General features: G+C 40.7%; 3 protein-coding genes across 5 annotated transcripts; 1 reads left to right on the forward strand and 2 right to left on the reverse strand.

Moving 5' to 3' along the window:
• Nucleotides 1–13,795: 13,795 nt before the first annotated feature.
• Reck (reversion inducing cysteine rich protein with kazal motifs) lies at nt 13,796–94,019 on the reverse strand. Of its 3 annotated transcripts, XM_023565519.2 has the most exons (21): nt 93,855–94,019; nt 78,647–78,705; nt 70,414–70,488; nt 69,522–69,558; nt 64,875–64,960; nt 63,111–63,158; nt 48,532–48,565; nt 46,082–46,279; nt 40,874–41,141; nt 38,241–38,420; nt 36,204–36,416; nt 31,153–31,289; nt 28,886–29,026; nt 27,772–27,960; nt 25,531–25,653; nt 22,932–23,103; nt 20,490–20,682; nt 19,182–19,392; nt 17,443–17,516; nt 16,465–16,620; nt 13,796–15,390 (listed from the first exon to the last, which is right to left on the reverse strand). In XM_023565519.2, the coding sequence occupies exons 1-21, from the start codon at nt 93,949–93,951 to the stop codon at nt 15,175–15,177; spliced, it is 2,907 nt and encodes a 968-aa protein (XP_023421287.2). In that variant the 5' UTR covers nt 93,952–94,019; the 3' UTR covers nt 13,796–15,174. The 3 variants fall into 3 exon arrangements, with proteins under 3 accessions (XP_023421287.2, XP_063081558.1, XP_023421288.1); XM_063225488.1 differs by lacking the exons at nt 64,875–64,960; nt 78,647–78,705; nt 93,855–94,019; XM_023565520.2 differs by lacking the exons at nt 63,111–63,158; nt 64,875–64,960; nt 69,522–69,558; ... (1 more) ...; nt 78,647–78,705; nt 93,855–94,019 and adding an exon at nt 61,743–61,845.
• Nucleotides 94,020–114,137: 20,118 nt separating this feature from the next.
• LOC100733700 (olfactory receptor 13C7-like) lies at nt 114,138–115,097 on the reverse strand. Its single transcript, XM_003470868.1, has one exon. It carries the CDS (start codon nt 115,095–115,097, stop codon nt 114,138–114,140), a length of 960 nt encoding a protein of 319 aa, XP_003470916.1.
• A 9,749-nt stretch (nt 115,098–124,846) lies between these two features.
• Nucleotides 124,847–125,803, forward strand: LOC100733419 (olfactory receptor 13C7-like). Its single transcript, XM_023565398.2, has one exon. It carries the CDS (start codon nt 124,847–124,849, stop codon nt 125,801–125,803), a length of 957 nt encoding a protein of 318 aa, XP_023421166.1.
• The last annotated feature ends 18,376 nt before the right edge of the window (nt 125,804–144,179 follow it).

Consider the following 144,179-nt stretch of genomic DNA (forward strand, 5'->3'; position numbering starts at 1 on the left):
TAGCACATATTTTCCACCTATAACGAATACATTCATCGTGGAAGTTATACACCTCGCATCTTAGTCTTTTTTATTTTTCCTTCTTCTTCCTTCCCCTCCCTCCCTCCCCTGCTTTTCCTCCCTGGATTCCCTTCACATCTATAAAAAGTCCACCTCCTTGCTTCCTATCATCTTTTATTTGCTCTTTACTTATACTTTGGGGTTGTAATATAAAAGAAACCGTGTGATATTTAACCTTCTGCGTTCATTCTTCCTCACTCCCCGCGTGTTCCTGCTTCCCCCTGCTCTGGCCATGTCCTCGGTCAGGAGTGCCGCTGGCCTTTGTCTTCCCGTGCCCGTGCTGCTCATCCCTCGGCAGCCTGTGAACCCTCCAGATTCCACAGGCCCGGGCTTTTCCCGGGTTTGGTGGCAGTATACACCTGGTGTGTTAGTGTTCTCTGGCTGGGACGCAACAATGGAAAACTCACACCTCAAAGGAGATTTAACTCATTGCAAAGTTGCAGGAATTCAGTTCATGGCTCCAGCAGGAACATGGTGGCCGCACAAGGCTGTGGAGTGAAGATTCCTCCATGTCCCACCCAGACACAACTGGGAGTGTGTTCCACTGACCCCCTGGGTAGCTCTCAAGCCAGGCAAGCGGACACAGTCAAGTTTGACCCCACACTTGGCACTGGGAGAGCCCTGTGTGAGACACCCTGATAAAGGCACAGCGGCAGTCAGCTGTGCCAGAAGCCCCAGGTATTCTTCACTAGGGAAGGGACTCCAAAGGCTTCTTGAAGACTTTCCAGTTGATGGGCCCTGAATTGAGTACATCCACTGATGATGAAGGCAGAAATTGTAATAGCAATGGCCCACAGAACCATGCTGGACTGGGTCCTGTCTTCTCTATTTCTCCTCCTGTCACTGCTTCAGAACTTCTAAGCAGTATGAGCGTGGGGCAAACTGGTACTCACTCTGACTTGCTTGTGATGGTGGGTTGGAAATCTAAACCCACTCGGTTCAACTCTCTTCCATTGTACGGACAAGTCAATGTTGAAATGAGCAAATGAACATGGGAGCATGCCACACTGACCTTTTGAATCTGCAGAAAGCCAAAACTGTATAACCAAAACTAGGCTTCACGGGGAGACAGCTGAGCCTGAAAGAACTCCATCTGGGACCCACCTTCCGGTGGGAAGGGTCAGGTTCCTAACCCTGTGACACCTGTGGAGGCCATGCAAGGTGGGTGCTATATGGGCTGTCCCAGATGACCGGAGCAGTAGGCAGTGTGGACAGTGCGCCAGGTGGAGCCAAAGCCGGCCCCTCGAGAGGACCATGGGCTGCTGGGAGAGGGGGACAGAGCCCAGGCCGTCAAACACGGTAACAAAGGCGGACACAAAGAACAGTGATTGTTCCAGTTTGTCACTTGGGAGTTAGAGTTCAGTCTTCTCTCAGTACTCTCGGGTTGGAGCTGGGCTCGGGGATAGAACACCTGGCTGAGATGGAGAAAGCTGAGTTCAGTTTCCAGTGCTTCAGGGGGGAAAAAAAGCATGAAAACTTTGTCTTTTTTCCTGGATATTTGAGTTTTAGCTTGTCACATCTAATTTTATCTCTTTCGTGCTTTTTGAGTATTGTGTAGGGTGTGAACTAAGGACTGTGTTTCTTTTCTTCTTATTTGGAATATAAATACCGAGTTGTCTTAGCCCCTGTCCTGGGAAGTTGTTTCCAGTTTCTTGGTATCCCAGGCAGACAAGCAGGATGCTTAGAAAAAGTACCAAGAGAGGAGGTGGTCCCTGCCTGGAAACCAGCGCCACATGCAGGCAGCTGCCGGAGTGGGGACAGCCAGTGGCATAAGCGCCTGCCTTGCAAGCAGGCAGTCGTGAGTTCGATCCCTGGTACCGATAAAAACAAAAAAGACAAAAAACAAAACAAAACAAAACAGACCCAAGTCTCTGAGCCAGCACCAATTGAGGACTGGGGGGGGGGGGGACACAAAGCTCACCAGGAAGGGATCCCCACCTGGAAACAGTTTCATTGTTTTCTTGGGTTGGGTTTTATTCTCTTTTATGTTAAATCTGATGGCAGGAGCAGCTATTTAGAAGATAGCAAGACATGTTATGGTCTTGTTTTGAAGTCCTTTATTGCAGTCATTCTTCTGTTTTTATTGTTTCCATTCTATTCTGTTCTATTTGATTTTTGCTATGTCTGAAGGTATCTGCAACAAAAGGCATTATGGTAACTTGTTGATTTCGTAAGGGCTTGAAATCTTGTATCTCTTCTGTTGGTTTATTTTGATTGGTTTTATTCTCCTTAGTTTTATCCTCTTTAAAATAAAAGAAAGAAAAAGTACCAAGCATAAGATTTATTAAAAGCAAAAGGCACGAGCTGGTGCTCCTCAGGGTGGTGCAGCCCAGGAGAAGAGCTCCAGTCCCTGTAGCGCAGGCCCTGGGTCTCTAAGATCCTGGATTAGAGGTCCCCAGGCTGCAAGTGATAGGAATCCTGGCCCAGCCGCAACCTGACTCAATCCCAAATTGGGAGGGAGAGTTTCTGACTGTTTGAGGTTTTCAGAGGAAGCGTCTGATGCCCAAAGCCCCTACGGGGTCAAATGAGGCAAATGTGGCTGGAGAGAGGCCAGGGTGGTGTGCTTCTGGTTCTGTGCACCGGAACCTTGGAGACGGAGTAAGCTTCATGTTGGCTCTCTCGTGTTCTGACAAAGGCCTCCTCGCTGTCTGCCTTCTCCACCCTTGCCTCACACTTTCCTGCTGTTTACTTGGCCTTTGTCAGCCACTTCAGTTCCAGTACCATTCCTTAAAGAAATTATTCCTTTCCATATATATGTGCTGCCCACTCTGTTCCACTTGTCTATATATGCATTATTATTATTATTTTTTGTTTGTTTGTTTTTTGAGACAGGGTCTCAGCGTGTAGTTCCGTCTAGTTTTAAACTCACTGTGTAGACTAGGCTGGCCTTGAACTTGTGGCAATCCTCCTGCTTCAGCCTCCCAAGTGCTGGGATTATAGATATGTGCCACCATGCTTGGCTATATATGCATTGTTACACTAATACCACACTGTCTAGATTACTGTAGCATGTGTATGTATGTGCATGTGTGTGTGTGTGTGTGTGTGTGGTGCTGGATATTGTTGAATCCACGGCCATCACACCGAACTACATACCCAGATCTTTAAAAAAAAAAAAAAAAACCTAATTTTGCAACAGGGTCTTCATGAAGCTGCTAAATTCTACAGGTTAGGGTAGCTTCAGTCTTCCTGCCTCAGCTTCTCAGAGTGCATCACCAGGCCTGGCACTGTAGCTTCAGGTAACATAAATCTTGTATTTTTTTCTTTCCAAAATTGTTCTATTCAAGTTAGATCCTCTGCATTTCCATATAAATTTTAGAATCAGCTTGTCAATTACTGGGAAACAAAACAAAACAAAACAAAAGGCTGTTAGAATCTTTATTAGGGTTGCATCAAATTCATGTTTAAATTTGTGGAGAATTGATCTCAACAATATTGAATTTGCCAATCTAGTAAGATAGTATATGATTATGTTTATATGTTCTTTAATTTCTCTAAACTTTGTAGTAAATATTGCTCAGTGCCTCACTTTTTATTCTTGTAATTTTTTTTTTAGATTTAGGACTTGGAGTAATGCTCCAGTTACTAAGTTACTAAGTACTAAGACAGTTACTAAGTAAATTGTTTTATGGCCCATGATAAGGCACATGTTGGTAAATATTCTCTGTACTCTTGAAAAAGGTGTGTATTTTGTTTTTACTGGGTACAATGTTCTTAAATGTCAATTAGATAAAGTTGATTGATAAAGCTGTTCAAGTCTTTTATATTCTTTATTTTCTGTCTGTTCTTTCAAATATTGATGGGGAGGTTGAGCCCCTCAGTAATTGTGGGTTTGTCTTTTTCTCCTTTAAGTTCTACCAGTTTTGCTTCATGTACTTTGAACATTTGTATTCACAGCATAAATATTTATGATTCTTAAATCATCTTGAAACTGAGTCTTTTTTCTTTCTTTTCTTTTTTTGTAGTAGGTGAAATCGAGCGCCTCAGAAATGTTAAACTAGTACTCTGCCCTCCTGGTAAATTGTTTCTTTTATCCTTATGGAAGGAGTCAGTCTCTGATAATAGTCCTCCCTGTGAAATCTATTTGATGATACGACTATGGTCATTCTGTCTTTCTTTCAATTATTAAGTTCTTCTATTTTTTTCTTTTTTCTTTTTTTGGTGCCAGAGATTGAACTCACGACCTCGTGCTTGCCTGGCAGGCACTTGTGCTGCTGAGCTAAATCCCCAGCCCTTTTCCAATTTTTTTTTTTTTTTTTGTCTTTTTCCTTTTTATCAGTACCGGGGATCGAACTCATGACCACCTGCTTGCCCGGCAGGCACTTATGCCGCTGAGCTAAATCCCCAGCCCCAATTTTTTTTTTTTTTAGGTAATTCTTTGTTTTGTTTTTTGAGGAAGGGTCTCACCATGTAGTACAGGCTGGCCTCCAATTTGAAAGAATCCTCCTGCCTCAGCCTCCTGCACGCTGGGATTGCAGGCACTGAGGCATGCATCACTGTGCCCAACTGATTTCTATCCTTTAACTTTTTTTTTTTTTTTGCAAACTCAGGAAACTATTGTTTTACATACAATTTTGTTTTTATATTTTGTAGAATTCTAACTTCCCTCACATAAAAGTTGATTCTTCTTTTCTTTTTTTTTTCTTTTTCTCTTTTTATCGGTACTGGGGATCGAATTCACGACCACCTGCTTGCATGGCAGGTGCTTATGCCGCTGAGCTAAATCCCCAGCCCCCATAAAAGTTGATTCTGATGTATTTTGAAGGCTAAGTGCAGTGAATAGTATTTATGAAGTATATAAGAAAATTTGCATAATAAGGCAAAAATGTATGCTTTTTGCTTTATTGTTCTGTTGTTTACCCAAGATCCCCTGAATGCAGTGCTTTGCAAAAACTAAAAAGACAAACTCCATGTGACCAACATGTGAATTTAGACAAATTACTTGACTCAGTTTCTTCCTCTGTAAAAAGGGCGTAGTGGCCCAGCCCTCTTACAAGGTAGTTGTAAGCATGTAACTGAGCTGCTGAAGACCTTGTGGAGGACCATCAGGACAGCTCTCCTTGAGGAAGAGCACTTGACTCCATGTTGGCTAAACCTGGCCCTGTGTCTGTGTATCCATCTGTACAGAGCTGGCTGGGACTTGAAGCAGTGCAAAAGGGTCCAGCTGAGGTGCCCATGTGTAGCCTTTAAAGCAATGCGACAGGTCAGTGATGCCCCACCTACAGCTCCCAAGTAGTCTGCGTAAACAAGGCTGAGAGACACGGCTCGCTGGCCAAGGCTGAGGCTGGAGAAAGAATCTATGATGGGGGCTGGGGAATTAGTTCAGCGGCATAAGCGCCTGTCTTGAAAGCAGGCAGTTGTGAGTTCGATCCCTGGTACCGATAAAAACGAAAAAGCCAAAAAAAAGAAAGAAAGAATGTATGATGCTTCAGGGCGTGAAGGTGACACACAAAGCAAAAGCACCTACCTCCAAACATAAGAGTTTCCCTCAAACTGCGTTATGCAGATTATTGCAGAGGCACTGTCTGGTCTCCGATCCCTAGCCCAGCAAACAGCTCTGATCCCCAAGCCACTCCCCTCTTCACCAGTTAATAAAACCTGGGTTCAGCCCTGGGTTGAGTCTTTGTTCTGGTTGTCATTCTAACTAGATTGAGGACCCTCTTGGCTCCCTACAACTATAAATAACCCTTAGTGACTTTATTCCTGTGGATTGCACTCAAAGTGGTAGAATGGAATTAATTTATTGGAATTCCAATAACTTTCCCATGGGATTACACATAGAAACTCCACCTGATAGGGATGAGGGCTGGAAAAGGCTATAGTACTTAGCACAGTTTTATTGTTGTTTTTCTTTTGGTGGTGCAGGAGATTAAACCCAGGATCATTGCATTTAGCTATACCCCAGCCCCCTCCCCCACTTTTTTTTTGTACTAGGAATTGAACTCAAGACCTCATGCTTGCCAGGCAGGTGCTTGTGCCACTGAGCTATATTCCTGGCCCTCATCTTTCAAAATTTTTTGAGACAAGGTCTCCCTAAACTGCTAAATTACTCAGGTTAGGCTCAAACTTGTGTTCCTCCTACCTCAACACCCTGAGGAGCTGGAATTTTTCAGCATGAGCATCTAATCCCATCTGCTAACTTTTAAGGATACTTCATTACTTATTTTTTGTGTGATACTGGGGATCAAACCCAGGGCCTCAGAGAGCTCCTCATCACAGTCCAAGAAGGGAATTACTGGAATTCTATGAGTCACTGGAACCTACCACTTCCAGTGTGACCTGCAGTGAGAACAAAGACACTAAGACATATTTATAGTTACAGGAAACTGAGGGGTCCTAAATCCAGCAAAGGCCTCCACATGGTCCCGACCTGGATTTTGATAACTCTTGAAGAAGGCAGTGTCTTGGGGATGAGTGACTGTGGGAAAGGCAGGAGGGAGGTAAACCAGATGAGCTGGGCTGGATAGGTGGCCTGAGGTCACCTCTGCAATGCGCAGAGGATGCCCAGAAAGAGTAATCTGCATAATACAATGGAGGTAGCTTCCAGTGTTTCTGGATGATGCTTCAGCTCTGATAGGGAAACTTTTCTGCCCTAGGAAATCATGGTCTCTTATCTAGAGACTCATCCCAATTGACCTTGTCACAGGTCAGGTAAACAGCAACTGTGGCCTAGTTTCAAAGATTACATATCAGCACCTCAGCCAGCCCTATTTACATTGCTCACAGCCAATTGAAGAGATAAAGAAATGGCCCAGCCAGCTCTGTATACATCAGTGCATGGAGATAGGGCCAGCTTTAGCCACAACGGAGCTAACTGCTCTCTTTTCGAGGAGTGCCATCCGGGTGTTCTCCACACAGGTCCTGTACAATGAGCCACATCTCCACCACTTACATTTTGAGACATCTCACTCATTTGTAGCATTTCCCAGGCTGGGTTTAACTTTATGATCCTCTGCCTCAGCCTCCCATGGTGCTGAGATTATGGGTGTGTACAGACCTACTTACCTGGCTCAGACTATTTTGTCTTGATAACACTATTATAAAAGTTATATGGGACAAATGCAGAAATGGAGCAAAACGAACAGGAGGCCTCAATGTAAACTACAATGAATTTTTAAAGTAAAATAAATTTAGTCTGTTTTTCTGAACACAATGTGATAAACTGAAATTTGTAATAGAAGGTTACTTGTAATTTTGTTTTGTTTTTTTGGGTTGTTTGTTTGTTTCTATTCTAAGTTGTTTCCCCAGAATATGTCGCAGTGCTATGTGTCATTATGAATTCTTTCCCACACTATGGTTTACGATCTAAACTATGCTTTTGGCCCACCAGGCTTTGGCTTTGGGGAGAAGAAAATCACTGTAATATAGAGGGAATTAAAGGTGGTGCTGACCAAAAAAGTAGGGAAAGAAATACCAAAATATATGGTATGACACATGTGTGGCCATAGGGTTTTTGTTAGATTTGGGTTCAAAGCTTTGCTGTTAGCTACCCATGTGATCCTGGTGAACCTCTGTACCTATAAGAAATTCAGGATCAGAGTCAAGTGAGCCTCTGGTTCCATCTTTTCACCAACCAGTCAGTACAGCTAAGGTCAAGTTCGAGTTTTTGTTATGGCTTGTATCTAGATGTCCTCCCCAAAGCCCGTATGGTCACAGGTGCACCCTTTTAGAGGCGGCTGGATTAAGTGTGTGATGCTGAGATCAAGGGTGTGGGTACTAAATTAGACCTCTGATGGGTTTGGCAGAATTCTGGGTGGGATTAAGGGTGTCCCATCCTGGGCATGAGTGCCACTTGCCCTAGTGGGCCATCTGAGTCACATGTAAGGGATAGAGAGAGGGCTGGTGCAGAGGCTTGTCACCTGGTGCACTGCTACTTTGCTGCTTTGCTGCCTTCTGCCTGCCCTGAGCTCTCTCTCCTCCAACTATGAACTGAAACCTCTACAGACTGTGAGCTAAATAAACTTTCCTTCTTGAACTTTGAGTTTCAGGTGTTTTGTCTTCGCGATGAGAGAAGTAACTAAGCCAGCTGCATCAGCGATAAATGCTGCTGATAATACATTTGATTTATAGAAAGGTTATTGTCTTAGTTACTTTATGCTTGTTGCTGAGACAAAATACTTGAAGCCCAAAGTTGGGAAAGGAAAGGTTTATTTCTTACAGTTTTTGGAGGTTTCAGTCCCCTCTTAGTTGGCTCCAACACAGGCGGGCATGGCTGGGCCGCAGTTCAGGGAGGCTGCCAACAACAATTGGGAACCAGCAAAAAGCAAGACACACCTTCTTCCTGTCATTACATCACATCCTGGCTCCACCCCTGTGTGGGTGGAGCGCTGACACCATCAATCCAAACACTAGACAATGAAGCATCACAAATGCACAATGCAAACTTGTGAGGCCTGGGGGACACAGACATAAACCATGACATTCCACCCCTGACCCCCAGGACTCATGTATCTCTTTTATACAAAAGACATTTAGCTTACCTCCAAGAGTTGCCAAAGTCCTAAGTTTCAGCATTGCTGAACAGTCCAAGTCCCAAGTCTCCTCCAAGATCTATGGTAAACTCTTAACTGTAGCCCCCTGTACAAATGAAACAACATTAAACATTTCTGAAATGCAAAGGAACAAGATAAACATTACCATTCCAAAAGTTACAAAATATAAAGCATTGGAAACAAAGCAAGTCCAACATCCAGCAGGGCAAACATTAAGTCCCAGAGTTCCATGCTCAGCATCTGAAGCAATCTGGTTGCAAGCTCCAAAAGGCTTGGTGATTCCACCCCATGGCACTTCCAGGGATTTCAGCTCCTGCAGCTTTTCTCTTAAATCTTCTCTGCTCGCTTTTTGTGGCTTCCCTTGGATCATCCACATTCCTGGCTTCTCTAAACTTCTGGGGTCTCCACTGCACCTTTGGCTTCACCTTTACATCTTCACAAATTGCTCTTTCAGGGACACACTGCTTGGCCAGCCAGGCCCTTTGCAATCGAGGTGGAAGCCGTCTTTCCCTCAGAATTTCCTTGCACCTAAAATCAGCACCTTGTGGATGCTGCCAAGGTCTGCTGCCAGCTGAAGCAGTAGCCAAGCTTTTCTCTCTCTTGGCTGTAGGGGTCAGTTCCTGGATCGCAGGGCTCTGTTCACCTGATTGTGAGGAAAAGCTTCTCTACGTTGCCACCATTCTGGAACCTCATGTGCCCTCTGTTGCCATTCTGGAACCTCATGTGGCCTCTGTCTCTGGAACATGGCACTCTGCAGCTTTTCCCTCTGAGCAAATTTTCCCCATCCTTTGCAGTGAGGCTGCACAAGGTGGGGACTCAATTCATGGGATGCTCTGGGGCCATCTTTCTTATCTCTCTGTTTCTCCTCAGGAATCAAAATCTCAACTCTGTCTTTACAATTCACAGTCTTCCTGGCATTTTTCTTCTGGTCAAACTCACAGCATTGTAAATTATCCTGCCGGGCTCTTTGCTCTTGATTTGAAACATAAAGCTGGCTGAAAGCCCCCAACAATAGTCATGCCACAGCCTCAATGTTCGATTGCTTTTTAATTTCTTTTTCAAGATTAATCAGTCCATTGCCCTTTGTCTCAGTCTCAGGCAAAGTCTCTGGGCAGGAGCAAAATGCCAACAAACTTTCTGCCAAGCCATAACACATATCATGTGGAGTTCAACAACCAGTGCAGTCCTTTTTCCCAGGAGAAGCCTTCCAAGCCTGGTCTTTACCATGAGGCTATCAGCCTTCTGGTCTCTGGAGCTCTGACCAGAATCTCCTCTACAGAACAGCCTAAGCTGCTCCAGCTCTATGCATCCAGGAGACATGTCCGAACCTTTCCAAACTCTGCCCACAAGCCATTTTCAAAGCCTCTTGAAAAACACGGCCAGATATAGTCACAGCAAACGACCCCACTCCCCGGTACCAAATTCTGTCTTAGTTACTTGGGTTGAGACAAAATACCTGAAGCCCAAAGTTGGGAAAGGAAAGGTTTATTTCTTACAGTTTTTGGAGGTTTCAGTCCACACTTGGTTGGCTCCAATACAGGCGGGCATGGCTGGGCCGCAGTTCATGGCGGCTGCCAACAGCAAGGGGGAACCAGCAAAAAGCAAGACACACCTTCTTCCTGTCATTACATCACATCCTGGCTCCACCCCTGTGTGGGTGGAGCACTGACACCATCAATCCAAGCACTAGACAATGAAGCATCACAAATGCACAATGAAAACTTATGAGGCCTGGGGGACACAGACATAAACCCGTGACAGTTATGATGGTGAGGATTTCAGGATAGAATTTAGTTAAAGCACTGGTGCCATGCATATAGGACAGGAATCCTTGGACAACGTTGAGGAAGTAACCAGGAAGCTTTCCTGGTTGTTCTGTCATATGTCCCCTAACGATCTTCAATCTTCCCATAATGACAGCGGAAACTGTTAACAGGAGCATAATACAAAAGGCTCAAGCTGTTCCAGTTCCAGGAGGTCATAGGTGTCAGAAGTAAAAAAAGCAAAGAGAGAAAGAAAGCATGAGTGTTTGCATGATTTTACATTTTGCTGATGTGTAGCATTACTTGTAGTAATATTCTTGTTGGTGTACAGAGCAAATTCACCTTCAGTGCTCCAAATGAGAAAGAGAAACCAGAGTTAAAAGACATCTCTGGCAATCTTAGATATATGAGTGGAAAGGAGGAAGGTGGAAAGGGAGAAGGGTGACCAGGTTGTGTCTATGGAGCTAAACCGGCTGTGACCTCTTTCTGCGACTCTCAGCCTGTGCAGAGTGTTGAAACCATAAGATTCACCATCAAAAGGCTGAGGAAAAAGTACAATGACTTCTTTCTTTTTTTTTGGTCTTTTTCGTTTTTATTGGTACCAGGGATCAAACTCACGACTGCCTGCTTGCAAGGCAGGCGCTTATGCCGCTGAGCTAAATCCCCAGCCCCAGTGACTTCTTTCTTTCTTTCCTATGAGACAAGGTCTCACTACGTAGTTCAGGCTGGTCTTGAATCCACTATGTAGGCCAAACTGGCCTCGAACTTGCAGTGATCTTTCTGCCTCAGCCTCCCAAATGCTGGCATTACAGGCATGTAACATCATGCTTGGCAAAACAAACAAACCAAAACAGTTTTTTTACATAACATCACTAGCCAGCTGGAGTAGGTCATGTGAAAACACTGACAATAACAACACCTTCAAAAATCACCCAACCTAGACTTCATCAGACTCATAACCAAATTCATTTTGTTCTGACTTTTCCAGGCTCACAGACTGCACTGCTGTGGGGGATGAACACTCACTGTGAACATGGTATCCTCTCCTGGGCAGCTCTTGCTGATGGAAAATGGCCACCTTCTCTCCCTCTTGCACACACCCAGTCCTCTGCGTCAAAGCCAGCCCGCCTGGGTGGAAGAAAGTTTCTGCAGCCGTCCAGTGAGTGAAGACTGTACTTCTGGTCTCACCTTGAGTGTGTGGGCTCAGTGCCAGTGTTTGTGTGCCTGGGAGGGCAGAGGACTCCTTTGCTAGGCTGCAGAGGGAAGAGGGCTCCCCAAGGAGCCCCTGGGACATGTGAAGAAGGGTAGGGGAAGAAGATGGGGGACTTAGGAGACAGCAAGGTCAGGAAAGAAGAGGCATTCAGGGGCCTCTCCTCGACACCTCAGTGCAGTGGAATGAATGAATTTACACCACCTGGCCTTCTGCTTGGCCTCGTCCTAGACTCTTGTGACGCATACCTTCCTCTTCTTCCTGTCTCCATTTCCTTTCATGAACTGACTGTCCTGCTCTCTACCTGAAAGCTGAGCTGTACAGCGACCTCAAAAGTCTCCCTCATCCCCCCTGGGTTTCCCATTGGGTTCCCAATGGGGCTGCAGGAGGGCCAGGGAGGGAGGAACAGGCTTCTCCAGGGAGAGCTGTGTGCGCGTCTCCTTGGGCTCCAGAAACTCCCAGCTTGACTGTGATAGCCCATTGTTCCTTGTAGGCTCCCTATACCTGCCCACCTGTGCAGACAGTCTTTTATGAATCCTTCCTTGAGTTGATTAGAATTAGTGTGGGTCATCTATTTTCCTTCAGGAACCCTGACCAACAGAAATGCTCCCCTGACTCTTCAGTAAGGGGACTGCGGGGGTCTGCAGCAGACTCACGGAGCCAGTTCTGGGAAGACAGGGGTGGTGGCCTCAGGATAAGGGGTGAACATCACCTGACTACCTGCTGGGCCCTGCCTGAGGGGGGCTTCTAGGAACTCTTAAGGCAGCAAAGGACCCACAGTAAGTGACATCCCAAATGCAAAGCTAGGCGGTGAGGTAACCCCTGGCACAGTGGAGAAGGAGGACCCTGTCCCAGTTACACTCGAGACACATGTAGGGACAGATGCTGTTTGTTTGATAGAGCTGAAAGAAGAAGGTGTGAGGCTTTTTCCTTTGTTTCTCAGTGCATCTGGGGGGGGTGTATATAATTTTTATAGAAAACCAGCACAACAGCCTTCATGTTGGACAACTGGAAGGGTGGGTGAGCTGGGGCAGGCTGTTAACCTGTCCCCTCGCCTGATCAGCATAGCTCCCAGGCACAGATCCAGAAGTGACTCAGACTTGAAGTTGACATTTGCTGTCTGTGTACATCAAGCACTGTGTAAACCGGAAAGTTTGCTGGCCAGCTGTGCCTGTTACTTTGACAGCGCCTGTCTCCTTGGGCCTGTCTGCTGAGATTCGCCCCGGTCAGTGTGGCTTCAGTGACCCTGTCTCACTGTGCCCTGCCAGGTACTCACCATGGCGGCACTCTCCTTTGTGACAGACTCCCTCCTGAGAAGCCTCCCTGTGCCGGGGAAAGCCCAGAGCTGCTGAGGCCTTGCCCTGACTCAGGGTGTGACTCTCCACACACAGTGGAGTCCCTCCTCCAGCCCCAAAATGCTGGATTGGGAAAGGAATTCCCCAGAAACAAGACCTCTGTCTTCCCTTCCCCTCAGCTGGCAAAGCTCCTAACTCAGGCTTCGTGCAGCCAGCATGAAGGGAAGGAGAGGAGGGAAGCGACTAGGAGCAGCGTCTCCTGTCCCCTTGAAAAACAGCACCCTTGTGGGATGTTTGGGTTTCATTCCCCTTAGCCCAGTGCTGGAGGAGAAGCATTAAGTCAAACAAAGGGTTCTGTGGGTTTTGAGTCCTGGAGGGTTAACTACCCCTCGGTGGAGCTGACACCTAGAGCTCACTTCTGCCTTCTCAGTAGAGCTCAGGAGGTGAGGGAGGAAGCTCTCCCCAATGGCAGCCCCAGGGGTGAGGCCCAACTCATAGGCTCCTGTGCACACCAGGGCCATCCAGCTGCTCCGTGTGGCTGGAACAGCAAGGCCAGAGGCTGTGGCCGTTCCTCTAGCCCAGCATCTAAGTTCAGCACATCCAGTGACTGGTACCCTCTGCTCACAACTCACTGGCTGGGTTATTCAACAGCAGTAATCAAGACTTCAATGTAGGAATTCGGGGTGGACACAGACACCCTCACCAGAGCAGAGCTGTAGCTGTGTCTGCAGAAAGCCAGCACAATCCTCCCCACGTTGTCTGCTCCTCATTAGCAGGAGTGATTAACTCCTGTTGTTGTCATTTTCCCTCTGGGTGTAAGAATTATTATAAACCAGGTGGCGGTGCACACCTGGATCCCAGCATTCAGGAGGCTAAGGCCGGAGGATCACACACTCTTGCTCCCCCAGCCTGTGTTAACAACACTCCATGACTTCAGAGGTTTATCAGAAAGCAAAGGACACAGCTCAAACCAAGGATGATCAACTGTTTCATTTTAAACGTTCACATTGCTTGGAAATACACTTGACCATACACAAATTATATCTATTAAAATAGGAAAGCTTTCTAGTATATTGCATTGAAGACATTTATACAGAAATAAGTAATTGCAACAGACAAGCTACATCAGAAATACTAAAATACTCTGAAAGCTTTAAGTGCCCACTTTTCAAAACATTTTGGTATAAAAGCATATCCCTATATATTTTAGAGGGTACATGTAATACTGAAAAAATACTTCATGTAAAAACTAAGTTTAGGTGCATACAAACAAAAAGAATCACACTGAATAGCTTATTCCAAACTGTAAAACACATTCAAAGTATCCAACTTCTTAGACAACATGCAAACCTTTTAATACTCAGCTTGATATTTTTAAATATATAAACCGTAATTCTTTATACTTCTATATCAAAATAGAAAGACAGAACATTTATCTACATTGTGCACATCACAAAAAGCAAATGTGTCTTCATAAACGGAAAGTACTGAGTTAACACATGATTGTCACTTTACAAATATGGCTGTTCACCTTCTTCATAATAAAATAGAAAAATCATGTATTATTTACATGAACTACTAATTATTTAACTTTTTGGCTATTATATAAAGTAGCAGCAATTGGTTTAAATATTGATGTTTAAAAACTCTAATTTATCTCCATGAATACCAAAGAATATATATCTGGTTTTAATATAAAACTGCATGATGTAAAATGCTTTCCCTTCCACAGAAAACATAGGCACAGACCAGTGACCGCTGAGACTGTCACTTGCAACGTCACACAGCGTCAGCTTATTCTTGCTTAGCACAGTCGAGGGGTCCAAAGTTAAGTTTCTGTAAATTAGCTTAAGTCGGCCTGATGATTTACGTGGCAATTTCAGAGAAGCTTTATTTTTACTTCACACTATCTAACCGTAGTGGCTGTTCTCCAGACCTCTGTCTCTATACACAGAAGGCAACTGTATACAAAAATAGACGTAAGGGCAAATTTAATATTTAAGGGAGCTGGGTGTGGTAGTGTATGCCTGTAATCCCAGCACTTGGGAGGCTGAGGCAGGAGGATCACTGTCATTAGTTGGGATATTAAGTTTCTTTTAGAGTGGGGACCTATCCACTGGGTAAAATGTAAATCATGAGGCAGTGATCACCACACTTGAGAAACACTGACATCTGTAAAAATGAGACAAAAACCTCACTACCAATATTGGCAATTTAAAAAATACTGTGTGGTGGAAGAGGCAACAGGTGCTTTTTCCTGACCAGGAGTCGACTGCCGAGCAGGAGTCCTGAGCGTCATCACGAGGCAGAAGAGCCGGGCCGAGGAACACTGTGCACTCCGTGCGGGCACAGGGTCACACCCAGAGCAAGTGTAAGGTGAGGCCCAGGCTGAGGAAGAGGAGCAGCGCGCAACATTGAGGCCTGAGCCTGCCGCCCGAGGAAGGCAGGCTGCTGGAGACCTGCACCTGGGAGATGACCAGGGCAGAGAGCGGGACGTGGGCCGCCAGTGTGGGGCTGTCTGAGTTGATAAGGGATTCGATCTTCTCTGCCTCCTTATTGCAGGCCTCAACCTGGGAGGAAGAAATAAGAGCCTTCAACACAGAGCCTAAACCTATGAACAAGTCAGGTCCGACAAATTCTCCCAACATCCACAAGCAATGTAGCCCCAGAGAAGCTTGCTTTCTCTTTTTCTTATGCAGAGTAACATTTTACTATGGCCTTAATTTACTGCATGCATATAACAGCACTAACGAAAATCAAGTCAGAAAGAAATGACTCACAATGCCACCACCACTGTCGGTCAACCGATTTCATTTTCCTACAGCACATCCAGCCTGGAGGCCAAACCCAGAGCCTTACACCTGTCAGACATGAACTCCACCACTGGATTATATGCTGAGACCAAACACATCTTCGTTTTTGTTATGTGTTAGGTCTATGGGGTCTCACACCTGAAGGCTTCCTGCCTCAGCTTCCCAGGTAGATGGGATTACAGGCACGAGCTGCTCACCCACATGAGACACTGGGAACGTACCGTTGATGTCTCTGTAAACACGCCTGTGAGTCACAGGCTGCCCACATTCATTCATCCCCTTCCCTTGCTCTCAGTACTTTGATGCTGAAACTTAGGCCCACTTGAATGAGGTATGAGGTTCCCCACGCCTCTATGCTGTGCGGAAAAGAAGCTCGAGCCCACAAGACCAATCTTTTTTTTCCACTTTTTTTTTTTTTTTTTTTGCGGTACTGGGGATTGAACTCATGACCTCGCGCTTGCCAGGCAGGCGCTTATGCCGCTGAGCTAAATCCCCAGCCCCACAAGACCAATCTGATGGGCTCCTCCATGGTGGAGCATGGCCTAAGGACATCGGGGTCCACTGGCTCTGCACGAGCTGTTCCAGTCCCTCCCTCCCTAGGCCTCGGCTGCCTTGTCTACACAGTGGGTGGACGGGACCCAGTGATTTCCTAGGGCTCTTTCACTTCTCCGAGTCACTAGAACTTAACCTCTCCCTTCCTCTTGGTCTGCATTCTGCCACCTCCTGTACCTTTCCAATCCTCCCAAATGCCTCACTTCTCACCCAGCCCCTGAAACTTCCCCAGGCCACGTCCATCAAACTTGATAATTTCCAATGTATGCTGAGTCCCACCTGCAAAGCTTTTGGGTAATGATCGACAGGAATTATCAGGATCACAATTTCAGACTCAATGCTGAAGTATCCAAACACGTCACACTGTGGGACAGACACGTGCATGCGGATTTTCTCAAGTATTTCTAGAACTGTTATTGGCTTTTTGTTTGTTACCTAGAGAGAGACAGAGAGAGAACAGTTCTGTTATCTGAAAAGGAGAATTCCCTTCGCTACCTTGCTGCACTGGCCCAAGTAGGGTCTGCTGAGCCAGGTCCTAAGTCTGCAGGCTCTGTACTGCAGGCCTATGGGGCTTTGCAGCCACGATAAACACTCACCAGAAGAGCTTTTATCAGTCACTGTCCTGAGTTAGAGGTCGCAGGGACATAAAGTCCTTCTAGAAAGGTGTTTTAATCAAAGTGGGAGGGATTGTCTAGGCAGTGCCAAGCGTTGGAGCTCTGTCCACAAACAGGAACAGCACACAGTGATGGGGCAGAAGGAAAAGGGCAAAACCACCCAGGGAAGACGGCAGCCTCCAGAAGGCCCCTGAGGAGACACTGGGGCCAGTGTGAGAGGCGGGGCCCTTGTGAACACCTGGGCATCTGCTGCTCTCAGCCGCCAGGCTCAGGCTGGCTGACTGCACAGCCAGGGTGTGGCAGGAAGGACCACAGACTGGGACATGTGTGTGCACCCGAGTTCTACTAACTGGAGCTATGGGGCCTCAGGCAAGTGCTCCTCCACTGGGGATTGCATCCAAGGAGCATTGTGCTCAACATTTTCTCACTTTATTTTGAGGTAAGATCTTGCTAGGTTGCCCAGGCTGACTTCAACTTGTGACCCTCCTGCCTCAGCCTCCAAAACAGCTAGACTTACAGGCATGTGTCATCACACTTGGCTAGCAAGTTGCTTTTCTGAGGATTAACTTCATCTGTAAATGGGACACTATACTCTGCTCTCCGGGATTCCTGATTTGGTAGTGAGGGATAGTAGGCCATTTACCTTAGCAATGGTGTCCAGCTTCTCCCTGTCAAAGAGAACTCTTAGCATCCCAGCACATAATGGACAACAAGCACCTGTAACAGAAACCATTTTTGGTGTGTTCAGACCGAAATAAGAAACTCAAATGGCTGACCATCAACTCTTCATTCTGGGCCACAGCTGTTCTCCTGCTGTCTGCACCCCAGGGCTGTTCCCTGAGAAACCTGGGATCTTACGATCTGTGCTTGTACAAAGCCCTTCCTTCAGCCTTGCCAGCATCTTTCAACACCGCACGGCCTGAGGGGCTGTGGAGCACACAGAGGCAGTGGCCGCCAGGGCCTGACCTTGCCGGCCTCCAGACTCCCTGTGGGATCCTGGCCAAATGTTCTTGCAGGGCCTTTGTTTTTCTGTCTGCAGTATAAGGGAACTGGTACTTCAAGGGTTCCATGAGTGTTTGCTTCACCTTTAATTTTCAAAATTATCTTACACTGTTTAAAAAAATCATAACAAGACACGGCATGATCAAATGTAATATTTTGTTATAAAATATAATCAAATACCATTAGTTTTTGAGGGGGGTTATTTTGGGACCAGGTCTTACTATGTAGTCCAGGCTGGCCTCAAACTCATGGTGATTCTCCTGCCTCAGCCTCTGATAAATGCTGATAAATGCTCCTTGCCTAGCTACTGTAGCATATTTTAACACCACAGAGATCACTCACCAGTCGATTATCAGTGACCTCTCCGCCATGGCCCTCACTATCTGCTGTGATTCTGCTTTGTCTTGTCTGTTGCCACCATACAGTATGGGTTTGCACAGGAGCTTGTGTTACCTGTCTCGGCCCTGGGGAAGAAAAAGGCTCACTCCTATGGCTCCAGGGCCTGGAAGAGTGTCTGGCCCTCAGGGGAAGCTCGTAACCACCTGCTGAACTGACGGATGGATGAAGGAATGAGCCCAGTGGACTCCAGATTGGCCTGGTCTGTGCTGACCTGGAATAAAGTCCTTTGTGTCATCTCTGTTTAACTGAGGAGTGTGAGATTGTATGGTAAGTTGTTTTGCAAAACTTAGTGCCTTCAACCATGTGTATGAAATAAGACTTTCCTGATTCTATATAACTAAACCAATCAAATTAAATGCCAAGGCCACTCTAAGGCGGTAACTTTCTTCTATGTTTTTTCCAATTTCAAATGTGTTAATCAAAACTTTTGATTATTCATTAGTATTACTGTTACTTTAAAAGTAGACATAATGAAAAAGTGAATATATGCATTTAAACTAATAATCCTAATTAATTTATTAATACTAATAAATTTAGTATTAAATACTACTTTATCTGTTAATATATTGGCGTTTGGTATATGATTTTGCTTGAGAGAAGGTAGCCACATTGTTTAAAAAAACCAGACCAAAGCTGGGCATGGTGGCACATGCCTGTAATCCCAACACTCAGGAGGCTGAGGCAGGAGGATTGCTACAAGTTCAGTGGCAGCCTGGCCTACATAGTGAGCTGAAGACCAGCCAGAGCTACATGGAAATACTCTGTCTCAAAGCAGAGCAAACCCAAACCATAGCCCAGAGACTCCACAGCTGTTTGAGGTCAGCCCAGTTGTGGTGTGTCTAATCAGCATAAGGGTCTCTTCAAGTTTCTGAAAAATTTAAATAAACTAGTCAACTCTCTTCTTACAGATTCAGTTTCTGGTGGTAGATAAGCAAATTTTTACAACTGCACCCCTGCCCACCCCAAATATGCGCAGCTTACCAGGTGGGATGATGGGTTTGCACCCAGCAGCCAACCGCGACGGGCACTTCACAGCAGCACATTCGGCAACAGGGCTGTGTTCTGAGGGGACCCCGACAGCCTGGCAGGGCCCGTGGTAGTCAACTGCCACCCGGTCCGAGTAGGCGGCACACACACTACTGTAGGTCTGGCCGTCGTGCCCACAGACAGGCTCTGAGGCTGCGCAGAAAGGCTGGGAAACAAACCACATTCAGGCTGGAAGTCCCAGTAAGCCTTTCTCACCAAGAATAAAGAACATATTCCCTCCTTTCCAAGAGGAAAAGACTCAGGAATAAGGTGTGGGGACCTTTATAAGCTCCTGTGGTGGGCCCAGGGGACAGCAGACGGCAAGAGGGTGCTTTCTAGTCTCTCTGGGCCATGGTGCTCATTCAACACAAACCACTACAAAGTAAATATTCCCTCTTATCATCTCCTCCCCCTGCCCAGATTCCTTAATGTTCTGGAACATCTGCCTGAGGAAGACAAGACTGATCTTCCTTCAGATGCACAGGCTTTATTCTTCCAGGCTGCACACGCAAGAGGGAAGAGGGGGAGATCGGCGGGCAGACAGTCCTGGCCCATCCAGTGGGCTAGGAATGCAGCAGAGAGCACCAAGCCATCCTCGGAAAGAGGTTGTGAACAAGCAGGAAGGCAGGACTGAAGATTCGGAGCAGACGGTTTCAGTGCAAAGGGAACACAATTTGAAGACCGGGCTTAGCAGAGGAGCTCATGGGACCTTTCTAACCGTAAAGACCTGGGGATCAGACCATGTTAGGTGTAGCAGTCATGTTAAGTGTCAGGGGTTGGGGGCAGGGTGTGCGAGGCCCGAAGGCAGGAATCCCCTCGGTAGAAGGCCAGCGTGAAATCAGCGTGAAATGGGCAGAGCCCGCAGTGCCTCTAAGTGGTTTCTTGGGCGTATTCATTTAACAGGGATACAGACTAAACAAGACTGAGAAGTTGACTTAAAATATAAAAGGCAAAAATCTCAATTGTGTTCAGTTCTACAGGAGGCCAGACAGTGGTGGGAAGGGTGGGAACCTTTCTATTTTAATTCATCCACCCCTAGTGTGCCTTATTTGTTTCTGACCCACAGAATGGTGGAAATGGTGTTAGTTCTTTTCCTCAGAGTGGGCTGCCTGAACTCTAGCCAGACAGCCTTCTAGAGTTGAGCTGCTCCTCTTTTCTTGAAGGACTGGCTTCTTTAGATTTGAAAGGATTCATAGCAGGCCTTCAGGGGTCTACCACTGACTCACTTGTCAGATCACCAATTCTGTGCCTCACACAACATACCTGGCAGGGGCCTCTGTAAGAGAGGCTTTTTCCTCTCTGGTATAAGGTGCAGAGGTTGTTGTGCTCCATGTGCTCTGTGTCACACACAGGGTCTTGGACCTGATCACAGGAGAGCTGTCTTGGCACACACTCATACTGGCTACAACCAAATTTATCAAAACTCGTCAGGCAGACTTGGGGTTTGGATACACACCTGAAAAACAAGAATGCCAGATGCAGGGAGAGACTGCAGCAGGGCTGGCAAAGCCCTAGATGAGGCTGGGACTGAGGACAAGCAGGAGATACACCAACACCAACAAGTCCTGTCCCCAAAGAGCTTATGCTGAGCATGGAGTTGGGCAGGCCTGAGGGTATGTGACAGGCAGGAAATGCTGGGGCCTGCAAACAGGGAAGCACCAGGCGTAGGAGTTCTAACTGGAGCCTGCAGCAATGCGGGCTGCCCGGCAGGCCAGGCTGAAAGGGCAGCTGGGAACTCAGGGTGTGCGGGTTTGGGGAAATAGCAATGACCCCAAGGGCAGGAGCCAAAGATGTATGGGGTAGGACAGCAGTCCTGTGCTGAGGCCAATGTGTGGGGTTGGGGCCTAACCTGGGGTCTCACAGTGACGAATGCAGTACTTTAGGTGCCAAGCTTCCGTCTGGCTAATGGGAGCATTTTAGGAAAAGGCTCCCTTCTGCCATGTGACTTGAAGTTGGAATGCATTTCGGGTTTCATGGAAATTTAAGGTGTCTGAAAAGGAATGATGGAAAAGAGGATTTGGAACTTCATTACCCATCAACAGGGAAGGTGTGAAAACATGAGTAGAAATCTGGCAATGTGGGGAGAAAAACCGTCAACCTGAGTACACGGAAACAGGAGGATCCCAGGAAAGTGCTGAGGTATTGGGTTTGTATGAAATACCTAGTTACTAACCCTAATGGATAAAAGCATTTTCTTCAAGTGTTAAGAACCAAGACCATCTTTCAGTATTTGCTTCCAAGCCCATTTTTCTGTTAGGATACTGATCTTTGCCCCTTTTTACTTAGGTTTATGTTTCCACATTGATTTCTAAGGGCTCTTTATGAGGACAACAGTCCTTGTGATGTTCTGCCCGGTTTATTTGTTACCATACAGAAAAGTTTGATTTTCATTTAGCTGAATTTTCCAGTCCATTCTTTTAAGTTGCCTTTGTATTGCAGCTAGAAAAGTCTTTCTACTTTGAAATTTCTTTCCATCGTTTTATTATACAAGCAATAAACTACTTGGAAAGTTTAGCCAGTAGAGAAGAATAAGCAGTCCTGCCACCACCACGCTGCATGTTATCTTCACGGCTTGCCCCTTCTGTAGGACGCCCTGCCTTCTTTCCACAGCAACCTTTTCAGCTTAGTTTTCATCATTGACCTTGGCAGATGAGCAACTAAGTCTTTGGAGTCACCCCTCCATTTACACGTAAGAAAAATCCTCTCCTTCCTCCACATTGCACCAGGGTTTTTGTTTTACGTGTTTGTTTTGTTTTGTTTTTGATTTAGTTTAGTCTTTTTAGAAACAGGATCTCACTATGCAAGTCAGGCTGGCCTCAATTCACTTTGTAGCCCAGGTTGGCCTTAAACTCACAGAAATCCTCCTGCCTCAGCCTCCTGGATGCTGAGATTACAGGCGTGCGCCACCACTCCTGGTCTGCCCCAGGGTTTTGAAATTTAAGAAGCAACTACCTGTTTGTTGTTCATAAAATCCCTCACAAGGAAAGGACTGTGGCACTCAGTTGTAGCATGCTCTGGTCTCTCAGGCAGCCAGTGGGAACTCTTAGCTCCAGAAGGCTGAAGTGTCAAGGAGCCACACTCTTGCCCTTGGTTACCACATACAGAAATCCACTAAGGCCAGTGCAACCATCCTCTGGGCTCAGTGAGGAAACTGCAGAGAACGGAGCCCCAAACCAGGTAGTGACAAATAATACAGAAGCTGTATTTCCTGAGCTTTCGCAGGTCCTGTTTATAAAATGGGGCATAAGTAGAAGAAAATCTCCCTTGATTGTACCCATCTCTCTCCTCTTACCTGCTACCTTTCCTAACACTATTCTTTCTCTCTTAGTCTCACACAACTGTGGAGCTCCCACCAGTCCCACACCACCTCCTCACTTCTAGCACGTGTGACTCCAGCTGTTGCCGTACGCCTTCCCCTCGACCCGCTTTCGTCCTGTACCCTGCCTGCAGTGCCCTCATCTTCCTAGGGGCAGCCGAGTGTCACCCCTCCAGAGGTCCTCCCTTCCAAGGCTGCCTTCGCTGCCCAATCTGGGCTCCCCACGGTACGGTCGAGCAGCCTCCCATGGCTCTCTTCTCTAGATTCCGCAGGCCTTGGGACCAGAACACTTCTGAAGCACCTTCGTGTGTTCACTGTTTGGTACATGCATGGTATATGCCTCGTAAGTGCTGGTTTTGGTTGAAAAAAACCGTAACCATTTGACTTACCTTTGATTTTTCTGGCAGGGGTTAGGATTACAAGGATCCTTCGAAATGCACGGCCCAAACTCAAACTGCCGGTCCTGGAGCCCCACACAGCGAGCAATGCAGACACTGGGGTAAGTGCGCCCGTTCTGCGCACACACTGGGACAAACTCGTCTGCACAGTTACAAGGCAGACCTGACGGGAAGGAGGCGTTCAGAAGTAAGTATGGAGGTGCTCCTCCTCCCTCACCAGGACTTACAGAGGCAGCCATTAACAAGCACATATGAGGTATCTTTCCCCAGTGGGCCCACGCTGTTTTCTCTGAATGTACACCTTTCCAATTTTGTCTAATAAAACTTTTGAGAAAAAGTAGTGACCTCACTAGAGTTGTAAATTAATGGGCGGGGGGGGGGGGGGAGACGTCCTTGCATTCTTGGACAAGGGTTTTAAAAGCAGCAAGGCTCTGAGAAGTCATTGCTAAGATGGCTGTAACTTGGGCTATTTATCGCCAGCCAACAGAGGGCCTCAGGACTGCGATCCCAGGCACAGACTACTATAGCAAGGTAGGAAGAGTAAACTGTGTTTCACCTGACCTATAAAATCTAGAATTTAGATGTCTGAAGTCTGGCTTGGGGAAGTTCTTTTTCTTTTTTCTTTTTCCCTTGAGGCAGGGTCTTGCTGTGTTCCCAGGCTGACCTCAAGATCCTTGATCCTTGCCTGAACCTCCCAAGTGGCTGGGACTGCGGGCACGCAGCAAAATGCCTGGCTTTGGCGTCAGGGATTTCTTGAATGTTAAATACCAAAATAAGACATTGCAAGGGTTTTAAGTTCCCCATGTAAGTTCCTTCCACTCTCGTTTTCTTGGTAAGGGGGAAGAATAAGAAGGTAACTTGAGAAATTACTGTACTTTTTCCTTTATGTTGCAGGTCTGAGAAATTGAACCCAGTGCCTTATTTCATTTTGCTACATCTCCAGCCCAAATTATTATAACCCTAAGATTTGCAAAGTCTTATGGCCAAATAGGCACAGTGGTACTACAAGAGGAGGCAGGAGGGTGGAAAGTTTGAGCCCAGTCTGGATAACTTGGTGATTCATTGAGACCTTGTCAAAAAACAAAACAAAACAAAAGAAAAATGGGCTAGGGATGTTGCTCAGTGTGAAGGTCACAGGTTTAATCTCTAGTATCACCATCATCAAGTATCACCTAGTATCACCATTGTCTTTTTGAGATAGGGTTTCTATGCAGTTCAATTGGCCTTGAGCTCACTTTGTAGCCCAGGCTGGTCTCGAACTAGCAACAATCCACCTGCCTCAGCCTCCCGAGTGCTGGGATTATAGGAGTGTGCCACCATGTCCAGCCCAAAAAAACAAAAACAAAAACAAAAAGCTTTTTATGACTGTCTCTTTCAGAGGCATTTTTGGAGTGGGACACTGAGTCAGACAAAGTTGGAAAAGTTTGGGACCAGCAGAATTCCCTTAGTGCCTCCCTGTGAAACAGTCACTGCTTAATTTATCCCAAGACAGTAAAGGCCACATACTAGGGAATGAGGTCTTACTAGCTGAGAAGTTCACTTTCCAAAAACATCTAGATATTAAAAACAAATAAACATTTTCTCTGTAAATATTAGGTCACTCTTCACCCCTCCCCCATCTCTTTACGTTTTTGATAAGCAGAACACTTCGTCTGCATCCGAGCAGAGAACAAGGGTGGTGAAAGGTGGTGGCGGTGGTGATGATACAGCAGCGAAGGCTGCCCACGGCTGGGGGGACCAGGGAGAGGCGGTCCTGCGCTTACTCCACAGCAGTCTGCTGCTGACTTCTCATTTTTGCATTCCCTTTACTTCCAACAGGATGGAGGCAGAGGCTGGTAAATCCTTTTTCTGTCCTCCTCACCCAACTCCTCTCCATGTATACTACCAACTTCAAGGAAAGAAGAATTAAATTGCCAGTGCAGAAACAAGAAATGAGGGACGAGGCAGCTCCCTACTGCCTCTTTACCTGGCAAAACAAAGGTATTTCCAGGTCTGGAAGAAAGCAACTAGCAAGAGACACAGTCAATGCTGTTAGCACCTGCAGGAGGGAATATCCCATCTCACCAGGTTTACATTCGGTGGGATGGAATGAGCTTAACGCCAGTGCAGAGCATGGTAAAGCCAAGAAGGAAATATTCCGGACATTAGCATTTATGGGAGCCTAAGTGAACCAGGAAACTAAGGCAGACTGGGAAAGACGGTGTGAGAACGAACTCAGAGAACGCACAGACACCGCAGACTGCCATAACAGGGAAAAGTGGTATTTCCCGGCTGGGACAGTCTCCTTTATCTGAAACCCTGCCACTCACTGGCTCTGTTATTTGGTTTCTTTGACATGGGGAATCCCATGCTACTAGTGCTAGAAGGGCCCCAAGAAACTTTTTAGCTTATAGTCTGCCATTTGTACGGTATGAAACTGAAATCCAAAGAGGAAAAACTCCTGTGCTCTGATGCTACAATGATCCTACTGTGCGAATCTGCAGGTGAAGCAAGACCAAAGGAGCTGCCTGGAAAGGAAACTGATGTGCAGGGTTGTGCTGCTCCCCCCAACGACAGCCCCCCACGACAGCCTCTGGGTACCCACAGTCACCTGTGAAAGTGTGACGGTCACCTTCTGAACTGTGTTCACTGAGGCAGAGGCGGGTAGAACACACCAAATTGCCAGCAAAACAAGAACAGACATTGCAGTCGATATTAAAGAATGTTCCATGACCTCAGGGAAAGAGAGAGAAAACGGCAATCTATATTATGTGTTAAAAACTAAAACATAACTAAAAATTTGATAGTTCAAAAGTTTTATTTATTTACTTGGTTTTTGAGACAGGATTTCACTATGTAGTCCAGGCTGGCCTTGAATTTGGCAATGCTACTACCTCAGTCTGCTAGGTGCTGGAATTACAGGCATATGACATCACACCGAGCCCCGAATTTTAAAATGGCATATCTGTATATTGGGGGGGCAATACTGGGGACTAAACCCAGGACCTCTGCACTGAGTTACAGCCCTATCATTATGATGATGATAATAACAGTAATAATATTACTGTTAGCTTATAGTCTAATATTACTGTTATTATCATAATTATTATTATTATTTTCAGGCAGAATCTTGCTAAGTCATTAAATTGGGCTCAGACATAGGCAATCCTCAAACTCAGGCAATGCTCCTGTCTTAGTCTTCTAGAGTGCTAGGATTACAGGCCCATGTCACTACACACAGTTTAAAATGAAAAAAAATTTTTTTTTGGTTTTTTTGAGGCATGGTTTCACTATATGGCCCAGGCTGGCCTTGAACTCACTTTGTAGCCTAGGCTAGCCTCCAACTCACAGTGGTCCTCCTGCCTCAGCCTCCTGGCTTAAAATGAAAAATTTTTTAAAAATGACTTCTGAATATACAAACTAGGGAGTTAAATCTGAGATCCTTCTACCATATTCTTTTAGGCCCATAATATGCTCATCCTAGCACACTGCTGTGTATTCTCCAAGACTATTTCTGATTGCTCCACTGCCTTAAATGTTCCTTTCCTCCTCTGAACCTCTGTTCATCTTTCCAGGGCCAGGCCCAGTGGCATCTTTGGTTTAAAACTCTCCTGATGCCCTGGCAGAGACGACTAGCTCCCACAGTGCACTGTAACTTTCTATGGCTCAAATTCTCTCCCATCTACCATATAAAATAAAGCATGATCTTGCCCCTCAGCTTCAGCTCAACAAGGCACTAGTATATTCTTTCGTACAGAATAGACATTTAATCAATAAATGTACACACAAGGAATAAACTTGTCTGTCCTCAGATACTTCCTATAATACAAGGAATAAAATTTCCTTTATTTTACTTTATTTGGAGACAGGGTCTTGCTATGTAGTTCAGGCTGTCCTTGAACTCACTGGGTGGCCCAGGCTGGCCTCAAACTTGCGGTGATTCTCCTTCCTTAGCCTCCCGAGTATTGGGGCTACAGTTGTGTGCCACCAAGCCTGGCTCTTATACAAAGACTATGGACTAAAAAAACACCCTAGAACAGAAAAATTTCAAGCTCTTTTTAGCTAAGAGCACACTTCCTTTCAAAAAGAATAAACCTAAAAGCATAAAAAACTGAACTACTATGAAGAATGGGAGTAAAGATGGGGAAACAAAATGCATGGGTGGGATGATAATGAATCTTCCACAGTGGTATTTTTGCCAGGTTTAGTGGTGAACATCCAAATCCCAGTACCCAGGAGGCTAAGGCAGGAGAAGCCAGAGTTCTGTCTAGCCTAGACTATACAGAGACCCTATCTCAAAAACAAAACAAAACAAAACGAAACAGCTGAGCATGGTGGAGCATGTCTGTGATCCCAGTACTCAGGAGGCTGAGGCAGGAGAATTGCTTTGGGAGGCCAGCCTGGGCTACAGAGTGAGTTCAAGGACAGCCTGAACTACATAGTGAAACACTGTCTCAAAAAAAAGCAAACAAAATACACACCAAAAAAACCCAAAGTGGTAATTTTTTCCACAATTTTTGAAATCAGCTGTTGACATAAACAGCTGTTTGGCTATCAGCAGCAGATGGTAAGAAAACTGAGAAAGCAGGACCCTAAGCTTCTCAGGGAAGGCGAACAAAGGCAGCTTTTTCCTTGGAGCCCAGAGCTTTGTCCTTGCTAGGCAAGTACCCCGCCACTGTCCGACATCCCAGCTACTTTTTGATTTTTGTAAGACAGGACTTGCCCAGGCTGGCTCTGGACTTGCCACCTTCCTGCCTGCGCCTTTCCAATAGCTGGGGTTCCAGATGTGTGCCACATTTAACAGAGTGAGATAAATAATCTTACAATGAAACAAATACACCTCGAGACTCACTTTTTCTTTTTCCTCCAACAATACAAGACTTTTGGAGGTCTACACAATGCATCTCCATACAGTTTTCTAAGAGCCCACTTTGTCCACATGAGCAGATTTTATAACAACCAACTCCTCCTGCAGATGATGGCACTTGGATGAGTGTCCCCTGACGGACAATGAAATCAGAAGCTTCTCCCAATTTGCAACCTGTACCAAAACAAAACAAAAAACGCTGAGGTTATTGTTCTATGACATTAGATATCCTTGACACAAAGTCCATAGGTCCTGTGCAGCTATTAAAGATTATGTAGGTAAGCTTAAATATACAAGAACACCAGAATATAAACAAAGAGCAAAATAAAAGATAGACAATAGAAAGTGGGGAGACCTTTTACAAATGGGAAAGAGATTAAGAGAGAGAAGGGAGCAATGAGGAGGGAGGAGATGAAAAAGGATTGATAGGTGCTATGTACCCATTCCAATTTCCCACAAGGAATGTAATCATTATGTAATACAAATATATACTAATAAAAACTAAAACAAAACAAAACAAAAAATTAGGTAGGGTTGGAGATACAGCTCTATGGGACAGCACTTGTCTACCATGCATGAGACCCTGGGGGTTCAATCCCTGGCACTGAAAAAACACAAAAGAAAACAAATTCCCTCGTAACGGGATGCCAAAGATAACTTCTATAAACACCAGCACCACCTCTCCCTGTTCATCCCACACCCTGTTGTTACAGGGCATATCTAGATGCCACCCCAAAGCCTCATGCACTCACAGCTGGGGTTTTCTGGGACGGGCCAGATCACAGGGTGTGGTACTTATCAGTAGGTCAGTGCCCTGATGAGTCTGCAGCTGACTTGTTAGAAGGCAGGATCCAGTCAGAACGGGCTAGAAGTGCTCACTCCATCCTGTTTTCTTTTTTCTCTCTGCCTTCCACTGCCCTGCATGGACAATTCTCCTCTGCCATGTCCCTCTGTTGTGCTCCCCTGCCTTGAAACCAGCTGACTATGGACTGAGATGTCTACAACTATGAGCAAAAATGAATCATTCTTCATTTAAATTGTGGATGTCAAGTATGGTATCTCAGGAACAAGAAAATGACTAAGACATACCCACACCAACCTTGAACACAGGAGTATGGAAGGCATGGCTCCCCAGATGGACACCCTTTTCGGTTCACTTCACAGAGTTCACTGGCCGGACAAGGATTTGGGTTACAGGGATGAGTCACTTCTTCCACAATGTTACCTAAGGTACTGGGCCCTGGGAAAAACCAAAATAGATCAGTATGACCAACTCAACAGAATAATAAGTGTCTGTAAATTATCTGAATTAATTATAGCAGCAATAAACGAAGAGCTCATGGGCATAAAGCAAAGATTGATTCTAATAAGTTTAAAACAATTAGATTATCTCACAATTTGTGAATTTAGTATAAAAATATATGCATTCATTTATTGATTGGGTACCTACCACATGCTAGGCAAGATTCTAGGCACTAGAAATACGCTGATGAATAAAACAGACAAGTCTCTAATATAAGAGTTTACATCTGGCAAAGAAATAAACAATAAAAACTCTGTGTGTAAATAAAAAAATGAAGTTAACTCTAAGTAGTGTTACAGGATGGAAAGAGGTATATTTTGGGTATTGTGATAAATAGCTGTTTATGTATAAGAAGGATAATGTAGCATGCTTTATTCTAAATGATAATTTATTACGGTAATACCATGTCATAATTATATTTAACTTCTGAAACTATGACTAAGGAAGAATCTCACTTTAGATAAAGTAAGTGTGATATTTAAACAGCACTGAAATTCAATAAAATTCTTTATTTTTCCTTTTGTTGAAAGTTCCTTTTTCCTAAACAATAAAAATAAATAAACCAAGAATGGTGAATTAATTTAAAATAAAGAAAGTTTACTTCTACATATATATTTGACTGCTCTAATAGAGTATGGGATTGTGAATATATTGATGTTGCAGAAGTACAAAGGCTCTTGGAGTTATCTCATCCAGCCAATTCAACCCACATGTAGAAAATCTAAGGCTCAAAGAAATGACCTGCTCAAATCACAGAGCTCTAAATTCTAGTCTAATGCTCTCCTTTTTGCTACACTGCTCACAAGGTTAAGGGACACAGTTTTGGGTTTTAAGAAAAAGGCAGATACCATCAACTACAAACTTGGCATCTATCTGCCTCTTCCTATTGACTAACAGATCCTCAATTTTACTTAGGATGGCAATGGCTAAAGACAATCTTTCCCAGGTTTCCACATAAGCAGGAGTGGATTAAGGAGAAGTAGTTCACTTTGTGCCTTTCCTTTTGCTTCTGCAACTATAATATGGCAGAGAGAACTCCAGTAGCCATGTTGTGTTAATCTTGATGAAGTAGAGTGGGGAAAGAAAACAGGAGGCTGGATTCCTCATGATGGAGCCACTGTAACAGCCCTAGACTATTTGTTTCTGGATTTCTTTTAATTTTATCTGCTATTCTGTAATTTGCAGTTGAATTTAATCCTATCTGACACAGGAAGAGAAAACAAACATCACAGTAGATGACTTCACCAGCCCCATTCCAGCGAGCTCATCACCCTAATGCTCCCCGTTGGCGGCCTAACTCTTAACTCTTGAGTACACAGTTTTAGTTCTACATGTTACACCCTGGCCTCCACTACATCACCGTACTGCTGCCAAGAAGTTTGGCTCCCAAATCCCTCAATGAGATACCAACTAACTCTGTAGCTCTTGGCAGGTGTTGGTGGTACAGAAGTTGAAATAGCACAAATTCCATCTCCTTGTACCAACCCAGAGGATCACTTTTACTGCCTTTTGGCAGGTAAGTGCAAACCAAACCTAGCTCAACTAGATTTATATTTTCATGACAAAAAGCTGAATACTCCCCAGAGGAAATTCCAGTTTCTGGTCATCATGGCAAGGAGCCAGCATGACATATGAGAATTCTGGCCCCTGATTTACTGTGTGGAATTCCTGAGTGCTAACAGTTTGTACCTCCTCAGACTAATCATTTCTGCTTATAAATTTTAGGATGCAACATTTTCTTGTGCCAAAAAAGCCAAACAAGTAAAAGTTTGTGCCTGATTCTGGGTGTGGTGGTACATGGCTATAATCCCAGCAGTCTGGGAGGTGAGGCACGGAGTCCAGCATGGGCGCTTTAGTGAGTTAGCAAGACCCTATTTCAAGATAAAACACTAAAAAAAGAAGGGCTGGGTGTAGATCAGTGCAAAGGCTTTGGGTTCAATCTCCAGTGCTGTGAGTTAGATGGTTCCACTGAACCACATGTTCTTAACAGGTAGAGAGCAAGGATAGAGATTGCGAGAGAAATATTTGGAATCTAAAATCAAACAAACAAAAGCAGTACTTACTGAGGTATGTATCTAAGGGTATACAATTTTCCAGGTCATCTGTAGGTGACAGAAGCTCACAAATACTTTCAGCTGTGTGGTCTTCAGGAAATTTGTTATGGTCTCCACATTTTTCAAGAATCTCCACACAATCTGATCTTAAAAATAAAAATGTACACAGGTTTAGGGTTCAAGGAACTGCCTCATGTTGTCTAGTTAAAATCACTTCTGTTTTCAAAGCTTTCCAAAATGTGGGTTTCTTCCTTGACCCGGCCTTTGTTTTTTAAGGCAGAGTTGTGCTATGCAGCCCATGCTGGCCTTGAATTTGTGGTAATCCTGCTTCAGCCTCCTCAGTACTGGGATTTATAGACATGCACTACTGTGGTTGGTAAGAAAATGTTCTCCTAAGTTAGTTATGTTTTCCTATTGATTAGGTCTAAGTATGGTGAAAGAGAAAAGGACTCACAACAAACCTCAGCTAACAGAAAATTCAAAGAAGCCCATGCTTTTTCTTACCTGAGATCAAAGGCCTTGATCGAATTTTACACTTACTGTTCCTACCTCAGTGTGGCTTTTTACCATCTTTGAAAGGAAATTAGGCTGAACTGACCGTTATAAAATCACACATCCTTACTTTCCAAATCTTATGCTCGTTTAACTGTTTTCTTTCCCTCTCTTTTCTCCTTTTCTCTTTCTAAGTTATCTTTTTAGTTATTAACACTAAGGTGTGGGCTTCCACCACTGCAGAGTCCGATACTTTAGAGTTTTCTATTCTTGAATGGGGCTTTCTTCGGTGCTGAGTCTATTGCTTACTTGTTTTTTTTTTTTTTTTTTTTTAATTTAAGGAGAAAAAGGAAAAAAAATAGAAAAAGGGTACAAGTAATATAAAATTTAAAAAATAAACAGTAAGAAATCACTAGTTAATAGATTACATATTCTCATTTTAGAAATAGTTGTTCAAGTTACAAAATTGAAGCACATAAAGTGGACTTTCAAACAGTGAGAGTGCAAACAGTTTTGTTCAATGATCCAAAAAACACTCAGTAATATGGTTATCTATCCTATACACTTAAACATATATGCAGTTATAACCTTTAGAGCACTTTCTTTTCTTTTTTTTTGTAGAATGACAATTACACATTTTGGGTTTTATTACTCCCACAGTTCTTATTACTTTTTTGGAAGAGAGTAAAACCAAATGCGACATATCAGAACAGAGTCAGTCAAATCAAAAGGATGGACATAATAGATAATGTAAAAATAAAATATAAGGTGATCAACAATGGTTACCATAGTGCCTCTTGCTATTTTAAGAAGAATTGGCAATTATAATAAAATTGAACAAAACAGGAAAGAATAAAACCATAGCATTGGAGACATTACAGGATTTTAAAAGAAAATTATCAATCGGAATGGGTGTCATAATGATTCTTATTGTCTTCACAGTTATGCCTATACTTTTGATCTTGGTATTATCAAGCAAAGCAGAATAGAGGAAAATCAGTCAAAACAAGATGGTGAGGGCAATACAGGCTTTCAAATCAAGTTAATAGGAAATCAAAGTGGGTTAATATAATGTATCCTGCTATTTACTTATTTTTCCCTTAATTAAAAAAAATAAAAAGAAAAAATAAATAATTAAAAAAGGGGGGGAGGGATTGAGATAAAAGAAGGCATAACAACAGAACAGTGCAGGTCAAATCATAACCATTTAGGCAAACCAGTGTTTCACCACAAGATATCCTGACATAAAAATAGTTACCATAGTGTCTCTTTCCTTGAAATCTTTGAGTATAACTTCTTATACTGTAGCACCAAACATATCACGACACTCTAAAATCATTCAGGAGAATGACATTATTACAGGGTATTTAGAACCAATTGACAGAAAATGAACAATGGTTTCTATATAAACTCCTTGTCTATAAAAGTTTTTGCTTATATTATCATATATAATAAAATCCAATAAGATACAACCTTTTAAGACCAATGGAGACTGAAGAATACACGTTTGATGGGACTTCAAAACAAGATGATACTAAATCAGCACTAGCTATTATGATGTCTTGTTTTCTCCAAAATTGCTGTTCCAACCTTCTGATCTTCTCTGCCTCATTTCTTTTGAGCTCTTTTTCTGTCGTTTGTTGTCAGTTTGTCATTCTTCATTTCATTTTCTGCTTCATTTATTGTGGCCTCTCTGCCACTAATTTCTGGAATCTTAGTATTTTCTTTTTTTAGACTATCCTGCAGTATTCTCTGTAGAGTTGAATTAGTGGTTGCAAATTCCCCTAGTTCCTCTTTACCCTGGAAGCACCTTGTTTTTCCATCAATTTCTAGGGACAGTTGTGCAGGATATATCAATCTTGGCTGGAGGTTATTATCTTTCAAAGCTTGAATTATTTCCCCCCACGCTCTTCGTGATTTGATGGTTCGTGCTGAGAAGTCTGCTGTAATTCTGATGGGTGTTCCCTTGTAAGTGATCTGTTTTTCGTCTCTGACGGCTTTTAATATTCTGTTTTTATATTGGATTTCTGGAATTTTGATTATTATATGCCTGTGTGTAGCTCTGTTTGGGTTGTAGGTTGCTGGGGTCCTATATGCCTCATACATCTGAGTATCTTTACCATTTGCCAAATTAGGGAAATTCTCCTGGATTATTTCTGTGAATAGCTTTTGTAGTCCATTTTTTTTGTGTCCCCACTTCTTCTCTTATGTTCTTAATTCTTAAGTTATAGATCCTCTTATCATCTTCTAGTTTTTGTATTGTTGTTGTTTGTTTTTTTGTTATTTTTATGAAGTTTTTCATTTCATGCTCCCATATTATAAATCTGCCCTCCAGTTCAGATAATCTGTCCTTAAGTTTCTTTCAAGCTGTTATGCCAGTTTTTGATAGAGTTTTTAGTTTCTTGGTAATCTCTTTGAACCTGCTTCATGTATTCTATGTTTTTTCTATCTTCTCCATCAAACAATTCTCCCCTCTTTTTCTGTTTTTCCATTACACCATCTGTTTTTTCTTGGGCGGTGCTTAGCATTTCTCTAACTATTCTGCTTATGTCTTGCTTCAGGTCATTAATAACTTCATTCCTGAACTTGTCTATGAGGCTCTGGAGATAGCGCTTTATATCTATTGGTGCCGTGTCTGCTACTGCGTGTTTCTCAGGATTGGGGGCTGAGGACCTTTTCTTGTTGCTCTCTCTTCCCATATTCTTTGTTCCTTATATTTAAGCGTGTATAGGAGGCCCAGCTTCCTTCCCTGTCAGCCACAGTCTGTTTGAATTGCGCCAGCTAGGTGTTCCCGCCCAGTGCAGTGTACTAGGGAGACACAGATCTGGGCAGCCTATGCTGGGCCTGCCGATCCAGGTCAACCTACCCCAAGGCTTCACCTCTAGGGTGCACCTTTGCTGGGACCTGAGTTGGGCTAGCCTATTGGGTCTCAGCCAGTAGCGTCTCACAGGCCAGGCACTCCCCACCAATCCCGCTCGAGAGGGGAATATGTGACTGAAGTCACTGCAGCTTCTTGTTCTGGGAAGTCTGCCTGGTCCAAGTATGTCCTCCGCTGAAGCCTCCTTTTCTATGTAAGGGTCCGATTTGCTTACTCACCGCAGGTCAATGCAGGGCATCCGGCCAGTCCTGCTCCCAACTCCTTTCAATGCTTTCCACTCTCTGAGCTTTCGCGCCTCTTTCCCTGCTGTGCGGACCAGGACACAATGGCGGCTGCAGGTAATTCAAATCGGCTGCAGGTAATTCAAATCGCAGTTTCCAGTGGTGCAGGTCCAGCTTCCATGCTGAGACCTTATCTGTGCCTGCTGTCTCACCAGGATTGCATTTCCAGATGGTTTATCTTAATTTAGTTCATTCCTGGGTCAGCAAAGAATATCCCCCCTTGCCTGGGACTTCCTGTCCGGCACTATTCCTAGATTTTAAGTGCGGTTTCTCTGAGAGCCTCAGAGGCTGCTGCTATCTATCTGCCATGTTCTTCCGGAATCCTATTGCTTACTTGTTGCCTCCTGCTTGTCAACCAATAGTTATGTCTCAGTATCTCCCTACTAAAGCATGTCAGAAAAAAGGCCTACACATGTTTAGGGTTGAAATATCTAAAATGAGTCATCAAGTACCCAGCAGTATTTAAACCAGACACCAGCAATTTAGGAGATAAATATTAACTTGGTTTTAGAAAAGCTTTTGGGAAAAAAAGAAAAAAAAAGATGCTTGAGTAAACAGCTGACAATAGATTATTCTGTAGTTAAATACTTTTGGCTTCACCCACCAGAGGGCTCCACTCTTTCCTTTATCCTAGATTTCCTAAGCAAACCATTCTTTCTAGAAACAGGCCCTAAAGATGCATGCATGAGCTCACTCAGCAAATATTTATTGGGTATCTACTGTGTGAAAGGATTATGCTAATATTTGAAGAGGAGAAAAAGAGAAGAGATGATGATAAAAGTAAAAGGACACAAAGAAAAATAAACTCCATAAAGAAAGCATACTCTAACAGAATATAAAACAAGTATACACATTCAGATACAAAAATAAATGGGATGTGGCCTGGAATCCCAGCACCTTGGGATACTGAGCAGAAGGACTGCAAATGTACTCAGTCTGGGCAATTTCGTGACTTAGCAAGACCCTGTCTCAAAATAAAAATTAAAAACAGCTGGAGATGTAGCTCACTGTGAAGACTATGGGTTCAGTCCTGTGAACCACAAAACAAAAACAGAAAAGTCAAAACAAAAACTGCATAGAGTTGCACACTGAAGACACTTAATGTTTCTTGAACTAAATTCCAAAAGAAAGTACATTTCAAAGGTCTATAGGAATTTGTATTAAGGGTAAATTACTATGCACTGGGGAAACCTGAGAAGACTGCATAGGAATGTCTGGTATTTGAGAGCAGCTAAAAGGAGCAGGCAGTGAGCAAGTGGATGTGGAGGAAACAGTCAAGCAGTGGAGGAAAAAACGGGAAAGCACTTGACAAGTAGGTGATGATAGGAAAAGGGAAGTGGGCAGGACAAATTGTTAAAGACAGGCTTTGAGCTGAGAACTCACTTGCGAAATATATGAAAGAAACTTACTTGCAAATAATACTTCCCCGAGATTTACTGTGACAAGGTTTAATTTGCAGGGAACAAGCGATGGCTTTCCACATTTCCGGCTGGCACTTTTTAATATCGAGAACAGGTATGTTGATAAATGGCATCTTTATACTTCCCTTCTCCCACAGCTTCATGTCATTCATGGCTCCTTGATCTGACTGAGCGTTGCAACTCCTGAAAAGTTCTGTTGGCCTTAAAAAAAGAAAGAAACCAAGAAGCAATCGGCAGTCATTTCCAGAGAAAAGTAATGCATGTTTCCTTTTTAACAGAGATTTTCATGAAGCAATTTAAAACTTCACAAAGTGCTGGGCATGGTGGCACACATCTATACTCCCAACAGTAGGATGGCTGGGAGTTTGAGGCCACCCTGGGCTACCCAGTAAGTTCAAGATCAGCCTGCATTACAGAGTAGGATCCTGTCTCAAAAACCAGATAAAATAGGGGCTGGGGATTTAGCTCAATGGCATAAGCGCCTGCCTTGCAAGCAGGCAGTTGTGAGTTCAATCCCTGGTACCGATTAAAAAAAAAAAAAAAACTAGGTAAAATAAATACATGGCAATTTGTTTATTTTAGGGGATCTCAAGACTTATTTACCTTCTTAGAATTAATGGGCTCTTGCTGGTGTGTTGATACCCATTCTTTTGTTGTTGTTGTTGTTGTTGGTGGTGGTGCCCATTCTTAATCCCAGGCCAAGGTAAGACTACTACAGAGTTCAAGCCTAGCCTGGACAAGCTGATGAAGGAAGACCCTGCCTCAAGTAAGAAATAAAAAACGGCTGGAGATGGAGCTTGGGGCAAGGGCCGTGGGTTCAATCTTCAATACAGCAAGAAAAAAAAAAAAAACCAAAAGACCCCTATTCTCTTTTGTATCAATATACATAGGTAAGCCCGTAATTTCCCCTCTAACGGTTTAGTCACACCTTATAATTTTTGATATATTGTGTTTTATTATTATGCAGCTGAAGTATTTACCAGTTTATTTCTTCAATTCACAGACTTTTTAGAAGTATTTAATTACTGAATCCTCTGAAGTATTTCTATACATTTTATTTTCATTGATTTCTCATTTTTTTAAAATCAAACTAATAATCTGAATACTTTTACAAGGCTACTGTATTAACTTGAAGTAAACACCACACAACAAAAGTACTGAAAACTTCCTCCTGGCCCAGCTCAATGATTCTCCTTCCTTGGCCCTCTGGGTGGCAGGCCGGTCATTAAACCAGCACCTGTTCAGAAACCAGCCCTCTCTGGCTCCTCTCATTCAGCTTGTGTTCTGAATACCTTTTTTCTGTTTTCTTCATATTTTCCTTAGCCATCGGCTCAAGACATGCTCAAGATTTAGTTCTTGCCTCTTTACTTTTCGTACTAGTTACTTTAGGAAAACACCCATTTGAATTGCTTCTGTACAGAAACACTTTTATATGAGCTGGGAGTTGCTGAGCAGGAACCTCAGCCAGTGGGAAGGCCTTTCAAAGCTTCCATCCGCATGACCTCACAGTGCAATTATTTACTCCGCAGTGAATTGGTTCCCCTAGTAGTGGAGCAGAAGGAAGAAGGAAAAAAGGACTGAAGGTAGAGACAATTCTCAGAATTCCAGGAGCTCAACGCATCTCTAGATAAGAAGAAACTCTGTAATAGTGCTTCCTTTCCCAGAGATGGTTTATCAGATGGAAGATAGCATTTAGGACAAAATCACAAAAAAGGGGGGGGGGTTGGGGGCAGAACCGGCGATTCGATTTAGGGCCTTCAGACTGAACTATGTCCCCAGACTCTCTTTCTTTCTTATTTTGGGGCAGGGTCTCACTAAGTTGCTAAATTGTCCAAGATGGGCTTGGACTCTCTCAGTCCTGCCTCAGCCTCCCAGAGTTCGGGGATTACAGGCATGTGCCACCATGCCCAGCTAGTTTTAACCCAGTGGGAACAAAATCAGAGTAAAAGGGTATTTTCATTTGCTTAATAACCACACAATTAATGATAAACTGTTTCTATTTCATATACAATAATTTGTTACTACCTGTTATTAAAATTAGTACAATAAGTAAGATTTCTGCAGCCCAACTGGCAAGGTTCCCGGACATCTGCTAGACAGGTCAACATGGATACTTCCACTGGATTGTATTCACAAAAGCGGTCAAACTCTTGCCAGCTCTGTGTATTGCCCCAGCTCATGCTGTAAAGTTTAGTGCACAGTTCCCTGAAACAAAAGCAGAAACATGCAGAGCCAAATAAATAAAACTCACATTCTATTAAATATATACTTTGGAATATAAAGTAAAAAACAAAAAATCACCTCCTAGAATTTGGGACCAGAAAATGTGATCTTTTCCATGAAAAAATGACCTTCATTGTCATTCATCTTTTTCCCTTTGGCTGAGGCTACTAAAATGTTCACTGCTAAATTTAATGTTCAGTTACAGTATTTGTACACCCTTAGTTCTTGGCAGAATTATCTCCCCATGCCCTTCTGATCTCTTCTTCATCTTTAAAGGGCATGGCTTTGTCTCCGCAGAGGTATATTCCCCTACAGTTATGTTCAGTCACAGAAGGCAAAGCCTTCAGGTATTTTTACTGGAGGGACATGGGTGGGCTCATGGCAGTGCGCTTAGGGTGTGCATGGCCTGGGGTTCAGTCTCCAGCAAAGGTGGAGAAGGAGGTGGGGGGAAGGAAGGGAGGGTGACAGGGATGGAGCAGGCGGGAAGGTGAGGAAGACAGATGAAGAACTGTAGACTTCAAAGTTACTAGTTTTCCCCTATAACACTATCCCCATGTCACTTATGTTCCTTGAGAAATTTCAAAGCCTCCATATACTACTGTAGTTGGGATGATATTTTTATTTTCATTAATGATTACAAAGCAACTTAAGTATGTGTATATAGCTAAAACAATACACCATTTCCAAAATGTTTTCATACTTAATATTCATTAATTTATTTTCCTTTACAAAATAGATGTTCACTATACAGACAATTTTACTATTATTGAAATATATAAAGTCACAAGTAAGCACTGTCCATTCTGCTCACATTTTATTTGACTCTCATGACTGCCCTTACAAAGAGGGTATCTTTATTTTTATGTTTATCATTCACTCTACCAGCGTTTTCCAAGTGTCTGTTTTACGAGTGCTTGTTGAGGGCACACAAACACAGTGGTGAATAAAACCGCTAAGGGTCCTGCTCTCAGCGAAGTTCAGAATGTGTGAGAGTGAGGAGGCTTTACATCAGGCTACATCAGGAAGCTTGATCTGAAAACCAGTGCTTTCTCTGGTCCTTAACTTTCTATATTTATCTTCAACAGATAATATCTCTGAGTTAATTTCTTACATGTAAAACAAAAATGACAAAAATTTTCCAAATTACCACCTAAGTTCCATGACAATTACATATGATTAAAGTGAAAGCACTGGCCAAACCAGGGGACCTCATTTCAAGGGGAGGGCAAGAAAAGCTTTCTAGCTGAAGCACCTCTGGGGCAGCACAGCCATTTCAGTCTCTAGCAGCTCTTAAGCTGGCATAAATTCTACAATAGGCAAAGAACTACTCTGCAGCCCTCTCATTAATCTATTTATTAACTTCTATAAGCAATTTAATTTCCATAATTACAAGGCCAACTTAAATTCTCTTTATGTCCAACTACTAATTTTCTTTGGATTTTTCCTATGTTCTTGACAGTCTAATGAGTCATTCTGGGCATGATTTGCGTTTTGCTACAGGTTCATCCAATTTAGAAATATAGGAAAGGCTGTCCACCTCTAGTATCTTATATTTATTTCAGGACATCCTAGTAAAATGTGGACTCTTTTCAAGCCAAATATCTCTAACAAAGCAAACTTCTATTTCTTCCACTTTCTAGCATGACCTCAGTTATCTTTACTTATTCTTATTTCTAGACTGTGTTTTCTCTACCAGGTGTGTGTGTATGTATCATATATTTTGTTTTGTGTTGCTTTTTGAAACAGGGTCTCATTTTGTAGTTCAGGCTGGTCTTGAACTCATTATGTAGCCCAGGTTGGCCTCGAACTCATGGAGATCCTCCTGCGGCAACCTCCTGAGTACCAGGACTATAGGTGGATGCCACAATGCCTGGATCCTCTACCCTATATATTATTTATTTTTTAGCCTTTCAGTGTAACAGATAAATGAATGACAATATGCCAACATCTAATTTTAGATACAAGTGCCAAATCAAGTTATCTGCCATATAACAAAATGTTGGTTAAGTTTGAAGTTTTGTAACTTAATAAACAGAATACCCTTGAGGTATCAGATTAAAACGTCTTCCAAATTATAAACTTACTTAATAATCTCTTTGAAGGTAGAATATTATCATTAAATATTTGTTGTCCTGCCAATGTTAGTTCTTCACGTCCCAAAACAGTGTTTTTAGCATTCAATGTACAAAACAATGTTTTGTATTTACTGGATAAAATAATTAAATATTTTAACAATACCTTCTTAAACATGGTTCTGGGGATTGAACCAAAGATTTGTGCACACTAGGTAAGCGCATCTCATCCCCAGAAAGATGCTGTGTCTTCTAAATACTAAACCTACACAATGCAAGAATATACCATATATTTGCTAAGGTAAAGGGATTAATTAAAATGCTGCTTTCCTACTGACTAGTAAAGGAAAATGAGATACTGACCTACACGTCGAAGTGTTTGCTTTAGAACAGCAATGCAATTTTGCCCCATCAAGGCCCGTGGAGGGAGGAGGGTGCACAGTGACGCCAGGGTGAACAGACTGTGAGCTTTCAAGAAAGCACTGCCAAAGAGGGTCCTGAGGCAAGGGCTGGGTCTTACAGCCCTCGATGAGACCGTCCACAATCTCCATTTCAGTTTTCTTAGACATCAGAATTCTCTTGCAAGCATTCTGGCATGCATGGTCTTCAGCTCTGTCGCAGCAATATAAACCTACATTTTCAGAATATAAGGGGCAGTTTTATATCATGCATTGACCACGAGAGAGCATGACAGGGCACTGGAAATCACTGCTATTCTGCACCCCCAGCTGCAGGACATGGGTCTATTAAATACTCTCAGCAAACAGGTGAGGAAACAAAGCAACTTTATCATCAGAGCTCACCCTGCCCAAGCACAGGCCTCACGACACCGTCCTTACAATGTGCAACACCATCCCATATGGAAGAAGTTCTCCTGTAAAAGGGATCTCACCTTCTCCAAAAAAGTGCTACTGTACAGATCAAAGTGAACTTACCTTCTTCTAATGACAAATGTCTAAAAGGGATTATGTTCTTGATATAGGAAAAACGATTAATTTTTAAAATTTTTTTATTTTAAAGAGAAAAAAGATAAAACAAAATTTCAAAATAAGATAAAAAGAAGAATAACAATAGTTAAAACATTGCATATTATCTTTAATCAGAAAATATTTAATTATCCAATATTAGCAATAATAGCACAAACTTTTCAATGAACTAAGAGAAATTAGTATAATTATCTTAACTATCATATATATATATGTATGTGTGTGTGTATATATATATAATATATATATATATATAATATATATATATCTTTTTCCCTTCCTTTTTGCCATTCCCCCATCCCAGTTTCACTTTCCTTTTGAAGTTTCTTCCCATTTTACAGTATCTATTTCACATTTTGGATCTTATTTACTCTTTCAGCTTCTCACACTACGGAGACAAAACAATGTTTACATGTGTCAAGTTGCATCCATTTATCTATAAAAGTTTCAAGTTTATCCTTCTTTATGGCTGAGTAGTACTCCATTGTATATAAATATCACATCTTTTTTATCCATTTCTCATTTGATGGGCATTTGGGTGGTTCCAAGATCTAGCTATTTCAAGCTGTGCTGCTATAAACATGGGTGCACACATATCACTGTGGTACAATGTTTTTAATTCTTCTGGGAAGATACCCAGAAGGGGGATAGTTACATCAGATGGGACCATCAATCTTAGTTCTGTGAGGAATGTCCACACTGATTTCCATAGTGGTTGCACCAGTCTTCAATTGCACCAATGATGGAGAAGGGTTTCTTTCCCCCACATCCACTCCAGCATTTGTTATTGGTTGATTTCTTGATACTAGCCATTCTTTCTAGGGTGAGATAGAATCTCAGTGTTGTTTTAATTTGCATCTCTCGAATGAACAGTGATGTTGAATATTTTTTCATATATTTATTTGCTGGTTTTGATTCTTCATCTGAGAAATGTTTACTCATCTCTGATGCTCATTTTGGATTGGGTCTTTAAATTTGGGAGGACTGGTTTTTTTGAGTTGTTTGTATGTTCTCAATAGTACTCCTTTATCTGAGGAACAGCTGGCAAACATTTTCTCCTACATTGTAGAATCTCTCTTCTCTCTGTTGGCAGCTTCTCTTGTTGTGCAAAAGCTTTTTAAAAGGACAAGATCCCAGTTGTTCTTTGTGATAGTTCCTGTGTAATTGTGGTTTTATTCATAAAGTGCCAATGTCTTCAAGAGTTTTACCTACTCTATCTTCCAATAGATTTAATGCTTCTGTTTTAATGTTTGACCCATTTTGAATTTAGTTTAGTGCATGGTGAAAGATATGGGTCCAATTTTAATCTTTGGCATGTGTGGAGCCAGGTTCTCCAGCACCATTTATTAAGGAGGCTGTTTTTCTTCCAGTGAATGTGTTTGTGACCTTTGTCAAAGATAGGGTGACTGAGTATGTTTGGAGTTGTTTCTGTATCTTATCTGTTCCATTGATCTTTGGGTCTGTTTTTTTCTGCCAGTACCACATTGCTTTGTGTGTGTGTGTGTGTGTGTGTGTGTGTGTGTGTGTTTAATCACAGTAGCTTTACAGTATAATTTCAAGTCAGGGATTGTGATGCCTCCTGTCTTGTTTTTGTTGCCCAGAACTGTCTTTGCTATTCCTGGTCTCTTCTGGTTCCCAAAGGCTTTTAGAATTGTCTTCTCCAATTCTGTGAGATATGGCATTAGAATTTTTATCAGAATTGCATTAAAACTGTGTAACTGTTTTGGAAGTATGGCCATTTTCAATATATTAGTTCTTCCAACCCAAGAACAAGGGATATCTTTCCGTTTTCTGATACCTTCTCCAATCTCCTTTTCAGGGTACTGTAGTTTTCAATGTAGAGGTCTTTTACATCCTTCACTAGTCTGATTCCTAGGTATTTCATTTTTTTAGATGCTACTGTCAAAGGTGTTGTCTCTCTGATTTCTCTCTCGTGAGTCTGTTACTTGTGTATAGGAAGGCTATTGAGTTTTGGGTGCTGACTTTGTATCCAGCTGTGCTACTTAATTTACTTATTAAATCTAGCAGTTTTATTTGTGGGGTTTTTAGGGTCTTTATATACAATATGTCATCTGCAAATAATGATAAATTTAACTTTTTCCTTTTCTATCTTTATTTCTTTTATTCTTTTGTCTAATTGTTCTGGCTAGTTGCCAGGACTATTTGAGTAACAGCCAGAGTGAAGTGAAGAGTGAAGACAGTGGACATCCTTGTCTTGTTCTTGATTTTAGAAAGTTTTCAGCTTTTGCCCATTTAGTATGAAGTTGATTGTTGTTCTGTCATAAATAGCTTTTATTAGGTTGAGATAAAGACTATCTATTCCAATATTCTGTAGGGGTTTTTATCATCAATGGGTGCTGGACTTAGTCAAAAGCTTTTTCTGCAACTATTGAGATGATTGTTATGATTTTATCCTTGGCTGTGTCAACATGGTATATTATATTAATCATTACATATGTTGAGCCATCCTTGAATCCCTGGGATGAATTCCACTTGGTTATGGTGTAGAATCTTCTTGATGACTTGCTGCATTGTTTGCCAGTATATTACTGAGGAATTTTGCATCTATGCTCATTAGGGAGATTGGCCTGTAATTCTCTTTCTTAGTTGGGACCTTCTCTGGTTTTGGGATCAGGGTAATGCTTGCTCCCAGGAATTAATTTGGGAATATTGCTTCCTGTTCAGTTTCATTAAAGAGCTGAGAAGTGGTGTTAAGTTTTCTCTAAATTTCTTATAGAATTCAGCAGCGAATCCATAAAGGCCTGAGCTTTTCTTTGTTGGTAGTTTTTTTTTCCAGGTTCATAATTTATTGTACAAATTGATTGTTCAGGAGTGTATTATTTAATTTCCATGTGTTTATGGAGTTTTTGTAGTTTCTTTTGTCATTCATTTCTAGTTTCATTGCGCTATAGTCAGATAATATGCATGGGATAATTTCAATTCTTTTGCATTTACTTAAGTATGTTCTATGGACTAGTATGTGGTCTATTTGGAGAATGTCCTGTGTGCAGCTGAGAGGAATGTGTACTCTGATTTTGTTGGGTGGAACACTCTGTAGATATCTACTAAGTCCATTTGTTCAAAAGGTTGGTGTAGTTCTAGTATTTCATTATCGATTTTTTTTCTAGTTGATCTGTCTTTTTGTGACAGTGGGGTACTGAGATCCCTCAATACAACTGTATTAGGGCTTATTTGATTTTTCATGCCTATTAATATTTGTTTTATATAGTTGGGTACACTGGTATCTGTTGCATATATGTTTATGATCACTATCTCTTCCTCTTGAATTGTTTCCTTTAGAAGGATGTAGTGACCTTCTTTGTCCCACTTAATCAGCTTTGGCTTGAATTGACTTTGTCTGCAAACAGAGTATCTACCCCTGCTTTTTCCTGAGTTCCTGTTGCACAGAGGACATGTCTTTTACCTGCTGACTTTCGGTGTATGAATTTCTTTTTGAATTAAATGTGTTTCTTGTATGCAGCATATTGTTAGATATTCCTTTCTGATCCAAGTCTGCTAATCTGTGTCATCTGATTGATGAGTTAACACTGATGATTAACAGATATGTATTGATTTATCCTTGTCATGTTATTTTCCTGTTGGCTCCCCCTCTTTTTTTCCCATCTCTCTTTTTTAATTGTTTGCTTTGCCTGGTGGATTTCTTCTGTTGGGGTTCATGGAGTTGTAGTCCTTGATATCTCTTTCTAGAATGTCCTTCAGAACATTTTGGAGTGCTGGTTTGGTAGTCATAATACATCAGTCTTTTGTCAGTTTGGTTAATCACTCAGTTCCTTAAAATCTGACTACCTCTAGGATAGATGAAGCAAACAGATGTACAAAGCTGAAGCTACAAAGATTCCTGTAAGGTTCATGTTCACGTTGAGGCTGTGATTTTTTTTTTAAATGACGGTTTCTCTTCATTTTTTAAATTATGAAATCATAACTGCTCTTGGTAAAAATTCAAGCATTAAAGAAATATTACATAGAATAATTAGGCATATGACTAAAAATGTATTACACCACAACTTTGGTTCTGTAACTTTTTTTGCTTAATATATCTTGGGCTTCTTTTATGTAAATATACTTTTTGTTGTTTCTGAAGTGTCATTATTATATAGATATGTCATAATTTAATCAATTTTAATCAATATCCTACTGACGAATGTTTAGGTTATTTCTAATTTGTCTCTATTACATGAATGTAGTACATCTTCATATGAATATATACAACATATTTCTGCAACTTTGAGTAAGTTTTCTTCATTAATAAATTCTGACAAATGCAGTTGCTAGGTCAAAAGACATGATACCTTGGAATTCTAATGGTCATTATTCAACTTCTCCCCAAAATATCTATACCAAAGAACCCTTATACCCTTTAACTAGAGAATACCAATTTCCTCACATTCTCAACATTCCCATCTTTCTTGGCACTTGTTGTGACAAAATGTTTAATCTGTCAAATCTAAACATGAAAGGAAGTATGGTGTTTCCCATGTGACTCAGACTACAAGTATCTATAAATTTTTCTTATAAACTCTTTTATAAAAGATTGAAATGAGATGAATATGTCTCCTTTACTTACTATCTGTTGGGTTCCTCATTGGATAAGACTGGGTATAATTGTTCACACAGTGTATTAACTGTGGACTAACAGAGGCACAATAATTTTCCACTGCTTTAATCTGAGATGGGCCAGGAGAAGAGTCCGTTCGGAAAATGGCTTGACAGTATTCACGGCAATTTGTGTGATGACCTGCATAACTGCAGCACACCGAACCCACTAAGGAGGGAAAAGAGACAACATTCAAGTGACAACAGTCTTTTGTTAACAGTAAGTCTTCACCATAAAGATGGAACGGTACGTCTTTCTGAATTTGAGCAATCAAATCATGCTATAGAAGTCAAACACTAGGGGCTGGGGGTTTAGCTCAGTGGCATAAGCGCCTGCCTTGAAAGCAGGCAGTCATGAGTTCGATCCCTGGTACCAATAAAAAGGAAAAAGACAAAAAAAAAAAAAAAAAAAAGTCAAACACTAACATCAGCACTACTGTAGACAGCCGTGGGATAGTCAAGGGGTCACTGACAAGAAAACCATTATCCACCAACTTTAGAGTTCAGTGATTCTCCACAGGCACAGCATTAGAAGCATATGAAAGCATTCTGGTTGTTCTGATGATTTGGAGAATACGTTTATCATGTAAAGCGTGGATGTCAGGGCTACTAAATATCTTTCCTGTCCTATCCAGGATAGTCGTGTGCAACCAAACTGTCTTCTAAAATGCTAAGAGTGCCTCACTGAAAACCACTGAAACAGCTTCCTTCCATATTAGATTTGTGGAGGTTTATAAACTATGAAAACAATACCAAAATGAAATAAAACTCCAAATGCTTCGTATTTATAAATGAGGACAAGTAAAAACTAACGTACATCAGACACATAAGTTTGACAACTAAGTATATATCTTGAAACAAAATCCTAAAATTTCTATGTGTTGGGCTCCACACTGGATGAGACTGGGTATAACTGTTCACAGAGTGTACTAGACATCTGTAAGAATAGCCTAAACTGGGATACTACATCTTTAACCATAGATATGATTTATTCCCATACTGAAAAGTAAAACTCACTTAAAATAAATATGAATGGATTTATGTCTTAAAATAAGCACCAGTGGGCCGCCATGTAAAGTATATGGGGAAAGGGTGCTGAGTAGTTGGGAAGACAACGTGGTAGCTATAGTGAAGCAGACCAAGAGATTCTCACAGGAGACTCCTGGGGTTTGTGGGAGGCTGAAGGCAGACATGACAGACGTTCAACAGAAGAGGTTTAGAGAAAAAGCAGGTAAGAATCCCTCAATAACTATTAGAGATGGATACCAGGGAACTAGAATTAGGTTTCTGGTGACTTCCAGAAATAATCATGTAAATTAATGGATGTAGGATAAGCCTGAGCTTCTAGGACCAGGAGAGTGTTCCGTCCTTATTGTGCCACTTGTTTTTAACTTACAAGAACTGCCAAACTTACTGTGCCCACTTCCAAAGAGTTTAATCACAAAACAGTTATTTATTTTTTGGCGTGGTGCCAGGGAACAAACCCTTGCACATGCCAAGCAAGCAACCTACCTCTAAGCTATATCTCGTGTCTCAGGAGGAACAATTATTTGTGACTTCACTCACTACTACAAACCTCAGTGAGGATACACCAGTAGCAGGAGTGGGGCACGGTGAAGACAGAAGACACAGCGGAAAAGGAGAGGCTGCCCATCTTCTTACTACCTCGTTAGGCTGCTTCCTCACCAGTGTGGCAGGACATAAGAGAATTCCAAACTATGCCCCAGTTTGAAGGATAACAGATAAAAGCATAGACAGCTAATGCTTATTGTCCTCCCACGTAAGTCTCCTGACAAACTAATTTAAACAACTATTTGTCCCTCCACTGTATTTTTTCATCTCTAAATGCTCACATATCCCTTCCACTTGCAGTGCCTCTGCTTCAATCTCCACTGTTCACATATATTTTACCCTTCAAGGCCCACTTGAGTCACCAACTCCAGGAAGTCACCCCTCTGTACGCTTGCAGGAAGCAATTCCTGTGTGTTATCTCATAATTTACCATGTCTTAGAGTTCTTAAGAGAACATGTCATGTTCTCCACAGCTGTGTGTCTGCCCCACGTCAAGCAAATAATAAATGTCCTTTAAATGAACTGAGAGGTAGCCCCAAGCAATTGCACATTATATGATGTGCTTAATCTCTGAAAGTGATCCTATTATTACGTGTTAGTATCTTCCGCTAGCACACTGAGCTCTGTGTCTGCTCTGTAAATCTGCAATTAGAAACAAGAACTGTAATACTACATGAATGACTTGAACGCCCTGGAGGAAAGAGCTTAGCTGAGTCCTGCTGTGCACATTCTTTCAGAAGGCTTATTACCAGCCTAACCTACAGTGCCAGATCTTGGCTGAATCTGTAACAGCTAATCAGGTTCTGTAGACTGTGTTACTCTTTGTATAGCCACCAACAATATACTTACTTTCATTTCGGCTAATGCAACTGAAAAGAGCATTCTGCAAATTAAAGAAAAAACAAATAAACAGAAATTAACAACCAGACAGAGTTTCAAATTTTATTCCACTTTATGGCTACATGAAAATCAGGATATAATTTTTCTCTAAATTGAAGGCTAAAAACACAGAAGCTATAAAATGACTACCTGACAAAAAAAGGAAAACATCTTCTAACACATATCAAGGGTCATGATGATTATCACAAGCTTTATACTGATCGTCTTACAGCAAACTGAGTTTATGTTCGCTCTTTCAATGTGTGTCACAATGTATTACTCTCCATCATTTCTTGTAAGATACAAAACATTTTCCAGAAAACACACTAATCAAGAACATTTAAGGAAATACGTATACAACCATGGTATTTTAGAGCTGGAAGGACCTCAGAGGTCATCTCTAGTGGTTCTAAAACATGGCTGTGCACTGGGGACACCGGACTTTCCCAGCCTTCCTAGATTAAAAAGTGTCAGAATCTGGGGTTAGGACACAAAGCTAAAGTTCAAACAAGGTTGCAAACGTGGTTCTTTCTCAGGCTTCCTGAGACTAGAGTTTGGGAATCTACCTACCATTTTACAAATGAAGAAGCCATTTCCTCAACAGGGCAAAGAGACCTACCTCTGATCACAGAACAAGCCAAAGGCACAGCCTGAGACTAAAACTAGTTTCTGGAATCAGATTACTACGTTACTCTGTATTAAAGTCACTGGAAGGCAAATGAGAACACAACCTAGAAGTAAAGAAAAACCTTTGTCCAAAGCCACTTAGATAATTCAGGGTTTTTCAGTTATTAATAGTTAATACCATTAACAACTGAAAGATGGGTTTTTAAAAACAGATAATACAGGCAAAAAAAGATTTATGAAAGTCAAAAACACCTTTATTTTAGTTGAATCAAGATGAATCTGGCTTTTAAAATTGTGGTTCAACCTCAAGGCAGCTAAATGGTCTGTACTTTAAGGACCAACTTTACTAACTTAACTGAAAATCTAACTTTGAAGATCCATCTATGTAGCTGGAAGAGCTATAGAATGAATTCATTTTCTCCACTAAAGAATATTCTCTGAAAAAATAAGCCGTGCTTGATTCATTCACTTAAAGCAAAACAAAAATTTAAAAAACCCATAAACCTCTGAGCCTCATAAAGACTAATGAACTCACCTAGACTGAACTCCTTTCTGCTAGAAGTCTCAACAATAAACATAAAAAAGTGTTATTTAATATTGATATTACTATTCACTCACATTTCCTTGTTTTAGTTGACTTTTCAGCAGGTCATTTATCGACAGCTTCTACTGGGATTCACTGGATCCAGAAACATTTATAATTCATCTGAATTAAGATTAAATAACAACCTTCTACCAAGACTCTAGCTCCCTTTGAATGGATGAATGTGACTTTAGCTAGTTTCCTTCTCTTTGTGATAACCTAGCTATTGCTCTTGGTTTCTGATTTCTCTGACTTCGTGCCTGAAGGAGTGTGTTTATTATTTTATTGGCTTCCCTGGTGTGCACAGTCTGAGTTGCACTTTCATGATTCTTGTAGACATTCTCAAAGTCCCTAGAGCAGTGGCTCTCTACCGAGGGTGATTCTGCTTTCCAGGGGACATTTGGCAATGCCTAGAGACAATGTTGGTTAGTCAAACTGTAGTATGTTGGTGATTAGCATCCTATAATATACTCAACAGCTTTCCCTAGCCCCCAAAGCAAAGGAGTATCCAGACTAAAATGTCAACAGCACCAAGTCTAAGAACCTCTGCTCTATAGACTTATAAATTTATGCAAGCTGGATTTTTAAAAATTGAACTTACAAATTATTTATATATATAGTCACTCTCTGCCAGACAACTTAGCGTGGGAGAGATATTAAAGGAAACAGAACCTGAGATATACAGCAGATTATCCAACCCAATTTTTAACAAGTCAGAGACTAAGGTCTAGAAAAGGAAGTATCTAAGGCCTCTAGCATCTACTTGTAATCAGGCCAAATCTTGCCTCACATCTGTTCTTGTAAATAAACTTTATTGAAATACTGCCACAGCCATTTGTTCATGTGCATCTACTTCACCTTACACAGCTATAACACAGTCCATAGATAGAGATTCTATAATCTGCAAGCCTGAAAACATTTGCTATCTGTCCCTTTACAGAAAATCTGTCAGTTACCAAAGAGAATGGAAACAGCTGCTTCCTTTGATGTCACAGCCAGATGTGCCCCAGCACCTCTCCTTTGTTTTAATATTTACTGATAAATCTTTCTTGCACAAGTATATCTCAATTTGTTGAAAAAAAAAGCTTTCACATTTACGACTTTACCCATTTTGAGGTTTAAAAGAATGTTCACACTAGTATACTGATCATTGATGAATTAATCATTTCTCTGATATATCCATCATGACTTGACCTGTCTTGATTTTACAGACTAATCATATCCCCTGCTTTGATGAAAAATTCCTAAATTTACTATAAGAAACTCTATGTTTTCATTGTTTAAACCACTGTTGATTAGTTGACAGGGTTTAGTATATATTTATATACAGTTATATTTTAATGAGTTTATATCTGTAAAGAGATATATAATGAGTCACAGCATTAACTTTGGTTGTTTTGTTTTGTTTTGTTTTGAGACAGGGTCTTGCACTGTGATTTAGGCTGGATTTGAGTTCACCATGTAGCCTAGGCTGGCTTTAAACTCGCAGGGATCCTCCTGCCTCTGCTTCCTGGGATTACAGGTGTGCACCACCATTCCTGCCTGCGTTAACCATATTTCTTTGCTAAATCACCAACCCTGCAGTTTAGTTGTTTTAAGTCTTTCAAATGTCTGAGTGCCATCTGGTGGTAAAAGCAGGAAGTAACTGAGGGTATATAATCATTTGAGCCTCTTTCAGGATCTCCTTTTACTAACATCACACCCAGCCACCTTACTTGAAACAGGTTAAAACTACAGTGGCATCAAGGTGTGAATGCACCAACTTTAGAGACCCAACAACACGTCAGCAAGCTAGAGGACAACAGGATCCCGAAGTGTTTACTGACCAAAGGGAGAGCCAGATCTAAAAGCAAGCAAGGGCAGTGCCGGAGTCACACCCCACACTGCTCCTCCATGACACTCTCCTGTATTATTTTTCTGACTGCAGTGCTTGTTATGAATCAGTTCCACAGAGTAACAAATCTGAGCAGTCTCCTATTCTTTCCACCAGCACCTTAGACAGTGGGGAAAAAGTTCTTGAGACCATTATTTTCCCTAAAATATTTTTTGAACCTGAAGTCTTTCCTCAGTCACTTTCTTTTTTTTTTTTTTTCTTTTTTTCTTTTTTTTTTAATTTATTTAAAGAAAAGGAAACAAAAGAATACATGGAGATTTTAAAAAAGGGTAGAAATGATACAAACTTACAGAAAGACAAACGGTAAGAAATTGCTGGTTGATAAGTTACACATTGTCATCTTAGAAGTAGCTGTTCATGTTATGGAATTAAAGCATTTAGAATGACATTCATAAAGTGACACTACAAACCCTTCTGCTTTATGATCGACCTCAGTCACTTTCAATACCCAGTTCCCTTTCCTATTCCTACTGGTTTTGGAGAAAAGGCAGAAGCCCTTCTGTCTAGAGGGGGAAGCAGGAAGCCATGGGCAAACTTGGCGGAGACAGAGAGGGAGATGGAGGGGAATCAAGGTGGGGGAACTCACCACCGTGACCGTTTGAACCAAAACAGAAAAGAGCCCCCACCCCTTTTCTAGCACTGGGGATTGCATCCAGTATCTTTGTACTGACCTACAGCCTCAGCACCTTTTTTGGTCTGAGCCAGGATCTTGCTGAGTCACTTTGTCCTCCAGGCTGTGCTCAAGCTTGCAGCCCTCTTGCAGCAGCTGCTATCTCTCAGAGCCACCATGCCCAACTTACACAGTTATTTAATGCTTTCCACTCCTAGTGCTGTCCACTTAATTAAGTTACTAATTACAAGTGAAGGCACTGCTCTGTGCCTAGGCATCAGTATAAGGATCTGTTGGCTTTTCACAAATGAAATTAAAATTTTTTTTACTTTGATGTTTTGCATTTCATAAAAGGAATCTAGTCTATCAAATGCTAAACCAGAGAGGTTAAATAATAGGCCTTTAAAAACATATTTTTAAACTTCTACAAGGTGTTTTTTCCTTGTGGACAATATAATCACCAAAAAGCATAAGTGGGCCAGGCATGGTGACACATGCCTGTAATCCCAGCACACAAGAGGCTGAGGCAGGAAGACTGCCATGAGTTTGAGGCTAGGCTGGGCTATAGTCAGTTCAAGGCCATCGTGGACTACATAGCAACCCTCTGACTCAAAAGCAAACTAAAACAAAACAAACCCCAATAGAGGATAGGTGGCTACTATATCTAAAGGAGCTTAACATCATGTCCTCGATTTCAATAAACAAGTGATTCTTTAATTCCTTCAGCCTCCCAACAATGATGTCATTTCAATAGTTACATAAAAACGAATACCCAAAACTGAAATGAGGTTCACAACTCTAAACTGCTCAGAAGTTTCTTCATTACCACCATACAGCATGGGCTGTAAGCTGCAGAGTAACACAGGTGCTAGAGGGTGTGTTCCTGGGGTGGTGAAGTGATTGCACATATCTCTGTGCCTATTTCTAACACACTGACTCTGGATTAGCCACATGATTTGCTTTAGTGTAGGGGACATCAGCAAGCGTGAAGCAAGCAGAAGCTTTAATACTCATTTGCATGTTTCTACTTCCTGGCTTGGACCAGGCTCCTAGAGGGATGGGAGAGACACATCAACTCCAGAATTGAGACAACTTAGCCAGTAGCACCCTAAAACCAGGGTGCCCAGTCAACAGATTACAGACGTATGTGTGAATCCAGCTGAAACCGATAAAACTTGGACAAACCAGAACTGCCTAGCTCACCCTTAGATTTCTAAAGAAATCATAAACTGTTTTTAAGTTTTTTTAAGATATAGAGTTTAGGATAGTTTAACATACAACACTATTGTGATACCAAATACAATACTCAGGATGAGTATTCTAAACTTATTCAAATGAGTTCTAATTTAGAGATACTAACACAGGGTTTTCACATAAAACTAGTGTTTTATAATTCAGTTGTCCACAGGAGAAAGCTCTGTTTAAAAAAAAAATCCTCTTTGTAAAAGTACTAACTATCTACCTACTTACAACTTTCTGCTCAGCCTTTAAGTCTTACCTGCTGCTCTGTGAAGATTTCCCCACTACCCTAGGCACAGGTTCTCTCCCAGGTCTGAATGTGTCTCTACAGACTTAAGAGCAATGTACTTAATTCACTGTATGATAATGGTCTATTTTAATCTTTCTCTTCCTATGGACTAGGCTAGTAGTGGTGAATCTATGGCATGCAGCAGACTGTTTGTATCATTCAGAGATTTAAAAGATTCACCATCATGGAACTGGGTTGTTTCTTATAGAAAAAGGCTAACCCCTTTCATCTCTGTACCTTGAGAGCAGTGTCTGATGCACATTATCAGCTGAGTGTGTATCAGTTCCACGAATGCTGAGTGAAGGTAGATATAGGGACTCTCCTCTAGGAACTCAGATTTTACTATTAAAAAGAGACATGTAAACAGTTACACTACAGTAGTGATGGCAAATCTTTTAGAGCTTTCAATATCAATAGTCTGCTGCTACACACTACCATGCACCAGAGGGCAGTATAGGCTATGATAAAGCAAACCAAAGGTTTAGAGACAGCAATCAATCTTAGGTGAGTAAACAGATGAGGGATGGGCAGGGGACGTTTCAAAGGGGTGTCATCTAAGCTAAAATTTGAGGCAAAGATTGCCTAGAGAACAGGGGTAGTGGTGTGTTGCGACTGGCTGTCTTGGAGGAAATGGAGTGGGTCAGAGGAGGCAGACAGTTCTGACTCGTAGCACTTGGGATGTGCATGATATAAATACTCCCACCCATGGCTGACTTCAAGTTATACATTGGCCTGAAGAATTCTAAGTATTTAGCAAGCGGTTTTCCCTAGCTGGCTGGAGCCAGCTCCAGTATATTACTGAATGAGTGTATATGAGGATGGATTTGGGAAGAAGGAATGTCCGGTAGGACAAACAGGTTGCACAGCTACAACTAACAGAATTCTGGATCATTCTAAACAATCTGGAAAATGACAGGCTACATGTTGCTGAAGTGTAAGGGAAGGAAAAGTCAGGAAAAGCTTGGTTTTCCGGGGTGAGAAGCATGAATTATACACTATAGGGGAGCTATTCAAAGATTTTAAGGAGGGAAGTGACAGAATTAAATTAGTCGTTAAGGAAGGCACTCTAGAAAAAAGTGTTAAGAACAGTTAAGAGGAGAAATTGGACTTAGAAAAGCTGGATTGATAGCCACTGTAGCAGTCAAGTGGTGTAAAGGCCAAACTAAGACAATAACTGAGTCTGGAAAGGAGACTGGTTTAAGATTAGGTAGGAGGCAAATCTCTGGGGCTTAATAGCCTGTAATATCTGGGAAATAACAAAGAAGAAGGAGCAGATAGTGTCTGTTAGGTTCTTAGTTATTTCTAGAAGGAATGCACTGGTATAACCAAAAGAAAAGTATAAAAAATGGTTTCTGTTGTGGCGTGTGAATGTGTATGTGTGCTCATGTGTGTGCATGGTGTTATACAAGGGAAAGGCAGAGCTCAGAGGAGACAGAGTATGTAGGGAAATCATTAATTTGGTTGATCTGAAATCAATCAATTTTGATTTGATACAGGAGTTGGCCAGGGGATGCAGCTCCATGGCACAGTGTTCGCCCGGTATAGATTTGATCCTTAGCACCAGACAGTCCTCCCTCACAATGGGAGTAGATGAGACCACCTACTGAGAAAACCTTGGCATTTAAGATTAGAGCAGGCCTCAATCTACACTGATTTAACCAGATTTCCCTTTGGGGAAGATCTCATTCAGGTAACGTCAGAGAATGAACTGAAAAGGAAACACATTAGCAGCAAGTATACTAAATAGGAGTTACTCCCATTCCAGACTACAATGCAAGTATGATAAAATGACATCCAAGTGGAATGTAATCAAAGCGTTACATTATCTTAAGCCAGTACTGCAGGACCTAGTAGGTTTCGCTCTTTTTGGAGCTCATCAGCTGCAGGTAACGGCCCAAATCTGCTTTGATAACTATTTGTATAGCACTTTACCATTTACAAAGCCATCCATTCACTCTCCTAGTTACTATATCCTGACAGCCTGTATGGGCCGGTGTACATAAATATACACCGAGTACCGCCAACCAAAAGCACAATAGAGTCTATGGTGATTTGCCACTTTGTAAACAGAGGCAGAAAAGTTCTATTTCTGGTAACTTCAGGAACTTGGTGACTTTGGTATGGGAGGAGGGGAAAGACATATATACTATTTTAAATTTCAAACCATATGACATACAAAAATTAAATACAGCTCACACTGCACAACCATACCTGGTGGCAATGACAAACTGTGCCAGGAACCCATCCGGGTGAGTGGTTTGCTTTTATGGTTCTGAGAGCCTCTTACAAATATCTTCAGTCTTTTTGGCCTTTTTAAATTTCTCTCTCTCTCTCTCTCTCTCTCTCTCTCTCTCTCTCTCTCTCTCTTTTCTTTCTTTCTTTTTTGGAGACAGGATCTTGTCATGTAGTTGAGGCTGGGCTTGAACTCACTATAAAGCCCAGGCTGGCCTCAAACCTGTGATCCTCCTTTCTCCTGCCTTAGCCTCCTATGTGCTGAAATTATAGGTGTCTGTCATCACACTTAGCTCAATTTTATCTTAGCATTCTCAACAAACCAGAGACAGAACAATATTTTATCTGTATTAACAGTTACTTAGTTTAAAATTTAACTGCTTCAAGATTTTTTTAAAAGTTCTCACAGAAATATCTCCTACTGGCTTTCTTTCATAGCTTCTCACCTTCTTTTAAAGAGATAATGGCAAATAGTTAGACTGAAGGAAGCCAGGAAATAAAGAAGCGAAATAAATTTCTGAAAAGAATGTAATTAAAAACCCAGAGAAGTCTGATGGCAAATTTGTACCACTGTATTTCAATGGATCTTGTACCAACTAGAAGGTTATTTATAATTATAGTCATGTTAAAGAGAGTGACAAGTAATGTCTGACATAAAAGGAATTTATGAATCTTAAATGTGAAGTTTATATCACTTTACAGCCACTGTCAGGACTGAAAATTCACTAGCCCCATGCAACCTTAATGATGTTGATTCTCATATCCCTGGAAAATAGCTATCAATAATCAAAAAACAACAACAAACAAAAACACCATTTTGTTGGTCAGAAAAAAGGGTCATAGCTAAGATGTAGGCAAAAGCTATACAAAAAGAATTTATACTTTATGTCTCACACCACATAGAAAACGTGAGTCCATGTTTACTTTAGTCCTAATCAACCAATGTGCACTAATATGGTTGTACCTGTGGTTTACAGCCAGCATTTGTTTTGATTGTTGGTGTCTTTCTTTCCAGCTGTTCAATACTTTGAATATGATCTCAGGTCCTAGCAAAGCATGTTCATCAATTTCATGTTGCCTAACCAATAATACTCTTTCATAAGCCAAGGTCCATGCTTATAAAAATGAGCATGTCCATGATAGTTGAACATATTTACACAGGAATTATTAGGCTAATGATTGATTTTGGTAGCTTCTACAGACCCAAGCTGGTGAGTCCCAATCAAATAGGTATACTTCTTATAGAAATGATCTTAATTACTGAAGGAAGTATTCTTTCTCAGTTACTAGTCAAAAGAAGAGAACTGTAGAGTTGGGAGAGAGATCATTAATCAAATCAAATTAGCTGTTGCTTGAATATTCCTATTGATAGGATGATCTAGTTTTTGGAAACACCTCATTCTGGGCACTGATATGAAATGCCCATATCAGTGTTACTCTTTCAATTCCTTAAAGAAGCAATCTTGTCTAGGTGTGGTGGTGCACTCCTATAATCCCAACATTTTGGGAGACTGAAGCAGGAAGATAGCAAGTTTGAGTCCCAAAGGTTTGAGGAAATAACTCCATACAAAGGCCTTGAGTTCAGTCCCCCTCCAACGGGGAGGGGGGCGGGGGAGTGATCTTGATAACCCAGTAAAAACCAATTCTTTGTATCACATGGAGTTTTCGTTTACTTTCAAGGTTCAAGGGTTACTTCAATTTGACTGTAGGCATAACATCTCTCATCTTTAACCTTATATTCTTAACCACCCCTGAGATATGGTCATTATATTAAAAAGATCTAAAATTCAGTATGTTTCTTACTTAGCCCCTTCCCAGTGCATAGTTGCTTTAATTTTTAAAAAATTCAATAGTTCATTACTATTGTTTTCTATATTTTTTGTTTTAATTTATACACTTTCCTTTTTTACTTTCCCTTTTGCACTTCAAATAATTTTCCAGTTGAAGTGGATCTTTCAGAGCTTCTCTTAGAGGAAAACTTCTAGGAAGAGGCCAGCAATGGCAATCCTGTTTCTGTTGTCTAGAAATACCTTACTGCTGTTTTCCTGACAAATATTTTTGGTAGATACAGAATTCTAGACAGTTATTTTCTTTCAGAACTATGTAGGTATCATTCTGCTGCCTTCTGGCTTTCTTTTTTGCTACTGGGAAATCAGCTACTGGTCTCTTGACAGGAATGCCTTTTATTCTGACTGCTTTCAGTATTTTTGGCTACTGCAACCATCACTCATGGTATATCTGTCAACTTGAGTGGATTAAGGAGTGTCTAGCAGATTGGTAAGCACAGTTTTTCAAGTGTCTGTGGGTGACTGACAGGTAGGCCAGCAAACTGAGGGAAGAAGACTCACCCGAGATGTAGGCGGCACCAGGCATTGGACTTGTAACCTAGACTGGACAAAAGGGAAAAGAAGGAAGGGTCCCTGTTTTGGAAGAGCTCTAGTCTGCTATCGCTTCTGGACATCAGTCTCCAGTTTCTTCAGTCTTCCAGGGCAGACTTGCACTGGCAAGTGAGCTGCTAGGCCCCTGGCCTTGCACCGCTGTGGCATGCTTGATCTCCCTTGTTCTGCAGCTTCCATCTTCTTGGTGAGGGGCCACCGAATTCTCTGGGCTCTTCAGTGTGTTCACAGTCACAGTGGATTCTTCCACCTCTGATCCCTTAAGTCTATCCAATAAATCTCTTTGCATAAATTATATTTTCCATTCCGCTAGACTCCAAATTAATATAGTCATGATATGAGTTTATACTTTGTAGGATTTTTTTTAAACTTGGGGATTTACTGGATTTTGTTAAACGATGCCTCTGACCATACTTTTCTTCTTGTACTCCAATTAGAATACTTTCTCACTCTCCTTTCTCTTACTCTTTAGCCTCCTGACCCTTTGTGCTGTTTTTCTATGTAATTTTCTGTTTGAGCTTCCAGTTCACTGATCTAATGAAGTACATACAACACTTACCCACTGTGTTTTTATTTCAATCCTATTTTTTTTGGAAATCTGTTTTTAATAATGTTTGCTCTTTGTATTTCCAAGACTAAAACTATATGTGTTAAACATTTCCTGGTCTGCATATGATACCTTCTGTACCTACAGTGTCTTCAGGGTTGATTCTGTTCAACACTGTTTCTGACTGCTCTTGTTTGATGAGTCTTGTGTTTCCTGCTGATCCATTTTGTGAGTATTTATTATAACTTTATTTTCCTTAGAACATTGTCTGGAGAAATCCCAAGGAGTATGAATAATGATTAGTTCTTCCATAAAGAATCTGTGTTAGCTTGTCACAGGCATTGAAGAGACACTACCGTTTTAGAAGTGCTTTAAATTTAAACAAATTCTCAGCATGAGATTTTTAAAAACCCAGTATGATTTGGGCTGCAAAATCAAGTGAAAGCCAGCTTATATATAGTTATCACTTTTCAAAGAAAACAACATTAAGGTTAAGGTTCGTGAGAAACAATTTTCCTTGTAGGGAACAGATGAGCATACTTTAGGAATACAAACTTGCTGGTGGGAAAGGAAGGGGACTTCATTACATTTTCCACTATCAATCAGAACCAGAGATTTATCTCTTGACTTCTGACCTCCATAAAGCTACAAAGCTGTGAAAACTGATTCAGCAAAAGTCCTTAAGGCTAACATCTTCTCTAATGTCTTTACTTTTCTGGATTCCTGTCTTCACTTAAGTGCCCTCCTACAAATGCCTCACTCCATACTGGTGGTTGAACCGAAGGGCTGTTGATTCTTCTCAACTGTTTTATTTTTCTATTTTCAGACAGGGTTCTGCAGAGTTGCCTAAGTTGGGCTTGAACTTGCAGTTCTCCTACCTCAGCCTCCTGATTAGCTGGAGTTACAGGTTTGCGCCACTGTTCCAGCTTCACATAAGTTTTTGGCCTGCGTATTGCATATTTCCTTTCCAGGAAAGTAAGCTGCCATTTAAAATTATTTTTACTTGGAAAATTGATGTAGATATCAAGTAAGCCTCTATTTCCAGAAAGGAATCTCTCTATATAACATAGTGCCTTCAAGTACAGGAGAAGAGTAAATGTATGCCAGGAAACTAGGCTTCAAAGAATTGTTTTATCTCCTTGAGAATCATCCATTATAATCAATCCATCGTAACAAATCCTATTAATGGATTCTGCCTTCAAATCTCTGATTTATTTTTGAATACAGAACTCTATTGCTGTCGCTCAAGTTCTGGGTCTTACCTTTTTTTAGCTAAGTTTCTAAGAAGGGTTTGGAATGTCTAAAACAGCATGCACACAGCTAAGACTTTAAGCTTTCTAAAATGCTGGCTTTGTTGTATTAGTCTTCTTTTACAAAATCTTTATTATCATTTAATAATAGGTTGAACTCCAAAATGGCAACATTCCAGATCTAGTTCTACTTTACCTAGTCAAGCACAGATTCTCAGACCAAAATAGGATATCTTGGTTTTGTCCTCTGCATAAGCCGTCAGTATTTCTGCTAATGTGCCTCTGATCCACAGCTTTCTTAACTAAATCATACTAATCTTTTCAGGCCTCTCATTTTGCAAAGTTTTTCTTGATAACTCCCAACATACTTGCTCTGCTTTTAATGCCACTTAGCCCTCGTGTGTTGATATATATATTTTAATTAATTTTATTCAATTAGAAGTAATTCTTTAATATTTGAAGTAAAGGGATTTTAAGTGGCTTAACCAGAATTCTAACCCAAGACTTACTCTAAAGTTTGTGCTACAATATATATAAAACTGTCTCTCAGTATTCAATAAAGATCATTGATTCACATAAGAACATTAGATGCCATAAAATCAGAACAATGCTTTACATTTAATTGATTTATCTTATGTTAGAAAACAGAATCTTAAAATGGCATTACATTTTTAAAACTTTCCTCATTTAAACAAATTTCTTTAAAAATCCTCTCAAAAGGAACTCACAGCCATTTTCCAATAAGGATAATTATTAGTTGCTTTCAATGTAATTACCTAGTCTCTGCATCTCTAATCAAACTACACAAAGTCATCCTTCAGGGTAAATGCTATTCCTAAAATTGTAAGCCTAGTGCAATGGCTTTATTACTGTAGACCTAGAAGTTCATCCCAAGGACCATTCCAGGAAAAAGACATTAAGAGCCCAGGTTTACACACTATTCTGCTATTGCTCTGCATTAAAATAGGCTGTGTCACATCAAATTTACACAATTTTTAAAAAGAATACACTATCTCTGGACTAGACCTCAACAATCATGACAGCCAGAGGACTTGGGGTTTATAATACAGAATTCCCTTCTTGCATCAAAGTGCTCTTGCCTCTCTTATTTCTAAGTAATATATACTGCAAGAAATGAAATTAAGCAATGAATTTTACTGAGTAATTTGCAGGGAAAAATTTTGCTTGTTTTTTTCTTTTTTTTTTTTTTTTCAGTACTGGGGGTTGAACCCAAGGCCTCTATACTGGACTATGTCACCAGCCCTTTTTTTTATTATTTATTTTGAGACAGGTCCCCCCAAGCCACTAAGTTGCCCAGATTGGTCTGGGTTTAAACTCGTAATCCTCTGCCTCAGCCTCCCAGAGGGGTCAGCTTTGAATATAAAAATAAAGAATGCTCCTGGTATGTAAACACTTTAATGGTTGTTTAATTCTAGGTGAATAAGAGAGGATAGGCTGGGAAAATCAAACTGTTCCTAGAATCTCTATCATAGGACAGTGTTTATCTCTCTTACCTTTCCTGTCCCGTCCTTCATCAACACAAACTGGCAGACTTCCTAGGGCAAATGCAGAAATCCAGACAAGAGAAGGAAGCACACTAAAATAACGGAGGACAGGCTACAGGACATAGACAATGTCAGACAGCATGTGGGAGAAAAGAAGGAATTATCAGTTAGCCACTTTGTTCAAAAGAAACCAAAACAGCTCATTTCAAAGGTAGAAAGATAGGGTGAAAGGAAGGAAGGAAACAAAGAGAAAGGAAGCAATCAAGCAAGAAAGAAAGAGAAGAAAAGAAATGGAAAAAGAGGACAGAGGGAGGGAAGAAGGCAGGAAGGAGGAAAGAATGTATCTTTTACTTCTTTGTAACAAGGTTCCTTTCTAAACACAGAGGAGACCTGCAGTTAATTTGGAAATTTGCTTCAGAGGGACAAATACAACTTAGCAAATACTACAAAGGGACAAAAGATATATAAGACTCTCTAGTTGAAAAATGTTAATCAAGAGACATAATTATAGGCCTTGAGAGAAGAAAAAAAACAAGAACTATAATTTAGAAGCAGTTTTGAGAGTTATTCTTTCTTCTAGCAAATACAGACTATTAAAAGCAATAGAAATCCCAATGTTTAGTTACACAAATGATGAATGAGGCATGTGCACTCCGGTCTCCTTAATTACACAGCACTGGCCTTCCACTAGGAAAAACAATAAAACTGCCTCATTTAAAAGTTCTGGAAAACAAATGAAGGAGCCCCCCCAAAGCAGTGCTTTCAGGTCAAGGACAATCATCTGCACATAAATGCATGGTGCATTCCTCCTCTACCCCTTCTCTTCCTCTACTCTCGCACTAATAGCTCCCAAATCTAGATACCACAATGCTTGAAATCCTACTTTAGATACAAGAGTTTCAGATTTAATGCAGCCTTTCTAACTCAGTATTTTTTCCCCAAATACAAGACATTTGTGAAGTTTGAAGCCACTCAGACTGGCAGTGTGATTTGTTTCTTGGTTTGCATTCTTCATCATAGAAATAATTTTTTAAAAATGGACACCTACGTGGGTTAAGAGATAGGAAAAAGGGCAAAAGAGGACACTATCTGAGAAGAACTACCACACAATCCAGAGTACCAGCTTTTTTTTAAATGAAAACATTGTAAGCCCTTTGTCTATGAGATTTAGGCACTTAAAAAATGAATACATAGTTCAACAAAAATAAATTAAAGTTATAATATTTTTAAACAAGGTAAATGACATTTTTTCAAGGCTAAATTGTGAGATAAAATGGATTTGGGTAAAAAATGAATCCATTTAAAAAATTTAACTGATTTTGTTAATTCTGATAACATCTAAATAGTCTATCCAAATTTGTTAAATAAAATCCATACCTCATACTCCTTTCTGCAAACTTTGGCGATATCACTCTTTGAAGATGCCTAAAAGCCAACAAATTTCTCCATTAATTTATTATACATGCTATTTGGCACAGGACAAAAAAGAATAGAAATTAGTATATGTTAACTGCTGATGTAATATTCTTTATTTCATCAAGGAACTCAAATACTTAAATACTCAAATACTTAAAAGTTCTTAAAATAAAACAAATTTCATGCAGTATCTTTAAAACAGGCAACAGGAACTACTCGACACGCCAGAGCATCACTCTAACTTTTATGGTTTTAGTCTTACATAATAATGACATGGTTTTGTTATTTAGGAAACTAGAGGACTTTGAAGGCAATGTAAATCAGAGGACTTTCTAAAAACTGAATTCTGCGCTAGCAAATTTTCTTGTGAAGCTTTGCCACAGCAAATTTTCCTGTGAAGCTCTGCCAGGGCACTTGTATTTTGCTTTTTCTTTAACCCTTCATATTCAAAGCTTTTATAAGTGAACACACTGGCCAATTCCCTCAGAAGTGCCATTTATAACAGAGAAGATAACTAAAGAAGGGATGAGCACTATGTCAGGCATTTAACAAAGGTTACTTTTATGTAATTTTCTCAACAAGTTTATAAAGAAGATATTATTCCCCTATAGATTAGGAATTATGCTCAGAGAGACAGCAAGTTAGTTACTACACTTAAAGTACATACTTCTGAATAACACAAGCTGAAACAAAGCTGATGATGGGGTTATTCTTTCACACGACATCAGCCTTCACCCAAACATAAGTTAGTTCCAGAGACAAGGGCTCTGGGTCCCTTGTTTTCTTTCTTTCTGTTCTATTACCTAGGCCCATGCCAGCTGCTGAGGATGGGGAAGGCAAGAAACAGGATGGGCTCACAGATGCTTTATGTCTCATTAGACCTATTACAGTACAAACTTCTACAATTCAGTTTCACTTCAATTTATAGTGACAGCAGCAGTTAGCTAGGCCATGTACTGCCCGAAGAGCGCTGTTCAAACTAATACACTGGTTTGTGTAATACCATGTCTTTAATACTCCTGTCCAAAGCCCAGTCTGTAGAAAAAAAGTTTAAGAGAAGGCTTTCAGTTGTTGTGGTCTCACACTCATTTAAACCATCATCTAAGCAACCAGGGTCCCAGGTAAGTGGACTTCTGCACGTGGGGTAGAAAGCTAGGAGGCCAAGTTTCCCTTTCTGCGACACTATTAATACATGCAGTGAGGGAGAACTCAGGGCCTACTAGAACTGGACGAGAGGAGAGAAGCCAGAGCTCACTGCACGAGTCACACTCCCTTTAGAAGCAGACAGGAGATGTAAGAACATGCCCACTAGAAAGCTACAGAGGGAAGGGACGATGAAAATGAAACAAACTCAATTGTGCCAGCTGCTCTCATCCAAGCACACTCAATGTTTACATGAACGCTTGGAGTTGGTCAGCAATGACTTGGCATGACTATGGAATAAAGTATGGAAGGTCCTGGTTCTTGTAAGATTCTTTCTTTGCATGCCAAGAACAGGGAAACGTAAGAAAGTATATAAGAGATAGCTGAGGGTCTTATATCCAGTGGCCATTACTGAACAGGCAACAATCTAAAAGGAAATGGTCTGTGCCAGAAATGCTAAATTTGCAGCTTCTGTGAGTCATCTTTCCAAAGCTATGAGGTATGCAAGGCCTAAAAGATACGCACATCTAAAATCCAAGCTGTATTCCATGATGCTTAAAAAGCCCGATTGCTCGCTGTTACCTGCTTGCACGCCTGTCGACACTCCAAGGCAATTGCCAGCTCACAGCAGCCTAAGCCAACCCATCCGTCAGACTTCTTAAATACACCTTAAAAATGTTCAAAATTTTGGTGATAAGTAGTGATAGCAGGGCCTCAAAATTATTAACACTCTCTCTTCATTCCAACTCTCAATGCTATCACCTCTAGTCCTTAGGGTCCCCTTCAGCATATGTACCAAGTCCTATGTTCTTTTTTCTCTTCTTTCTTTTTGCTCCCCGTTAACTCTCTTCAAGTAGGTTTAACTTTTATGTAGGTTAGTATCTCTATTAAAGGACATTCATAGTAAAAATAATCATGAGAAAAACTGTGCACTTATTTTCAGATTATGAATCAGAGGCAAAGTTTTTAATTCTGCTTAACAAGCAAATAAAAAAGGAGCACAAGTACTATTCTGCTCAAAGTATTACATAGGAAGAGCATAAAAACCATGATTCTGTTTTAAAACACACTTAGGAACTGCAGGCATAGCTCAGTGGTAGAGTGCTTGCCCAGCATGTGCAAGGCCCTATTTGATCTCCCCGAACAAACAACCCCAGAAAAGCAATCTCAGTGCTTAAAAAACATGCAGGAACAATTTTTTTGAGCCGATCCTTGCTTTAATGCACACACTTAATCACAGAGCAAAATTCCTACGTACTACTTTGGTTCAACTTATGCAGAGCAGTGATTTAACCAAATTACTGTGAAATCAAAAGATAATACAGAAAAAAATCTTTTAATATGTTTTTAGATCCCTTCTGCAAGTATCAACGTCAACAAATGATTCCAAGTATAAAATCAGGAGATAAGAGACACAATTATAAAAAGACGAAATAATCATGCAAAGAGAAAAAACAAGATTGAAAGGATGTGCAAATTCCTTGCTTCCTTTAAAAAACACTCTATGCCACTTCCATGTAATACACAGATATGCAAATCCACATCTGCACTAGGTTATTTATATTTGGAAAGAAGGGCAAAGATTCAAGGTAATAGGTAACATAGTTCTCTAAATGGAGCTAGGATTCAGTATGACAAACAGAAGCAAAATGAATGAAGCAAAAAATGGTTTACAGAGATAGAAGTTTCTCCAAATTGACCTCAGTTGATTAAACACAAACAATTTCAGCTATAAGAATTAACTAAAAAGACTGCATATAAGCTTCTTTACCACTCCATGTTTTAAGAGTACAAAGATCAATGAACTCCCCATCTAGCTCCACTGCTTAGTAGAGTCTCCTCTGAATCTTTGTTGTTTTCCATTCAGAATCTCTTACATGTTGGACAGAATTATAAATACAATTCACATAGGTCACAAAATCTGAGCTATAATATATAATGCTGTATATTGCTATTTCCATGTATCCAGTGGCCTTAGGAAATATTACATTATCCAGCAAGCTTTTACATTTACTGAGTCCCTACTAACAGCATACTCTATTTCGTGCTGTGTGTACTACAAAATTATGAAACAGATAAAACATATGACTCACATCATTATGGAAATTACAGTTAGGTAGGAACTCTGTGTGTGTGTGTGTGTGTGTCTGTGTATGTGTGAATTCCATAAAACTGGGCAGAATAATTATAAGAAGAGGCAAGGAAGTAGGTAATTCCAGGAAGGCAAACAGCTTAATTTGTTTGAAATGCAAACTTTGAACAGTGTGACGTTATAGAATTCAGAGATACATGAGGTATATTCCTTTATCTACAGCCCCTGGCTTTAAGCATAACCACAAAATAAGTTTTAATTCTAGAAGACCAAGAATGCCAGGCTAAGGAGTTTGGGTTTTATTCTAATAGATATCCTCAGGGATTCTTTCTGAAGAGGCCAGGGAAGATGGACATAACATGTTGATACAGCAATCCTAAATTTCTTACAATATTGTATTCTACAAAGACTAGAATTAAGAATAAAGATAGATGCAAAGTTTTGTAAGAGGACAGCTAATGGCACTAGAAGGAAAAGGAATCAAAAATAACTTGCGAGTTTCCAATCTAGCATCATTTTCAGCAAGGGCTATTATGCGTTTGATTTTGGATTTGCACTTCGGATGCCACCTGGATGCAGAAATCCAGGGAGAAATATCCATAAATCACAAAAAACAACTAAGATTTGAGAGTTCCCTTTCTAGAGTCAATTAGATAACCATTCCAAAAGAAATGAGATCATGAGGGTGAGGGTAAAGCAAGAAGAAATGAGATCATGAGGGTGAGGGTAAAGCAAGAATACCACACAAAGGAATAACTACATTCCTAAGGCAGGTTAAGAGGAGAAAAGTAGGAAAGAGTAAGATCTAAGATCAAGGTGAAGTCATAAAGAAGGTTGATAAAAGTCAATAAAATAAAAGGTTAAATATTAAGAAAAAAAATCCTGAGGGTGGTCGACAGTCAGTTCACACTCCAGGCCTCCTCTGTTACCCACTCCCTCAACCCTCTGGAAGAGTGCAGGACTGATGGGAACCCCAAGACCCAGGACAACAGCCAGGTACACATACTCACACACCTCTGGAGGGTAAAATAATCAGCAAGGCCAGTAACGGGGAAGTGTCTGAAGCAGCAGCGAAGAGACAGCAATTGCACTCTGGAGAACTCCACTGATAGAAGACCAGTCCCAGCCTCCACATCCGGAGGCCAGGATCAGCTCCATACTCAGCACAGCTCTGGGATGTGACATCGACATTATCACAGAACTGTAAACACCAGAAGAAGGTAGGTTCTTGGGATAGCTACAAAGAAACAACTACCTCTGAAGAACATCTCCTTTCTGCCTTGACAGAAGCCTGAATGCTAGTGATAGAGCTATAAATCACAAGAGGTTGGTGGGCATCAACACAAAAGACAAAATAAAAGAAAAAAGGGAGAGAATGGCAAGACAGAGGCAGGAATGGAATTCAACAAGATGGATGAAGTTGAAAGTCAAACATTGGAACTTTCTGAAATGATAACAGAAGTGAAAAACAAGTGGAAAAGGTTATAGAGAAAATCATCTCTCAAGTACAAAAAGAAATGATGCTTAAAATTAAAGATATTAGAGAAGACACAAATACTAGATGATCTTAGAAAACCATGGGAACAAAAAATGCCTAACATAGGAGAGAAATGGACTCCACGAAACAAATCCAAACAAGAAATCCAGGAGACTTAAACCTCCATTGAAAGTATATGCAAAAGATTGAACAAAGGAAAGGATAGAATTTCAGATCTTGAAGACAGAATTGCAGCTAATGATCATAAAAAGAAAGATATCTTAAAAATATCAAGAGACCATAAAAAATCAACCCAACAGCTACAAGACAAAGCAAAGAAGAGTAACATAAGATTTACTGGGGTCAATAAGAAAGCAGGAGACAATCCAAATGCCATAACAATCATAAAGATATATGCACCCAATTATATAAGACAGTTATTGGAAGACATGAAAATCAAATGAGCAATAACACAATTTTAATGGGAGATCTCAATACCCCATTGTCACAGAGAGACAGATCAACTAGACAGAAAATCAGCAAAGAAATACCAGAGTTGAACCAAATTTGGGAACAGATGGACTTAACAGGAAGAAGCTACACCCCAAGGTTATGTGCTAGCAGCATGGAGAGATTCAGCAGCTCCTGCACAGCCCTGGAGAAGAAGTCATGCTTGAGGCCCCCTGCCAGCAGCCCAGAGAGATCTGCTGAACCCAGCACCAGCCAGGAGAAGAAGCCATACCCCGAGGCCCTAACACCATCAGAGGAGCAACAGTGTACCATGCCTCTCCAACACTCTAGGAACCCTGAATCAGAGGAACTCAGGTACCTAATCCAATCCACTACTCCCAGGGACTGGAAGCCAATGCAGGAAGCATCAGGGATACAGCAATGGGCTGATTTAGAGGAATACAGGAGAATGTCAAGACGAGCAAAATACAATATCAGACCTCCAAACCACACAGAGCAAGTTCAGAAGATACAGACATAGTAGAAATTAGAAATCAGACACCTGAAATTTCTGAGAAGATAACAACTGAAGTAAAGAAGCAACTTAGTTCTTGTACTGTTTGGTTAATTTTATATGTCTATATCTGATGGTCTGAACAGCTATTTCGAAGACAAGAGGCATTATGGTAACCATTACTAACTTGCTATTACTTTATTTTGAGGTCCTATATCGTTTTCATCGTTTTGTTTGTTTTTATTCTGTTTTGTTTTGATTTTATTATGGCTGATGGTAGCAGCTATTTTGAAGATAACAACATACACTATGGTAGCCATTGTGGATTTCCTATTATGTTTTACAGTCCTGTATCACTTCCGTTGTTTTGTTTTGATTGGCTTTATTCTGTTTTATTTTGTTCAGTTTTATTCTCTTTAAATACATACATACATACATACTAAGAAAAAGTCATAATATGTAGGAATCAGATGCCAATGGTTTTTCAAGGACTAGATTCAGGAGAATGAGTAAAATGGATACAAGAGTGCAAAGTTAAGGAATGAACTTAGAATAAATTATATAGTTAAAAATTTGAGTGTTGGAAGAGGAGAGAATAAAAATTCCAGAGTATACATTAGCTTTCAGGAGTATGACACAATTTTACATTCATAAAATAAGTTTTTCAAGTTAAAATGTTACATTGCTATTGCTTACCTGGTAAAGATGAATTCATACAACTCCAAATTTCAACCTGAAATTGTAATCACCAAAAAGTCTTAGGTAGATAACCAGTTTCTACAGATAATAATTTATCTCTATAGTACCATTACGGTAATTTAGTTATGGCTAGGTCCATACAGTCAAGTGTTATAGGCTAAGTGCACATCATTCAGGAAAAATAAAAATTAAAAAACTGAGATACAAAAATAGTGCTTATTCTTTTCCTATTTTTTCATCTAAAAGTACTACAGACCAATCTGGTCACCCAGCTTACTGGTTCCAAGCAGAGACAAAAGTATCCTGCAGAAAGACTTAAGAAACATGTCAGTCAGACCTGTTTAGCCATCAACTTTTTTCCCTTCCACAGCTTTCAGACAGGCTCAGGCTTTCTTGGTCTGACCCACAACTACCCAAACACTAACGTCAGCACAGCCCTGGAAAGATGTTAAATCATTTGATTCTGACAGGCAAGCAATATATATATATATATGGTATGCCAGAAAAATGGAGATAGGAATAATATGCTATCTTTTCCTTATCCCAAATTCAACTCTTCAAAATAAAAATACATACAGATTCAGTTATTATAGTTTTCAAAACTTAGTCAAAACACAACAATAAAATTTCAAATTTCAGATAAAATATTAGAGTAAAATCTAAACACTGGACTACATTTATATTTAAGATTATTTTTGGATCTACATCCTAAAATAGATAAAAGATGACAATATTTTATCTAGTAGTTTGTGTGAAGATTGTTTAAAAATACTGTATGCTGTTAAATCTGATATTTAAATCTCAAACACATTAAAAAATTGGTTAAATCTAAAAAGAACTCATTTTAGATGGTTTCATTTAGACAAATCTTCCCTAGTTAAGAACTTACCATTGTTTCTGGGCAATAATCTGGGGCTCGTTGTAATAGATGTTTCAATCGGGATTCACTTTTTGAGGAGAAAATCTATTTCACACACATACATACAAACAACAAAAAAAGATTTTGTGATTTTTTTTCTATTAAGAAATTAAGAAGTAAAATTTATTATCTTTGAAATTTATCAGTTATACAGAGTATATTACAACTTGTTTTACAACTAAACTCTTCAGAAGGATCTAAATTAAGGGAACATTTCTTAAAAGGTTAATTAGTTTGGCAAATAATCAAGAAAGTCCAAATACAGCAATCACATCTTCTTCTTTCAACCAAAGGTAGAAAAATAAGACTGCTAATCTACTGAAACTGGGGCTGGACAAAGAGAGAAAGAAAAATAAAGAAAAAATCTTAATTTTACCTAAACTGTTCTATACATTGCTTTTAATTAAATGATAACAATTTAGGGCTGGACATTTAGCTCAGCGGTTCAAGCACTTGCTTGCTAAGTGCAAGGTCGTGAGTTCAACTCCTGGACCAAAAAAAAAGTAAACTATGTCACACTCTTGATATTGGTAAAGATGAAACTGGTCAGTAGCATTAGAGAACATAAGCTCTCCATAAAATGCCATAAAATAGAAACAAAGCTATCTTTTAATACAAGTTCTGAAAAACTGACAAAGTTCTTGTTTGGCTAAATAAATCACTGCTGTAAAAGAATTTAATTAATGCAATTACAATCTGATGACTCAGTAAATTACAAATCAGTACATATATCAGACAGAACTTCATGGTTACCTGTAAGCAGTTGAGATTAAAATCCATGAATGCTAAGGACCACAACAAAAGACATCTCCAATTAGCTTATTTAGTAGCTAGTTTTTTAATCAAAACTACCAATTATAATCAGGAAGTAAAAAGTTAGAATATCACCATGTTTCAAGCTTCAGTGAGCTAACGCACTTCGGCAATTATCAACAATAACTGTTGATATCACGAAAACAGACAATTAGACACAGACCCTTTATGGGAAAGACTTGCCTAGCACACTAAACGGAAATGAAACTACTTCCCTCTGATGAAGCCTCTAGTTCTGTCTTATAAGATAGATGCTACCAGGTTATGCGTAATGTTTAAATTTAAACATTAATTAAATAAAGTGAAAACTTCGCTCTTTAGTCACATTTCAAGTGTTACATGTCATACTTGTCACAGTGGGTAGAGGCTAACCCACACATATAGAATATTTTCACAACTGTAGAAAGTACTATTGGACAACTTTGCTCTAAATCTAACTACCAATTATTAAGAAATATAGAGGAAAGAGGGACACATTAAATGACACCATAGAGCTGCGCACAGTGGTGTATGATTAAAATCCCAACTGCATAGGAGGCTAAGGCAAGAAGAGGACTACAAACTCAAGGTCAGGATGGGCAACTGTTTGAGTCAGCTGTTCTGTTGCTGAGACAAAATACCTGACACCTGCAACTTACAGGAGTTTATTTTGGCTTATGGCTTCTGAAGGCTCAGTCCATTATCAGCTGGTTGAAGGCCAAAATAATATGGCAAAACAAATCTGGTGGAGGAACATTGTTCAATCCATTTCAGTCAGGAAGCAGAGCACAGAGGAAGAGCCAGAAAGAAAGATATACCTCCAAAGGCATAAGCCCAGTGACCCACCTCCCATTGGGCTCTACCTTATGTATATTCCCCTATGTTCCAATCACCTCTCCAAGTCTTTTAATCTGGACAATTTGACAATTAAGATTAACTGGCACAGAAATTTAGTTAGACTCTCTCAAAATAAAAATGGGCTAGGGATGTAGGATGTGGTATAGCTTGCTTAGCAAGTGCAAGGTCCTGGAGTCAACAAACCAAACCAAACCAAACCAAACCAAACCACAAATGAGACCTGAATAGCAAAATTTGGACAAGAAAACTCTACAGTATAAATGATCAAAACGAAATATATGACAATGGCGGTAGAATGAGAACAAGCATAGGGAAAGCTCAATTCTATCTCTCCTCAAAATCAGCCAAACAGCAAAACCTTTTAAGCACCTGAAGCAGGTCAGAACAGCAGAAAACACATGGCACTGAGATCACCAGTAATACACGCTGAGTAACTGGACAAGCACCTTGGCCTTACAGGAGGAGGTTATGTCTTGCGGCTGAACGTGGCGTGTGTAATCAGTTAGGCTGTGTCTTTGCATCTTAAATCACGGGCCGCATCTTTGCATCTTAAATCACGGGCCTGCAGACCTTGACAAGTTATGTAACTTTTCTCTAGGTCAACTTCCTTCACTGTATAATGCAGATGTCATTACCTTCAAGGGATTGGCGTGAAAACTAAATGAAATAAAGTATATAAAAAAGTACAGCACAGGGTTGGCACACAGAGAAAAAACAGAATTTAGCTCCTAGGTTCCTGTTTTCTGAAGAGCTAATGAGAAAAATTAAGAATTCAGACAGTCTACCAGATCCTTTCTGTCTCTGAATTATGGTTCCATAAAGTAGGATGAATTAAACTGAGAAACATACTTAACAAGAAGACATGCAGCTTAAAAAATCAGCATGCATATTTTCAGATAATAATGTAGACTTGGATGTAAATGATTCCTTTTCATACTGAACAACTGGTAATATCTTTTAAAAAGGATAATATATGGTATCATTGTATCAATCATTTAAGAACAAAAAATCCTTAACTCAGCTCGCTTCTATTCATGCAAGCCAAAAATAATCAGATCTCAGAGCTCAAAATCCTAAATTTTTCTTTTTACTCATGTATTTTCTTTCTTTTATAATTTATTTCCCCTATTGTCACAGAAGCAAATCACTCATTTTGAGTAAATCACTTCATTTTCTTCACTAACAATGTTTTCCTTTTTTTACATTCATTTCTTTACTAGTCACCTTGTAAATATTCACTGATCAACTTCTATGAGTGAGGGCTGAATAACACATTATGTTCCTATATTCAAAAACTTTGTAACAGTCAGGAACATAACATGTACATTAAAAACAATATATTTTTATAAGTTTGAAAAAATTTTTATTAAAAAAAATGCTAACTTGTACCCTTACACCGCTTTATTTTGTTTTGTTTTTTCTTTTTCCTTTTAAATAAAATTAAAGAAAAAAAAAAAAGAATGCTAAGTACTGTGTGCAGGCCTGTAATCCCAACTACTAAACAGGCTAAGGCAGGAGGGTTCTAAAATCAAGGGCTGCCTGAGCAAATTATCAAGACCCTGTCTCAAAATGAGAAACAAAAAGGGCTGGGAATTGGGGAAGAGATTCAACATGGTTGACTAGAGGAGTCATGTCAGAGATACAGAAAAGACTCACTGAAAATATAGGTACTCTAAAGTGGAGGAGGTACTTACACCCCCAAACGGAAAATGACTCTAAAAGATGCAGATCAAACCATACACCTGGATCACAAGCAGAGGAAGCAGGGCTCCACCTCTACCTCTGTGGGCAAGAGCTACTTTGAAAGTGAACAAATCACACAAGGGAACTAAGGAGCGCCGCAAAGGCTGGACTCCTGGGACAGACTCACCCCAACACTGGGGGAAGCTTCGGTCCTGTGGCATTCTCTCCAGTGCTCACCTTAGACAAGGAAAGCCTGCCCACCCCAGTCGGAGAGGATAAATATAGCAAACAGCATTTGCTGAGTCCACAGCTTTGGCAGGGCTTTACCGTGGGCCACATCTCTGGAGGTAGGGGAGGGAATAAGCTAATGACTTGGTTCAGAAGGATCTCTTGCCTGCTGCTTCCACCCAAACTAGAAAAGCCTGAGTCAACAGGAAATCCCGAACTGTTCTTATCATTATGCTGGTTGGAAAGGTGAATTTTCGTGAGACAGGGTCAGTTTGAGATCTAAGTGAAAAGGAAAAGATGGGACAGGCTGGGGCAGGGAACTGCAGGCAACAAAATAGTGGGAAAATATCTTAAGTAAGAACACAGAGGTTTGCCTAGCACAAATGCAACTGAGAGGCAAGGCACACTGGCAGAAGGTGAAGGAGAACTGCATCAGGAAAATTATTTTACATCCTTCTCTTTTCAGATTAACCGAGTGCTCGGGTAGTGGGACAGAGACAAAAGACTGTAGATAACTGACACACACACTGACCACAGCTAGGCAAGAAGAGAATCATGTTAACACTCAAGCTTGGTGGCATAGTGGACATGTGAAAATTCCATGAACATTCTCTTGCAGAGTGTTTGATCTGGGTGCCTACCAGATATGCCTGCTGTTGTTACATCTTTCTTTTCCTTTTCTTTTGCTTTGACATAGCTCTTAGTTTCTTTTCTACTTCCTACCTCCTTTTTTTTCAATTCTAGTTTCTCTATCAATAGTATTTTTTAAATTTCTTTGCTTGTTTCTCCCACTTTTTAATGTCAAGTTTCTGTTTTTTCTGTCTTCTATTAACCACCTGTCCACTATATTCCATTCCTTCTGCTCTTCCTTAATTTACTTATCCCCTTGTTTTCGCCTGCTTCGTCTCTTCCTCACAGGTGCACAAATGCATCGACAGAATCTGACAACCTTGCAGCTTTCCTCAGTCCATATTTATACCCCCTCCTCCAACATCCTGCCCCATCCCTACAAACACCTTTTTAAAACCCTCAGCACTAACCATGAAAGATTTCCAACAGAAACTGATCCCTCTCTATTTTAAACCTATTATTATTTCTCCTATCTCTCCTCTACTAACTTATACCCATTTCACCCATCCCTCCATTTCTTCTCGTCCCTTTTCCCTTCTATATTACAAACTACAACTAACAGTATAGCATAGAAACAGAATAGCATAAATGATACATGATCAAGTCCATTGATGCTGTTATAACCAGTAGTAATTTTCTCCTTACAACAAAGTTACAGCATCCAAACTATTTAAATTAAATAGCTGAAGGATAAGCACTACCTTTGGACAAATGAAGCCACAAACAAACCTTGGGAAGGCCAAATATAGCTAAAAAGATTTTCACATCAACTACAATCTTTCTTTACTCTACTTGATCTCAATCCTCACTACCCAAACACACACACATACACACACACACACACACACACACACACACACACACACCACAAATATAGGAAAACAAGGCAACAGAGGCCTGCAGGGTTCCCTCACTCTCCCAAGGCAGATGCAGGGAGCACCAATGAAGAGGAGAGCAGTACTAGGCAGAAGAGCTTTATGAATTGATAAGGGAGAAGTAGTGAGTTCAAAGAGGACATAACCGAAACATTTATAGAGTATCATATAAACTTTTATGGATATGGGAGAAACAAAAAAATGGAAGCACTGAGTTAAACAGTTCAAAACATGAATGACATATTTAACAAAATATAGATTTAATAAAAAAGAAATTCAGAAAATAAAAAATTACAGAATTCATAAAATGCAGAAATGATCATTGTGAATACAAGGTTTCTAAAATAAAGGCAAAACAGTAAATTACAGCAAATTTTCCAATACTAAAACAAACAAACAAACCACCTCAAAGCCCAAATTATTCAGAGAAGCTTCAAAAATAGTAAAAGAACAAGAAAGTTACCCAACAAATACTAGACAATGCTAAAATTACCAATCTAAGGCTAATTTGAGTTAGAAAAACTCGAAGACAGCACACACATAATAAAAAAAATCTGTTTATAGAAATCATAATAAAAAAGCATTCCAAGTATTAGGAACTATTTTCAACATACAAGTAAGTGAGGCTTACAGAATACTAACTAATTGTATGAAAAAAGAAGCTCCCCACAACACATCTTAGTCAAAATCCCAGATGTCCAACTAAAAGACAGAATCTTAAAAGCTGTCAGAGAAAAGCAAAAAGTCATGTATAATAAATATGGAAACTCACGAGAATTATAGCAGATATCTCAACACAAACTTTAAAGGCCTGGAGAGTCTGGAGTAGTTTTCAAGCCCTAAAAGCAAACAATTTCTAACATGCGCTAATATTATCTAGAATATTTTCTTTCAAAATAGATGGAAAATTAAGGATATTCCACAAAAAACAAAAATTAAAGAGATACACCAAACTAACACTCAAAAAAAAAAAAAAAAACCTTAAGAATATCCTAGACAGAGACAACAAAGCCAAAAATTCAATGGAATGAACACAACAAACAAGGCAAATAGATAAACAACAACCACACCAAAAGCGAGAGGGAGAGAGGAAAGGAGGGAGACAGAGAGGGAGGAGTCATCAAAAGAAAAAGAATGTGGCCGATTCCCTTTTCAAATACTCCCTATTTGTCTAGAGCAGTGCTTTCCCCACCTTCCTCTCTTCTGTCCCCACCTTCAAGTAAATCATGTTTTTAATTGAAAAGAAAAGAACAGAAAAACAATGCAATGACAGGAATAAATTGATACCTTCCAACAATACCTGTCAATGTCAATCATGTCAACTGCCCAATTAAAAAATACAGATTCACAGACTGGATCAAAAAAAAAAAAAAATCCAACACTATGTTACATTTAAGAACCTAATCCAAAAAGACATTCACAGATTAAAAATCAAATAATAGAAAGAAAAACAATATTTCATGTGCCAAGGCCTCAGAAGTAAGGACAGGGAGCAATTTTACCCTCAGACAAAAGTAAACTTCAAGCTAAAACTGATCAGAAGAGGTAAAGAAGGTCAATACATATTGGTCAAGGGAACACTTTAACAGAAAAATATAACACTTGTAAATATGTATGTACCAAATACTGGAGCATCTAACTTCATAAAGCAAATGCTGTAGGAAATAAAAGAGCAAATAGACACCAACATAATCACCAAGTTCTTTACTAGCTATTTAGATGAGGTAACAAACTGTCATGTCTCATAATCTGAGAGTATCATGCAAAGTCTTCTAAGTCCACAGTATTGTTTGATAAAAGTTATAGTCCCAGTTAAGTGTCAATTTTAGAAAGTGACAAGATCCAGAAATTACTGTACTAGTGTCTTAGCCAGAATTCCTGTCACTGAGACATGATACTTGGTACACACAACTTAAAGAAGGAAAGGTTTATTTGGCTCATGATTTTAGTTCAGGGCTGACTGCTCCAATGCAGAAATGGGATAGCAGAGAGGTCTGGGTGAAAAAAGGTGCTCACTTCATGGCTGCCAGGAAGCAGAGAACACAGGGAAGAGCCAGAGAAAGAGACAGAGACCTTTTCGGGGCATGCTCCTAGTGACATATCTCCAACCAGCCTCCACAGTAGAAAACTTTAAGAAATGACTGAGAATATTATTTTTCAAATGCTAAGGCTAGATAGTACAACTACTATGACAAAAGAAAAGCAAGACTTTACAAGCAGTGGAACATGCATATAAACACTTAACTAGAAAAGTCTATCTAAAAAGTTTTAACACTAATACAATTAACTTCTACACAGTATTCACTGAGACTCACCCATTATTAACATCTCACAAAATTTGTTTTATCTCTGTCTCTACACAGATATTATGCAGTGATTAGCCATTATAGAATTAATTATAGGTATTATGCCCATTCACTCCTAAATCTTAGCACGTATGTATCTCTGGGATACTGTCACATATAACCACAAAAATGACCAAGTTCAGGATCATAAAACCAATAAAATATTATTAATTAAAATCCAGTCCATATTCAAATTTTACCAATTTATCTCAATAAAGTCCCTTATGACCGTTTTTTTCTTTTCATTCCAGGATCCAACCAGAATAATGGATTGCATTTAGTTGCCGTATCTCTTTGGTTTCCTCCTTTCCCCTCTCTTTCCCACTTTCCCCTCTCCCTCTTCTCTTTTCTTTATGTAGGACAGGCTGGCCTCAAACTCACCATCCTCCTGCCTCAGCTCCCCAAGTGCTGTGACAACAAGGGTGTATCACCACACTTGGTTTTTAGTTTCCTTTAATCTAGAACAGTTTCTTAGACTTTCTTTAGTTTTCATAATAACTGACATGAGTATTTTAATATAACTGATATTTTTAAGGCTTTAGGCCTTAAAATAATACTCCTCAGTCTAGGTTTGCCTGTTTTTTTCTCATGATTTGAGTTATGCACTTTTGGCAGGAATCCTTTGAAAGATACTGTGTTCTTTCTAGTGCATCATATCGGCAGACATAGGTCAATTGTTCCATTAAAGGGATATGAACTCTGTTCACATGGTTATGGTGCTGTTCAACGGTTATCTCAATAACTAATTTAAAATAACTACATAACAGCATCTACAACTATCATCAAGCTTACCTGCTCACAAACATCACGACACATTTGGTTATCCTTTGAATGATTACAACATAATGCACCTAGAGAGAAAAAATAAGTATCTGATGTTATCCCACTGTAAAAAAATGATAATAAGCTTTTAAGCTAGTACGTGGATTACACAAACCGTATGCTCAATTGATTATTACTCATTTTAACTCAACCTTTAAAGAATATTCATTACAAATTAAAGACAGTGGTAGATTTGAGGACTTGGTCCTTGCCCTCAAGTAGCTTGTAGTATAACAGGAGAAACTATCATGTAATAATAGTAGGTACTTACTTACTATGTGCTTTCTATCTGCCAAAACTCAAAGCATGTTTTCTGCATTATCTTAATGCTTACAATTACTCTAGGGACTAAATTCCATTATTATACCTATAATACAAAGTCAAATGGTTTTTTTAAAAATAGTGAATTTTGTTTTAGACATGCTGAATTTGAGGTTCTTATGGAATATTCAGATGGAAATTTTAGTAGTCAGATACTGAATCCTAAAGTGCAAAAACCGAACAAACAAAAAAGGCCAAGCCTAAAGACCCAAATTTAGAAGTCATCACTACAAAGGAAGTATATGGAAGTGACACTGCCCAAGGAGAGTTTCTACTGGGAAACTAGATTCTAGTGCTAGCACTAGGTTCTAAAGAAAAGCAACGTTCGAGACATGGGAAGAAACAGAAGGAGACCAAGATAGAACAGTCAGAGACAAGTCAGTTGTAGAGTAGCATTAGCAAAGAGGTAGTGTTATGTGCCAGGAGAATCAAGGTGGATTGAAAAATAAAAAAAGAAATAAACTTACTGATTAGAAGGTTATCTGCTAAACATCATAAGTAATTTCTGTGAAGCCAGCAGAAGTGAATGATAGTAGGCATAAATGAGAGATGAAGAAATATAGACATCAAATACAGACTTCAAAAACCTGGCAACGTTGAGGGGGAAAATGAATGGTCATTATAGGAAGATGCAGCGGCACTGAGAGATTCCTTCCCCTCATTTTTTTAGAGTAGAAAAGTCTTACAGACAGAAGGAAGCATTAGAGAACTAATATTCCTTATAGAAAATATCTTAAAACAAGTCTAAAAAGGATGAAATCAAGTTTCTAAAGAAGATTCTACCCTTGGAAAGGAACAGAGGATCCCTTTTTCTCTAAGCTAAGTTTTTTCATGAGCAGCTTTTAAAGACCAGCAACAGAATAATTTGCTCAGCAATCTTGAGTCTCTGTTCTCATGGAGATTATGTTGTAAGAAAAGAGACACAAATAAACTGTGTGTGTGTGTGCATATTTGTGTGTGTGTGTGTGTGTGTGTGTGTGTGTATGTAGAGAGAGAGAAGAGGAGATAGATGAGAGAGATAATAAAAGAATGTAAAGTAGGTTAAAAAAGTAAGGAGGGTATGTGTGAGAATGGGTGGGTATTTCACAGGGCAGGCTAGGAAGGGTCCACTGCAGCAACGCGAGGACAGACCTTAAAGGAATGCAGCAAAAACAGGCCATACTGAGCTTTCTAAAGAGCAAGTGCAAAGTTCTGGTACATTAAAAAAACAAATGTGGCTAGAAAACAATGAAAGGGAGAGTAGCAAATGATGTGATTAGAGAAGTACCAGCAGCAGGGGCTAGATCACACAAGCTCCTACAAGCTGTTGTAAGGACTTTCCCTTTCACTCTGAGAAGGATGGAAAAATACTGTAGCGTTTTGAGCATGCCATAATCTGAATAACCTTTGAAAAGAATAATTCTGGTTCCCATGTTAGAAAATATATTGCAGAGGAATAAGGGAAGAAACAATGACAGGCTGCTGCAGTGGTACTGACAAGACATTATAGCGTCTTGGACTAAGCCGGTAGACAGACAGAAGGGTTCAGTAGAAGAAATAAAGATAGGTACAAAAGAGGCAAAGTAAAATCATAATTTATAATTTGCTTTTAAAATATTGCTGCTCCAGTATACAAAGCTATCCAAGATTCTATTTCTTCCCCTTCTAGGCCACTTATTCCTAAATTCTCCAGTACTAAAAAATACAACAGATTGAGCCCATGCCTTTCTCCTGTAAAACAGACCTTGCACATGTAAGGTGAGCACTCATTTTCTACAGATTGACATTCCAGATTTTCAACTCTCCAAAACAAAAATACACCCTGCCCCAGGTCATAAAATGTGCCCACTGGAATACACGGGAAATAAATGTAATTTCCACCTTGCTAGATATCAGATATACCAAGTTCATGTTCCCCAAAATCAAAGAATGAATTCCCAGGAACAACAGAGGCTAAGAGTAGGGAACATTTATTGACAAAGATAGCTCCTGAAAGACAGGAGGAGACCCAAAAGTGGTTCCGAATGAGCCCACTTTTTAAAAGAAGCTTTATAATGCAAATATATAAGGTGGGTACAATGTGGGTCAAAAGTATGATCAACCAATAGACTGTAAGTACAGTTGCTTAGGTAATATCTATCCAATGGGGAAGCAGGTCATGTTGCAAGTGTATATAGAAAGAAAAAAGACCTTCTTTAGGAAGGGATAGATCGAGGTCTCGGTCACCCAATAGGGTGACTGACTTCTAGCTAGACTTTATTGGACCAGTGACATCAATTATCTTATCCCCTAGGGAGGTATGTAGGCCTGGTCATTCTGTCTTGAGGCCTGATCTTCAACAGATGCATCTCCAGCCACAGTTGTGATGTGTTCTCATCCTCTGCACTGACTCCCCTGAGGGCCAAGCCTTGTCTGGCTGCCTATAGTATTTTACCTAACTTAGCATCCCAGCTCCAAACTGATTTTAAGTAGAATGCTTTTCTAGTTCTATGAGTTATTCTAGGAATTATCGAACCTGAAATGGTCATAGGAACCCCAGATTTAAACCCAGGTCAAAAGTGTCGGTGGCTTGGGAGCCCATGAAGTGAGGCTGGTGTCTATACAAAGGGCAGCTTTGGTAGGGACCACGCTCCTTAACTTGTGCAGTCTGTGCTAACCCTGGATAGTCAGTGGCAGAACTGAACTGCAACACATCAAACTGAAGGTCAAACAGAATGTAGAGAAATTACGATTCCAGAAAGGGGATGTGGGTTCAAGAAGAGATGTTCCATTTGGGAACAAAAGCTATGTTCTTCCACTTCATCCAGGTTACAGCCTAGTAGGAGCACAAAATGTAGACAAGAGGCAAAGATTTGAGGACACACGTGAAGAGCAAAATTGACAGCATTCACTTTCTCAGGTCTAAAAACAATAGAGCTGGGTGTAGTAGCACATGGCAATCCCAGTTACTGGGGAGGCTGAAGTAGGACTGTGAGTCTGAACACAGTCTAACAATACAGCAAGACCTTATTCAAAAATAAAATGGATCATATTTCAGGCCATAAAGCACATCTCCATAAACACAAAAGAACTGAAATAACATCTTGTATCCTATTAGACCACAACGGAATCAAAGTAGAAATCAACAGCAAAAGAAATCTCAGAAACTACACAAACATACATATTGAATAACACATTCTTGAACAATCAATGGGTCACTGGAAAAAATTAGAGAGGAAATTTTAAAATCCCTAAAGTCAAATGACAATGATATTGCAACATATCAGAATCTCTGAGACACAGTGAAAGCACTAAGAGGGACATTTACAGCTGTGAGTCCCTACTCTAGAAAAACAGAGTTGAGATAGGGTTAAGGGCTTGAACTGAAAATGTCAAGGTCTGAAGCAGGCAAGGTCTGGAGGCCTGAAAAAGAAGGCAAATGCTATAGAGACGTGTTTTTCAAACTTGTGCTTAAAGGAGCATGACATTGCATAAGTTAATATCTACATCTCAAGAAAAAAATGTTTCATGCTCAAATAAATTGGGAGGATTAAACAAAATTTAACAGATTTCTTTATGTAGGACCTCATGAGGCCACTCATACAGTAAGGTACATTACTAATCAGCTAAAGAAGGGAACTGGTATCCAAGCATGGTACCACATGACTGTAATCCCAGCACTTGGGAGGCTGAGGCAGGAGGACTGCCACAAGTTCAAGGCCAGCCTGAGCTACTCAGTGAGTTTAAAACTAGACAGAACTAGATACTGAGACCCTGTCTCAAAAAAAAAAAAAAAAAAAAAGAAAAGAAAAGAAAAAAGAAAAAGAAATTAGTACATAGATTTCCCAAATCATGCAACACTTTTTTCATGTCACTTGATAACATCTTAGAATGCCAATCTGTCTGAGAAATATCAAATAGAAAAACGGTTGCCAAGTGGCATTACAGTGTCTAAGGAATTCATAAATTACCTACAGAGATGACTACGGTACAGTTAGAAACAAAGGAGCTGAGTCAGTCCCTTCCTTTTGTTCAACTGTAACTGCTACCCCGCCCTAATGGTTATCCATGTTCCCATTCCCTAAAACAGGGAAGCTGTGTGAGCCATTCCCTCCTCTCCCTTCAGTCAAACCCAAACACCACTCTGATGAGTATCCAGGCTCAAACTCAGGTGCTCTCACAGTCTGCCGACCTAGGGTGAGAGAACTGGGAGGCTCCTTGGGTCAGTGGTATCCAATTCTATAAATACTGGAAGCTGCAGCTCTCAAGACCCCTTTTTTTCTTTTATCCTTGAGTCTCTTCTTCCTTTCATCCTTTTTCCCTTTCCCTTTCTCCCTGTTCTTCCTACCATCCCATGATCTTCAGTGAATGTAGTTACCTACTACATACGAGGTGTATGCTCGGCAGTTCTTTCCTTGTTTTACACAACAACTTGAGCTATTTTTGGTCCCCTCAATTGTAACAAATGGAAAGGGTACACACTTATTCTACAATATAAAAGACAGGAAAAAGGGTATACATGATTGTAAAAAAGGGGGCTTCCTGAGACTGGCAAGAATACAGTGAGAACATTATATTTCAGGCAAGTAGATCAGATCAGGTACAACGGCTTAAATTATACATATACACACATACATACATACATATATACACTTATATATGGCTTTAATATATAGATGAACCTATACACATATGCATAAAAATAATAAATGTAGTATGATCTATTCAGTAAATTCTAAATAATTTCAGTATACAAATAAAACAAAAACAAGGTTTTCACTGAAAGTAGCATTAGTATAAAAAGGAATAAATAAACAAATGAATAAAAAATACTCTTTAAAATCTTACAAAACAAGGATTCTAAACTTGAAACTGGAAATTGTTTCTCCATAAAACAATGACAGAGTTTATGATATTATTGGCATATTACTACAGTTTGGTGTCATAAAAAGATTACTGTGGAATTGGCTCAATATTAATTTTGTGAGGAAAAGATTCTTGAAATTCTAAACTTTTGACATACAGAACTCTGAAGAACATTTAATAATTTCACCTGGGAGACTGAGGTAGGAGGATCACAAGTTCAAGCCCAGCCTGGTCAATTTAGCAACTTAGTGAGACCTTGTCTTAAAAAAGTTTTTAAAAGGGGTGGACAAGTAAGTAGCTCAGTGTAGAATTCCTGGATTTAATCCCTAGTACAAAAAAAAAAAAAAAAACAAAAAAAACCCTATATTTCAAAAGAACACAAAGTGCCTCAACTATAAGTACTGGAAGGACCTTGTTTGCTCTTATTTTAAGAAGCTCTAGTCTGAAGAAGACCAGGACTCATGGACTTCCCTCCCAACAGCCCTGCATCTTCTGCAAGGCCTCACCAAATGATCCTTGCCTCCTAAGACTGCTAGTCCCTAGCCTCATTAGCTAAAGTGGGAGGGCAGGCACAGTACTGACGTGCTCTTTTGAAGTACTGCAGAAATTGGCACTTTCTACTGTCCTCTAACACAAAAGTCATATGAGGGCAGAAAATCCAGCTGATCTTAAGCAAAGATAACTCAGAATAACACATGGTCCCAATAAACACAGGCTTGTAAAAAGTAAACAATCAGGCAGACAGGAGTCTGATTTGGGCCCAGGGAATTTTGAAAAAGTTTCCTGGAGCAGACATTTATCTAAAACAGAAAACACAAATGTGTCATAATTAAAACTCTAATAACAACCAATGGTTTTATTTTACAATATGAATATAAAAACTCTTTTCCCTACTTAATGATGAAGGTTATATTACAGCGTGACCTCCAACAATAATTTTTTTAATCATTAAAAAATTACAAAATTTGGAAAATTTCTGCTGACATTCTGGCACATTTCCTTCTGGTCTTTCCAAAAAGCCTTTTCTGGGGTTTCTGACAGAGTAAAATGAAAGAAGGCAACAGCCCAAATTCTCCTGTGACAATGCCTTTCCCACTCCCAACCAAACATTCCTCTGTAATAGTACACTTCCTCCCCTGAGAGACTGCCATCCTCTGCGACCAAACTCAGGAGCCTCTGCTCCATCACAATTTCCACACTGATTTCTTCACCTCAGCCATCGTGGTGTCAGCAGCTTTTCTTCCGTTGAAACAATAAAAACATATTAGGAGCTATAATCACTGCACATTTTTTCAAGACACAAGTACTTAAAAAAATATGAACTCATAGGCTTTCTCTAAGAATGAAAGGAGGAATCAAACACAATTACGGCAGCAATTAGAGATCTTCATCTTTTTTTAGAGCAATTAAAATGGTGAATTGAGTCAGCGCATTCAACTCTTATGGGGGGCTGCTCTCTAAGGCCTACTGCTTTCTACAAGTCACTGAATTCCTGGAATGATTTGTTTTTATAATTTGATTCTAAGTTGTTCCTTAATAATTTAAAACTGCTTATTCTCATACAATGGAATTGAATAAAGGTAAAGTAGCTCAAACCCAGTACTGAGATGATATAAAGCAGATATTATTTTCACTAAAGACACAGAAGCCAGGTATAATGGTGCACACCTATAACCCCAGCAACTATGGAGGCTAAGGCAGGAGGATGGGAAGTTTGAGGCCAGCGTGGCAAATTTATCAGGACTATGCCTAAAAAAATTTGCGAAGTATGAGGGAGGTGTGCCTAAAAACATTTTTGCTCTGTGACTGTAGCTCAGAGGTAGAGTAGCCTTGAATTCAATCTCCAGTACCAAAAAAATAAGTAAATAAATAGATGTTGTATCTTGCATCTTATTCCAAGTCTGTGATGATAAAAATTAATACAAATAAAAACCTGATTACTAATGGTCACATGTGCTGACGTTAAGAAGGATTAGTGTAGCCTAGAAATACATGAGCAGAACTATCCAGTAATTGGAAACATCAAAGTTTGGCTGCTGGCTTAGGCCACGTGTATACAAAAGATAGGCAAGTAAACAAGAAGCACATGCTCCAGACAGGCAGAAAAATACAAATTCTAAGACCAACTAGTATTGGGGTTTTCCTTTGGTACTAGGAATAGAATTTATGACCTTGTGCTTGCCAGGCAGGCACATAAGCCGCTAAGCTAAATCCCCAGCCCTCAAGACCAACTAGTATTTAAAAAAGCAAACACTTAGCTCAGCGGCATAAGTGCCTTCCTTGCAAGCAGGCAGTCGTGAGTTCGATCCCCAGTTCCGATTAAAAATAATAATAATAAAAAAATAAAAATAAAAAAGCAAACACAGGAGCTGGGGATTTAGCTCAATGGAGTAAGCACCTGTCTGGCAAGCAAGAGGTTTTAAGTTTGATCCCTAGTGCCAAAAAAATAAAAAAGCAAATATATGTTCTAATTTAAAATGAAGAAATATTCACAGAATTATACGACTTTTGAAATTAAAAGGGATTTTGCCATAGAAGCTTCCCAAAAGGTATACTTCAATTTAGGTAATATGAAACCCTCCTAGTTTTCTTGTCTAAAGGAAATAAAAATTCCCTCTAATTAAAATCTTCCTATACAATTACTGAAACTGTATACACACATGCATATATACATACACATACAGATAGCCATACATATGCACAAACACTCACACATAGATAAGATACATATGTCATTCCCACACTATTAAAGGGCAAAAAACTAAATGGGTGCATAATGTGGCAAAAAATTCTTCTAAATAAAACGGATATACAGATATTTTTAAAAATGCGATCTTTTCAGGGGAAGGGGTAAAGGTTGAGACAAGGTCTCACTGTGTAGTCTAGGCTAGCCTTGAATTCACCAAGTAACCCACAATGCTCAGGAACTTGAGATTCTCCTGCCTCAGCCTGCATTTATTTGCTTTTTGAGACAAGGATCTTGCTACATAGCTCAGGCCAGTCTTGAACTCACTACGTAGCCCAGGCTAGTCTTACACTCATGGTGATCCTCCTGTCTCAGTCTCCTGAGTGTGGGGATTACAGGTATACAACACCACAACTAACATAATCTGGTGTTATTAGTATTTATGTGAATAAATAGCACATGTCTTAATAGCACATGAAGTCAGCACATGTGACCATTAGTAATCAGGTTTTTATTTGTATTAATTTTTATCATCACAGACTTGGAATAAGATGCAAGATACAACATCTATTTATTTACTTATTTTTTTGGTACTGGAGATTGAATTCAAGGCTACTATTTTTGATCATAATTTTTATTTTCAAAACAACTTGCAAAATGACAATCACTCCAAAAATATTCATTATTATTTTTTGATGTTTTGAAAGTCTTACTATGTAGCCCAGACTAGCTTCAAATTTACAATTCTCTTGCTTCAGCCTCCTGAGTGTTAGGATTACAGATGTGCACCATCAAGCTAAATGAAAAACGTTTAAATGACAACTGCAATGTTACACATTCATGCAACTGTCACATTTTATTCTGTAAAAATATATGTATGTGTGAGCAGCTGTATAACGTATACTGTCAGCCAAGGAGTAGACAAATGGTAAAACGATCACCCGTATTGCTAACATTCTATCACACAACCTAGCTGTCTATGTGTATGTATAAATGGATTACGTGTAGATATACATTTTGATTTTTTTCTGAATCATTTGCAAGTTACAGAAATCCCCCAAGGCTTGCCTCACATTGCACTAACTACAGCTTTACCAACTCTATTCCTTCAGTTTAGTATCAAAACGACCGCCAGGTTCATTTTTTAAATAGAATTTTCCATGATGTCACTCTTAATCGAGAATCTATCATGTCTTCTTGCCATCTAACTCTAAATTTTCCAAGTCTTTTCTTAGCCTTTCCTTGCCTAAACTTCAGATCTCTTTGAACAAGGAAAATCTACATTTACCTCTACCTAAAATACTCAGTGTCCTTTTCTTGCTGATCTAAATTCCATATATAATACCTTTCAAAGCTTAAATCCCACCTCGACTCTTAGTAATGAGTTTCTTCTCCAATAATTTCAGACCATTTGGTTAACTAAGACCCTACTATTCTAGTTTGAGCACCGAACCCTAATCATGTCACGTGGGTGCTTTTGGTATTCCCAGATCGAAAGCTTCTTGGCATACTGAACATAGTGCTCAGTTAAAAAAAAAAGTGTACATTGGTTAAAAAATAGTAACATCTTTATTATATGATACTTTTTAACAGAAAAAAGTACAAGAAGTTTTCTCTCACTGTATCATCTCAATATCATATTTCATTTGGTAACTCATTCATACTTGAGCAATTATTGTATTTTTTTTTTTTTTTTTTTTTTTTTTTTTTGGTCCAGGTCAAAACACAAATTGGAGCCAATAAAGTATTGATACAAGAGACAAGCAGCCAGTTGACTATAAGTTCAAAAAGAATTGGAACTGGGAAGTTTTATGGGAGCACAGAAGCTGAGTGTAAAGGAAACTGGCTGGTAGAGAAAGGAAATGCAAGAGGCACACAGAAGTGAAGAGAGACACAGAGAAGCTGCCTCTGGAAACAGTCTTGTTTCTGACAACTTTGTTTCCCCAGCACTCCCCTGAGACACAGGTGAGCTGAATTTCCCACTCTGGTTTTCCATGTGATTTTCTGTTAGAGGCTACATAACCAGCTCAGTAATCTGAGCCATCTCGGTTCTGTTCTTGGAGTCAAAAGTACTGTAACCAAGTTGTTCACAATTAGGAAATGACTAAAGCCAATAACGCTTCTGAAATCTTCCTGTATACATGCTAATAGCCTGTATTCTTGGATAACTCCCTTCCTCACTCTGCTACAGGGTTCCTATTTATAAACAAGGGACCAAAATGTATGAAATCTGGCTCCCAATAGTGTATCCCTTGGTCAGAAATGTGCCCCCTATTACATTTTTTTGTAGTCTTCATGTTACATGTGTTTGTTTTATATGTGCTATTTGATAAAATTCTTTGATGTTTTTTCACCCAATATATTCCATTTTAGAATATGCTAAATAGCTATGTGCAAATATAATCACATATTAGGAATATAGGCATTATACATTTTTGGGTGATATTTAATGTCTGAATTTCCCTTAAAATGTAAGTCCCATGAAAGTAGAGATCATGTGTGTTTTTGCTTACCATTTTATACCTTGTGGCTCTCATGGGGTCAAGCAGTATTAAGAGCTTAACAAATATTTGCAGAATGAATTAGTGACAGGTATGAAATTCAGTCTAATAAGCAATGCACAAGAGACAATTATACTTATCACCCATTAAAACATAAACGAAAACCAATTTTTCTTTTTTAGTGCTCGGGACTGAATCCAACACTGTGTGTGCTAGACAGTTACTCTACCACTGTATTACATCTCTGCTATGGTTTGTGTCAAGATGTTCCCCTCATGTGGTCATAGGGCTTTTTCAAAGGTGGCTGAATCTACAGTGTGTGATTGATTGGTGGTGCAATCCTGGGATTAAGGCTGCTGAGGTTAAGGATGGGTGATTGCTGGGTCAGTCCACTGACTGGACTGGCTCTACTCTAATCCCACTAGACTGAATACAATATAAGGAACAGAAAGAGGATTGATTGCCTTCTACTATTCATTGCTTTTGCTGTCTTCTGCCACCTTGAACTGTTTGTTGCCCCTCTGTCATTGCTACTCTATCTTGGAGCCAGCCACTTAGAGACTGAAACCTCTATAAACTGTGAGCTAAGTAAGCTTTTTCCCCTTTAACTTAGGGGGTCAGGTATTTTATCCCAGCAATAAAAGAAAAGTAACTAAAACCATCGCCAAACCCAAAAACGGAATTGTTTATTCTCTTCCTACCCCATCATTCTTAAACTTGATCTTTCCTGTCTTTACCACCTCAATATATGACATCAAGTTTAAGTTGCTAAAATGAAAAACAAAACAAACCCCCACCACGTGTAACCCTAAATTTTTCCTTCTCTCACTTCCTACAACCTTGAATCTTTCCTCTTCTCTTAAATCTTCCCTCTTCTATCTCCATCACCACTTTTCTCTGAGCCACTATTAAATTCTGCATTGAGTACTCAATGGCCTTGTAGTTAGTTTTTCTCTTACCATTACAATTTTTTCATTTAGCAGCAAACTGATCTAAAATATAAATCAGACCATCTCTCCCTTATTTAGAACTCTATTAGTTTCTATCTGCACACAGAATAAAATCCTCAGTCCTCATGTGGCTTCTTGCAAAGCACAGCATCATCTAGCCCCTAGCTTACCTTTTTCTCACTACCTTCTTTCCCTGAAAATAAGACCTAACCAGAAAAGAATCACCCTTAAAAACCGGAGATCAAAAACGCCAGCCCCATTCAGCCTACACTTGCCTTACCTGCCATCACCATTCTCTTGTCTGGTGGCTACTCTGTAAAGGATGTAATGTAAAGATAAGTTGATTGGGGCTGGCATTGTCGATCTCCAGCTTTTGAAGTTTATTATTATTTTCCAGCCATGCTTTATTTTGGAGGAAATGTGGTACGTTTCAACTACATATACTTTCTAGCCCCTAAGCTTTAAGGCCTTTGCTCTTCCTGGACTCCACCCCTGTCTATCATAAGGACAGCACCTTCTTTGCCTTCAGATCTACCCTCATCTCCTCCATCCCCAACTAGGAATTGAAGACAAGTAGCAGTGAACTATATCTTATATTTTTATTTTATTTTTTTAGATTACACGCAACTGCAATTATAGACCTGAACTATTCTGCCTGATTCTCAGCTTTCAGATCTTAACTCTATAAACTTCACCATCTCAAAGAGGTTGCTTTTGTCAACTCTGTCAAGAAACTGTTCCCCTACCCCGCTCCCCCAAAAACCAAACAAACAAGAAACCATTTCCCCTCTACTCACGAGGCACAAATTAGGGTGTGGTAGACTGGCTAAGGAAACAGGCATGACCTATTAATTGCAAAGTACCAGGACACATGCACAGAACAATCCTCAAACCCCGGTACATGACCTTCTCACAAGAGCTTGAGTGGCTCTGGATAGGGCAACCTACACCGGAGGTCAGCCTGAGGCGTGGGAGATACAACACTGACAGTCGCCCATGAACACTCCAGCACTGTGTTCTCACAGTAGTCTACTCTCAGGCAGTAGGGTGTATTTCTTTTGCTACTTTCACTTGGCCCAAACTTGGTCTTTTCCTACCTTTAATAGCATAAAACCTCTCTACTTTTTGTGCTTATTTTGTCCAACTCTTTTTTAAGACTAGAAGACCCTTGAAATCACCTCTGGAAGGAGACTTCATTACCCCCAAACCTGGTAACACTCATACAGCTGTCCCCACCTGATATAGTTGCTTCATAGCACACTTATTACAACTGGAAACAATTTTATTCATCTATTTATTTTCTATTTTTCTTCCCCAGAATGTAAAGCTCAAGACTAGCAGCTGGGCACCAAGAACACTGTTCAATCAGTACACTGAATAATCAGTATTTTTGGATAAACAAAGCTGTTATCTGCTTTACTCTTCTAAAACCAAATCAACATTTACAATACATAAAAAGTACCTTTTTAACATATTTCCACTTTCTTCGAGGTATGGTTTATCACTAAGCAGAGATCTTTCTACAGTGTGAACAGAGGTAGTTCACTGTGAAGAGAATCTGCTTCTTATTATTTTCCTCCAGATTTGCGTTTTCTTTTTCTAACTTAAAATTCATTGCATTCTTTTTCAGGATTCTAGACTATTATATAAATTCCTTACATATCAACTTGATGAAATTTGGTCTTGAATGTTATATCTTTCTAGCTCCTTTGTACTATTACAAAACATCTTAAATAGAAACAGACCCACTGTCAGGTGCCATAAGACAGTTTTTGAGACTGAGGCATAGGTTCCATTCTATCCTCCAAAGAAGTAATTACTGAGTAGGTCTTATTACTTCCTTACCTCCATTCCCAACTATAAGAATACTCAGCAGGAGTCAGTGATCTGTAAAGCTTTACACCAAAGACAGACCAACCTTAGAGGGAGGAATAGAAGGAGAAAGAAGACCATCTGGGCAGCAATACAAGCAAGGCCTTCATTGAAATACAACTTAATAATTGTGTTCTCAAATTCTGTTTAGTCCACAGTGGAGCCCTTTGTCCATTATATTACTCAATGTCTTTTATGTAAATAACAAGGCAATATATACTTCCTAGAATTAAAAGTACAAGGAACAAGACTCAATTTAAGATCAAACTTGGAATTTTTTTTAATCAAACAATGCAAACCATATGAGGTCATGTAGTTTTACAGTAGGAAGAGTGATTAGAAATCAACTAGCCCAGCTTTTTCCAAAGTGCATTTTGGTTATAACAAAGAAAAAGACTTTGATAAGCAAGTAAGTTTTTTTTTCTGTAACTATTTTATTGAGATATAATTCACATATCATGGAATTCATTGAAGTGTATAACTTATAGTATATTGTTTTTCAATTGTCACCATTATAAATTTTAGCACATTTTCATATTCTAAAGAAACTCTATACTCCTTAACAACCATTCTCTTTTTCCACCAGCCAACAAGTATCTTTCTTTACCACAGGAATCCTTTGGCCCTTTATTGTGAATCTAATATGCTTTGTGAATTTACAAAATGGGATACAATGTACGTTTTCCAAAGACATTTAATAGCTAACAATTCGGTGCTAATTGTACTATTCTAAATGCTGTATGTACCTTATCTCAATTAATTCTCATAATAAAATCTAGGTGGTACAATAAATATGGATATTAAAGCACAAAAAAATTAAGGCTAAATAATTTGCTCAAGTGCTCTTCACCATACCAAGCTACTGCAGTGTATCTCCTACAGAACAGATTAGTTGTGATGAGAATGCACAACTAGTAGTTTATAGGCCACATCTTTGTAAGTGCTCTACTTTAATCTCTTTTACTTTAGAAAAATGGGGCCCAGAAAGGTAAGCTGAGTTACCCAGTAACACACAGCGGAAATTCCCTTTCTTTCTTTTGTAGTACTGGGGATTGAACCTAGGGCCTTGCACATACTCAGCAAGAGCTCTACCACTACACTACATCCCCAGCTCTTATTTCTCTGGGTTAGTAACATTGTAGGCTACCTCTAAACTTTCCTAGGATCGATCCTTTCTCTAGATGTACTTCCTTGCAAGTGCACTTCACCACTTTCCTAGCACTAAATCCCAGCCACCCTTTGACGGCTAGCTGAGTTAGGGGGCATCACTCAATGTTGTCCCATCCTGGGTCGATGCCATCTCTCCCTCTGCGAACCCACAGCTCTGGACACTTCTGCCTTGAGCTGGAGTTCGGTCCTATCTGAACTTCTCGCCTGAGCTCTCCTGGAGGGCAGGAGTTGGCCTCGAGTCCGAAAGCCCAGCAAATAGGAGCCAGTCATAAGCACGAACAGTTTCCTATGCATTCTTGGCTCTATTCCTAATACTGGGGCGAGAGCGCAACTCTGGAGCCCGCCAGCTCCAGAGAGCAGGGCTTGCTGATCTGTCCCCTCTCGCGCCCTGGCTTGTCTGTCACACAGGACCCCCGCCAGGCGGCGTGCGGGACCCTCCAACGCTCCGAGGCTGGAACCCGCCGTGGGTCAAGCAACAAGTAGCAGCGACTGGCCGGAGCGGTGGTGACCCGCGCGACGATACCTGGCGAAGGCTTTCGGACTGCAGGCAAGGGGATGAGTGCCGAGCAGGGGGTCCGCGCCCGGTAGGTGACAGAGCAAGGCCTCCGTCCGTCCTGGGTCGCTGCCACCAGGGGCTCAGCACCTCCCCGCGGGAGAGGGCTACCGTAGGGAGGGGCCCTCGCCGGCCCCGCCTCGTCACCTCCTCGCCGGCGGCCCGACCTCTGCACCCGGGGTCACCGGGCGCCGGCCGGGTCTGGGGTCGCGCGCACCCCCGCCCCCTGCCCCGCGCCATCTTGGAGCGCTGAGGCGGCCACTCCGGACCGCCCGGAACCGGCGCTCCAGCGGTTACTCACCCGCACTCCCCGGAGCGAGGCCCCCGGCTACCTCCGAGACCCCCGCCACGGCTAGAAGCAGCAGCGCGCCTCTCACCGAGGCCCGGACGGTCGCCATGTCCGGGCCGGGCGGGTCCCGAGCTGCGGGATGCTCGGACCCAGCTTGGCCGCCGCAGCGCTCGCGCCCGGCCCCGCCCCTGGCGCCCCAGGCCTGTGGTGATTGGCTGCGGCTCTCTCACGCCCCGCCCCCAGCCGCACAAAGTTTCCGAAACCTCCTGGGGGGCGGCAGTGCGCCCGGGACCCCGGCTCTTTGTTTTGGCCCAGCTGTGTGTTGGCTTCAGGCTGCCTTGTCCAGCACGCGAGATGGCCTCTGGGCTGTCAGAGCTGGAGGGGCTCTAAAAACGTCTCTGTCACGCCCGTAGTTTACATGTGGGGCCACTGAAAATCACAGAGAGGACTGACCTGCAAGACCACGCTGAAGTTCAGCAGAGACCCCATGGCTAAGTCAGGGCCGAACCGCAGGGACTCCACCATCACATCACTCAGTGATAGTTCAGATAGTTCAGGGAGTGCAGTCTTAAACCCAGAGGGTAGGATTGCCTGGCCTCCCCAAAAAGCTGACCTTCAGACCAGGACCAGAGGTGCAGCTTCCCAGGTGCAGTAGGTGTCTACTCCTGACATCTGTTCTCAGGACAAGGGTTGGGGGTTCTGGGGTGACTAGACACTGACAGCCCAGAACATCAGACTGAGTTCAGACTTCGTTCAAAAGACAGTTTGGGCCAAGGAGAGTCTTCATCTAGCATGGCCCTGGCTTTGACTAGCTTGGCCCAGCACGGGCAGTGGGGAGGGACACAATTTGAAAGTGCCCCTTCCCACTACCACAGAAGCTACTGTGGAAACAAGAGGGTCCACCAGCGATCACAACTAATTCACTATGTGGGTGTGTCTTTTTCCTCTCGATTTGCAATTCCCTACCTCCACCCCAACAAATGGCACATCCATTGCTGTTCAGTGATAAAGCCCATAGCTTATTTCTGTTTTCTTCAGTTTATTTAGACCACTAGAAGCAATTAACTTCCCCGTGGGACAGAGAGCAGCTATATTGTAATAGAAAGTGAAGGGGTTTAACATATTCAAATCTAAATTGCCTCTCACCCTAACTAGCTCTGTGACTGTGGGCAAAGGCATTTAAATCTCTATTCTTTCCTTACTTTTATGTTAGTTGTCTTGAGATTAAACAACGCAACTGTACTTGAAATGTCTAACACAGCATTTTACAACCTGAGTAATATTACCACTCTCAAGAGATCTTCCTTCCACTTGAGCCACAGGACTCACTGGCTGGACTGTCTTCCCGCCTTGCTCCCCTTCCTTCTCAAGAAAGAAAGTCAAGAAGTCTGGACTGTGTATTATGACAACAGTATGCATGGCTGTTACCCGGAAGATGGCTGGTCCACTCTGAAATGTGCTGCATCCCTTCCAGTTTCTTTACATTACCAGTATAAGCTTTATTTTTTGCTGGAATTTGGACAAACTGCTTATATCAAAGGATGGTCCTCAGTTTAAGCCATGGTTCTCACCACAGCAGAACAAATGGAAACCATGGAAATAGAACCGAATTCTAGACCATAAAATACCATATGTGAATTGAATATTCACCATATTGGAAATGTCAAAAGAAAAGATAATTGAATTTGAAGCTAAACCAATAGAAATTATTTGATCTGAAGAACAAGGGGAGGAAGATTAGGAAACAACTAAGCATGTCTTTAGTAACTTTTGCACAAGTATTAAGTTTTTTAAATATATAATTACAGTCCTAGAGGAACAACAAATTTAATCGGGTAGGAAAAAATCAAGACTAATAGTCAGTGGATGACGTCAACTTTCACACCCAAAAAAGTTAACGTAGGACAAATTTTAAAAAAACTCAATCTAGACACACTGTAATTGGACAGAGACAAAAAGTCTTGAAATTAATCACAGAAAACTGACTAACTGCATACAAGAAAGCAATTTTACAGGTAAGAGCTAATATTTCATAGAAATAATGAAGATAACTTTTTAGCTGCCTGGCTCCAAACACCATCATACCTTGCTCAGAATATCTCAATAGCTTCCTGACTGATTGCTTTTGTTTTGCTGTGTATCCCTTTTTAAATCCATTTTTCAGTAAAGCAATTACAGTGATCCCTTTAAGTAACTCAATTATTCTATTATTATTTTCTTTAGAACTCTCAAAGTCTTCCCATCTCATTGAGAGAAAAAGTCAAACTTGTTAAAATCACTTTCGAGGTCTTAACACTCTTGCCTTTTTCTGTTTCCGCCCTGACTTCATTTCTTACTATTCTTGCCTCTCTCATCCACAGCTTCTAGTTGATCGTGCTCCGTATCTTTGTTCAATTGCTCCTTGTATCTCCCACTCAGGATCCTTGTACTTGTGTCCAGATAATTCCACAATTCCCCCTCTTCTTTTTAGGTCCTAACTCAAATGGACTTCTCTCACTGCCTCCTTAAAACTGTAATTGAACCCCAACCCTGTGGTTCTTTTCCTCGTTCAAAAGCTACTTTTTTAAAAAGCTACTTTACCTTCTAACACGATAGATCTGTTATTATAGATGTGTGTATTATGATACTAGATATTTAAAATATACTGTTTATTTTCCTAAAATGTTGATTGTTTATTATCTATCTCACTGTTTCATGGGGCAAAAACACTTGTTTCTTTAGGGATTATCATTAGAGTTGAAAAATAGACAAAGAGGAAAATTTCTAGCTTTAGGGATGAAAAATTAGACCTTTGAAATTTTAGGAACAGTAGTTTTAAGAAAAAAATGTTTAAAAATCAGAACCTGCCCTGAGAAGCTGAGGGCATAAATATGTGCATGAACAGCAGACAGGGAAGAAAATTATGATCAGTCACATGAAGCTTCTCCACCCTCATTAGTCCCCAACAATTTGATTCACTCTGATGAAAAAGAAGGAGAACCACTAGAGAGTAAGGAGGGGTCACTTCTAGGGAATAGAGTAGGATGGGAGATTAAACCCCCAGGAATGCTTGAACCTGTGAGTTAAGAGAGGACCCGACCCTCACTTCTCATGAGGAACTCGGGGAAATGACAAACCTTAAAACTGCACATGCATTTAGCCTGGTGCAGGAATAGACTAGAAATGGTAAAAACAATGTTCTGCTCCTCGTTCCCCAAGGAAGAAGTAGCTTCGTGCTTTTTAAACCCCTCAAGAGAGACAAGAGAAAAGCTGAGAGAACAGATCCTGAAGAAGCCTCCGACTGATCAGAATGAGGTGCCTCTACCACCCAGACAACTGGACACCAGATGAGACGGCAGGTCTCAACAGGGACTGATGATGACAGCTGAGGACTACGTGTCCTGCCATTTTTCTCCTACTCCTGTTTACTGGTTTTGCCTCTATATACCTTTAAGCTAGGGAGGGAGTTTAAGAGTGACCTTAACTGGACTAAAATGCCACTGAACTGAAATTAAGTTTTAGACAATCAGCAGAAAAGGAAGGGGATGTGCAGAATCAAACATCAATTAAAGATCTGAGCACACCTTCTAAAAGTTGTTGCTTGGAACTCGCTGCCCACCAAGAGACAGTATGTTCCAGTTGTGTGTCATATTTACTGTTAACTTAGTAACTGGAAATATGGCCTTGGAGATCAAAGCATCTTTGTATCTTGGAGCAGATGAGGAAGAAAAGCCCTACCCCAAAGCACTCCACATTGTGATCCTCCGCCTGAAAGCTGCAATGCACTATCCTGCAAGTCTCCAGTGAGCCTTCTGAGGTTATGAACCTGTATGAAACTTCCCTGATTGGCTACTCTGTTTGCTTATATCATTAATTTTCAAACTTATAAAAATATTTTTTAGCAATGAAATCCTTTTCCAACAAAATCTACTACATAAAGAATGGGAAAGCTGTGTTTTATTGCTGCTGTATTTATTTTACAAATTCAAAGTTATAACAGTTACTTGGTTTAAAGACAACAAAGAATTCAAAGACAACAAGTGAGATTTTGATAAACAGAGAACTTGAAATCTGTAATAATTGATGCTAACTGCAGTCACACAAATATTATCTGCTAATTTATTTCTGTATTTTTGTTTTGGTTGCATGCTATAGAGAAAATCCTGATTTATACTTGCAAAGGGTCACAAGTTTTATAACAGTTTACTTTGCAATCTGAAAAAAATGTTTTATTTAAATTAAGATTACAGTATTGTGAAAAAATACTGAAAAACTTTTGTTTCAAGATTGATCAATGAAAACTATGTCCACACAATAGGTAGCACACACACAGAAGTTTATGACAAATGTATCCTAATTGCCAAAACTTGGAGCCAATCAAGATGTCTTCCAGTAGATGAGTGGATAAACTGCTCCACACCCAAACTATGGAATATTATTTAGCACTAAAAGGAAAGAAGCTACCAACCATGAAAAAACATGAAAGAAACTTAAATGCATATTATTAAGTATAAAACTTGTCTTGGTTACTTTCTCATTGCTGACAGCCACAAGTTAAAGGAGAACAGGTTTATGTGACCTCACAGTTTGTAGAGGTTTCAGTTTATAGTCAGGTGGTACCAAGGCAGAGCACATGGCAAAGGGGCACTTCAGAGAAGAAACGTTCATGGCATGGCAAGCAAGAAGCAGCAAGCCTTCCTTCTTTCCCTTTTTATTCCTTCCAGGTACAAAATTATTAGTGCTATCCATGCCCATGATGGGCCTTCCCTCTTCATGAAGTCCATCATCTGCACCCAGAGCTGTGCTAAACTAATCAGTGGACTGATCCAGCATCTCACACCCATGATCCAGTTACCTTCCAAAAGTCCCACCTATGAGTGCATGAGGCTTAGGGGGATATCTAGATAGAAGCCATAACAGAAGTCAATCATAGTGCTTGCTGGCCGAGGCATGAGCGAGCAGTGGGCGAGCCAGGAAGAGAACCAGTCAGCGTCTCCCCTGAGCCTAATGGCGTGCAGGCTGAGAATCAAACATTCCATCCCCCGCTCCCCCCTACCCCCACCGCCCCGCATTGGCAACTGAGGGCCAGAGGTCTGAGCATCTCTTGAGAGGATGACTGTATGCAATATAGCAAAAATGGGGAGTTTCCTTCTATCTTTTCTTTGAAGACCAATATTGTTTTCACTGTTTTGCTTTGTTCTGATTGACTGTTTTGCTTTATTCAATATTCTGTTTTGATAGGCTTTATAATGTTCTAGTTTTGGTTTGATTTGGCTATACATGAGTGAATGGACAACTGTTGTGAAGATAACAAGGTATACTGTGGTACCTGTTACTGTTATCCCGGTATCCTGCTTTGAAGTTCTGTACAAATTCAATTCATTGTCTCAATTAGCTTGGTTCTGTCTTATTCTGTTGTATTTTACTACTTTCAAAATAAATTTTAAATAAAAATAAATAAAAGATTAGTGCTTTCCAAGGTCTTGTGGGAGGAAGGGATAAACAGAGTACAGATGGTTATTAGGGTATTGGAACTATTCTGTAGGATGTTATAATAGTAACACATGTCCTTATATATGCATGACAATTGATGGATACATATTGCTACACATTTGTCAAAGACCTCAAAATACACAACCCCAGGACTGAAGCCTACGGTAAGCTATTGGTACTGGGTGTTAATGATGTGTTAGCACAAAAACCATGCTAGTGTGAGATGCTAATAGGGAGACGTATATATCTGGGGAGTGGAGATGTATCTGTACTTTCTGCTCAGATTTGCTGTGAACCTAAAACTACTCTTAAAGAATAAATTGTATTAATTTTAAAAATCAACTAAATATTACTAATAAGAAAAACTAATGAGATTTGATAAGTGCTTACATTCCTAATAAATGTAGATTCAGAGAAGTAGTGATCAAAACTTACAGTTCATGCTGATACTATACACAATGACATTACTTCTGCATGATGTGTTCACTTGTTATGGCTGGGACACCATAGTGAGAATCTGCTCCAAGCAGTTGGTTTAGAGCTTTACCCAACACTTAATTGAGAACAGTGCACAAGTTCCCTTGCATAACTCAATGTGACTGATATACATGGGCTTGGATTTCCTAGTGAGGACACACTCAAGATAAAATAAATGCCCAGAAGTGACAGGAAAAGACTTATTCCACAGTCCCCAGAAAGTGAGTGAATTTGACAGTGTGCATCCACTCACATGATGGTGACCTCCAGGATGTAAAAACTTGAAATACAGCCAGCTTGCATGTGCCCATTGTCTTACCACGTACTAAATGCCCAGATGTAGTGGCAAAGGCCTGTGATCCTGTCACTCTGGGATGCCAAGACAGGAGGATCTCAAGTTCAAGCTCAGCGTGGGCCATTACTAACTGGGCAAGACCCTGTCTCAAAAAAAAAGAGAAGGAAGGAAGAAGGAAGGAAGGAAAAAAGGAAAGAAACTAAGAAAAAGAAAAGAGAATGTAGCTCAGTGCAAAGGCATTGGGATCAATCCTTAGACCGGAAAAAATTGTTTTACATTACATAATTAAATCTCTATTTATAAAAATAGTTAAATGTTAAGGGAAACCAACAAATACTCATTTGGGAGAAGTTTGATTCTTGCTATTTAAATCAGACTATGTTATTGAAGAGTTTTATATAATATATGCTTAATATATCTATTTTAAATCTGATATCCTCTGTCTCCTTCAGAATGATGACTCTCACTATCTTCACAGCTGGCATAAACATGACATTCTGTTCTTTTTTAGCTTTGTGTAATCATGATGGTATTTTATGCTCAGCTCCAGCTGAGATTTATGACAGCACATGGTATGATATATAGATCAAAGGAAAATTTTCTTTCAGTTGAATGTTGTGGCTGTTCCACTATTTATTTAAAAAGCGATTCCCCTTTATGCTATTAATTTGATCTGCCCTATGTGTATTAAATTCTTATAGTTTGAATTCATTTTCTGGTATTGCTGATACTACTGATTTTGCACTGAGCCGCATCCCCATGTCTTTTTATGTTTTAAGACAAGGTTTTGCTAAGCTGCCCAGAGTTGAATTTGCCATCTTCCTCTCTTAGCCTCCCCCAGTGCTGGGTTTACAGGCTTGAGTCCCTACACATTTAATTTTGTAAGACTTTCAAACACCAATGGTTCAGTAATTGCTACTTTGTAAATGTATCAAACCCTATAGGCATAGGTAGGAATAACATTATTACCATCGAAAGATCCTTGTATGTTCAGTTACAGTTCACTGGTCAATTATGTAGTTCAGAGGAGTCCTTTGGGGAATTTAAAATGCCAAATAACTGTATTTTCCGGGTATGGTGGTGCACACCGGAGGCTGAGACAGGAGGATTGCTGCCAGTTCAAGGCCAGCAATAGTAGGTTAAATTCCAGCCTGAACTACATAGCAAAAAACACAATTACAGTATTTCTTAAAATTAGCTAGAAAACCAGTAGCATTAATATGAGTTTAGAAAAGTTATCAGATAAAAAATACCTTTCCCTAAATCAGTTGCATTCCTTTACACCTACGGAGATATGACAAGTCTAAAGTTTTTAAAAACTGAACCAAAGGGCTGGGGATTTAACTCAGTGGCATAAGCGCCTGCTTGGCAAGTGTGAGGTCATGAGTTCAATCCCCAGCACCACAAAAATAAATAAATAAATAGCCAAGTGGAAACTTTGAACTTAAAAAAAAAAAAAAAAAAAAAAAAAAACACTGAACCAAACCACGTCAAACCAAATAACTATGTTTATAAGGCCAGATTTTCTATCAGCCCTACCTCAGACATAATTGAATTTGAATCTTTGGGGGTAAAACCAAAAAACCTGTATGATTAAGAGTTTGTTTTGCTTTGTTTGTTTTTTATAGTTTGAGAGCTCTAACTTAGGAATTAGGGAAATTACAGTAATTCTTTCTCCCAAACCTCTGGCCAATAATACTCTCTTCCTGTACACTCCCATAGTGATCTTAGAACTTTTTTTGTTGCTGTTTGTTTTGCTTTTTGAGGCAAGGGCTTGCTATGTAGTTCAGGCTGGACTTGAACTCACTATGTATACCAGGCTGGCTGTGAATTCAAGGTGGTTCTCCTGCCTCAGCCTGACTGCTAGGATTACAGATGTGCACTCTCACACCTGGCCTTAGAACTTTTATTTGATTAGACCTGTCATGTCTGTGTAGGTATAGAGGAATGCAATTGATTTAGGGGAAGGTATTTTCTATTTCCTAACTTTTTAAAACTCACATTAGTGCTACTGGTTTTCTGGCTAATTTTAAGAAATACTATAATTGTGTTCTTTGCAAAACTTGACATGTATTTCTTTTTTTTTGAATATGTATGTCTCTTTTTTGCTTTGATTATATGTTTATGTCTATTTGTACTTGGCTGAATTTAGAAATATTTGAGATGTGAATTAGGGCTCGAGTAGGGTAAAAGGTAGTTTTTAAAGGAAATTAACTAGTTCAATCAGATAAAAAGTGTATATAATGATTCAGTTAAGAAATGAGAACTAAGAAAGATGTCACTTGTGCTTTATTTTTAAAATCATTTTATTTAGCTATAATTTAGATATAATAAAATTACTCATTCTAAACTTTAATTCTATGGATTTTAAGAAATGCACACTCTTGTACACTTAACATCACAAAATTAAGATAGAAAGCATTCTTGCCAGAACTGGTGGCACACACCTGTAATCCCAACTCACGGGAGACCGAGGCAGAAGGATTATAAATTTGAGCCTGGCCCAGCCTAGGAAGTTAGTGATTTAGCCAGACCATGACTCAGTAATAAAAAATGGCTGAGGATGTAGCTCAGTGTGAAGACCATGGGTTCAAATACAAGGACTGAAAAACAAAAACAGAAAGAAAGAAAGAAAGAAAGAAAGAAAGAAAGAAAGAAAGAAAGAAAGAAAGAAAGAAAAGAAAGGAGGAAGGAAGGAAAGAGAGAAAGAAAGAAAGAAAGAAAGAAAGAAGAAAGAAAGAAAAGAAAGGAGGAAGGAAGGAAAGAAAGAAAGAGAAAGAGAGAGAAAGAAAGACCCCCCCCCCAATAGTTATAAAATATTCCCATTACTCCCAAACCAAAGCTTCCTTCTGTCCTTGGAATCAACCCCATTTTTTCCTCCTGTTCTAGGCAATAATTGATGTTTCCTGTAGTTACATACTGATTTTGACCTTTCTAAAGTTTGTCTTCTTTCATTTAGTGTAATTTTTTTTGAGACAATCTCATATTGTCTAACATTTTTAGTACTTTGTTCCATTGTATTGCTGGGAACTGCTCCCCTGCAATTTTTATATCTTTTGACTTGCTGATGAACAGTTGAGTTATTGCAGTTTCTGGCTATTGTAAATAAAGATATCAGGAACATTTGTATATAAGTCATTGAGAGGATGCATATTTTCATTTCCATGGAATACACACTTCCTGAAATGCACCTCAGAAATTTAATTTATGGATATAACTAGGTGCCAATGCCATTGAAAGATGAATTTTATGACTTACATTTCTCAGAGGAGGAACACACTACACAGGAAAGCACCAAGTTTTGATCAGGAGGGCAAAGCAGAAGTAGCAGGAAACCCAAATCTACACCTTTATTGAGGTTTCTGTGGGAAAGGGGAGGTAGGGCAGACAACAGTGTAGGATCAGCTAGTCTGACTGTTAGTGGGTATAATCCAGAGGTGTTTAGGGCCACTGGGAGAGTTCAATGAGGAGGTAGTTCACTCTAAGAGGTCTGAACCTCGGGAGCAACATAAATAGCTGTGCTTGTTAGTTTGGCTCTGTCATTAATGGACATGAAATAAACAAAAGCAGAAACTATGACAACACCTAGCTCAGGACTCCAATGACTGAGCCATAAACTTTATAAGAAACTAGTAAGTGTTTTCCAAAAGTCGTATCATTTTGCATCCCTATCAACCGTGTGTGAGGTTCGGTTGCAACATAATTTGCCTAATTGAGGATTTTCAGCCCTAAATTTTAGATTCTGTAATGCATACATAGTTGCATCACATTGTACTTTTAATTTTAATTTCCATAACAACTAACGATGAACATGTTTCATAAGATTCCTGTTCATTCATAAATCTTCTATGAAACTCCTTTATGAAGCATCTGTTCAAATATTTTTAAGAATTTGGGCAGTTGTCTGCTTATTGTAAGAGTTTTTATATACATGGGTACAAGTCTTTTTATCAGATTATATGTGTTGTCACTGTCTTCTTCCAGTCCATTGCTTGCCCATTTATTTTCTTAATTTTTATTTTTCCTTTTTTCCCCTTCCTTCTCCCTCCCTCCCTTCCTTCCTTCCTTCCTTTCTTCCTTCCTTCCTTCCTTCCTTCCTTCCTCCTTCCTTCCTTCCCTAGTGCCCAGGAAACCCAGGGCCTTAAGCCAGCTAGGCAAGTGTTCTAGCCTGAATGACCCCCCTGGGCCACTTCAGTGTCTCCTAGGGGCTGAGGGAGTATCTGGCACGATCATCTGAAGTTGTCCAGTCTCTCTGGCCTTGAAGCTTACGTAACATGGTGGCCACCGGGGTGAAGTAGCAAACTGCTATACTTGTGAATTTCTCCCTTATCCTCTCTGGAATTTCTATCAGAAGTTTTATTGGCTCAACATCACCTACAACTTTTAGTTTGGGCTGCAGCCCAGAGCAGAGAGTCAGTGGAGTCTGATTCAATGGAGTCTGACTCTAGTTCTATTTTCTCTTTTACTTAAATAGCTCTTCAGTCAGAAAAGAGTTTTTAATGGTGGGAAACCCCCATTAATATCATATCCTGAGTGTTCTCTTCAAAGTAAAGTTCTTTGATGATAAATCCAAATTTTGATCTGAACATATAAAAGGAAAATTCTGGATTTTAAAAAATTTCCTTTTTATTTTAGAAAGCTTAGTATGAAAGATCCGTGTCTAATTTAACACTGCACAACAAAAACACAAGTGTTGACCCAGGGAAGATCTGCCTTCCCCCATGATTTAGAGAAATCTTTTGATTGAACAGGGGAAATTACTGAGCAATCTGATTTAAGGAATAGATAAACTGCACTACTCAAGAATTCCTCTTCTGGCAGTCTGGACAATCACATCTCTTAAGCAACCCTCCGGTGAATGTAGAAAGCAATTGTATGTTCTGAATAAAATAAAGAACAATATCTTTTAAAAATGTATTGATGAGCTTTCCAGAAAATAAGGGATAATCAAAAATGAAAAAAAGTGAAATTCAGGTTTTAGGTTTTTGTCTTGATGGCATTTGCCAGGCTAGGTGGCTGCCTTGGCAAGCTTGCTGGCACCTGAGGGACTGGCACAAGACAGGAAGCCTTTATACAAAAGTTTCTTCTGTCATGGTCCTCCAAGCCTGGACCTAAGAGTACTGTAGGCGTTGGCAGGACACTTGTCAGATTTACTGAATCCAAACCTGCATTTTAAAAAATTTTAAAGAAAAAGATAAACATAACTGTCTTGGTTACTTTTTTTCTATTGCTGAGACAAAATACCTAATGTCCAAAATTAGAGAAGGAAAGGTTAATTTAGCTGACAATTTTTGGAGGTTTCAGTCCATATTTAGCTAGCTCCAAGACAGGGTGGTGTGGCTTAGAGGCAGCCATTCATGGTGATCACAAGCAACAAGAGCGAACAGGGCAAAAAAGGAAAGTACACACTTTCCCTCCCTTCTACTGTGCACCAGCTCCCTGCCCCTGGGTGGGTGCAGCACTCACACCACCAATTCCAGTAGTAGACAACAAACCAATCACAAATACTGGACTCAGCTGCCTCCATGAGGGCATGAGGCTTGGGGGGCCATCCAAATACAAACCATAACATTGACAAAACCAAGTTTCAAAACAAGTTAGTTGGAATGTTACAATAGATGATCTATTGTGTATTATCTTTGTAGTTGTTGTTCAGAATATAAGATATAAGCATGATATCTTGTCCAAACAATGTTAACATAAAACTTTCTTTTCAAGGAGCTAAGAGAAGCTAGCTGTTATAACTATGTTAACTATCTTGCATGTGTGTGAATGTGTGTGTGTGTGTGTGTGTTTTCCTTTTCCCTTTCTTCCTTTCCTTATCACAGTTTGTCTTTTCTTTTGAAAAATTTCTTCCCAGTTCACAATTATCTTTTGTACATCTTCGTCCTATTTATTTGTTCATTTTTCACACTAGCAGGAGTATGATGTTTACATATATTGGTATGATTAATTCACTTATGAGTCTGATTTTGAGTTGCATTCATTTACCTATTAAAGCCTCAAGTTTATCCTTCTTTATGGCTGAGTAGTGCTCTGCTATATAAAAAAACAGGTCTTTTTTATCCATTCCTCAGTTGATGGGCACCTGGATTGTTTACAAGGTTTAGCTATTACAAATTGTGCTGGTTTGAACATGTGAACCATAAACCACTGTGGTGTGATGTTTTTAATTCTTTTGAGAAGATACCAAGAAGGAGAATAGCTGAGTCAAGTGGGACTTCTAATCCTAGTTTTTAAAGAAATTTCCACACTAATTTCCAAAGTGATTGACCAGTCTACACTCCCAGCAACAGTGAAGAAGGGTTCCTTTTTATTCACAGCCTTTCCAGCATTTGTTATTGGTTGATTTCTTCAAAATAGCCGCTCTTGGTGGGGTGAGATAGAATCTCAGTGCTGTTTTAATTTGCATCTCTCAGATGACCAGTGATGTTGAACATTTTTTCATGTATTTATTTGTTGTTTGTATTTCTTCATCTGAGAAGTATGTTTTCATCTCAGCTTCCCAGTTTCAGATTGGGTCTTTGAATTGGGGGGATCTGATTTTCTTCAATTTTTTATATGTTATAGATATAAGTCCTTTGTTTGTGGGACAAATGGATATACTTTTTTCCCACTCTATGGATTGTCTTTTCACTCAATTGGTGATTTATTTTGTTATGCAAAAGCCTTCGAATAAGATGAGACCCCATTTGTTGATTCTATGTACTATTTCCTTAGCAGTGTGGATTTTATTCATGAAGCCTCTACACCTATGTTTCTATTTTCTCTTCCAGTAGATTTAGTATTTGTTTTAATATTTAGATATTTGATCCATTTGACTTAGTTTAGTGCATGGGGATAGATATGGGTCTAGTGTTAGTCTTTGACGTGTAGAGAGCCAGTTTTTCCAGTACTATTTATTAAAGAGGCTATCTTTCTTCCAGTGAACACGTTTGGCTCCTTTGTCAAAGATAAAGTGGCTGCGTGTGTTTGAGGATGTATCTGCATCTTCTGTTCCATTGATCCTCAGGCCTTTTTTCCTCAGTGGCATGTTTGTTTAATCATGGTAGCTTTGTAGTATAATTTCAAGTCTGAGATTGTGATATCCCTTGACTTGCCTTTGTTGCTCAGAATTTTTGCTATTCTAGATCTTCTCTGGCTCCAAATGAATTCTAAGAATATTTTCTCTAGGTCTGTAAGATATGTTAATGGCATTTTGATTGGGATTACACTAAATCTGTAAAATGATTTTGGGAGTAAAGGCCATTTTCACTATGTTGATTCTTCCTATCCAAAAGCAAGGGGTGTCTTTCCTTTTTCTGATATCGTCTTTCAATCTCCTTTTTTAAGATCACTGTAATTTTCACTGTACAGATCTTTTGAATCCTTCGTTAGATTGATTTCTAAGTATTTCATTTTTTGGATGTACTTTCCCTAATTTGTCTGTCTCTCTCTCTCTCTCTCTCTCTCTCTCTCTCTCTCTCTCTCTCTCTCTCTTTCTGTGTGTTTGTTGTTTTTGTTTTTATAGAAGAATGCTATTGATTTTTCAGTGTTGACTTTGTATCTCATTGCACTACTGAATTTGGATATTAAATCTAGAAGTCTTTTGGTGACAACTTCTATGTAGAGTATCATATCATGTGCAAATAATGGTAATTCTTCCTTTCCTATCATTATTCCTTTTATTTTTTTTTCTCTTGTCTAATTGCTCTGGCTAATGTTTCCAAAACTATATTGAATAGAAGTGGTGATAATGGATATCCTTGTCTTGTTCCTGACTTTAGAATGAAAACTTTAGTTTTTGAGCATTTAATATGGTATTAGCAGGACTAGAGATATAGCTCAGCAGTATAAGCACCTGCCTGGCAAGTGCAAGGTCATGAGTTTGATTCCCAGCACACAAAACATATTATCTGTTGATTTGGCATGGATGGCTTTTATAAGATTAAGGTAAATACCATCTATTACAATATTCTGTATGCTTTTTATCATGAATGAGTGTTGGGCTTTGTCAAGTGCTTTTTCTGCATATATCAAGATGATCATGATTTTTGTTTTTGGTTCTGTTAATATGGTGTATTAGATTTATTGATTTGCATATGTTGAACCATCCCTGCATCCCTGGGATGAATCCTACTGATGAACTCATACATCAGGAAAATAGAACAAGCTCAAATAAACAACCTAATGTTAAGCCTCAAACTTCTAGGATAAAAAAATAAGTCAAACCCAAAAGCTCATGCAAAATTATAAAGGAAGGAAATTATAAAGATAAGAGCAGAAGCTAGAGCAATAGATTAAGAAAATAGTACAATGAATCAATGAATCAAAAAGATGGTTCTTTGAAGGAATAAATAAAACTGATAAACCATTAGAGAACCACATCAAAAAGAGGAATGAAAAAACATAAATTCAAGCAATTAAGAACGAGAATGAGGAAATCATAATGGGTCCAAAAGAAATTGAAGAGATCATAAATACCTACTATGAGAACCTATACTCTAATAAGATAGGAAACACAGAAGAAATGGACAGGTCCCTAGACACAATTGAATTGCCAAAGCTAAATCAAGAGGTATAAAAATTCTAAACAAACTGACGTCAGTCATGAAACTGTAAATGAAATAAAGAATTTACCAACAAAGAAAAGCCCAGGCCCTGACAGATTCACTGGTGAATTCTACAAAAAGTTTGGAGATGAACTAATGCAAATAATACTGAAACTCTACAGAAACTGAAAGGGAAGCAGTACTTCCAAAGTCACTCGTGGAAGCCTGATTCCAAAACCAGAGAAGAACAATCTTCCTATTGAACATTGATGCAAAAGTCCTTAATAAGAATTGGCAAACAGAATGCAGCAAATCTGCATTTTTTTTTATAAGATTCTCAAAAGCACTGACCTGAGGAGCACAAAGAATTTCCAAATGGCAGCTTCAGAAACGGCCACCAGATGGCAGGTGTGCAGCAGGGACAGGGAAGACCCCTTACAAAATCATCCTCTAAGCGGTTAGAGGGTCCACCTTTGCTCTAGACCCTGGCGAGAGTGGACAGGAGAGCAGACCTGCAAGACAGCTCAATCGGAGGGTGCAGGTTGTGAACCATGATCCCTCCTCGAGAGGCATTCCCCAGTTGTTTTCATTATCTGAGGAAAAGAATTGCTCTACTCTCGTTTTACAGGCAAAGAAATTGAACCTCAGGGAAAAACACTTGGACAAGAGCTCAGAAATGCAAATCCTGTTGGAGCCAGAATTGGAAGGCTGGTGTCTGGCTGCCAGGCCTGGGCCCGGAGCACCTGTGTAGGAGCAGAACAAGATGGGTCAGTCAGCCCAGCACAGCCTGTTCACCCTCTTCTTCCTCCTAGCTGCTCTCTGAGTCGTCCTCTTGTTTCCTCTGAGAGTGCCAGAGCCCCTGTTGTGATAACCCAGTTTGGATGAACAAGGGGGTGTTTTCCAACAATACTCAGGGTCCTGACTGAATCCCTAAGGGAACAAAACATCAGTTTCAATGGCTGCCAAACAGCTTGGACCCCAACAGTTCCTCTGGGAATCCTGACGGTTCCTGAGTCTTCCAGAAGCCCTGGCTGTCAGCCAGTGACTTCTAAGGAACTTGCCTCCCCATCTCTTTAGTTTTGCTCTTTGATTGTAAGAAATAAGATTCACTTGAGCAAGATCCAGTACATTTTTCTCATTTTTTGGATACATTTGAATTGATTAGGGAAATCATGCACAATTTTAAAAAATAGAGGTCTTCATAGAGTCAAGGCCATTCGAGCTTGAACATGGTATGCAAGAGTACAAGAAAATTCAAAAAAGTGGTAGAGGCAAAGTGCTATAATGATCCTCATTTTTAGTCTTACTAACTATTAGAGGAATGTTAAATTAGTTCAACCATTATGGAAAGCAATAAGGAAGTTCTTCAACTAGATTAAAAAGGGAGCTAGCACATGGTCCATCAACCCTCTGAGTATGTATGGTGGGGGGATACTAAGGTTGAATCCAGGGTCTTGCATATACTAGGAAAGTACTCTAACACTGAGTTACAGACTCAGCCCCTTTTTATTCTTTACTTGGAGGCAGCATCTTGTTAAGTTGCCCAGGCTGGCCTAGAATTTGTAATCCTCCTGCTTCAGCCTGCCAAGGTTGGAATTCCTCTTAAGGCTGGAAGTACAGGCACAGGCCAATGCACCCAGCAACGATCCTGCTTTTGAGTACACATCCAAAGGAATGGAAAGCAGAGCTCAGAGATACCTGCACCTCATGTTCATGGCAGCATTTTCTTATAGCCAAGCTATGGAGTCCACCTAAATGTCTGATGACCTAATAGATGACAGAATAAAGCAAATGTGGGGCATACAAACAGTGGGTTACTATGGAACCCTCAAAGTGTAGGGGATCCAGTCATTTGCAATGAAGTAGATGAATCTAGAGGGCATTGTGCCAGGCACAGAAAAATACTGAGTGGTCTCACTAATACAGGAAATCTTAAAAAAGCAGCTCTCCTACAAGCACAGACTAGAACAGCTGCTGTGGGGTGGGGAAGAGGGAGGAGGACAGGGAGAGGTTGATCAAAGGGTACGAAGCCTCAGTTGAGCGGGATGAACAAGTGCTGCGATCTAATGTGGATCACAGAGTCTTGAAATTTGCTAAAGAATAGATCTTTAAGTGCACTCACCATGTACACAGATGGTAATTCTGTGCAGTGATGGATATGCCAGTTACCTTGACGGTGGTAATCATTTCATCATATATATGTGTGTAACATCACATTTTATACCTTAAGTGTCAACTATTTTTATTTGACAATTATACCTTAAAGCTGGAAAAAAATAACTGTTATTAAGTCTGGCTTTTACCACAACGTTAGCACTGCAAGTTATGAAGGAAAAAGGGAAAAGTAGAGACAGATTAAAAAGAGGCTCCAGCAAAGAGCCGCTGAGTAATACAATTTCCTTGGCTTGGCAGAGACCCTCCCTCCTCAGGGTGGTCAGGTTGGACAGTACCGTAGCCGGTTCCAAAAAGCAGGTTTCTTGTTTAAAGATGTTCAGGGAAGGAGGTGCTAACAGATGGCTGCTCAGTGTTCAAATGGCCGAACAGTAGTTTGGTGGCACTTGGCTTTCTCTTTGCCATCTTCTACGATGTCCCCAAGAAGCCTTCATCCTGGCATGTAGTTTGGTATTTTAGAAGCAATTCTACAAGAGAAGAGCCTCTGCCACCACCCAGAATATAGGATAGAGCAAATGCTTGGAAATGTGGGGGCCAGATAATATAGATACAACCTTTGGAGTTGTCTGTGACACAGGAGAGCCATGTACGGAGGTTTGTATTTAGATAAATCCAAGGCTACATAGAAATAATTACAATTACTGTTTCCTGTCCACACCCGTAACATATGCCATAAATCCAGGGGACTGAGGGTGGTGCAGGCAATGCAGTGCATGGATAGTGACAGTGTCAGTGATAGTGAAGGTGATTTTCCATTATCCCATTTCCCCATCCCTGCACTCACACCTCCTGTCTTAATCCATTTTCCATTGCTATAACAAAATACTCAAAGGTGAGTACTTTGTAAAGAAAGGGGTTTCCTTAGCTAACTTCTTGACGGCTGAAAATTCAAAATTGGGCATCCCCATCTATTTGGGCTCTCATGCAAGCATCGTGGCAGAGGGCACTGTAACAGTGGCAGTGTATGTGGAGGCGGTCACTCAGTAAGACAGGAAGCCAAAGAGAGACACAGGCTAGTCTAACTCTTTATAACTGCCCACTCTAGCTCATGTCCCTCAGAGCTACCTTAAGCGCTTCTGAAGGCGATGCTCCTAGTAACTTAACACTCTCACTAGCTCTCACCTCTTAAAGGTTACATCGTGTCTCAACTCATTGCCCCGAGGACCTGCTATAACATGCAGGGAGGGGGACATGCTCAGGGAATACCCCAACCGTAGTACCAGGTCCGGGACCTCAGACCGTCCAATCTAAATCAAACTTACAGAAGAAGAGCGGGACCACTGAAGGCCAGAAAAGGGGCTCCACCAGTCAACCCCCTTCTACTTCCACTGCCATGTTTTGCCTTTAGTTTTTTGTATTCTGTTTTTGCTTGTTTCAATGTATGCCTAGCATCATCTCTCAAAGGATTTAAGTAACTGAAAACCACATTTGAGAGTTCAGGCTTTGTGGCTCATGCCAGAATCCCAACACTTGGTAGGCTGAGACAGGAGAATCACTGTGAGCTTGAGACCAGCCTGAACTACATAGAAAGACCTTGTCTCAAAGACACCTCAAAATGCAGACTACCACAAGGGCCATGCATAGTTGTAGAGGTGAGATGTGAAACATAGCATTGGCAGCAGATTTGATTCTCATGACAAAAACTCAGTTGTATCCCAATATTCATTTCTATCTTTGCTTTAATCACATTATGACACCAAGCCCCCATCTGACTGGGTTGATGGGTAATCTTCAATCTCGTTAAACAGTAAAGAGCATTCCAATGTCTGGGAATTTCCTGGGAAATTAGAAAGCCTTTTCCAGGGCCTGGAATGTGGGACACATTTGTTGGCTGCTCTCCTAGCATCATTACTCTCTAATCTGTTCTAGTATCTGCAGATCTCCCATTGGCAGGCTCGGGAGAGGTGACCCCACTGCTGCACTGGGAAGGCCTCCCGCAGTCTCAGGCTGCTGTCACACCCTTACCCGGGGCACCTGTTCTCTGCTTGTGGAGCGCAACAGTTTATCCTGTAAGTGCATCAGGATGCCGGCGCCCACGGCTTACCGCAGTGTTCGGGTGACTGTGAGAAAAGTCAGCCCGAGGACAAGCCTGCAGCTTGGAAGAGCAAAGAGTAAGAGCAGCCCCAGAGCAGGGCCGCTGCAGCCTGGTTATCAGGCTTGGAGCTGGGCCTACTTTTAAACAAACCTACAGTATTTTTAAATGATCTTGAGTCAAGTAATCTCATTTTTTTTTTTCTACTGAAGATCTGCCTGGCCCAGCCTCCAGTCTCCCATGCATAAAGGCTGCTGCTGACCATGCAAGTGTCCAGGCCCACAGCCTACCAGACCTGCCAGGGCAGGTTGATGGGGAGCAGGTCCAAGGAAGGATGATGGATGTGCACTTAAGGATCACTACAACTCTCTGCTTTTCCCCTAATTTTTTCCTGTACTGGAGATTGAACCTAGGGCCTTTCTATTGAATTACATCAAAGCCCTTTCATTTTTTAATATTTATTTTTGTCTTTTTGAAACAGGATTTCACTATGCAGTTCAGGCTGGCCTTGGTCTCACATGGGAGCCCAGGCTGGTCTCAAACTCATAGCAGTCTTCCTTCCTCAGCCTCTCAGGAGTGCTGGGGTTAGAGACATGGGCTTCCATGTCCAGCTTCTACTTCTCTGTAGTCTGGGCACACCCATAGGCATGTTGGCAGGTGTCGGTGCTGTGAATGGTATGGGTTGTGTGGGAAAGAAACAATTATGGCCCCTGCTCCAGGGTAGCAGTCCTGTGCTACTGTGAGATCGGGGCTGAGGTAGGGAGAGAAGACTGCAAACATTTCTGTGTTCCCTCACAGCTGAGGCTGTAATAAGATCTCTCTTTTCTTGGAGCTGAGAATGCAGAAGAGTCCTCATAATAGTCCAATTGCCAACACATTGTGATAGTGTGAATGATATTTTTCACATTTTTCTTACTAAACACAGGCATCTGGGGCAACACCAAATTATGCACCACATCCAGCATCTCTACACAAGGGCAAATGGAGCATAAAAAGAACCCAGTGCTGCTAAAATTGGATTTTTCATTTGTCTTTTAATTTTGCACACACCAATGGCTCCTTACAGATATCTACTAGCTTTGGTGGTAGATGACATAAGATTTTTTTCTAGCATAGTGAAAATTGTTTCCTGCTCAGTTCTTAGATGGAAACATCCATTGTTTATGAAAAGATAAGGAAAATAGTTTAGTTTTTAGTCAGGGTCTCAAGGTCCATGGCATAAACTTTAAGTTTTCTTTTTTTATTTTGGGTTAGCTTTTTGCATAAGTAGGAGGAATGTGGAGGGCATGCACTCTGTCAGTCTTAGTTTGATGGCATCACTCAGTTAGGTGTTTTTGAGCCACCAGGTTCCTCACGGCAGCCTTCACATCTTTATTCCTCAGGCTGTAGATGATGGGGTTCAGCATGGGGGTCACCACCCCATAGAAGAGGGAGATGAGCTTGTCTGCAAGGTCCTGCTTGTCTGCCCCCAGGGGGTCCTTGGACTTGGGCTTCCCGTACATGAAGAGGATGGTCCCGTAGAAGATGACCACCACAGTGAGGTGTGCAGAGCAGGTGGAGAAGGCCTTTTTCCTGCCCTCGGCTGAGGGAATCCTCAGGATGGTGGTGAGGATGAAGACATAGGAGACAAAGATGAACAGGACCGGGATTGCCAGGAAGATCATGTTAGCCACCACCATACTGATCACGTTGACGGAGATGTCAGCACAGGCCAATTTCAGGACAGCCAGGATCTCACAGGTGAAGTGGTTGATGACATTGTCCCCACAGAAGGGCAGCCTCATTGCCTGAAATGTCTGTACTACAGAGTTGATGATGCCAGCTGCCCAGGAGCCAGCAGCCATGGGCACATAAACAGCCTTGCTCATGACCACAGGGTACCTGAGTGGGTTGCAGATGGCCACATAGCGATCAAACGCCATCATGCCCAGGAGCACACACTCTGTGGCTCCCATGGCAAAGGACAGAAACATCTGCCCAAAACAGGCTGAGAAGGAGATGGTTTTCCTGGGAGTGAGGAAGCTGTCAAGGATGAGGGGGACAGAGGAGGTCGTGTAGCAGACGTCCAGGAAGGAGAGGTTCCCCAGGAAGAAGTACATGGGCGTGTGCAGGTGGGAGTCAAGGATGGTCACCAGGATGAGGACGCCGTTGCCCAGAAGGATCACCAGGTACATGGCCAGGATGAGCACGAAGAACGTTTTCTCCAGTTTTGGGTGAGCTGAGAGACCCAAGAGAACAAACTCTGCTGCTGAGGCTGTCTGGTTGGCACTGTTCATGGTACGCTTCCTTTGTCTATTCATTGCATCAATTCTGAACTATACAGGAACTTGAAGGATCTAGGTCTATATTCTTTTGTTCCAAAAATACCTACGCAGCCAGACAAAAAACTTTGCCCTGCTTAGCAACTATGGAGTAACCTTGACAATCCATTCATCTCTACGGGGTTCTAGGAGCCTCAATGTCCAGTGAGAACTCATAAGTTAGTTTGTAGTAACCTTTCTGCAGACAGTGATTAAGAAAGCTGGGCAAAATATACAGAAATATGTGTGGAGCTTTGGAGAAGTAATGAGACAACAGGGCATCACAAGGTGATGATTCTGAGAAAAACAGCCCTGGCGAAGGTGGTCAGGCACTATGTTTCAACTGTGGCACATGCAGCACCAGAAGAGGCCACAGAGAGGCCACAAAGGTCCACTAAGTCTCCTGGGAATGAAGAGCAGGTTTTGAAGTTCCATGTTTACCATGCTGGCACTCTACCTAAACTTCCTCCCTTTGGGATGGGACTGGAAGGGTGGCTGCACAGGAATAAGGGGAAACCAGGAGGAAGCAGACTACAGGGAGTGCCTCACCTCGGGTCCGTGCAAGCCCTGCCACTGGACTGAGCTGGTCCCACTTGTCACTGTTTCCAAATACCAACAGAGGCAAACACAAGTCCACTCTGAAGAAAGGTGACATCAGCTTCATAACTAAATCATTCTTACCAATAATTCTGCAAGCACAACTACCTGCACACATTTAAAAAGAATGAGGCACACAAGGAAACAACCTAAATAAAAACAAACAGAAAATAAAGAATCCCTTGCCTTGGTGCACATGGAAACCAGGAGAACAGCTCTGGTGACACCTCCTCTGACAGTCTGCCTAGACCACCTGGATACCACAGTGCCAAGGGCCTGGCAGCCAGTTGGCCCCCTCAGGGATGGGAAGGGATCCTTTGTGTGCTGTGGTCAAGCGTTGTGGCAGGTCTTCTCTCTTGTCTTCATTCTTGGTTTGCCTGAACTAGAGGCTCTGCTTAGCTCACAAATTCCTGGTCCTGCTGCAGTAGATCTTTTTCTAAGAAAGTTAACTCTTTTATTGAAATTCTAAGTTATCCCCATACTAGGATTTTTTCCAGAACCAGTAAAAATTTGTTTACAACTTCTAAGGTGCTCGGCACTTGTTTCTCCTTGCACTGTCTCTAAGATACAGTTATTTGAGCTGCCTAGATAGTTATTTCTGCAAGAGCTGTCAGTATTCTTGTCCTTTCCTCAGTAGTTACAGGGACATTTCATGTCCAGGAAGCTCTGAGACACTTCTGTTGCTATTCAGTACATAAGAGTTGTGACCACGTCACAGCCTTAAAAATTCAATCCAGGTTAACAGTATCTGTTTGGTATCTACTACTGTGCCCTCGGCAGGCTTTTGTTACTGAGGGCACAGCAAAAAAAGACACAGCCCCTGGACTCAATGAGCACAAAATCGAGTGGGGAAGTAGTCTGTAAACAAATAATTACATCATCAATATCAGTAATGTGACTATCAACCACAATAGTTAACCAATTCTCACCACAGACGTTGGGTCTCTTTAGCAATCTGCCACTCTACCCACTGTAAAGCTCCTTGCTTTACAGGTCTGGAGTGCAGACTTCACTGTGAAACAGCACTCTGCATCTCTGAGAGGCTCAGTTCATTTTGAAATGCTTGCCTTTTGATACTGAGCTGGAATCTGCTATCTTGAAACTTCTAGCTGGCCCTGTCACCTGCGGTTCCCAAAGGCAACTAATCTTCCTTCCACATAGTAGCCCTCCAAATATCAAGGAATAGTTTGACTTCAGGTGTGAAGACACACAAAAATCAGTCTTTCCTTCTTCCCAGGGCCTTAAAAATAAAAATATCTCTTTGAGGCAAATATATTACTCTGTAATTGACTACAAAATGTTGTTACTGAGAGTGGTCCCCAACTTTGAGATGGCCTAGGTGCTCAAGATAGACTACCCCATGGTATACGGCCAGGGATCTGTGTTTTCCACCCTATGTTGGCCAGCTTCCATGCCTCTCCCAGGAACGGGGTCCTGTGCAGGAAATGTTCCCTCTGTAGCCTCTGCCAGGTGCAGAGACATGGCTCATTAGTATTGTTAGACTTTGGATTCATTAAGTAAGAGTCTAACAGTTTCAATAAAAAAGAGACATCTGGTTGTGCAAAAAAGGTTACTAGCCATGGCGCCCTGGCAAAACTTTTTCCTTGCTCAGTGACGAGATGCTTGAACACTGATGGGACTTTTTAATTCTGGACAATAATGCCACTCAGTGAGACGTCTTCATCTCTCCCTGCCTTGAGTCCCCATTCCATTAGCACCAAGGCTGATGATAGAAATGTTGCTGCACTAATGAAAACTTTGGTATCGCTCTTATCAGAACTTCACCTTACCTTTATCAGAAACATGGTGAGCAAGAATGATCCATTTCCCACAGACTGGAAAGAGGCTGCACTTCAGAAACAGCCACGCTGGGTCTGAACGGCCAGAATGCGGGCTCAGCCTGGTGACAGGTAAAGGGTCCGGCTGGCCTCCCCTCCGCCTGTCTCCGTGCTTGGGGAATGATATCTAAAGGACTGGCCATCACCCTTAGAAGTTAAATTAAGTTCCAGTTTGCTCTTTGGGACCACTTTAGTCTCTGAAGTCATTTAAAGTTCAGAAAGTGAATTGCACTCAGCATAGACACTGTATCCTTCTGGGATGCCATCCCCGAGATCCAATTATGCTGAAGGCGCTAGAGGAAGTTTGCTGTCTACTTCTTTTCCTCCTTCCCCCCTCCTTCTTTCCTTTCCTTCTTCCTCCCTTCCCCTCCTCCTTCCTTCTTTTCTCGTCTTCATTCTTTCTCTCTGAACATTATAATCCCATTAACAGGGTCCAACAGCTTGGTCGATGATTATGTGATTCACCCAGACTCCCCAACGTTTTCTCCCATGCTGCAGCCAGGCCTGAACCCCAGGCTCACCAGCCTATGTCTCTTTAGTGAGAATGAGAACTAATACTCCAGATGTTCGCGCTGTTGGATCAGGTGCCTTGCAGCAACCTGCTTGTTCTCCCTCAATGCTTAGCAGTATCCAGCTCAGTGACATTGAGCTTCTTATCAGCTGCCCATGTGCTCCTCCACCTCGGGAGAGTCACTGACAAGAGCGTGACTCAGAACAAAGATGGCCAGAGAATGGGCCCATTCCCCTGTTCAGCAATATCGAGTGTGCACTGCAGAGAAGGCAGAGAGGCGCAGAGAAACTCAGTAGGGATCGCGCCCTCTAGTGGCAGGAGGCAAGTGAAAAGAAATTAGGGTTAGGGTTAGAATTAGGGTTAGGGTTAGGGTTAGGGCTAGGGCTAGGGTTAGGGTTAGGATTAGGGCTAGGGTTAGGGCTAGGGCTAGGGTTAGGGTTAGGGTTAGGGTTAGGGCTAGGGCTAGGGTTAGGGTTAGGATTAGGGCTAGGGTTAGGGCTAGGGCTAGGGTTAGGGTTAGGGTTAGGGTTAGGGCTAGGCTTAGGGTTAGGGTTAGGGTTAAGGCAAGAGGGAAGAAGATAGTGCAAGCCCGGAGGAGGCAGTGGCTGCAGACCTTTTGTGGGTTGCAGGCTTTTCTCATCCACTCACCTGTGGTGCAGTCCCCCAACTCCAGTGTCACATAATGTCTAATTGATAGTTGGTGTTTGATTAGTCAGAACCTGTGTGTCAGAAACCTACTTACTCTTATGTGTGAATGTTTGTGCTTGTGTACACATGATTTGCCAAAGGACAAGTGCAACTGACTGCAGCCCTAGTCTGATCACAACAACCACACAACCTGGGGACACCACTAACATGGCTTCCTGACAGGCACATGTGGAGATCATACCTCTCAGATCCATACACTTTCTATGGGATCCCTGGTATAAGGTTTTCTGCCCTGTCCAAAGGATTCAGACAGTCTGTCAGGCATCTTTTGCAGCAGCACATCCTCTGAGAATGGGGAAAGAACCACCCCATTTTGAGAGAAGATAAGACCTGGAATGAGGTAATGTAAGGCCAGAGGCACAGAATTTCCCTGAAGACTAAAGCAGGGAGGAAGACAAGGAGGGTAGTTTGGTGGAGAGACCTCCCCTGGCCAGCATCAGGAGAGGAGTGCATGTGTAGCGTGGATGCGTGACTGCTTGCTTATTAAACAGTATTTGCCTGATTTGCAGTTTCTATGCTAGGGAGCCTCATTAACCCAATAACACCCGTCTTCTCCTCTGGGAAGGCTCCTTACATTGTTTCCATGCTCTGTACCATGGTGGAGGAAACAGGTGGAGGAAACAGATGATGTAAAGATAGAAGACAGGGAGATGATCCACGGCAGCTCAAACCGGGGGATAGGACAGAGAGGACAGTGTACTCTGTCCCAACTGGAGCAAGAGGAGCAGGGCCAGCATGGTTGAGTATGTAAAGGTTTCCTAGAGCTGGGTGACATCAAGTCCTGTCTAGAGGGGCTGACAGGAGCCACTTGGATTCTGAGTGACATTGCAAAGCCTGTCCTATGATGAGGGTCAGCTACACCGCTGTCCTCCCATGAACCTCACACCTCCTAACCTCTTAGGAAAGAAAGTCTGATAGAGGTGGAGGCTCCTGGTGTCCAGAGGACAGAGGTCAAAGACGGTGGATGTCACGAAAGCACGGCTATAGCTCAGAGTAGGAAGGTCTCTCCACCTGCACACAATATATATCTCCTCCTGCTATGAGACTCTATTTTGCTCTTGCCAGGTCTGACACCGAATGTGTGAGGTTTTTACCTACACATAAAGCAATACTCCAGCTTTCAGGATACCAACTGAGTTACCCTACAATTTAATTTTGACACTACTTAGAGTTAATGCAGATCAAACAAATTAAGGCCTCAGCCTCATAAGATGGCTCCCCCTTTAGGTGCTAATCACAAGTCAAGGCCACACATCCTTCTGTCAATCAGCTATGAAAGAAGGGTGTTCCTAGAACTTTCTTGGGCTTCATACTTTTCAAAACGTGGAAGCGCTTTACTGTCATTAATCAGTGAATGATACAACTTGGAAACAGCCAGTTGGAAGGGCTTCGTAAGTCAAGGTGTGTGGCAAGAGGCAGGGAGCTTCTGCACCCTCTCTGAGTTTGTTTCCTCCATACATTCACCAACTTGGAAGCTTCCCAGCTTGGGCAGCTCCTATGTAGCTGTGATTAAACCATTGACCTTTGGTGATTGAACTCAACCTCCAGCTCACCCTCTCTTCCCTGGAATGTTCCAACCCTCCGATCACATGATCATTCCTTTGGCATCCACCCCATCTTGATATTATCTAAGAGTCCATAAGTATCATCTTGCTAGCTTAAACTCAGGTGTGGTTGTAAGAGGCTTATAGTGATAATGAATAACAAAAGACATCCCTCCTGCCCTTATTACTCAGGAAATGCCACGCATTTTAGAAGCTCTCTGCCAGAAACTGGGGATTCAGAATAGAAGATGTCCTCGAAGTATCACACCCCCACATCTACTTCATGTGGCTGTTGAGAGCATTAGATAAACAAGCATAAGATTTGGAGAACAGTTATAAATTAATATAAATCAATTATTAATATTGATGCCTTACTAATATCTCAAATGTAGTAAGTCCAGTTGGGTATACACTCTTCATGCAGAGAAACTATTTCTTAATCACATCTTTATTTCCAGAAACTAGTCCACAGCTGGACGCAATAAAACAGATATTCAGAAACTGCTATTGAAATGTCAAAAATGACCCCAGCCCAGACAGGCTCCATTCCTTCTTCACTCTGGCTTCCTTTCAGTTCTCAAAATCTGGTGTGCAGCTGGGCCTGATAACACATTGCTTGCACTCTCAGCACGCTGGGAAGCTGGGACAGGAGGATCACAGGTTTGAGCCCCACCTACCAGTTTAGGAATTATCGAGATACTGTTGCTTTTGGGCCCATGATGAGGCAGCATTGTCATGGGGAGTGTTTGGGAGAGCAAAGCTGTTCACCTTGTAGCCAGGAGGTGAAAGGTGTAAAGAGGAAGGGGCGGGACCCCACTATTTTCCTCAGAGGGATACCACCGATGCTCTGAAGACCACCTACTAGTCCTGACCTCTTTCTTTTTGCTGTTTGCTTCGTTTGTTATTTTTGTTTTGATAGGAGAGCACTATGCAGCCAAGGCTGGCACTGAACTAGTAGTGGTACTCTTGCTTCCTACATCTCGGCTTCCTGGGTGCTGGTATTACAGATGGGCACCAACACACCAGCAAGGCTTCATCTCTTAAAAGTTTCTACTATCTCCCAATAGCACCAAGTTGGAGACAAAGCCTTTTATACACAGGCCTTTGGGAGACTTATCAGATATGAGCTACATCTCTGTTTCTCAAATTCCTTCATCTTAAAATATTCTAACAAGGTGTGATGGTACATGCCAGTGTTTCCAGCACTTGCAAGGCTGAGGCAGGAGGATCACCAAGAACTTAAGCCCAACCTGAGCTATATTCTAAAACTTTGTTTCAAAAAGCATTCCCCAGGGCTGGGGATTTAGCTCAGCGGCATAAGCACCTGCCTTGCAAGCAGGCGGTCATGAGTTCGATCCCTGGTACCGATAAAAATGAAAAAAAGACAAAAAAAAAAAAAAAAAAAAAAAAAAGAAGATACAAAAAGCATTCCCCCAAATTCAACATGCCATGATGCTGTATTTTAAGGGAGTCTGGCCCAAGTGCAGCAGCCACATAGTTTTTTACTTTCGTATGTCTTCCTGAGCTACTATCTCTCCATCTCTGTGTCTTTTCCCTGAGCTAGTTACACACACTCCTGCCTCTTTGTGCTCTCTCAAGCATGCTGCAGGCTGTAGATGTGCTAGTTCCATACCACTGGGCTTTCTCTGATGACAAAGACCCACGCTAGTCATCATGTCCCCGGTCCACCCTAACTCTGGTGCTGAGCAATCTGGTAACTTAGAGATTGTTTAGAGTGATGAGAAGACTAGAGAGAGAGAGATGGACAGACAGAGACAGACACAGACAGAGACTGAGACAGACAGAGACAGAGAAAGAAGCAGAGAGACAGAGACCGAGATTGGGTAGTTAGGGACTTTGCCTGCCCCATATTTCCTGGTGATGTTTGGATCAAAACTCTCTGAAGGTCAGCAACAGGATCACTGAATCAATCACTGTGATCAAAGCCCAGGAGTATTCTGAATATCTGGCATCCGAAAACTTTCTGAGCTGAAGTTTCCTGTAGTGAGAGGGAGCTCTGGGTAGATTTCCACAGCATCGCCTAATTGGGTTTATGGGATGAAGTCTCATCTCTGAGCCACTCTCCGAACTTTAATTGCTTCTGGGATGGGACTTGGCCCCAAGGCAGCCCAACCCGAAGTTCCTGAGAGAGTCTTTATGGGCCCCCTTGGAGAGCAGCATGGAAGAGAGAGCGCAGGGCCTGGTGGCTGGGCAGGGCCTGCCAGCCAGCTCGCCTGGGCTGCAGCTCCTCACCCAGCCCCGGAGTTTGAAAGCCACCCTTTGTCTCATCTTGCTGAGCCCCAGTCAGGCAAGGGCTTTTAGGGGGGCACCTTGGACTTCTCTACATTCAAGGTCAACTCACTGCAGCAGGTAACGATAATCAAAAAGTACCTGCCATGAGAAAAGTGCTGCTGGTATAGTTCTAAAAGATCTCTGTGGTCATGGCGAGGTAGCACCCAGATGGGCACGAGACCTGAGAACCAGTCGCTGGTCCAGACACCAGTAAACTGACAAACTCTCCACTACCCTCGCCTGCTTTCCTGCAAGCATCAGTGCAGCCTGGACTGAACCCCAACCTGGGTAAGTGCTGGGCAACCTCTGGGACGAGCTTTTCACCCCTTGGGAGGGAAGAAAAGAGGCAGCATGCAAAGAATTCAGGGAGCAGGCGGTAGGGAGTTAGACCCGGCAGCAAGGCAACTGTTTCTGAAGTCTGTGGGTTGGCCGGCAGGGCAAACATTTTTTTTTTTTTGAGCCCAGAAGGCAGACTTAGGAGCAGAGGAGGAGGAGGAAGTTTCAGATCCTGGAAGAATTCTAACAATCCCAGTGTCCTGACTATGACGTCCTGAGCTCCTGCTGCTCAAAATAGTCAAACAGAGGCTGGGAAATCACCCGCTGCTGAGAGGATCCTGTGAAAGGACCGCAGGGTGAGGCCTGGGTTGGTTTATATCCCAAGGGTCTGCCAAGCCTCAGGCTCTACCTCCTTGACACTAAAAGGAGGTTTTCTCTGAAAATATTTTCTCGTCTTAATCTCCGCAATCCTGGGATAATTCCTTGTGGATATTCTACCACTACCTGTTAGAAAAGGGCCCCCTTCCTCAGAGTCATGTGCAATTTGCACCCTCTCTCCTGACCTCAATTTCTCCATCTTTACACAAGGGGTTGAAATGGGTCAGTAAGTCCCAAGACTGATAGACTTCAGAAGCACGTGGGAACTTTTAGTTAAAAGATAAAACACCCAAACAAAATAAAACCAGATTGCCAAAGCAATTTGTGAGGAAGGACCCAGAACTCAGATCTGAATGGAGGGGAAGGGGTACTAGAGTTTGAACCCAGGGCTTTCACACTGCACTATATTTTCAGTGTTTTTAAATTTTAATTTCTTTTTTATTTTGAGACCGAATCTCATTCTGTATTTCAGGCTGACTTTGAACTCAGTGTGTAACCCAGGCTGGCCTTGAGCTCATGGATACCATCCCTCCTCAGTCTCCTGAGTGCTGGAATTACAGGCAGGAGCCACTATGTCCAGCCTGGGCTGCAATTTGTGATCCTCGTGTCTCAGCCTCCCAATGTTGTGGCCACCACACCTGGCTAGAAGTCAAAGAGAGGCAGTCCCCTGTCATTTTAGGGACCCTGTGGCAAGCCCTGCTGACCTCTGGTGTTTGAACTTTCATTGTCAGTAAAATTATAACCATCTACAGTGCCAAGTGGTTCTGGGAGGCTGAATAGACTTGAACATGAACATTCTGCAGATTTGGGTAGCTGCGACTAAAGTTCCTACCCAACCCAAACTGGGAAAAGTGAGTTTTGAGCAAGTTCCAACAATCAGGTAAGATTCTATGCTCCCAGCCAAGTCCCTGTGCAGGAAATATGCAGGCAGTCAGGTGCAGTTACAGAAAGAAATACACGAGTTCCCCCTAGATGAGATTTCTGGAGACTTTGGTCCATCTTATAGTCTTTAGAAATTCAGTTTGGTCAGATTTTGCAGAGAAGGGGATCAAGATGAGATGAACTGATTTACACTAAAGTATAACATAGACACCATAAGAAACCAAACTGTTAAAGAGGCATTCTCTCCCTATAAGATTGTCTGTGTGAGAAGTCAAATTGTAATAGAAACTTGCTGGGTGAGGAGGATCCAGGTGAGCAGAATGGACCAGATGACCTCATTGGGCAAGACCTCTAATGACATGGCAGAGTCAGAGTGAGTGAGAGGCCCCAGCTTCCCTACAAATTGCTGCAAATGGCAAATGTAAATATATGACATCACATAAGGTACATTAATATCATTGATTAGACAGAAATGCCCTTCATTTTGTTAAATATCATCAGATTTCCAAAACCTGCTTTTTTCCAAGGTGTGCTATATCCCTGTCTTTTAGATAACTTGGTTTAATTGCATTGGAGAGGACAGGCTTTGCACCACTTTAAGGACTATACTGTAATCCTCATGTATTCACTCAAGCAAGTCAACCAGTGACCACTATTTTCTGCCTTCGGTTTTCTTAAGCATGAAAGAGAGAGTTTGAAATGGAAGCATTCAACCAGTCTACGGTGACAGAATTTGTCTTGCTGGGCCTCTCTGCCCACCCAAAGCTGGAGAAAACATTCTTCGTGCTCATCCTGTCCATGTACCTGGTGATCCTGCTGGGCAATGGGGTCCTCATCCTGGTGACCATCCTTGACTCCCACCTGCACACGCCCATGTACTTCTTCCTGGGGAACCTCTCCTTCCTGGACATCTGCTACACAACTTCCTCCGTTCCTCTGGTCCTGGATGGTTTCCTCACTCCTAGGAAAGTCATCTCCTTCTCAGGCTGTGCTGTGCAGATGTTTCTGTCCTTTGCCATGGGAGCCACAGAGTGTGTGCTTCTGGGCATGATGGCATTTGATCGCTATGTGGCCATCTGCAATCCTCTCAGGTACCCTGTGGTCATGAGCAAGGTTGCCTACATGCCCATGGCCATCAGCTCCTGGGTGGCTGGTGGAACCAACTCCTTGGTGCAGATCTCACTTGCAGTACAGTTGCCCTTCTGTGGGGACAATGTTATCAATCATTTCATCTGTGAGATCTTGGCAGTTCTAAAGTTGGCCTGTGCTGACATCTCCGTCAATGTGATCAGCATGGGGGTGGCCAATGTGATCTTCCTGGGGGTGCCTGTCCTGTTCATCTTTGTCTCCTATGTCTTCATCCTCACCACAATCCTGAGGATTCCCTCAGCCGAGGGCAGGAAAAAGGCCTTCTCCACCTGCTCTGCACACCTCACTGTGGTGGTCATCTTCTACGGGACCATCCTCTTCATGTACGGGAAGCCCAAGTCCAAGGACCCCCTGGGGGCAGACAAGCAGGACCTTGCAGACAAGCTCATCTCCCTCTTCTATGGCCTTCTGACTCCCATGCTGAACCCCATCATTTATAGTCTAAGGAACAAGGATGTGAAGGCTGCTGTGAAGGGCCTGGTGGCTCAGAAATGCTTCTCTCAGTGACAGTAGAATATAACTCCGAGCCACGTACTCTGAAGGTTACCACTCGGCAGTCCAAGGTGAGGAATAATTTGGATTTAGAGGCACACTTCTCCCATGTGGTCCATGGACTGGTAATACCAGCCTTGCCTGGGAGCTTACTGACAAACAAACTCTTAAGGCCCACTGCAGACCTACTAAGTCAGAATCTTCACTCTAACAAGATCCCTCAGGTGATCTGTATGCACATTAAACTGAGACATGTTGGTTAGGAGTGTGTAGGGAACGCTGTGGTGGTGCCATCCAGATCCCCATCCCAGCCGGGACTACTCATCGCTCCAGCTGCTGAGCATGTTGGTAGCTGACAGCATTCAGGTGGGTCTCTGTGGGGCCATGGCTCTTGTAAAGTCACATTCCCTTCTCACGGGGAAACCCCCATGCAGTGATTCGTGAGTGTCACTATCAAAGCCAGTCCCTCTGCCTTAAATGGGGAGCCCTCTCAAGAGCCGCCCCAGCTTCCCCACGCAGTTCACTTTCTGCCTCTGCAAGGCCTGCTGCCTTTACCGGACCCTGCAGGGGTTTTGCTGAAGAGTGTGGCCGATTCTACATGAAAGTGTCCCAAGCGGTCAGTTTCTTGGACCTGGTCTCCGTGCAGAACAGCGGTCTCAGCTCAGTGACGTGAGCTGCATGTTCAGGACATGTCTCTTCCGGGGCTGCCTGTACCCTGCCCCTCAAAGAAACAGACTCAATGAACTTTTGTTCAAATAAAAAACTGCTCTCTACTAAGTATTTGTTAAAGTACATTCTTTAATTTTACTTCTATAAGTAGATTTTGATTAAATATATTAAATATAATATAATCAAAATCTACTTATAGAAGTAAAAATTAGTGTTTTTATTCCAGTAAGAGAATAAGCAGGATGGTTTCATCTACTGGAGATGGAGGCTCAGTAGTCTGGTCTATGGCATTTTCTTTGGGGACAAGATGTGTAAGGTCTAAAAAAATCTGTGGGCTCCTTAACTACAACAAACAAACAAAAACCCTGAACAAAACCTCATGTTTCTCTTCAAGCCTACAAAGGGAACATTATGTCAACCTCAATAATGAATAAATTATTGTTCATGAATCAGAATTTTAAAACAGTCTGTAGACCGGGTACTCTCAGTTTACAAGAATTTTCATGTTTTCATAATTACTGTTGAAAAATGCTAAAATTATAAATTAATAGAGTCACTTGTAATAATAGAATAGAATTTTAAGCTTATCATACAATTAAAGTGGGATATAGGTCCATGATGTGGGCCAGCATCTCCAAGACTAAGAGTGTCCAGACTGGGGACAATACCAGGAGGGACCTGCTGGTTCCAGATAATATGTGTCTGCAACACCTGGAAAGGTGATTATCATACAGGAGCTCAAAAAAATAAGCAAATATCTTTCCCCAGTTACCTTTGAACTTTCTTTTGACCCCACTTGTGCTCAAAATGTTCCAACCTGTGTGGGTGATAGAGCTCTGTAGAGGGTGGATCAGATGGGGGCTCAGATAGACAATCTGTGGGCTGGGAGTCCCCCACCCATTGGCAGACTTCAATCCAACAGTCTTTATAGAAATGACAGAAGTGTCGGTAGAGTTGCCCAAACCCACATGCCTTAGTGAGCTCTCTGTGAGTTTCCCCTGCAGTAACGCGGGCAATGGTGTCTCTAAGGAAGACCCAGGAGGGCAAGAATTCTGATGCCAACTTTCATACCCTCATCAAGGAATAATCAGAATCCAAGATCTATGTGCAAGCAAAGCATCATGTTTCCCTTGAAGACCAATCTTTATTGGTTTCTTTTGATAGAGATTAGGCTCCAATTCAATGCTTATCACCTGTGCCCCACTTCTCCCTCATCCTCTTCTAAGATGAAGCAACGTCTAATCCCCTGGCCCTGCTGAGTAGGGGTAACCATATTCCACACCAAGTGATTCTCACCTTTCTGAGCCCAATTGAGGATTGCATGAAACATTCTCTGTTCTATGCTGTCAAAGATGTTTGACTAAGCCGGTCTTAGCAGAGTGCTGGTTACTTCCCCAGCTTCTGACACCTCAACTACTCCCTCACCAACCTTTGAGCTTTCCTGTGATCCCAGTCCTCTGCTTCCAGTCTATAATCCTCGTTTCCTTCTTCACTGTAGCAACAGGAAGGATAGCGCCCAGTATCTCTGGCAGGAAGTGTTTCTTTCTTATTGGGACCTAAGCTGCAAATAGATTCCCTACTGGCCAAAGGTCGGAATATGATGACACTTATTATTTGATAGCATTTAATGTTCTTTCTGGTTACAGTGGCACAGAGCCTGGTGCAGTTGAATCAGTTTAATAATTTTTAGTTCTAAGTGTTAGGAACCCAAAGTTGAATGAGCTTAGACAAAGGATTGAATTTACTAATTTTTATGAGCAAACGTCAGGAGTCGACAGAAGCAGTGCACTGTGCCTGCTCAGACGTTGCCCACAGCTCATCTTTTTTTGTTGTTTTTAAAGAAGAAATGATTCTACATACTGCAGAAGGAGACATTACAGTGAGCACTTTTTAAAAATGTTTAAACCAACAGCTAAGCATCACATATATGTGTGTTGCATGATGTTTCCATGCATGTACAGTGAAAACGAGCCGTATCAAGCTGTGTAACACATGCATTACCTTGCATACGTATTTTACTTTGCAGTCATCAGAATGCTTCAGAACTAGATTTAGATAACAAACATTGGCAAGGACATGGAGGGATAGGAGCGGTCCTAAACTCCTGCTGGGATGGAAAATGATGCAGTCACTTTGGAAGTTGCTCACAGAAGTTGAATAGAGTTAACCATATGATCCAGCAATTTCAGTCATACACACACACACACACACACACACACACATACACAGAGTCACCCAAAAATGTGAAGACTAATTAGCATTATAATAACACTATAATTAGCATTGTAATAACAAAGAAGAATGGAAACTGCCTAGATGTCCATCATCTTATGAACAAAATGTGTTACAATGGTAAGTTTTTCAGTATAAAGATGAAGTATTAAGCATGGTAAAGCACAGATGGTCCTGGCTAAGTACTCCATGGAAGAAGTCACACAGAGGACCTTCTATTGTGTGATTTTATTTCTGTGAAATGTCCCAAATATGTAAACCCCACAGGCAGAAGGTAGATTAGTGGGTGCCAGGGACTGGAATAAGAGAATGAAAGGGGGCAATTGCTAGTAGATACAGACTTTCTTTGCGAGCATTGAAAATGTGCTGGAGGAGTTGGGGGTTTAGCTCAGCTGCACAAGTGCCTGCCTGGCAAACACAGGGTTGAGTTCGATCCCCAGTACCAAAAAAAAAAAAAAAAAAAAAAAAAAGCAGATGAATTGGTAAAGAAAAAATGTTGAAATATAAATTTTACAGGGCTGTGGATTTAGCTCAGTGATATAAGTGCTTGCTTGGCAAGCACAAGGTCGTGAGTTCAATCCCTGGTACCAAAAAGAAAGAAAGAAAAAAAAGAAAGAAAGAAAGGAAAAAGTGAAAGTGTGCTGGAATTTGATAGTGGCAACAGTTGCAGAATATTTTGAATATACTAAAAACTACTGAATTTTGTATTTTGAAATTGTGAATGTATCATATGTGACATTTTTCTTTTTTGCAGTAGTAGGGTTTGAACCCGAGGAGTCCTGAGCTCTGTCCACAGCCCTTTTTAATTTGAGACAGGGTCTTGCTAAGTTGCTGAGGCTGGCTTTGAGCTTGTTGTCATCCTTCTGCTCAGATTCTCAAGTAGCTGCAATTATAGGCATACACCACCATACCTGGCATAAATCTTAATTTCTTTAAATTCACTTATTTTTCTTTCCTTTTTTATTTAATTAAATTTATTGGTACAATTTTAGGTACTGTGGTGTATTCACTAATGGTCAGCTTGGAACATCGAGCTGAACTGAATCAGCTGGTGCTAGGTGTGGAGGACCCACCTGAGGACTGATGGCAACAGCATAAAGGGAGAACTGGAGGGGAAGAGGGTGTGCTGATTCCCCTGGAGAAGTTGGTCGTGCTGGCTTTCCCGATGTGAACTCAGCTGTTCTCATCATCAGAGGAGCACGGGACCTCACTGTCACTGGCAATGGCTGGGATGCTCTTCAGCTCTGCTCCTTACATTGAGCATCGCTTTCTAGCTCCAGTGCAGATCCCTCAGTCTGTTCACACAGATCCTTCATCCCACTGGCACAAACTTTCTAGCTTCTACCAGTGATCTTTGAGCCTCCCCAGGGCAGATCCTTGCTACAGACGTGCATGAGACGGTAGTGGGCTGTAGGCCTCCAACTGGACTCACGCAGGACATTGCTGTGGGGTCCAGGCCCTCAGCTGCATCCTTTGGCTCTCCAGTATGTGGACAGAGGTCCTGCACATTCGCATCTGACTTTGGAGATGAATATTATAAAATAATTCTATAAATTACATGTCCTGTATTAAATCCATCCCCTGTATACCCTGACTATAACAGGTGTACATAATGATCACATTCGTTAGAAGGAATTTGTACCTGTACATACTTTACCTTGATTTCTTTTTTTCCCATTCCCCTCGCTTCAAACTCCTTCCCCTCCCCATTCACCATGCTCTGCTTCCATTTTATCCTTCTTTTCTAATTTTTTTACTTTTCCTCTCCCTAGTTCCCTTTTCCTTTCAGTTTCTTCCTTTTTCACAATATCTATTGTACATTTTGGTTCTTATTTACACTTTCAGCTTCTCACACCAAAAAGAGAATGCAATATTTACATGTGTGTTAAATTTATTTCACTTACAGTACAGTATCACATGTGTGTCCATCTATTTTTATCCTTGATGTCTGAGTAATACTCTGTTATTTAAAAGCACATCTTTTTTATCCATTCATCACTGATTAACATTTGGGTTGCTTCCAAGATTTAGCTATTACAAATTGTGTTGCTGTCTACATGGGTGCATATATATTGCTGTGGTAGGATGCATTGACTTCTTTCAGGAAGATACCCAGAAGGGAAATATCTGGGTCAAAAGGGACTTCTAGTCCTAGTTTTTTGAGCAATCTCCACACTGATTCCCAAAGTGGTTGCACCAGTCTACACTCCCACCAACAGTAGAGAAATGTCCTTTTTCCCCTCAGCCCTACCAGCATTTGTTACTGGTTGATTTCTTGATAACAGCCATTCTTTCTAGATTAAGATGGAATCTCAGTGTTGTTTTAATTTGCATTTCCCGAATGACTAGTATTGTGGAGTACTTATTTAATATATTTATTTGCTACTTATACTTCTGAGAAGTGTGTATTAATCTTAGGTGCCCATTTTTGATTGGGTCTTTCAATTTGAGGGGCCATATTTTTTCATTTCTTATATGTTTTAGATATTTGTCCTTTGTCTAAGGAACAGCTGAATTTATTTTGCTGTGAAAAGCTTTTTAATGAGATGTGAGTTGTTGATTCTTTTTAAAAATTCCCATGTGATTGGGGTTGTTCATAATGTCTTTGCCTACATCTGAGTCTTCAAGAGCTTTACTTAATCCATCTTCCAACAGATTTGGTGTTTCTGTTTTAATATTTAGAACTTTAATCCCTTCTCATTTAAGTTTAGTGCATTGTGACAGACATGAGCCTAGTTCTAGTCTTGGGCATGTGAAAAGCCAGTTTGTCCAACACCATTTGTCTTTCTTCCAGTGAACATGTTTGACCACTTGGTCAAAGATGAGGTGGCTGAGTGTTTGGAGCTGTTTCTGTATCTTCTAATGTGTTCCACTGATCCTCAGGATGCGTTCTTTTAATCACAGTGGCTGTGTAGTATAATTTCAAGTCAGAGATTGTGATGCCTCCTGCCTTGTCTTTGCTGCCCAAAATTGCCTTTCCTATTCTAGGTCTCTTTAGTTCTAAGTGAAGTTTAGGAACATTTTCTCTACTTTTGTGAGGTATGCAAATAGCATTTTGATTGGGCTTGCATTAAATGTGCATAGTGATTTTGGGACTGTGGTCATTTTCACTCTGCTGGTTCTTCCCTATCCAAAAGTAAGACATATCTTTCCATTTTCTGATATCCTCTTCAATTTCCTATTTTCAGAGTACTACAGTTTTTAATATAGAGATCTTTTACTTAACGGATTTGTTTTTTAAAGTTAGTTTCATTGAAGTACAATTCACACACATCCTTGGAATATAAAATTAATCACCTTTTTTGGATGCTTCTATCTGACTAGGATGAGTTTGATGAATTCTGACAAATGTATCAGTCATATGATCACTAGAAGCAAGAAATAAAATATTTCCATCACCTTAAGTGCTCCACGTGATCTGACTTCCATCCTCAGAGTTTTCTCTTTTCCAAAATGCCACAGAAATGGAGTCATACAGTTTATAACTTTGTTTGAGTCTGACTTTCTGTTGATTTGATTTTAATGGGACCCACCTTGGCTACATTCAAATCTAGTGGTCAAAAAACAGGACTACTTCTCTCTAGATTCTTGTGTGCTAACAACACTCTGCTTGCCCCACTTGCTTTGGAGCAGGTAATACATATTATAGCTGTAAACTCCACAGCACTTAGCATTAGACTAATCTGATTATGAATCTGACTTCTGAAATATCCTGTCCATGTGAACTTCAAAAGTTTATTTAAACATTTGAAAACTCTTTCCTGATTTGTATAATGTGAATTAAAATACTTAATTCATTGGGTTCTTGCAAAGATTAAATTACAATGAGAGAATTCATAGTAGGTAACCAACAAATAATACATGCCAATAGAATTATTATTATTATTATTATTATTATTAGTGTTGTATATAAGGCATGACACTTGTAAGGACATTTAATTTATTACGTATGCACACTGGTCATTCCATGAGACTCTTTTAACTGTTCATCATTTCCAATTTGACTCTCTTTGGGTACATGATTTCTGTGCTGGTTTTCTGTTTCTTATAGTGTCTAGGTTATTTCTATTATACTAGAGATGCAGAGTAGCCAGTTCTAGATATCCTATCCCACCTAAGGGGGAGAAAATACTGAGCAGCACTGTGAAGATCACAACCCAGAGATACAGGCTCCCTAAAAGACTAAAGTTTACCTTTAAAATTATAAAATATTTTCCTAATCTTACCATCACATCACTTACCACAGCAGTTTCATTTCTTAGTGTCATGGTTTATGTCTGTGGCCCTCAGGCCTCATGGGTTTGCATTGTGCATTTGTGATTGGTTCATTGTCTAGTGCCGAGTATAAGATTGATGGTGTCAGTGCTACATCCACATAGGGGTGGAGCCAGGATGTGATGTAATGGCAGGAAGAAGATGTGTCTCATTCTTTTGCTGGTTTCTGCCTTGCTGTTTGCAGTCACCATGAGCTGCGGCCCCGCCATGCCACCCTGCCTTGGAGCCAATTGAAGATGGACTGAAACCTCCAAAAACCGTAAGAAATAAACCTTTCCTTTCCCAACACTGGACATCAGGTATTTTGTCTCAGCAACAAGTGAAAAGTAACTAAGGCAGAATTTGGTACCAGGAGTGGGATCGTTTGCTGTGACTATACCTGACCATATTTTTCAAGAGGCTTTGGAAATGGCTTGTGGGCAGAGTTTGGAAAGGTTTGGACATGTCACCTGGATGCATAGAGCTAGATCAGCTTAGGCTGTTCTATAGAGGAGATTCTGTTCAGAGCTCAGGAGACCAGAAGGCTGACAGAAAGCCTGATAGTAAAGACCAGGCTTGGGAGGTTTCTGCTGGGAAAAAGGACTGCATTGGTTGTTGGACTCCCCACCATGTGTGTTATGGCTTAGCAAAAAGTTTTTCTGCATTTTGCTCATGCCCAGAGATTTTGCCTGAGACTGAGACAAAGGGCAATGCAATAATTGATCTGGAAAAGGAAATTGCAAGGCAGTGGAATGTTGAAGCTGTGGCATGGCTATTGTTGGGGGCTTTTAGCCAGCTTTATGTTGCAAAGCAAGAGCAAAGAGCCCACCAGGATAATTTCAGTACTGTGAGTTTAGCCAGAAGGAAAACTCCAGAAAAGCTATGGATTGTAAAGTTCAAACTGAGACTTTGATTGCTGAGAAGAAACAGAGAGATAAGAAAGATGGCCCTGGGGCATCCCAGGAAGCAGTGGGTCTCCACCCTTTGCAGCCTCAAAACTGCAACAGCCTCAAAACTGCAAAAGTGAAAGAATTTGCTCAGAGGAGAAAGCTTCAGAGCACCGTGCTTCAGGATGGAGATGAAAGCCACATGAGGTTCCAGAATGGTGGCAATATAAAGAAGCATTTCTTCACCATCAGGTTCACAGAGCCCAGTGATCCAGGCAGTCAATCCTTCCAGCCAAGAGAGAAAAAAGCCTGGCTACTGCTTCAGATGGCAGCAAACCTTGGTGGCACCCACATGGTGCTAATTTTAGGAGCAAGGAAAATACAGGGAATTTCCTTACAGGGTAAGACGGCTTCCACCTTAATTACAAAGGGTCTGGGAGACCAAGCCATGTGCTCCTGAGAGGGCAATTTGTAAAGATGTAAAGGTGAAGCCAAAGGTGAAGTGGAGACCCCAGAAGTTTGGAAAAGCCAGGAACATGAGTGATCCAAGGAAAGCTGCAAAAAGTGAGCAGAGAGGATTTAAGAAAGAAACTGTGGGAGCTGATATCCCTGGAAGTGCCCTGGAGGTGGAATCACCCAAGCCTTTTGGAGCTTGCAACCAGATTGCTTCAAATGCTGAGCATGAAACTCTAGAACTTAATGTTCTCCCTGCTAGATGTTGGACTTGCTTTGTTTCCAATGCTCTTTATCCCCCTGTTTGTAACTTTTGGAGTGGTAGTGTTTATCTTGTGCCTTTGCATTTCAAAAATGTTTAACTCAGTAAGCAGTAAAAAGTAACTAAGACACTTAACATTATAGAGGACTTTTTTATTTTAAAGAGAAAAAACTGTCAAAATGATAATTAGGGGGTAGCAGTGTATATTGCTGTCTTCAAATCAGTTATTCCCAGTATAAGACATCTGTATTTGTCATCCAAACAATGGAGCACAAACTTTTCTCTTCAATGAGCTTGGATAATTCAGTAGTATAATTATCTTAACTATCTTTTATATACATAGTTTCTTTCAGCTTCTCAACTAGCAAGACAATGCAATGTTTACAGATGTGTCTGACTTATTTCACCTATGAATATCCTATTAAGTTGCATCCATTTACCTATAAAAGTCTCAAGCTTATCCTTTTTATGGCTGAGTAATACTCCAATGTAGAAAAGTACCACATCTTTTTTAAAAGTTTTATTTAAAGAAAGACTAAACAAAACAGACAATGAGTAGAAATAATACATATTTTCAAAGAAAAACAGTAAGAAATTACTAGTTTATGATTACATATTGTCTCTTACAAATAGTTGTTCAAGATACAAAACAAACATACAAAGTGGGGATTCAAATGGCAAGAATGCAAGCAGTTCTGATCAACTATCCAACAAAAAATTAGTAATGTGATTATCAATCCTATACACTTAAACATACATGTAGTTATCCATATCTTCATTTATGTTGAGATTAAATAAACAATAGCAGGCTAAAATCACTCTGAACAAAGAATAATCGTATTGCTGGATTTCACATCATGACACTGTGGGGTCAGCATTGGGTACTGTAGTGTCTCTTTTCTTCAAAGTATTTGTTCATTTCATCATGTGTTATAAGATCAGTTCTCATAGACTATTTATAGGTTTTACGCGTGCATGACTTTTAACATGTATTTCTATCCTTTCTATATTAGAGGGAGAATTCTGATACACTAAAACAAAGCAAGACAAAACAAAACATATTTCTATAAACACATGAAACCAAAAAAAAAAAAAACCATAGAAAACCACCTTACAAGGAGTTCTACCATGGTTACTGTGTTGTCTCTTGTTATCTTCAATAGAATTGTCTATATCATCAGACATAGTATAATTTAATATAGCAGTACATACAAATATTAATAAAAACACAACTTTGTAGATAGTGTAAAACTTCAAAAACAGGTAATAATCAAACCAGAATGGGTATCATAATGAATCATCATTTTCAGTGTAGTTGCCTATGCTCTCAGACTTGATACTATCAATCATAACAGTTTTGAATAAAATCTGTTGTTACCAAGCAGCAATCAAACAAACCAGATTTAACTAAGATCAGTCATGATAAAACAGTGTAAGTCACACTGGGCTCCAAATTAAGATAATAGGAAATTAAAGATGATTACTGTACTATATCCTGTTATTTTGGGGATAGCTGTCTATGCCCTCAGATCTAGTGCAAGTAGACAAACTGGGACAGAATCTATCTAAGCAGAGCAGTGCAAGTAATATGGGTTTTAAATTCTGATACATTATTAACAGTATCCTCTGCTATCTTTTTAAAGACTTTTCCTCCCCTTCACTCCCCCAGGGTATACTGTGCATTTTTGGGTCTCACAACACCTTCAGTTTTTAGATTGGGGAGGGGCAACCTGCTATTTACCTAAGTGGTTCTGAACCTTCTCCCTCCTGGACTGGATCTCTAGTTGTATTCCTTTACCTATTAAAGCCTGTCTTTCCAACCTATCTACAAATACTGGTCGTGTTGCCCCTGTTACTGTTTCCCTGTCACATAGAGCATTGTTTTCTCATATTTGATTTTTGGTCCATAAATGCTTCTTCAGATTAATTATATTTCCTATAAAGAGCATCTCAATGGACCCTACCTCCTGGTCTACGCTGCCTGTGTTTCTCTTTTTTTTTTCTTTTTCTTTCTTTTTTTTTTTTTTTTTTTTAGTGTATCAAGGCCATCTATATTAGAGATTATAGCAAATCTTCTCTGCCTCATTTCTGTTGTGCTCTTTTTCTGCCATTAGTTGCCTGCTTTTCTTCTTCATTCCACTGTCTGCTCCATTCATTGAGGCTTCTCTGCCACTGTTCCCAGAATCCTGGTACTTTTTTTTTCTCTCTAGAATGTCCTTCAGGATTCTCTGTAGAGTTGGACTGGTGGTGGCGAATTCCCCCAGTTCAACTTTGTCTTGGAAGCATCTTGTTTCACCATTAGTTTGTAGAGACAGTTTTTCAGGGTATATCAATCTGGGCTGGAGGTTATTTTCTTTCAGGGCTTACTTTGCTCCAAGCTCTTCTTGACTTGATGGTCTGTGTTGAAAAATCTGCTGTGATTTTGATGGTTTTCCTTTATAGGTGATCTGTTTCTTTTTTCTGATGGCTTTTAATATTCTGTTCTTATATTGAATTTCTGGGATCTTTATTATTATATGCCTGGGTGCAGCTCTGTTTTGGTTGTAGGTGGCTGGAGTTCTATATGCCTCATACATCTGAATATCATTTCCTTTTACTATGTTTGGGAAGTTTTCCTTAATTATTTCTGTGAATAGCCTTTGTAATTTCTTTGTTTGTACCCCTGCTTCTTCATTCACATTCTTTATTCTTAAGTTATAGATCCTCTTGTCATCTTCTAGCCTTTGTATTGTTACTGCCTGTTTCCTTGTTATTTTTAAGAAAATTTTCCTTTCATGATGACACATTGCAAATGTGTCTTCCAGTTTGGATAATCTATCCTTAGTTTCTTTCAAGTACTTTTGCCAGCTTTCAATGGAGTTTTTAAATTTCCTGTTAATCTCTTTGAACCTGCTTCATTTATTCTATGTTTTCTTAATATTCTTTATCAAAAGTTTCTCTCCTTTTTTGTGCTCCTCTATCCTTCTGTCTGTGTCTTCTTGAGAGGTGCCATGTCTAATAATGCATGTTTGCTGTCCTCAATCTCTTTTGTATTTACCTTTCCTGGATCAATGTTCTCAGGGTTGGGGGCTGGGGACTTTTTCTTGTTGCTTCCTCGCTTCATGTTTTTGGTTTCTTCCATACAGGCATATAGAGGAGGTCCTAATCCCTTTCCTTGTTGGTTATGGTTCTTCTGCAGCACACTGGCTAGGTGATCCTGCCCACTCCAGTGTGTTATTGAGGTATAAACAGGGGTGGCATATGCTGGCCCCTCCCCTCCGAGTCAGTCAACCTGCTGAGGCATTTACTATGTTAGTATGCATCGCGTGTAGGGACTTGGTTTGGGACAACTTATTGGGTCTCAGCCAGGGGTGTGACCCAGGTCAAGCATACCCCACCAATCTCATCTGGGCAGGGAAAAACTGACTGAAGTCACTGCTGTTTTTTGTTCTTACCAGTCCTGCTCAATTCCAAAATGTTGTCCCATTGGTGCCCCTTTGCCATGGAAGGGTTTTATCCCTGGCACTCACCACAGGTTGATGCAGGTCCCTTGCCAACTCCATTCTCTGTTGGGCTTACCAACCTCAACTTTAGTGTGAGTGCACTTCAGTTCAACTGCTGTTCCAGTGAGTCAAACTGGCAAGAATTTGGTCATGTGAGAGCATGGAATCTTAGCTGCCTCAATAGTAGCCCCAGGACTGCATGTTTGACTGGTTCTTTTTGCTTTAGTTTCTTCCTGGGTCAAAAGGATCCATCTCCCTCTGTCTGGGACTCTCCATGATGTGTTATTTTGGCATCTGAGTTGCCTGTCTCAGGGAGCCTCTGTATTCTGCTCTTATCTATCCGCCATCTTTACCAGAAGCCCCACATCTTTTTTATCCACCCCTCAGTGGATGAGCACTTAGATTATTTTCAAGATCTAGCTATTATAAATTGTGCTGCTATAAACATGGGTGCACATATATTGCTGTGATATATTTTTAAATGTTCTGGGAAGATACCCAGAAGGAGAATAGCTACATCAGATAGAACCCCCAATCCTAGTTTTCTGAGGCATCTCCACACTGATTTCTATAGTGGTTGCATCGGTATATACTCCACCAATGGTGGACATATGTTTCTTTTTCACCACAGCTCCTCCAGCATTTGTTATTGGTTTATTTCTTGATAATAACCATTATTTCTGGAGTGAGGTACAATTTCAGTGTTGTTTTAATTTGAATCTCTCAAATGACCAGTGATGTTGAATATTTTTTCATATGTTTAATTGCTGTTTGTATTTTTCATCTGAGAAGTATATATGAGAAGTGAATATCTCTGATGCCCACTTTTAGATTGGGTCTTTAAATTTGGGAGGACTGATTTTTTGGTGTTTTTTATATGTTCTTGATAGTAATTCTTTGTCTGAGAAAAAACTGGCAAACATTTTCTCCCACATTGTGGGTTGTCTCTTATTCTGTTAGTGGTTTCTCTTGCTGTACAAAAGCTTTTTAATAAGATAAATCCCAGTTGTTGATTCTTTGTGATAGTTCTTGTGCAACTGGGGTTTTGTTCATAAAGTCTGCCTTCACCAATATCTTCAGGAGGTTTACCTACTCTATCTCCAGTGGATTTATGGTTTCTGTTTTACTATTCAGATCTTTGATCCATTCTGAATTTAGTTTAGTGCATGGTGAAAGATATGGGTCCAACTTTAATCTTCAGCATGTACAGAGCCAGTTTTTCCAGAAACATTTATTAAAGAAGTTATCTTTCTTCCAGGGAATGTGTTTAGTACCTTGTCAAATAGGTGGCTTAGTGTGTCTGGAGTTCCTTCTGCATCTGCTAATCTGTTCCACTGATCTTCAGGACTGTTTCTTTAAACCATTACTATGCTGTTTTTATCACAGTAGCTTTATGGTATAATTTTAAGTCAGGGTCTGTGATACTTTCTGCTTGTCTTTATTCCCCTGGATTGCCTTTACTATTCTAGATGTCTTCTGTTTCCAGATGAATTTTAAGATTGTTTTCTCTAATTATGTGAGACAAATTATTGGAATTTGACTGGGATTACACTGAATCTATATAACAGTTTTTAAAGTATGGCTTTATTCACTATATGGCAAGTATGGCATTTTCACTATATTTGTTTTTCCTACTCAAGAGCACAGAATATCTCTCTATTTTCTAATATCTTGTTCAATCTCCTTTTGCATAGTGCTGTGTTCCTTCATTAAATTGATTCCTAGGAATTTCATTTCTTGTTATGCTGTTGTTAAAGATGTTATTTCCTTGATTTCTCAGTGAATGAGTTTGTTATTCATGTAAAGGAAGGCTATTGATTTTATTTTTTGTCTTTTTTTGATACTGGAGATCAACTCTCAACCTTGTGCTTGCCATGCAGGTGCTTGTGCCACTAAGCCAAATCCCCCCGGTGGGGGTGCTTATTTGTTTGTTTGTTTGTTTTTTTTTTTTTCTTTTTGAGACAGAATCTTACTATGCAGTTCAGGCTGGCCTTGGGCTCACTTTGGAGCCCAGACTAGTCTCAAAATTGCAGTGATACTCCTGTCTCAGCCTCCGAGTGCTGAGATTACAGGAATGCACCACTATGCCTGGTTAGGCTATTGATTTTTGAGTGTTGACTTTGTACCCAGCTATCCCACTGAATTTGCTTATGAAATCTATGAGATTTTTTAAATGGCATTTTTGGAGTATTCTATGTAGAGTATCATGCAAATAATGATAGTTTAAACTTCTTCCTCTCCCGTCTTTATTCCTTTTATTTCTCTTGTCTAATTGTTCTGGCTAAAAAGCAGCAGTTTCTATTGCAACTATGTTAGTTCTGGCTTTCAACAAAGACAGAAATAATAAAAGGGGAGAAACACATTTGAAAACAAAATTAGACTCACCTAGCAGAGATGTTGGAGTTTTGTCAGACCAGGAATTTAAGACAACTGTGATTAATGTGCTCAGGGCTCTAGTAGAAAAAGCTGACAATAAGAAAACAGATGGGTAATCCAAGCAAACAGACCGAAATTCTAAGACTCAAAAGAAAATGCTAGACACCAAAATATAACAAATGAAGAATGATTTTGATGGACTTATTAGGAGATTGACCATGTCAGGAGAAAGAATTTCCTGACAAAAAGATATCAAAATAGAAATTTCTAACATTGAAAAGCAACATGGGATGCAGCTCAGTGAAAGGGAGCTTGTCTAGCATGTAGGAAGTCTTGGGTTCAATCCTCGAACTGAAAACAAACAAAAGCTGAAAAGTGAAGAAAGACTGCAAAACTAGAAAAAAATAAATATCCAAGAACTATGAGACAACTATGAAAGGTATCATATATGTATAATAGGAATAGCAGAAGGAGAAGAAAATGGAATAAAAGAAATATGTGATGACTATGAAGGAATCCCGAGATTTAAAAATAAAACATTTTTTGCTTGCCCCCTGTGGGCAGCCAGTGCAAGCAAGGAGAAACAGCCAGACCTGTCCTGTATACTCACTGCCACTCAGATGCTTGCTTCCCTCAGGTAACCAGCATGGACAGGGAGAAACAGCCAGTTATGTGCCACTGGAGGCACTTTTTTTCCTGTGGGCACCCAGCACAGAGCATGAGAACCACGTGGACACGCCCCTGTGCACCTGCTGCCATCAGTGGAGAGGTGATCTTTCATGTAGCTATGCAGGCTGAGAGAAGCAGCAGCTCCACCGCTGCACACCCATGGCCACTGGGTAAGCCTTGGTGTCACTGCTCAGGTCTGGAAAAGCTTGTCCCATGCCCCATTGTCTCCCTGGGAACCTGGGTTCATAGAATTCCTGCCTGGCCCATTCCCCCAGACAATGTGGGAAGAACCTGGGAACCAGCTTGTTGAGAGGAACCCAGAAAATGTCAAGATGAAGGAGCAAAAGGCAATCTCAGACCTCCAGCACACACAGAACAAGTCTGGGAGATATAGACATGGAAGAAAATGGAAATCACACACCTGAAATCTCTGAATGGATACTAACTTAAGTACAAGAAACAACTTCATGAGGCTGTATAAGTAATCAAATCAGAAATGATATCTCAGGTAAAAGAAGAAATCACAAACATAATGAAATAATTGCTGAACATATCTAAAGGAGACATAAATAATAAAAGAAGAGTATAGGAAAATAATGGAAATCTTGAATGAACAATATAGGAAGAAAGTACAGTGCACAAAACAGATTCAAAGAAATATTCAAGAAATTAAAAATTCCATCAAAAGCTGGCAAAACTGCTTGAAAGAGAGTGAACATAAACTTTCAGACCTTGAAGACATGATTGCAGATAGCAATCATGAAAGACAAGATCTCTTAAAAACAAGAAGGAACCAGGAAATAACAACTCAGTGGCTGCAAGGCAATGTAAAGAAAAATAATTTAAAAGTGATAGGTGTTAGCAAAAAAAAAGTCAACACAAATGACATAAGTAGACTATTTACAGAAATAATAGCAGAGAACTTTCCAAGAATGGAAAAAGGACCTGACATGCAGATAAGTGAGGCATATGGAACTCCAACTAGCCATAACCAAAATAAATCTATACCCAGGCATATAATACTCAGGATCCAAGAAATTCAGTACAAGAATAGCATATTAAAAGCTGTTAGAGAAAAGAGACAGATCACCTATAAAGGAAAACCCATCAGGATCACAGAAGACTTCTCAACACAAACCATCAAGTCAAGAAGAGTTTGGAGTGAAGTGTTTCAAATCTTGAGAAAAACAACTTCCAATCCAAATTGATGTACCCTGTAAAACTATCTTTCAAAATTGATGGCAAAGGGCTGGGGATTTAACTCAGCAGCATAAGTGCCTGCCTTGCAAGCCTGTGGTTGTGAGTTCGATCCCCAGTAGCGATTAAAAAAATTCAAAATTGATGGAAAAATAAGATACTTCCATGATAAAGAACAACTGAAGGAATTCATTACCACCAAACCAGCCCTACAAAGAGTGCTGAAAGATATTCTAGAGAGATAAAGATGACCATGGTTCCAGGAAAGCATCAGAGTGAAATCACCAAACAGGGCAGGCAATTGAATGAAAGGGAAAAGTGGGGATCAACAGCAGGAGAATTGCATGACAGAGAACTAATGTATGCTGGTCATAACCATTAATGTATATAGCCTCAGTTCACCAATAAAAATAAACACAGGCAGAATGGATCAAGAAACAAGATCCATCAGTATGATGTATACAAGAGACACATTTAACTCAAGAGGAAATTCATAGACCAAAAGTTAGAGAGAAAACATTGTTCCATGCAATAGGAAACCAGAAAAAAGCAGGGGCAGCTTGCCCATCAGCTGCAGAATGGATAAGAAAGATTTGGTATTTTCATCCGATGAAAAGCTACTCAGCTATAAAGAAGGATAATCTCGAGGCTCCTGTAGGTAAAGGGTTGCAATTTGAGATTATGCTCATAGGTGAAATGGTTTGAAGTCATACGAGTGAACATCATGTTATGTCCTAGCGTAAAACTGAAGGAGTTAGTGGGATCCAAGATGTACAATAGATATTATGAAAATGATAGGGGGAGAACTCCCGAGATCCGGCTACGGTGGGACTCAGGCAGCTTATTCACCCACCCTCTTGGTAAGCACCCGCGATGTGGGCTAGGAAGAGAACCATTACCTGTGAGCCTACTGCCACGCAGGCTGAAAAATTAAACACCCTTCCCCCGCCTGCCCCCTCCCCCCATAGCTACTGAGGATAGATATCTCAGCATCTCTTGGGAGGATGACCATATGCAGTATAGCAAATTTGGGGGATTTCCTTCTATCTTCTGTTTGAAGGCAAAGGTTGTTTTCACTGTTTTGTTTTGTTATATTTCTTTTGCTCTATTCAGTATTCTCAATTGATTTTACAGTGTTCTGTTATTGGTTTGATTTTGCTATACCTAATTGACTGGACAACTATTGTGAAGTTAAAGAGATATACCATAGTACCTATTACTACTATCCCAGTATCCTACTGTGAAATCCTGTACCAATTTCACTGCATTGTCTTGATTGGCCTTGTTCTGTCTTGTGCTGTTGCATTTTTACTACCTTCAAAATAAAATTTAAAAAAAAGGAAAATGATAGGGGAGGGAAACGTCTAAAAAGCGAAGGCGATAACCACTGTTAATTTCCTATTATCTTGTTTTGGATTCCTGTATTGTTTCCATAGTTTGGTTTGGTTTGATTTGGTTTTATTCTGTTTGATTTTACTGTGTCTGATGATACAGACAACTATTTTGAAGACAACAGAATATACTTTGGTAGCCATTGTTGATTTCCTATTATCTTGTTTTGAAGTCCTGTAATGCTTTCATTCATTTGTTTTGATTGGTTTTGTTCTGTTTCACTTTGATTTTAGTATGTATGATGGTATGTACAGCTATTTTGAAGAAAACAAGAGACATTATGGTAGCCATTGTTGATTTCTATTCTATTTTGAAGTCCTATATCACTTTTATTGTTCTGTTCTGTTTATCTTTATTCTGTTTTGTTTGGCTTGGTTTTATTCTCTTTAAAATAAGAAATTAATTAACTAAAATTTTTTGGTGCCAGGGATCAAACTCACAACCTAGCCCTTGTGAGGTAGGCACTTACACCACTGAGCTAAAAGCCCAACAAAACAAAACATTGTTGAGAACTGCTA

Source organism: Cavia porcellus, unplaced genomic scaffold (genome assembly GCF_034190915.1).
Source record: "Cavia porcellus strain 051 isolate PalLab524CR breed Dunkin Hartley unplaced genomic scaffold, mCavPor4.1 scaffold_1, whole genome shotgun sequence".
Classification (NCBI taxonomy): domain Eukaryota; kingdom Metazoa; phylum Chordata; class Mammalia; order Rodentia; family Caviidae; genus Cavia; species Cavia porcellus.

Bases quoted from the DNA above. Each gene is read 5' to 3' on its own strand.
- Reck (XM_023565519.2), bottom strand. From the start codon at position 93,951: ATGGCGACCGTCCGGGCCTCGGTGAGAGGCGCGCTGCTGCTTCTAGCC. The intron at 48,566-63,110 runs GTATGGATTTTA...TTTAATTTGCAG, and splicing joins TTTGCAGAAAGGAGTATGAG to AATGCTCTTTTCAGTTGCAT. The intron at 31,290-36,203 runs GTAAGTTTCTTT...TTTATTTTTAAG, and splicing joins CGGGGAAGTATTATTTGCAA to ATCAGATTGTGTGGAGATTC.
- LOC100733700 (XM_003470868.1), bottom strand. From the start codon at position 115,097: ATGAACAGTGCCAACCAGACAGCCTCAGCAGCAGAGTTTGTTCTCTTG.
- LOC100733419 (XM_023565398.2), top strand. From the start codon at position 124,847: ATGGAAGCATTCAACCAGTCTACGGTGACAGAATTTGTCTTGCTGGGC.